General features: G+C 41.2%; 1 protein-coding gene across 5 annotated transcripts; it reads right to left on the minus strand.

The window, feature by feature from the left end:
• Nucleotides 1–2,739: 2,739 nt before the first annotated feature.
• Nucleotides 2,740–116,739, minus strand: rap1aa (RAP1A, member of RAS oncogene family a). 5 transcript variants are annotated; one of them, XM_078546434.1, is made up of 8 exons: nucleotides 116,632–116,739; nucleotides 49,600–49,685; nucleotides 42,846–42,914; nucleotides 35,935–35,991; nucleotides 29,195–29,335; nucleotides 7,333–7,476; nucleotides 6,437–6,552; nucleotides 2,740–3,363 (listed from the first exon to the last, which is right to left on the minus strand). In XM_078546434.1, exons 2-7 carry the CDS (start codon nucleotides 49,654–49,656, stop codon nucleotides 6,466–6,468), a joined length of 555 nt encoding a protein of 184 aa, XP_078402560.1. In that variant the 5' UTR covers nucleotides 49,657–49,685; nucleotides 116,632–116,739; the 3' UTR covers nucleotides 2,740–3,363; nucleotides 6,437–6,465. The 5 variants fall into 5 exon arrangements, with proteins under 5 accessions (XP_078402560.1, XP_078402561.1, XP_078402562.1 ...); XM_078546435.1 differs by having other exon boundaries at nucleotides 116,640–116,724; XM_078546436.1 differs by lacking the exon at nucleotides 116,632–116,739 and adding an exon at nucleotides 114,666–114,803.
• Nucleotides 116,740–144,179: the final 27,440 nt, after the last annotated feature.

The following is a 144,179-nucleotide window of genomic DNA, read 5'->3' on the forward strand; positions in this document are numbered from 1 at the left end:
TTAAAGCACATCCTTAGGTTGTGAAAGGCACAAGAGAAAAACAAAGTTCTTTCACTCTCTGCTGCTATTTTACACAAGAGATCAGGAACAACCTGAACATCTCCAAATCTCCCTCCACTGAAACAGTAAAGCATAAGCATTTTGCACTTTACATCCAAAATCAAAGGTATGGACAAATCCGCTTCTGGTTCTTCTGTCCCCTTAACTCCCAACATCTCAGCAATTGGTAAACACCTCACACCCATCACATTGGGGAATATTTGACTACTTCTGGCTATGAACGTTAGCTAATTAAAAAACACATACACAGGCACCCAAGCCTGGAAACAAAATGCAGAGAGCGAACACTGGCAAAGCTCAGCAGCATTCAGCAGGGTAGTTAGGACTTCAGTTTAACCCTAACGCAGCAACTAGCTAACTGGAACACTCTTCCACAAACAGCAGTCAGGGCTGGTTCAAGTGTTGGATTCAAAATCTGAGTGACAGATTTTTGTTAACTAAGAGTATTAAAGGAATATAATGGCAAATATATGGAGTTAGGTCACAGATCCGCCAGAATCTCACTGAAAATAAAAAACAGACTACAGCAGTTCAAGGGCAATTATTGGTGGGCAATAAACACTAGTATTGTACCATGAATGACTTACAAAAACCAGGCTCATGGGGCTAAATGGCCTACTACTATGGCATGTTCATTATGCATGAGAAAGTTGCCCTGATTAGGAAGCCTAATTCACACCAGCTGCTCTGCATGTTCATGCGCCATGAAAAAGTGTCTTAATTCAAATCTGGCCTCATTTCACTGAGTGTTCTCTCCATCTGCCTACAAAGAGATTAAAACACAAGTGCAAAGGACATGGATATCCAGTTCAAATCAAAACAGAATACGATTGCCACACCTCCGGGGCTACACTAGTGAATAATTAGAGGTTTGGCATTTTTCTAAAGTCCATACTTTCAGGCTGTTTATCAAAGTGATGACCCCACACTACCAAGAGAACATTGCACAGAAGGTACAGACCAGAAACAGGCCTTGCAACCCAACTGGTCTGCGCTGCTGTTTATGCTCCACAAATGTGTCTTTCCACCCTACTTCATCTAACTCTATCAGCATATCCTTCTATCCCTTTCTCCCTCACTTGCTTATCTAGCTTCCCCTTAAAGACATCTATGCTATTAGCCTCAGCTACTCCATATAGTGGGTAGTCTCTGGGTAAAGAAATTTCTCCTGAATTCCTTATTGGATTATGGACGCATCCTCCTCCACCCTAAGAGGGTGTTGGCAACCATGGACTTCCATTGGATTGGTCCATGATTATACTTGGTAAAGTACTGCAGTGCTTTGCCATTGCCTTCTGCAGTATGGCAAACAAGGAAACTCTGCCACTCTTACTGCCTGCCATCAGGCGCATTGGAAGGATTTGCAAACTGATAATCAACCAGTTTGGCCACATTACGAACACACCTCCCTTGGTAATCAAGTCCTGATATGGGACTTGAACTGGAGCTTCTGGCCAAGGTATAGGGATACTATCACTGTGACACAAGACCTGCCCTTATTAATGACTATTTTGTATTATAGCTCATATTTTTGGGCTTCCCCAACAAGCAGAAACAACATCTCCATTAAAAACAGAAAACGCTGGAAAAACTCAGCAGGTCTGGCAGCATCTGAGGAGAGAAAAAAAAGAGTTAATGTTTCGAGTCCGTATGACTTCTTCAGAGCTGGAGAGGTAGAAATGTGATGGATTTTCTATTGGAGAGCGGATGGAATGGGTGGAGCAAAACAAAGTCAGGGATAGGTAGGAGCTCAGGAGAGATTTGATAAAGATGTCATGGACACAAGACAAAGGGAGTGGTAATGATAGCATTAAAGACTAAGGCAGGTGTTAATAGTGGCATAAAGGTCAGTTAGCAGAATGTATTCATAGCAGAACAAGGGTTAGCGCTCTCAAAGCAAAATGTGAGAACAAGTTACAGAATGGTCATTGTTGGAGGAAGAGGATTGGAAAAAAATATCAAAATGGAGGAGAGAGAGTTCATAGTCTGAAGTTGTTGAACTCAATGTTAAGTCCAGAAAGCTGTAAAGTGCCTAATCTGAAGATGAGGTGCTATTCCTTCAGTTTGTGTTGGGCTTCACTGGAAAATTGTAGCAGACCAAGGACAGAAATGTGGGCATGAGAGCAAGATGGAGAACTGAAATGACAAGCGACAGGAAGGCTAAGCGAAGCTGTTCTGCAAAGCTTTGAAGCCCAACGCTATTTCAGCCTAAAATACTTTCCCCAGACAACACAAGGTAAAAGGACAAAGTTGATAACATCACAAGCCCTCATCTCATCTGTCCTCAAGTTTTAAAAGTGGAAATTTCAGACCATGAAAATCTTGGTGCCAGCCTAGTCTACGATTCTGAAATTAGAACAATTTTGGGTGTAAACATGCTGATCTATTTAGCATGAATGACATTCAAGGTAAGCTTTCAAACCAATGCCCCTAAATTCAAAGCTTGCAGTAGTTCAGGAGAGCTTATAGCTGAGAAATGCAAGTCAAGCATTGTTTGTTGCATTGGAGAGGGTTAGAATGGGGAGAGACATGTTGTGTGTAGGAGGTTACTGCCAGGATCTGCAAGGGGTCCAGACCAGAGACTTATACATACTCCCATACCTGTAATGCAATAATCTATTCACAATATAGTTTTCAAAAAACGAGATTGGAAAGGAAATAAAAGACCCAGGAAACTGGTTTAGAGTTGGTTTAGTATAATATATTTCAGCTTTGAGAGAGACATAGAAATCAGCTTTCCACAGTTTTCCTATAAAAGACCCATTTTTCCAAAGCATTATGCACAAAACATTTTAATTAGAATACAATTGTATAGTGAAAGTAAGGTGATCTTGTAACTTCCCAATATAAAACGGAGCCACAATGACCAAAAGTAGATGTTAACTGTTGGGATAAGTCCATCAAGGAACGACATGGGCTAAAAATGTCAAAAACTATCCTTGAACTATTAGTGCTCGATAGGGAGAAGAGGTGCAATGATAAAAGGCCAATATGTAATCAACTCTTAATTTCACTTGCAACATCTACAACATTGGAAATGTGTCCATGCTTTATTGTATAATCATACAACTAAACTCATCATTAAATCCACATTGGCTATGACCACTATGCAAAAAGGTGAAAATACTGTCTGTTCAAGCGATGCACATGGCAAATTTCAGGAACAGTATGTGCAAACTGTCTTCTGGAGATCTTTTTTTTTTAAATCGAAGATATAAAAACGGGTGAAGCCTCTTCAGATATGTTAATTTTTTTTGAAATTGGAATGCTGGCACTTTCCAATTAGGCAACAGTTCTTCATACCTGTAGATATCAAAAACAGCCCAGTTAGTGTCTCAGAACCAGGCAGATTCTCATTAAAAAGTTTAATAGATAGAGTTTGCTTGTGACTGTAATGCTGGTTGATTATTCATCATAAGTCTTAGGAGCCTCAACATCTAAAGTCTCCAGATGAGAAGTGGGGGAAGAGGCTACTTTAAAACAGATTTTAAAAAGCATGTTCAACATTTCTAAGGATCCCAGTCAAAAACTGAACTTTGTCCAAACAGAACACATCGACTGCAGACCCAAACTGCTAATGGGAATTCTTCATCAAATCTCAGTCTGTGATGGCGAATGGTTGAAAGCCCAAACAGAACTGGTTACTGTACCTGGAATTTCAAGATGAACTGGCCAGGTAATTGGCAGAGAAAATATCTGAGGAATGTGTGAGCAAGAGTATAGAATTTGGGGATTGGACAAGATTGCAATATTCCCTTCCAATCCTGTACACTCCTATACAACAACTAATTCAGTGAAGTTATAGTTTCCAGTGTTCAATACTGGTCACCATATTATATGAAAAGGCACTGGAGAGGCTGCAAAACAGATTTACCACGATGATGCCACAATTGTACAAATATACTGACCAGGAGGATGAAGGGCTGGGTCTCTTTTCTCTTCAACAGAGCAGTCTGAGGGGTAACTCAGAGGTTTTTTTTTAAAAAAAATGATGAATGGTTTTGATAGAGTAGACAGAGGGTGCTTCCACATGTGGGTATGAGAATAACTAGAGGCCATCACTATAAAACAGTCGCCAAAGAAAAAAAATCAAATGGGGAATTCAGAAGAAACTTTACTCAAAGTGGCGAGACTGTCGAACTCACTACCAGAGGGAGTAGTCGAAACATACAACAAATATATTTAAGGGAAATCTGAATAAACATAAGGATGACAAAAATAAGAGGAGGAAAGAACATAGGAGGGCTCGTTTGGAGCATAAATACTGGTATGGACTGGCTGGGTTGAATGGCCTGTGTGTGCTGAACATCCTATGATGATTTCTTTCTAAGGGGAGGGATGGCAAGTATAAAGCTGTGGTAGATTAAGTTACTTGTAGTGGGAGGAGTAACATAAACATTCGCTTTGTCCTTCAGTGAGACATTCAGGAAGCTGTTCGTGTGATGAGGGCGTATACACAGAGTTCAATGCCAAAACACAGGTCTGCCTAATCTCAGTCACTAAATCACCAGGTCAAAACAGCACAACCAGAATCAATAAACAGGAATTTTAAAAATGTGAAAAGAAACCTAAAGCATGAGAAAGTTAGTTAATTCTGAACCAGCACCAAAATTCCAGGCATCAGGAATTTTATAACACAGAGTTTCACCAGGGTATGATAGTGTTGAGATATACTACTTAAGGTGTTAAACTATTCATGCAGTTACTTTCAAATATGCCTATTGGAAGTGTCCAAAGAGCAGAGGGCACTGCACATCACAATATGAACTGTTGACAAAGCTGACTTATTCCTTAGGAATTGTGTTGTGCTGTGCTGCATTTTAATCAAAGCACTAGAACAGTGCCAGCTAAGACTCTCATAAGTTATAAAAAATGGAAATTACTTTCAGCATGTAACACTGAAAAAAAAAGACAGAATATGGCCCAGATACCTTAAATAGTACAGCACTACCATTCTACATTAGCCCCCACATCAGGATCTCCACACTCTGAAGTTTGTACGGCCAAGCCCATTCTAAGACTTGAGCGGGTGACGAGGCAGCACAGCACAGAGGGCGTGCTGTGCAGTCATTGGAAAACATGTTAAATTGAGGCCCCATCCATCCATTCTGGTGGATCATGTGGTCACTGAAAATCCCACAGCACTATTTGAAAGACAGCTGAGAGTTTGTCCACTTCCCTATCCAACAGTCTTCCCTCAGCCAACACAATGAATTAATCCCTGGCTGCTTGTGGGGCATTGTTTTTATTTATTTGTTCACAGGATATGGACGCTAGCTAGGCCAACATTCATTGCCCATCTCTAATTGCCCTCGAGAAGGTGGTGGTGAGCTGTCTTCTTGAACCGCTGCAGTCCATGTGGTGTAGGTACACCCACAGTGCTGTTAGGGAGGGACTTCCAAGGATTTTGACCCAGCAACAGTGAAGGAACAGTGATATATTTCCAAGTCAGGATGCTGTGGGGCTTGGAGGAGAACTTCCAGGTGGTGGTGTTCCCATGCATCTGCTGCCCTTGTCCTTCTAGGTGGCAGATGTCACAGGTTTAGAAGGCTCTGTCGAAGGAGCCTTGGTGAGTTGCTGCAGTGTATCTTTCACATGGTATGCACTGCAGCCGCTGAGAGCCGGTGGTGGAGGGAGTGAATGTTTAAGGTGGTGGATGGGGTGCAAATCAAGTGGGCTGCTGTGTCTTATGTAGGCAAATATATCAGCCATTTGATTTGCAATGCAATGACTACATTGCAAACAATTCCCAGGACTTCTGGGAGGTGAGATAAATCTGCCTTTTGCTATTTGAATAGAATTTCAATTATGAGACTCTATTTTGCCTCAACTTGCCAATGTGAAAATTGAAGCTGTACTTGTATGCCTCCTGTAGACTTCCTCAAATGCAGCAGCAAGCAGTTTGTGCCAGGAACAAGCATTGAGCACTGTAATTGTGTGCGTGAAACACCATCAAACCCTTTTATAGCCTCCTATACTCCTTCAGTTTGACAATTAAGAATAGAACATCTAGGCAACATGCAGCAAGCCAATCAGTATTTAAAAACCAGGTTACAGTTTGAGTGAAGGGAGCTCCCCTCAGCAGAACTGGTTGTGGGAATTTTCAGAAGGCTTTTCTCTTATTCGCACCAAGTGCGTGAGTGAACTCTGTTCAGTGACAATTCCAACACTGGGAGCTCAAGTCGAGACTATGGCAAGGCCAGGAGACCCAACCAGATCAAAGGAAAAAATGTTAAAATAAACTTAAATTTTTAAGTTGAAGAGTAGTTACAGCCAAAGCTGGAACCCAAAAATTGTACAGCCATATTTCATCAGCAGTTGACATTCCAACAGTAATCTCTTCTGTAATGGACAACACCCTCACAAAATGTCTTACCTGGCTCAGACCTGCTGCATAGCAGAAGTTTAAAGCAGCATACATTGGGATTTTTTCTTTTTACTCTTTTCCACTGGTGCTTTCCTATTGATCTGCCTGACCAGGTCATAAAAGATCTACAGAGAGAGGAAAAATAATAAGCATTGTTTTGAGCACAAAATATGTGTGTATGTATGTGCGTCTGTGGGGGTGGCGCGGCTGTGGCTATTTTTGGTAATACCCACAATTTCACCTCTCTTAAAAATGCATCAGGTTACTATGCAAATATTTAATGCAAGGGAATAAAAGCAATTATTTTCTAAAGCATTGCCCGAATGTACTGGTTCACAGAAGACTTCAAATTTGTCATAAATAAAATGAGTAAACAGAAACATAGCCTCCAATCGAAAAGTCAACGTGTGAAAATAGTCTGAATGTACTACTTCCTGAGGCACAAGTAAAAGGCCACGTTGCTCAATGGCTGCAAAGCTCACTCTGTATTGGAAAATCCTTGTATCTGATGGGGACTTATAACTCTTACAATACTGTATAATACACCATGGCTTTAAATGTTGTGCCAGGGTAAACTTCTCATGTTGGCGTGGTTATAATGAAGTTTGTGTTCAGGGTAAGCAAGACCACCATCAGGGAATGGAACGGAACACTTTCCATTATGCATACCAAGTGTCAGCTGTAAGCACTTCCAGGCTGGGTATCGCATGGTTAGACAAAGCGAAAATCCTCTTTTTCTGCCTTAACCCAACCTATTGCATCAGTGTGACAATTCTCCAATTCTCACCAGCTTTTCTCTGACTGAGATGACTAATTATCCCAAATGAGGGGTAGTTCCAGGCTGTGACCTGCCAAACTCACTTCATGTTCAACCTCAAGCCCCAGTTATGAACATTTAACCATACCTCATTAACATTGATCTTCGACTTTGCAGAAGACTCTAAAAAGGCACAGTTGTTCCATTGTCTTGCTAGGTTCTGGCCCTGCTCTTTGCCCACTACTCGCTCATCTTCCAAGTCGCATTTATTGCCAACCAGAATCATCGGAACCTGGAGAAAAATATATGCAGCAGTGTCAAGCTATTGTTAATGACAAGGCACAGACTCAGACATTCCGAATGTTAACATCCCAAATCAATTGATTTCCATTTTACCCATCTGTAGGATTTGGTCAATCAATAAAATGAAAAGCTGAATGCTCCATGTTTGTATTGACTGGAATAATTCCATTCCCATTAGCTTTTAGCTTCTAGAAACTATTACTCGGGAGAGAATTAGTAGTCACATGGAAAAATGTGGGCTGATTAGGAAGAGCCAGCGTAGATTTCTATTCATATGATGTACACGGACTTTTAAAAGGCATTTGATACATTGCCACACAACAGAGAAAAGTTATAGCTCATGGAATAAAAGGGACAGTAGCAACGTGGATACTAAATTGGCTGAGTAATAGGAAACAGAGGGTAACGGTCAATGGATATTTTTCAGGCTGGAGGAAGGTTTGTAATGGAGTTCCCCAGGGGTCGGTATTGGGGCCCTGGCTTTTCCTGATATATATTAATGATCCAGATCTTGGAGCGCAGGGGACAATTTCAAAGTTTGCAGATGATACAAAACTTGGAAGCATTGTAAACTGTGAGGACGATAGTGTAGAACTTCAAAAGGGCAGAAACAAGTTGGAGGAGTGGACAGGTAGGTGGCAGAAGTTGTTCAATGCGGGGAAGTGTGAGGTGATGCATTTTGGTAGGAAGAACATGGAGGCAATATAAAATAAGGGGTACAATTCTTAAGGAGGTGCAGGAGCCGAAGGACCTGGGTATATATAGGTCATTGAAGGTGGCAGGACAGGTGGAGAGAGCAGTTAATAAAGCATACAGTATCCTAAACTTTATTAATAGAGGCACAGAGTACAAGAGCAAGGAGGTTATGCTGAACTTATAAAAGACACTAGTTAGACCTCAGCTGGAGTAGTGTACACAGTTCTGGGCGTCACACTATGGGAAGGATGTGAACGTATTGGAAAGAGTACAGAAGAGGTTTACAAGAATGGTTCCAGGGATGAGAAACTTCAGTTATGAAGCTAGATTGAAAAGGTTGGGACTGTTCTCCTTGGAGAGAAGGCCAAGGGAAAGTTCAAAATCATGAGGGGGCTGGATACAGTATATAGGGAGAAACCGTTCCCACTCATAAAAGGATTGAGAGCAAGAGGGCACAGATTTAAAGTGATTTGCAAAAGAAGCAAACATGAGAGAAGGAAGTTTTTCACACAGCGAGCAGTTCGAGTCTGGAATGCACTGCCTGGAACTATGGTGGAGCAGTTCAATCAAGGCATTCAAGAGGGCATTAGATTATTATTTGAATAGAAACAATGTGCAAAGGTATGAGGAAAAGGCAGGCTAATGGCACTAAGTCACTGTTCAGTTGGACAGCCGGTGCAGATACAATCGGCTGAATGGTCTCCTTCTGCACCATAACAATTCTGTGAATTATAGGAATAGAGAGCAGTGTCAAGGAGAGTCAAAGCTATGGTGGCTGCCTAAATGGCCAGATTCCCATACACAGTAAGCCTCAGGGTATCAACTACAATGGCAAACAGATTTTTCTTTTAAAAGTAGGATGTGACATTAAGGAAGAGTCGTATTTTTAAAAATTCACTTTTAGGGTGCAGGTGTCGCTGGCTAGGCCAGCATTCATTGCCCTTGACTAATTGCCCTCAAGAAGGTGGCAGTGAGCTGCCTTCTTGAACCACTGCAGTCCACGTGTTGTGGGAACATCCACAGTGCTGTTAGGAAGGGAGCTCCAGAATTTTGATTCAGCAGCAGTGGAGGAACAATGACATAGTTCCAGGTGTGGATGGTGTGTGGCTTGGAGGGGAATTTGCAGGTGGTGGTATTCCCATGCATCTGTTGCCCTTGTCCTTCTATGTGGTAAGGTCACAGGTTTGGGGATTCCCAAAGGAGCCTTGCTGAGTTGCTGCAGCACATTTTGTAGATGGTACACACTGCTGTCAGGTGCAATGCTGGTGGATGGGGTACCAATTAAGTGGGCTGCTTTGTCCTGGATGGTGTTGAGCTTCTTGAGTGTTGTTGGCATTGCACTTATCCAGGCAAGTGGGGAGTATTCCATCACACTCCCGACTTGTTACTTGTAGACGGTGGACAGGCTTTGGGGAGTCAGGTGAGTAACTCTCTGTAGAATTCCCAGCCTCTGATCATATTTATATCAACTGAAAATTGAGTACTTCAAATTTCCCAGGACCACTTAGCATCCATTTACCATCCTAACAACATTGCATTTGTCAATCCTTAATTGCCTAGAAGTGGTAATAATGATGGTGCTTCCCTGTGAACTGGCGATGACAGCCCCATGATAGCCATTCAATATTTGTTACAATTCTGTTCAGTAGCAAATGATTTACAACTGAATGGAAGCTTGCTAGACCACTGATAGCATTAATAGTCAACAACATAACTTAATAGGTGATGGAGGCCATTTGGCCCTTCGTGTCTGCTCACCAGTCAATACAACCTTGGCTGATAACCTACTTCAATTTCAGCTTCCCCTACTACCACTATATTCCCTAGTATCCAAAAAGCTATTGGTCTATCTTGACCATATTCAATGATTCAGCATCCACAGTTTTTTGGGGTACAGAATTCCAAAGGTCCACAACACTCGAGTGAAGAATGTCTCCTCAGCACCAAGGAGTCAGTAAGGCATATAAGGAGGCCCATTGAGTTTATGCTGATTCTCTGTAGAGCATCCAATCAGTCCCACTCCCCCACTGCATCCCTATAAAGTTATTTTCCTCAAGGGTTCATCCAATTTCCTTCCGAAATCATTCAAAGTCTTCACCTCCACCACCCTAGTTGCCAGCGATTTCCAGGTCATTACCACACACTGCAGAAATAGCTTTTCCTTACACCCCCCTGCATCACTTGCTCAAAACCTCAGCCGTGTGTACCATCTCTCAGATGCACTGCAGGGAACTCACCAAGGCTCCTTTGACAGCACCTTCCAAATCCCCAACTGCTACCATCTAGAAGGACAAGGGCAGCAGCCACGTGGGAATGCCACCACCTGGAAGCTCCCCTCCAAGCCACTCACCATCCTGACATGGAAATATATCACTGTTCCTTCACTGTCGCTAGGTCAAAATCCTGGCAGTCCCTCCCTAACAGCACTGTGGATGTATCTACACCACATGGGCTGCAGCCATTCAAGAAAGAAGCTCACGATCACCTTCTCAAGGGCAATTACAGGTGGGCAATAAATGCTGGCCCAGCCAGTGACGCCGACATCCCGTGAATGAAAGAAAAATGCGTCCATTAGTCCTTGTAACTTAATGAGAACAGTTTTGTCCACCTTACCCAAACTGTTATAATCTTGTACACCTCTACTAAATCCCCTCTCAATTTCCTTTGTTCCAATGAGGACAGCCTGATCTTCTCCAACCTAACTACATAGCTAAAAGCCCCTCATCCCTGGGACCATTCCAATAAATCTCCCCTGTAACCTCTCAATGACCCTTATTTTCTTCCTAAAGTACTGTGACCAGATCTGGACAACATTCTAGTCGTGGCCTAACGAAAGTTTTATACAGGTTCAGTGGAACTTCCCTGTTTTTGTACTCAATATCTCTATTTACAGTTCTAAATGGCTGACCCCTTATCCTGAGATTGTGACCTTCCAGTTCTAGACTTGCAACCAGGAGAAACATCCGTCCAACATCTACTCTATCAAGCCCAAGAATTTCAGATGTTTCAATGAGATCGCCTCTCAGTCTTCTAAAATCCAGGGAATGTACGCCCAATCTACTTAATCATTCCTCTTAGGACAATCCCTTCATCCCAGGAATCAGTTTAGTGAAATTTTGTTGTTCTCAATCTTGAGCTGGAGTCATCTGTAGATCAGACAGGTTTGGGGCAACAGGTGTCCTTCCCTATTGGAAACTGGTGACCTAGTTGTGTTTTAGTCCAGCAAATTTCATGATCATTTTTCCTGGTATTTCATGGCTAAAACCAAATTTGCCAAATTCAATTTCACGACTTACCCTCACCATGATGGACAATGAACTACTGAACTCCGGGTTAGGAGTACAGTATTCACTGTGCTACCACAATGTTTTTTCCAAAAAGCATTATTAAAAAAACTGTCACCTTAAAAGGGAGGGCAGGAACAAGGAGACATTTTTCATGATCTGTAAAACTTTAGACTCCAGTAAGAACTAAGGCTAGAATACACACATTCTATGCAGAGCACCCAAACACCCTGCAGCTAGAGATCTGGCTTTTCACCAGTAGTCAAGTTGTAGTGCAAATCTAGATCAGGGCTCAAACCTGCCCTCACACTGAACAGACATCCCTGTGGAAAGGACAGCATCACTTTGCACTGATAAATTTTGATACTAAATACTGCAGGCAAATCTAGCACGTCACCAAACCAAGCCCTGGATCATCAGGGTACATTTTAAAACCTATCTTGCTTCAATGGTGATGGTCTATGGGATACGACACACAAAACAGTTTTAAAACGTGTGACTCAATATTTCAAGATTCTTCTTTAATCCAATCTTAAGGAAGATTTAAACAATAGATACCACAGTATTGCTCTTAGATACTTCATTTGAACTGTATTTGAAACGGAGGCCTGTGATTTGTACACAAGTCATTTTCAATGAAATAAATTCTTCTGCAAAGTCACTGGGATCAACCAAGTGGCAGATCTTAAAAGCCCACTTACTTCATATACTTTATAAAGACTAATTAGCAGGTTATGGAGATGAAGCTGGATGCAGGAGTAAATTGAGGTGTCAGCTGTGGCTCAGTCCATAGCACCCTCGCCTTTGAATCAGAGGGTTGTGGGTTCATGTCCCACTCCCGGAAACCAAGAACTGTGATTGTACTCAAAAGAGTTGCAGGAGTAAATTGCACAGCTTTCAAAAGGTCGGCACAGGCACGTCAGGCTAAACGAGCTCCTCCTGTGCTGGAAGAGTCTGATTCTAGGAGTCATACCTTGCACAAAGCAAGATAGTTGTGGTTGTTGGAGGTCAGTCATCTCAGCTGCAGGACATCACTGCAGGAGTTCCTCAGGATAGTGTCCTCGGGCAACCATCTTCAGCTGCTTCATCGAAGACCTTCCTTCCATCATAAGGTCAGAAGTGGGGATGTTCACTGATGATTGCACAATGTTCAGCACCATTCACGACTCCTCAGATACTGAATCAGTCTGTATCGAAATGCAGCAAGACCTGGGCAATATCCAGGCTTGGGCTGACAAGTGGCAAGCAACATTCGCGTCATGCAAGTGCCAGGCAATGACCATCTCCAACAAGAGAGAATCCAACCATCGCCCCTTGATGTTCAACGGCATTACCATCACCAAATCCCCCACTATCAACATCCTTGGAGGTTATTCATTGACCAGAAACTGAACTGGGCTAGCCATATAAATACTGTGGCTATCAGAGCAGATCAGAGGCTAGGAATAGCGTGACGAGTAACCCACCTCCTGACTCCCCAAAGCCTGTCCACCATCTACAAGGCACAAGTCAGGAGCGTAAAGGAACGCTCCCCATTTGCCTGGATGAGTGCAGCTCCCACAACACTCAAGAAGCTTGACACCACCGAGGACAAAGCAGCCCGCTTGACTGGTATCACATCCATAAACATTAACTCCCTCCACCACCGATGCACAGTACCAGCAACGTGTGAACCATCTACAAGATACACTGCAGGAATTCACCAAGGCTCCTTTGACAGCACCTTCCAAACCCACGACCGCTACCATCTAGAAGGACAAGGGCAACAGATAGATGGGAAAACCACCACCTGGAAGTTCCCCTCCAAGTCACTCATAATCCTGACTTGGAAATATATCGCTGGTTCTTTCACTGTCACTGGGTCAAAATCCTGGAACTCCCTTCCTTACAGCACTGTGGGTGTACCCACTCCACATAGGCTGCAGCGGTTCAAGGCGGCAGCTCACCACCACCTTCTCAGGGGAAACTAGGGATGGGCAATAATTGCTGGCCCAGCTAGCAAAGCCTACATCCCATGAGTGAATAAAAAAAAAATTCATATTGGAGCCTTTCCCCAACTTGAACATTTCTGCCATTTAAAGGGGCCCTTTATAAAATGGGTCTACAGTTTCATTACAGTTGCATCATTGAGGAAATCACCCCTCTCCTCACTCCAACAGATATAGATATTAAAGAAATGCTCATCCTCTCCTCCACCTCACCCCCTCAACAGATACCACCAATTATGGCTGATGCAGGAACTGAACTCAACTCCACTTTCCTTCCTACCCCCTATCCCAACAGCATTCCATTTGCATTCCTAATCACTTGCTATACCTGCATATTAACTTTTTGTGATTCATGTGCCAAGATACCCAGATCTCTCTGTGCCTTAGAGTTCTGCAATCTCTCTCCATTTAAATAATATGCTGCTTTTTTATTCTTCCTGCCAAAGTGCACAAGTTCACATTTTCCCACATTACACATCTGCCAATTCTTTTTACCCACTCACTTAACCTATCTAATCTCTTTGCAGACCTCTTCACAATGTACTTTCCCTCCCACTTGTGTGTCATCAAGGTGGTGCAATTATATCAAAATGTATTTCAAATAAACTAAGTTTCTTGCAGAATTCCAAGCCAATCATCTCAACTGCAGAGCAAAACCGCTGCAATTATTTTCCATTTTAATTCTACGGCAGGTTTACACATGAAACCGTAGTTTTAAAGTAAACCTGTGACTTAAACCTTTTATGTCAGGAGAGACACTAGACTAAAATGCACTTTCCAATAATGCATACCAACACTCCAAACTCAAAACTTGTTCCAAAGAATCTGTCATTTAAAACTGCCTCTCACTCCTGTTTGAAAGATATATACTATATTGTTTAGAAATAAGAACCATTTAGTTAAGTACCTCAGTTCCACCAAGTTGCACAGGCCTGTTCAACTTTAAACTAAATACCACAAATGAGCGTCAGCGCACAGATGCACATCTGCCAAGACTGCTTCAGTGTTTCTTGAGCAATCTTACCTACCAAGAAAGCCATATTGATAGCAGTTCAGAGACTTTGGGGGAATGAGTTACTGTGTTTTAATCATCATTCCAATTACAGTCAAAATAGGACAGGATTTGCACATACTCTTGCAGAATTTCCACTACAAAAGCCACCAAATGATTCACAAGAGTCAAGATGACAACATTTATCCAGATTAAAAAAATTGTGCCTGCACATTCAATTTTCCTTATAAATTCTTATGTCCACATTGATTGCAGTGCTGTACAGGCAGGAAGTAATTATAGCAAACAAATTTACATAGTCAGGCTCCATTATAAAAGTGGATACTGGAATTTAAAATGGCAACTGAATTGCATCTGCAAGCTCTGCAGACGATGGTTGGAGCATGTTCAACCACCCTTGGCTTCATTTGAATATAGTTCATGTTGATTTCCCATGTGTGATGCTTTTTTGTTTTCTTCATTCTTTCATGGGATGAGAGTGTCACTGGCAAGGCCGGCATATGCTGCCATCCATAACCGCCCTTGAACTGAATGGCTTGCTAGGCCATTTCAATGGGCAGTTAACAGTCAACCACATTGCTGTGGGTCTGGAGTCCCATGTAGGCCCGACTGAATAAGAACAGCAGATTTCCTTCCCTACAGGGCATAGAGACCCATGTGGGTTTTTACAATTGTGGATAGTTGTCATGGTCACCATTACTGGGACTAGCTTTATATTCCAGATTTATTTATTGAATTCATGTTTCACCAGGGATTTGACCTCATGTCCCCACAGAATTAGCCTGGGCCTCAACTACTAGCCTAGTGACATTACCACAAGCAGTGCTATGGAAGGGGGGCTTGTTGGAAGGAGAAAAAATAGGTTTCACATTTTTAAGTACATATACATGCCATTGTGTCAACTGTGGCTGTTTGTAGCACTTGCACCTGCAAGTCAGAAGCTTGTGGGGTTCAAGTTCAGCTCTACAGACTGGAGCACAAAATATAGGCTGACACTTCAGTACAAAACTGGGGAAGTGTGGCACCAGAGGTGCCGGTCTTTTGGATAAGACGCTAAACTCAGGCCCTCACCTGCCCCCTCAGGTAGAACATAGAAGGGCTGTGTTACACCGGGGTGAAGTTCTAGTGGGTGCAGGTCCGTTAGTGACAGAAGCAACATGTGATGAATTAAGACCACCGGAAGTGCATGGTACTATTTCAAAGAAGAGCGGAGGAGATTGCTGCAGTATCCTGGCCTCTCCCTCTCAACCAACATTATAACAGATTATCTTGTCATTATCACATTATTGCTTGCAGGGTCTTGATGTGTGCAATTATTTATAATAGCAACTACACTTTTTAAAAAAATCATTTACTGCAAAGCGCATTGGAATGCCCAGAGATCTTGAAGATCTTTTGTAAATGCAAGTCTTGATATATAGCTCGAAGTATTTAAAACACAGTACAGCATGCTGAATGCATTTGTTTACTACAGTTCAACATCTGCCACCAACAGATCAAGAGCACTAGCACAAAGTTAAGTAGCCCATTTTCATGGTTGTACACAACCAAACTATGCTTCATAGTCCTGGTTATATTATATACTACGACCAGGTTTATAGTTGGCTTGCAGCCCACAATTGCAATTTTAAGAGCTTAACCTGAGACACAAATGGAGAAGCTTGAGATGGATCTCAATGCTAACCAGTTTCAGTGATATCCACTGCCATAAGTTGACTGCTTTGCAAGCAGAGACCTTGCTTGAAGTCATACTAGCATCATACTCACACCCCTGAAGTAGAGGAGCCATGTAATAAAATCTACAACAGAGATTTAACAAAGTCCAGACTCACCAACCTGAAATGTTAACTGTTTCTCTTTCCACAGATGCTGCCAGACCTGAGTATTTCCAGCATTTTGCATTTTTATTTGGCTCTTCATCAACCTCATTTGTTTGCGGTCTGTACCATCTCTATATTGGAACATGGAGATCACTCCAGTTACATTTAAATCTGTTCATAAGCAGTTGTTTGTGGAAAGGGAGTTGATCCAGAATATGATCCACCTGTGAGACATATCCTGATCCATTTCATTTTTTGGATAATTTCAAAAACCTGCACAAGAAGGATTCAGTCGAGCTGGATGGAGAAGTGAGCACATTGCTTTCATTTGATCCACCATTAACTCTGCCTCTGCGCCTCGATCCACCATTAACTCTGTCTCTACTCTGAAAGAAAACACTCCAGAACTCTAGTCACCTCTCTCACATTTGGCAACAAGATCAACTCTTTGTTCAATCTTTAGCTACAAAGTCTAAGATACAAAGGAAAAAATACTGTAAGATATAATTTAACTATCACAGCATTAACTTATTATTAAGCAGAGCCATGTAGAACTTGCAAAAGTACGACATGCACTTGTCATAGAATGGGAGGGCATGAGCCATGGCCCTGATCTCAGTGGTAGTGAGACAGTCACCTCAGACAACCTCTGCATTACCTAGCAACAGATCATTAGACAGCGGTTTTGGCAGAAACCCGTGAGCTAGGTCAGCTGCCCAACTCCAAGAAAAGTAGGCGATTCAATAAAAGGTTTACATAGAAAATCCAGCATTTCAACATTTTCAATACAGATCTTTGTTAGAGTACAGTTCAACTGAACAACCTGATCCAAGTTGGTCAACATCAGCTTCACTAGCAAATTGGTCCTGTAAGCACAATAGCTAATCATAAAATGCTCATCCAAAAGGAAACAATTCTTACCACAATATTTAAGAACCAAGACACTGATTCACTTTGCATGCAGCTTTGATATCAAACAGTAATGCTTGTCCACTGGAAATAATTACGACTACAGCAACACAATAGCTGCAGTAATGTATAGTTTTCGTCTCTTTACTCGAGAGATATACTTGCATTAGAAACAGTTCAGAGAAGGTTTGCTCAACCGATTCTTGGGATGAAGGGGATTATCTTATGAGGAAATATTGAGCCTATACCCATTGGAATTTAGGAGAATGAAAGGTGATCTTACTGAAATATATAAAAGGTCCTGAGTGAACTTGACAGTGTAGATGCTGAGTGGATGTTTCCCTTGTAGGGGGAGTCTAGAACTAGGGGCACAGTTCTTATAAGACCGAGATAAGGAGAAAATCTGCGGGTTGTTAGAGTGGAATTCTCTTCCTCAGAGAGCAGCGGAGACTGGGTCATTGAATATATTCAAAGCAGAGTTAGATTGATTTTTGATCAACAAGGGACTAGAGATAAAAGATGTTTATTTAGATAGGAGGGAACAGGAAATTTGATCCATTGCGCTGAGGTGTTTTTGGCTTTAATGCTTATGTAAGCATGGAATATCATTGGCAAAATAACTCCCCATCATTGCAGAAATTCAAGTTTGTTTGGTGTGGGGTGGTGGCATGGTGTAGTGACAGAGTTGAGATCCATTTCTACAATGTACTACAGTGTAAACGTGTTATCAATACCTGCAATAAACCTGAGCACGACCTGATCTGTTTACTGTATGTTGAGTAATATGACTCCAGGTTCAACAGAAGAGCCTTTTAACATTAGAATTATTGCAGAGGTCTATACCAATTGAGCAATGATTGTTAGGCAAAGACATACATATTAAACTGAAATCTTCTTGCATGCCCACATATGGTGTTAGACTGAGCTGTCTTACTGTATTTGGAATACATGCTGACTCTGTTGCCACAATGTTAAGAAGCATAGCTCATAAATTGAAGATAAATAGTGCCTGCTTTGTGCTCATCAGCACCGCAATATGGCATAGTCAAATTAAAATAATATCTGGTACAGTGTACATTAACTCCTTAACATACATTATATTGCGTGTGGACTGAATATAAAAACTGGTATCTTTGACTCATTTATAAAATACACATTCAGCAGCACCATTTGAAACTGCCGCATTACACCACTAACATTTAATTGAAGTTTTCCACATTCATTTTTTGAACGTTATAAATTTTAACCTCTTCAATGCAAAACCAATTAACTTACTTTCATGAACTCACTATTTTCAACAAGCACGTAGCAGTCTTTTGTGGCTACAAGTTCCTACAAAGCAAGATTGCTTATCTTTTTAATAAAACTGAAAAAAAGTGTTTGTCAAGTGCCTTAGGGCATTAAAAGGCACTGCAAACCTAAGTTCTTGCTTTTGACTAGTCACACTAACTAGTCACCAATGTTAGTGCAAACACCTTCCAAGGTATGTTTCATATTCCTGGAGGCTCTTTTTGAATCTTACTATATGCTAAGATCATGTCAGTAAACATGTGGTTAGGTAGTTAAAATCCAGAATGTGCTGCCTGGGAATGTGGTGCAGGCAGGTTCAATCAAAGCATTCAAGAGCGAATTAGACTGTTTCCTGAAAAGGAAGAATGTGTATGGTTACAGGGAGAAGGCAGGAGAATGGCACTGGGTAAATTGCACATTCGGAGAGCCAGCATAGGCAATGCGTCAAATGACCCTCTTCTGCACTGTAACAATTCTGTGATTTTATACCTTAAGAAACCTTACCATACCTGAGAATTGTGTCTTTCAGAGGTGCTGGGAGTGCCAAGACACTTGGGAATGGAACAATTGATGCTGCACTCACTACTGGGTACTGAAAATATTGCAGTAGGATGCAAAAACACAAGTATGAAATTTTATCAAGGTAACAGTAAAATTTGATACGGAAATCAAATTTTTTTGATGGTTTTATGCTCTTACAAATGTGTCATGTATGTAACAGAATGCAATTTATACACTCCTGAAACCAAATTACCAAATATGCATGCAAAGATTAGGCCTCGAAAAAATAGCCCTATTTATTGTGATCAAATGTTTTAGAAAATGGCACCTGCCATGGAAACAAAAGCAACCAACACCACAAGTTCCTGCAACAGCAATTAGAAAACTACAAAATGCTAGCAAATTCAGCTCATTTTGCAGGGCTATTTTGCTATCAAAATTTTAAAAAGCTTTCAAAGTCTACAGACAGGACGAGAAACACCAAATATATCTCGCTCACAAAAATCAAGTTTCTGCTACACTCCACATTCTAGAAAGGCATCCAATGGGAGTAGCTCCTCTGTCAGGTATTGGATTCCAACCAAGTTAGGGTTGAACATTTTCTAGGTGCAAACTCCAGCGTACTATTCAGGGCCTGCTGTGTTGTTACAGGGCCACTCAAGGCCACCATTCCCAAGGCTTACAGCGCAACTAGATTACCACACTAAGAAATTTCACTGTTATAGCATGATAGGTTGGACATTCATTGAACGTTCTTTAAATGATACAGCACTGAATGACGACCAATGAAACAGCATTCAAACTTACAATTTAATCTGAAGCAGAACTTGTATAGAGGCTGAGCAGGTTGGGAAGAAAAACAAAGATTTCCAGAAGGTTACAACATTACAGAATATGCAATCATATAAATGCAGTGGCACTAAGAGAAGTCCTGCAAAGCTAGGACATCTGGCTTGCAATCGCAATCATACACCACAGAAAGAGGCTATTCAGCCTACTACGACTACGCCAGCTCTTTGACAGTGTTATCCAATTAGTCCCACGCCTTTGCTCTTTGCCCATAGACCTGCAATTTTTTTTTTTTGCTTTCAAGTATTTAATCGAATTCTCTTTGGAATGTTACTATTGAATCTGCTTCCACCATCCTTTCATGCAGTGCATTCCAGAATGAAATTTACCGCATAAAATGTTAATTCTCATCTTCCCCCTGATTATTTTGCTAATTATCTTAAATCTGTATCCTCTGATTTCCAACCCTCCTGCCACTGGGAACAGTTTCTCCATACGCGCTCTTATCAAAATTCTCGATACACATGCCAAATCTCCTCTTAATCTTCCCTGCTCTGAAGAGAGCAACCCCAGATTCTCCAGTCTTTCCATATAACTAAAGTCTCTCATCCCTGGGATAATTCTAGTGAATTTCTTCTGTACCCTCGCCAAGGTATTTACATTCTTTCTAGTGTTGCGTTCACAATTGGATACAATATCCCCAGCTGGTTTCACCCAGGCAAAAGCAGTTTTGCAACAGATCCAACAATGCTGCTATGCAAGAAAACAGCAGGAACTTGCATAAGTTAGTGACTTCCCCTCTAGCTCCAGTCTATGGATTGTGCGAGCTAGTAAAGAACAGCTGTAAACTATTAGGGCCTTGGACATAGCAAGAGTTAGAGGTCAACCAATTGATGGAGCCGAACACACACAATGCTAACTATCTTGGGTTAGTACCCATATGTTAATATCAGTTCAACCCCGCCTCCCCCTTACACTTCCAACTCCATGCCAGCTCTCCTAATAAAATTAGCATTCTGTAGTCTTGAAGCAGTTCGAAGAATAAGCTGAATCAGTTACAAGGAATCATGGTTAATATATCTTATTGGCGAGTAAGCCACAATATTTCATTTGGTTTACACAAACTATGTCAGCAGAGCATATTGGTTTGTGGCAAATGACAGTTTAAAGGAACAGGTGATAGAGGGAAGGGAGATTTTTTTTTAAGCTCTCAGTAATGCTGGCGTTCAAGAAGATTATGACCACAGCTGATGTTAATTGCTGCAAAAACCAAATCCCAAGAGGAAAACTTGCCTTATGGGCCCATGCCTTTTTTGGTTGTATTCTAAAAATGAGAAGGCGACATACTGATCTCAGCAGTAAGAAGTCCAGTAACATTTTTGGGATTTTAAAAACTACAAGTTTATTAATAAGAATTAAAGTAAACTTTAATTAATTTAATTAAGCACACAAGTTACACAGCTAAACTTAGTCTTACAACACATTCCACTCTAAAGGCGCTCTATTTGGTCAGGCCCCACAAGTAAACACCTTCCAGGCAACACTGTCTGTCACTACATAACTCCAGTAACATTACCCAAGGCAAACTGCTATAGCTTCAATGAAGGCATACCATATGAACTCTAACTCTCTTCCACTCTGCTGTGGAAATCTAAACTTCAGAGTAAAATTGTTTTTTTTGCAGCCCAATACTTTTCTGGCTTGACTGGATGGCTGATTGAAACTGCATCTTCTCTTAACCCGGGGCTCCAGCTGCCACATCTGACAGCTCCAGCTCTAACAACTCAGCTATAGCTCAACTGCAGCCCCAGTCAGAGCTCAACAGCAAGAGCTGCCAGCTACAGTACTTCTGAAATACCCTTTTCACTCTTTCATTTCAGGTTCCATTGTTCTCACACCTCTAAAACTCAAATCCTTCCAAATATCAAATCTTTCATGTCTCCATTTTGTCTTTGCTTTTAATATCCCCACTTCTATTTACCTATGGAACTCGTGCAAGATGCAAACATGCTTCTTGTCACCTGATTTCCCTTCAATATTCAAACTTTCCACTTATCCAAAAATGCAAACGTTAGATCTAACCTATTCACTTGTACCTCAAACCGAACACCTCAAACCTTTTCGTGTTTTAAACCCCCCTTCCCCAGATAACCACCTATTAATCTCTGCCCAGCTTAATTAAAATCATACACAGATACACACAACCTTCTTGATGAACAAATATCAAAAACATCCATTTCTCAAATATTAATAAACAGAAACAAAGTTTGTACAACCAGCCCACAAAGGCAGATGCCAACACAGTGGAGTATCAGCATCAAAGCACTGCGCAATCACAGAAGACCCGAGTCCACAACCGTTACCCCTCTAGGGCAATTTCCAACAAGTATTAAAACAAGGACCATTTCCTTTGGGACATCCATCTCATCAAATTCTCATCTTATACTGTTTAGTATAGATTTTTAACATGAAATTTTGGTCTGAGGCTTTCATTTAAATTTTAGAGAACAAAAATGCAAATCCTAATCATGCAATGAAAGTTTCAAATGCTGCGTTAAATTCAGGCAACTCTGTTTTACTTTCAAAATACAATTTAAACATAACCAAAAATCTGCACGGCAATTCCCCTTTTTCACTTGAGCAGCCTTGCTAAATGAGATTATTTTAAACATATTATTCATTTGTAGGATGAGCGCGTTGCTGGCTAGGCCACCATTTATTGCCCATCCCTAATTGCCCTTGTTTAAAGGGCTTTTTTTTTTTAAAAAGAGAGTCAACTACATTGCTGTGGGCCTGGAGTCACATGTAGGCCAGACCAGGTGAGGACAGCAGATTTCCTTCCCTCAAGTGCATTAGTGAACCAGGTGGGTTTTTAAGAAAATCGACAATGGTTCATGGTCATCAATACACTTATAATTCCAGACATTTATTGAATTCAAATTTCACCATCTGCCATGGTGGGATTCAAACCCAAGTCCCCACAGCATTACCCTGGGTCTCTGGAATACCAGTCGAGTGACAATACCACTACGCCACTGCCTCCCCCCCAGATTGCTGAATAGATTTTTAGAAAGGAATCACCGGATTCAACTGATTATATCAGACAGAACAGTCCGTTCACTCTTCTTGGCACAAAAGCATTTCTCACACAAAAAAAAAGAGCTTCTTGTAACTAGGGTCTCCGGGCGAGTGCGTGATTTATATTTCATAATGTTTAAAAGCAATATAAAATTGGGAAAGCCAAAAGGAGCATACTATATCAGTTTCTTAACGTTCCAGCTCCTAATCCAATTGTGGCATGCAACAATAAGGCACGTGCTTGATTATCAGCAATGCTACATAAATAATGGCAAGGACTTGTAAATTCTTCAGATTCCTCTAGGATTGATCACAACTCAACATGCCTCCTCCATTTCACAAAATTTGTAATGTCCCAGTATTATCTGTCACAGAAGCATTGCTGAGGAAACTCTCAGGCCCAAGTATCACAGGCAATGCATCCATTCACATTTCAGGACTGGAAGGCACACAATGATGTTCAAAGCACCAGTCACCCCTTTTCATTACAAGGTATGGGGTGGGGAGGAAGAAGAATGAACAGCCATACAGGGAACAGCAATGGCTCAGTAGGTAGCACTCTCACCTCAGAGTCACAAGGTTATAAGTTCAAGCCCCACTTCAGAGACATGAGCACAAAATCAAGGCTGATACCTGAGTGATGTTGAGAAAGTGCTGCAGAGTTGGAGTTTTTCAGTTGGGACGTTAAACTGAGGCCCTGTCTGCATCCCCAAGGTGAGCATAAGAGATCTCATGGTACAATGTTGAAGAGGAGCAGGACAGCTACCGCCCCCAGTGTCCAGACCAATAGTGACCGTTCAATCAACACCGCTTTTAAAAAATAGACACGATCTAGTCATGAGCACTTTGTTTGTGGGCGCTTGCTGCCGCGCTTCAAAAATTATAACGACTACATTTCAAGAGTACTCCATTGGCTGTAAAGCGCTTTGGGATGTCCTGTGCTTTGATGCTTTGAACATCAGTGTGTGTCTTCCAATCCTAAATGTGAATGGATGCATTGCCTGTGACACTTGAGCCTGAGAGTTCCCTCAGCAATGCTTCAGTGACAGATAATACTGGGACATTACAAGTTTTGTGAAATGGAGGAGGCATGTTGAGTTGTGATCAATCCTGGAGGAATCTGAAGAATTCACAAGTCCTTGCCATTACTTATGTAGCATTGCTGATAATCAAGGAAAGGTGCTATATAAAGGTTGTGTTCAAAGTTGCGTATGTTAAGCAAGCCACATTAACACTCTGCAGAGCAACTTAGGAACTTAATAAGGCTGAGGGGCAGCAAACCAACATTTGAACATAAAGCAGTTGTGACTGACTGATGCAGAAAAATTTGTTTGGACATCAATAGCTCACGCATTACAAAGACACACAAAGTAGTAAATGTCAATAGTGATTCAGCCAAATGATACACACCCCTGGAAACCGCAAAACGAAATACAGCAGAGGCTGTGCAAAGAACTGCACTTCAGAATAATGATTTTTTTTCTTCCCTTTCATGGGAAATGGGTATCTCTGGCAAGGCCAGTATTTGTTGCCCATCCCTAATTGCTCTTGAGAAAATGGTGTTGAGCCACTTTCTTGAACCACTGCAGTCCATCTGGTGCAGGTACATTCAGTGCTGCTGGAAAGGGAGTTCCAGGATTTCGATCCAGCAAAAGTGAAGGAACAGCAACATAGTTCCAAGTCAAGATGTTGTGTGGCTTGGAGGGGAACCTGCAGGTGGTGGTGTTCCCGTATATCTGGTGCCTATGTCCTTCTAAGTGGTAGAGCTCATGGGTTTGGAAGGTCCTGCAAAGGAGCCTTGGAGAATTGCTGCAATGCATCTTTTTTTAAATAGTACACACTGCTGCCACCATGCATCAGTGGTGGAAGGAGTGAATGTTTAAGATGGTGGATGGGGTGCCAATCAAGCAGGATGCTTTGACCTGGATGGTGTCGAGCTTCGAGTGTTGTTGGAGCTGCACTTTTCCAGGCAAATGGAGAGAGTATCCCATCACACTCCTGATGTGTGTCTTGTGCTTTGGGGAGTCAGGTGGAGAGTCACTCACCCCAAAATTCCCAGCTTCTGAGCTGCTCCTGTAGTCGTGGTATTTATATGGTTAGTCCAGTTCAGTTTCTGGGTCAACGGTCACCCCTAGTATGTTGACAGTGGAGGATTTTGAGTTATGATAATGTCATGGTGAGATGGTTAGATTCTCTCTTGTTGGAGATGGTCATCGCCTGGCATTTGTATGGCATGAATGTTACTTGCTTTCCACATATTTAAAATAAAGGAATGATGCTCATCCATTACAGTTTAATTAACCTCAAGTTTTTAGTAAAAAATACATTAGAACATCTTGCATGATGCTGTTTATCTCCCTCTACAGATCAGACACCTAAAATAGCAAGCCCCATCAACAGAAGCAGTAGATCATGCATCACTTATTTGCTGGAATTCTATTGAGGTGTAACTCACTGAAGGATGAGGGCTAGCCAGTGAGCATAATTTACTTGGATCTTCATGAGCGCATTTCAGAAAGTTCCTCACACAAGACTTCTAAAGAAAGTTGAACAAAATGGCAAATTAGCTCTCAGGACTGAGAATTGCCTTGGCAACACGTAGGTGGCAGTGGTGAGGAATCGGATTATTTGGCTGTTTACAGAGTGGCAGAGTTGGCAGTGACCAAAGCTCATGGAAATCTATTGAGTCTTTTTATCATTTACAACAATGACTTAAAAAAACTGGAGAATGCTCCTAGTATACAACTTTTGTTATTACCATGTGGCAATGATATAAACAGTATTAAAGAACAGATGGACTGATAAAACAGATCACCAGAATGGATGATAACAGCAAGTAATACACAAACATGGACAAAAACAGCAGACACATGCACAGGGTGAAAGGATGCCCTTTTACAAGGGTGGATGTGCTTGGGGTTTGAGGTATTGTGAACACTTCCTGCACACAACAGGAAATCTTTTGAGGTAAGCTCTGCTGAAAACCTGTTGCTTTTCAGCTCTCAGATTCAGAAGACTCCTTCATGTTGAGCAATATAACACAAATCCTACACCTTTTGCACAAAACAATCTCTTGGGACACTGCCGATTAACAGACTCAATAAATACATTAATTTGTATCTGAATGCGTTCAGTGCTTGTGGTTCATCTGGAATTAGCTGACCAATACACATTCAATGTTAAGTTTATAATCTTGAAACACAGATTCCACAGAGACAATTGTTAAATGTTTATAAATGCCAAAACAGACGCACATCAATTGTCTAAGTTACAAGGTACAATGCAATGTTGATGCTCAATCTCCCATAATTTCAATTGCAGAATATGATCACAGTACAAAAAAAGCTAAATAAAGAAACATATAAACCCACTGCAAGATTAGCATCAGGTCAATATTTGGACCTTTGAAAGGGGAGAAAGCTGGCCAATGTTCCTTCTTCCCTGGGAGAAACGTCTTTTAAGTGTGATGTTCAGTTTGTATAGTACTATGCCTAGACTTCATATTATAATTAACCCCAAATATCTGGAATTAAAAATGCTTGGGAAAATTAAAATCAGTTTTAAAATGCAATCATTGGTCCAACTGCATCGCAGAAACAATGCTGCTGCACTTTGCACACAGTTTAAGATTATATTGTTTCTCCGGACAACAGAAAGGTTATGCGAATAAATTGAACCATTGCACGTACAAGATCTGCCAGCATTCTGTACTTGAGTTCTCCCACATCAAACACAAAGCAATCCACCTCAGAGAGCAGCACTTCCCGTGTGTATCGCAGGTTTATGTTGTGACACTTTAGGATAGGCTCTAACAAGGTCTTGCCTTGTATGTTTTTTTCCCCAAAATGTGTGTCGCTCTTTTACTGTTCCAATCCACATTGATTGTCTATTGGAGATTCCTGCTATATAGGCTGACTAGGGACTGATTTATAAGTACAAACTTGCAAATATACAAAAGACTAAGTTTTTCATATGATGGAGAGTCAAAGCTACAGTAGAACACCTAACCTAGGTACAGTGTAACTAGAAATCAAATTACGAATTAGTTAAGAATTCAGTTTAAAGATATATGGGGATGTTGGTTAAATAGCTCAAACTATTTTCACCAATTATCATAGGCAATCATCTCTTCACTCTGGGTTCAAATGGACTGTAAATCTATCGATACATTCAAGTCTACTTTTTCCAAGAAAAAATTGTACATTTTCAAATTCCTTGACAAGTACCTGGCCTTTTACAATCTGTACACATCTCCAAATGTTTGGCTGGATGTTGCACTAATTCTACATGGTTCAATTTCCAAGCATAAGAATAAGATAAAGCATTTGGATTTTTTGCAGCTACTTTCGAAGGAGATTCATTACAAGGGGAAAAAAATGCCTTCATGCTTATCCATTATCTAAAAGGACGCTGCCCATTTTGAGTACTCTCAGCAGCAATGGTGCAATGAGATGAGCCTGGACATCTGTTTAGGTTTTATTCCAATGGGATACAACAGAATCTCTGGATTCTCACCCACCTTAACTATTCATATTAACAGGTTCCAACGCTTTCTGACTATTTACATCCATTTATAAAGTTGTTCTTGCAGATTAAAGTTAAATTAGAAATGTAACAAAGGCAGGCAAAAGGCTATCTATTTGCCTGCAACCCATCAAGAGATTACAAAGTACAAAGTTACAAGCTGTGCGTGGACAGCATGTACTGACAATTAGGGAGAAAAGGGCCTTGGAATGAGATAATATGTGGCAGTAAGTGAAGAGAATTTGTTTTGAGAAATGAAAAGTAGTGCACACCAACCAATACCTAAAAATGCTAATACAATTACAAAACACAAGTTATACATTTTAATTATCCCACCTCAACTTATTTAAGTGCCAAAACGTTGAGCAAAACTCTCAAATGGTGAATAAAGCATTTTGCATCTCAGATAAGCTATCAAGGGAGAGAAGATACTGTGTTGTGTATTAGTGAGTTCAGACACACAACTGACCATAGATCAAGAGTGGAACGATACAGTACAACTGGAGGGACAGTGTGTTTGGAATTGTGGGTTTTTGAACCCCAAATATGGATGGTAGAGTTAGTTTTGAGAATAGGCTAAAAAAACCTGAAGCAATTTGAGTCACCGCTTCCCCTTAAGGCTGAAACTCCTGTTGGGATGGAGTTCCATGAGCAGTGGTCATTCGTACATGAACCATGGAAAGTGGTGCTTGTTGATGACTGGACTGTAGGGAGGACAACAGTCAAGTCTCGTCCTGAGCCAAATCAAAGATCAGTTGTGGTTTTCCATCCCTCCCCAGCTGAGATTTGTTAACTCAAAGCAAACCAAGAATACCATATCTTTTAACTTTGTTAAAAAAAGCATAGATGAGGTACAAGAATTTTGCTGGATATCAGGGAGTAGGAACAAGAAAAGCTAAACCTTAACAGGGAAGGAGAGTCTTGATCGAGGGGAGCAGTGGTATTGTAATTCTCTGATCATCGTCTGTTACCTTGCTGAATTCGGATCAGTGAAAAAGAATTCTGACTACCGTGGAGAGCCCAGTTCATCAGAAAGTCAATTATGACACCAAAGATGTGAAGTAAATTTGATCAGTTGCACAGTCTCCAATAACTAAAAGGAGATATGAAATTAGAATTGTAAAGTTGAAATTATACTAGCTCCAGAAGTGATCTGGGTGGCATGTGCACACTGTCCCCATGCCTACTTGCTGAGAGAGAATTCGGAACCGTGTGGGTACTTAGCTTTGTCAATCACTTCAGCATTGAAGATTGGAGAAGTTGGGGTGGCTTTCCTTGGAATAGAAAAAGCTGGGTCCAGATAGAGTAGATAGGGAGAAACTGTTCCCACTTATGAAAGGACCAAGAACGAGAGGGCAGAGATTTAAATTAATTGGCAAAAGCAACGTGAGGAAAAACTTTTCCACACAGCAAGTGGTTGGGGTCTGAAATGCACTGAGTGTAGTAAGAGACAGGCTCAATCGAGGCAAAAGGGAATTAGAATCATCTGAAAAAGGAGGAACGCTAGGTGAATTGCTCATTCGGAGAGCCAGTACAGGCATGGTGGGCCGAATGGCAGCCTTCTGCGCTGTAACAATTCTGTCAGTGAGGTTTAGTTTATACTCTACATATTAAATCAGCACCCTACATTTCTGGTTAACTCCTGCTCTTCAATTTTTAATTGCATTAATAATTTAAAATAACATCTGATAAAAATAAAACTTCAAGTTTATTTCCTAAAAATATCAAAAGGTCAGAAATTCATGTAATATAATTCTATTTAGTTTGTCCCAAAATTCTACTGTACTCAAGGGGCTAAATTAAATCATTTACTTACATCTTCAGTGTCCTTGACTCGTAGGATCTGTTCTCTCAGGTCCTGTAGGTCATTAAACGTTGACTGTGCGGTTATAGAATATACTAGTGCAAACCCCTGGCCGTTCTTCATGTACAGATCTCGCATTGCTGTGAATTGCTCCTGCAATAGACAAGAGGGATGTAAATTTAATGTTTGATCACTAAGACCACACATATCAATTTTAGTGTACTCATTTGCCGGAAACACAGCAAAACCTATGTAGAAGAAGCCAAAGGATGATGAAAATTTGGAATGAGTAATTCATCAGCCCTCTGGCTACAGTTGCTGCTGCACCTTCACACTGGCTATAACCGTCTTTATACCAGTTTTTAGTTCTATACAAAAAATATTTTATGGGTTTCCACAAACCATAAAGAGAAAATGAGGGTAAAACGCAAATATCCCACTGGACACCAAACCAGAATTCACCAGTACTATGTGGGGTTCAAGCCTTGCTCCTGCTGACTCTGTCAGGATTGCTACTATGGAACCAAAGGGTGTCTCCATGACATCCAACAACACTATGGTTGGTACACTGCTGAAGGGAATTTTGGCTGGGAACATAGATAATTTTACCTTTCCAAAAACAGACTTTTCTTTTAATTTTAAAAAAGGAAAGCTCTAACTTTGACTGCTACCAAAGCTGACCAACATAAGTTACATGTTAGCTGAGCAAACCAAACTTTCACAGCACAAGTTTACAGCCCTGGTTCTTCCTCACAGTGAAGTCTCCGCCATGCGATCAAGCAAGCTCTTTTTACCACTCCTTCCACCCCCCCTCTTCCTGTCAATTAAGGGAACTGAGCAAAGGATCATCCACATTCAGCTGGCAATGATTTACGATACAGGAAGAAAATACTATAAAAACTCAGGCTTTTAAGCTTTATACTAATACAATGCTTTAACGGAATGGAAATCTAGATGAATATTAAGTGATAGTACCACCCGAACCAAGACAGCTCAGACGATTTATGCCAAGGTAGGCAACTGCAATGGTTGCTGTGCATAATATTAAACCCACATCTGATAGCTTCAAACCAAAAAGCTATGTGAGACCCTTTGTAACACTGAGAAACATGACAACTGCATGGTTAATTTTGCGAATTTAATAAGAACTGCGAAAAAGGCTCTAATGCCACTAAAGATAAAGTAAGTACACATTTTTGCAGCTTTAATTTGTTATGGGGCTGTGGATGTCACTGGCAAGGGCAGCATATATTGCTCATCCCCAATTGTCCTCAGGGAGAGTGGTGAGCCATCTTCTTGAACCATGGGAAGTCTATATGATGTAGCTACATCCAAAGTACTATTAGGGAGGGGATTCCAGGATTTTGACCCAGTGACAGTGAAGCAACAGAATCAGAGTGCAGAAGAGGCCCTTCGGTCCATCGAGTCTGCACCGACACGTGAGAAACACCTGACCTACCTACCTAATCCCATTTACCAGCGCTTGGCCCACAGCCTTGAATGTTATGACGTGTCAAGTGCTCATCCAGGTACTTTTTAAAGGATGTGAGGCAACCCACCTCCACCAGCCTCCCAGGCAGTGCATTCCAGACCGTCACCACCCTCTGGGTAAAAAAGTTTTTCCTCACATCCCCCCTAAACCTCCTGCCCCTCACCTTGAACTTATGCCCCCTTGTGACTGACCCTTCAACTAAGGGGAACAGATGCTCCCTATTCACCCTGTCCATGCTCCTAATCTTGTACACCTCGATCAGGTCGCCCCTCAGTCTTCTCTGCTCCAACGAAAACAACCCAAGTCTATCCAACCTCTCTTCATAACTTAAATGTTTCATCCCAGGCAACATCCTGGTGTACCTCCCCTGCACCCCCTCCACTGCAATCACATCCTTCCTATAATGTGGCGACCAGAACTGCACACAGTACTCCAGCTGTGGCCTCACCAAGGTTCTATACAACTCCAACATGACCTCCCTACTTTTGTAATCTATGCTTCGATTGATAAAGGCAAGTGTCCCATATGCCTTTTTCACCACCCCACTAACATGCCTCTCCGCCTTCAGAGATCTATGGACACACACGCCAAGGTCCCTTTGTTCCTCAGAACTTCCTAGTGCCATGCCGTTCATTGAATACTTCCTTGTCAAATTACTGCTTCCAAATTGTATCACCTCTCACTTTTCAGGGTTAAATTCCATCTGCCACTTATCTGCCCATTTGACCATCCCATCTATATCTTCCTGTAGCCCAAGACACTCAACCTCACTGTTAACCACCCGGCCAATCTTTGTGTCATCCGCAAACTTACTAACCCTACTCCCCACATAGTCATCTATGTCGTTTATATAAATGACAAATAATAGGGGACCAAGCACAGGTCCCTGTGGTACGCCACTGGACACTGGCTTCCAGTCACTAAAGCATCCTTCTGTCATCACCCTCTGTCTCCTACAACTAAGCCAATTTTGAATCCACCTTATCAAATTACCCTGTATCCCTTGTGCATTTGCCTTCTTTATAAGTCTCCTATGTGGGACCTTGTCAAAGGCTTTGCTGAAATCCATATAAACTACATCAACTGCACTACCCTCATCTACACACCTGGTCACCTCCTCAAAAAATTCAGTCAAATTTGATAGGCATGACCTTCCTCTGACAAAGCCATGCTGACTATGCCTGATCAAACCTTGCCTCTCCAAGTGGAGATAGATATTCTCCTTCAGAAATTTCTCCAATAGTTTCCCTATCACTGATGTGAGACTCACTGGCCTGTAGTTCCCTGGCTTATCTCTACAACCCTTCTTAAATAGCGGAACCACATTAGCTGTTCTCCAGTCCTCTGGCATCTCCCCCGTGGCCAGAGAGGAATTAAAAATTTGGGTCAGAGCCTGTGATCTCATCCCTTGCCTCCCTCAGCAGCCTGGGACACATGTCATCCAGACCTGGAGATTTGTCCACCTTTAAGCCTGCCAACACCTCATCACTCCCTATATCAATTTGCTTAAGAACCTCGCAGACTCACTCCCCGAGTTCGATACCTTCATCCTCATTCTCTTGGGTGAAGACGGACGTGAAGTATTCATTCAACACTCTAGCGATGTCCTCTGGCTCCACCCATAGATTACCCCCTTGGTCCCTTATGGGCCCTACTCTTTCCCTGGTTATCCTCTTCCCATTGATATACTTTGTAGAATATCTTGGGATTTTCACTACTTTTACCAGCCAGAGCTTTCTCATATCCCCTCTTTGCTCTCCTAATTGCTTTCTTAAGCTTCACCCTGCACTGTCTGTACTCCACTAATGCCTCTGTTGATTTGCTTCCCTTGTTCCTGCTAAAAGCCTCTCTTTTCCTTCTCATTGTAACTTGAATATCTCTGGTCATCCATGGTTCTCTGGGCTTGTTACTCCTTCTTATCACCCTAGAGGGAACATGTTGAGCCTGTACCCTCCCCATTTCCTTTTGGAACACCCCCCCACTGTTTCTCTGTAGATTTCCCCACAAGTAACTGTTCCCAGTCTACCTTGGCCAGATCCTGCTTTATTTTACTAAAATCCACTCTCCCCCAATCCAAAACATTTTTTTGCAACTTGTCGATTTCTTTGTCCATAACAAACTTAAACTGTACCATGTTGTGGTCACTATCACTAAAATGCTTGCCCACCACCACCTCAACCACCTGTCCAGCTTCATTTCCCAGAATTAGGTCCAGCAATGCACTGTCCCTTGTTGGACCCTCTACATATTGACCTGAAAGGTTCTCCTGCACACATTTCAAGAAATCCACTCCACCCAAGCCCTTAACACTATGTCTATCCCAATTAATGTTGGGAAAGTTGAAATCACCTAATATAATTACCCTATTGTTATTGTTTTTACACACCTCCACAAATTGTGGACATATTTGCTCCTCAATTTCCCGCTGACTATCTGGGGGGTCTATAATAAACACCTAATAATGTGGTTGCCCCTTTTTTATTCCTAAGCTGTATTGTACATCCAAGTGTTCATGCAATATTGGGGATTTCATTCGATGCCCCCTCCAAGATATCATCTCTCCTTACTGCAATAATAATGCAATGCCCCCTCCTCTGTCTCGCCTGAAGATTCTATATCTCGGAATGTTGAGCTGCCAATCCCGCCCTTCCCTCAACCATGTCTCAGTGATGGCTACTATATCACAATTCCACATGCCAAACCTTACCCTTAACTCATCCGTTTTACCTGTAATACTCCTGGCATTAAAGTAGAGGCCATCCAGCCTTGCCTTACTCCCTTGAAGCTTATTGCAGCTGTATTCCCTCTGACTTGATTGTTTTACTGTATTATGATGTGTCCCTATTCTGCTAACATTCTGTGTCCCTTCCCCCTGCCAAATTCATTTAAACTCCTCCCAACAGTACTAGCAAACCCGTCTGCAAGGATGTTCGTCCCGCTGTGGTTCAGATGTAGACCGTCCCGCTTGTACAGGTCCCACCTTCCCCAGAAACGGTCCCAGTGATCCACTGCAACATATTTCCAAGTCAGGCTGCTGAGAGACTTGGAGGGGAACTTGCAGGTGGCGATGTTCCCATGCACCTGCTGCCCTTGTTGTCCTTGGTGGTAGAAGTCACAGGTTTGAAAGGTGCTTTTGAAGGAGCCTTGGTAAATTGCTGCAGTGCAGCAAGTGGTACACTGCCGCCACTGAATTTGATTAAAAATTTTTAAGGTAGGGTACTTTCGAAATGTGAATTAAGAAAATTTGGAGAAATAAAGTTTTGAAAATAAATCTCAATCTGGAATGCTGTGCTGCCTGGTATAACACCAGAGGGAGCACAAGAGTTCAAAGTCTTCTGGAAAGAAACCCACAGTGTTGGGCACATCTTTTGTGAAGAGTCAGCAAACTGCGGTATTCTGATAATTTCAGGTCTTAGCACAACATGTTCAGCAAGGCTGTTCCCTGAATTATCCATAAACCAGACTAGAAGTCAGGCGGGTTGTGTCATTCAACTGCTATGCTGTAACTTTAAGTTCAAGCAAAATGTTTCCCACATGAGCTGCACAAAACTAAATATAAAATGCGCTATATAGGATTTTCTGGAACAAGTCAGGTAGGCCATGGCTTTTGCTAGCCTGCTTTTCTCTGCTAGATTTCCATTTCATTGGGACTTGCACCGTCACTAGCACTCAGCTGTAACCCAAATATCTATCACTTTTGATTATCCGCCATTGTCATTCCATTATGTAGATAAGGGGGTTCTGCCCTTTGTAGAAATAAATGCTTCAGCACCAGAACTTAATCCTGTGAGTAAGGTCTAGAACCAAGAATTTTAAAAGAAAATTCACAAACTAAACATAAATCCCCAAGGTTTAGGAAAATTGTCACCTAATTATAATTTCCAGATTTAAACAGAAAAGCAAAAAATAAATTCAGAATTGTAATGGAGGTATTTAAAAATACTGTACAAAGCAGAAACAAAGACTGCACCAATTATGAAAGCTCACAAAGAGCTGGAATACAAGGGTTACTCTGAACTCTAGCAGGGGTTTCAGTGATCATTTCAAAAGGTATTTTGACTATGGAGGAGGCTTATGTGACTAGATTTATCACAAGTTATTTACAAGACAAGAGACACAGACAGACACATGCTTGGGTGTTTGTTAGCCTCTTCATTAAATTGTAGCATGCCAGGATATCACAACACATGATAATTCAACTCAGATAAACATGGAAATCAACTGTACAGGGTGTACTCTGCATAATTAACAGATGCCCAAGAACTGGCTAGAAGCAGTCTCTAGTATTGTTTGCAGGTTATGCAATCACTTGTGTAGCTGCATTCAGACACTGCAGGGCTCCATTCAGCAACATTTCACTGACTGCGGTGCTTCAGCTGGTCTCAGCCTTTTGCAAACCCAATCTTTCTGGAGACCCTCTCAACTTTGGTAAAAATGCCAATAATATTCAGTTTAATCCACACGGCCTCATTGTAATGATGCACACATATTGTGCAAGTACGCCAAGGACTAGATATGTTACTGGGCCAGGCAGCACTTTTACAGCAAGGAGTTTGAAATGACAGTGGGGCACACAGTGGTTCCTCGCCGTGCAAGCACTATGCTTAGTGTTTTGCACTATTACAAAGCTATGGTATGATACCATAGCAGTTTTGGTACAGGCTAAGTAACTCATGCTATTAGTTTAAATCCCACCATAGCAAGTCATGAAATGGAATTCAATAACTCTGGTGATTTGAGGGCTGGCATCATAAACTGTTGAATTGTTTCATGAACTCAATTGGCTCATGAATGTCCTTCAAGGACTTTTCACTGCTCCCCGTCATTGTCATTTTTACCCACATCTTAAGAATAAAAGTTAATCAAAGCTGAAAGCACAATTATATGATCAAGGTTTTAAACAGGTATTCACTAACAGGTTAAGCCTTTGCAGGGATATCTTGGGAGAGGGTAAACCTCATTATGAGAAGAGAGCTGAAGGAGGTTCCACATCAGAAAGGCTGGATTATATTTCCGGATACTGATGGACCTGTATTTTGTAACACTTTCTGCCTTCATACCTATTCCTGCTGTTGGTAATAAGCTGCTTGATTTGGGGGGAGGTGGGGAGGGATGTCATGCTTAAGTTTTATCTATTACCAAGGTTGCCATATTGGCCAACTAATGTAAACTGTCTTCAGGCTGTCTATGCATTAATTTAAATACAGTGGCATTTCATAGTGGGCAGCTGCTCAAAATTTGTACAAGAAATATTTCTTACTGTTCCTGCTGTGTCGAGGATTTCAAGCATACACTGTTGGCAGTCTACTTCAACTTGCTGCAAAGAAAAAAAAACAGAATACATCTTAACCAAGCCTGTCCACATTAAATACTTCAATGTTAATAGTACCCCTTATATATTCATAATCAAATCCCCAATAACAGGTTCTCACTGGCACCTATTGTAGGAAGCCAAGGACAGGAGCAAAACATTCTTGAGGCTGCCCTGCCAATCAGTTCGTGGCTGATGAGGGCCTCAACCCCATTTACTCGCTTTGATTCTTAATTCCTTAGATACCATTGCCTAAGGAACATCTGTTGATCTCAACCTTAAAAATTTTAAACTTACCTCCAGCACCCAGCCTTTTTGGAGGAACTGTGTTCCAAATCTCCACTATCCTGCTGTGTGAAAAAGTGCCTCTTCATTTCAATTTTGAACAGCCCCACTAATGTGAAGATTATGGCCCCTTGTTCTGGGGTGCCCTCACCAGAGCAAAAAATAGATTTTCTGTATCAATTCATCACACCTTTTTGTCATTTTAAGCCCCTTGATCAGATTTTTTTTTGGGACTGGGAATATCTTTTTCAGTGAGCTGCCTGGAATTTTTTTTTAAAAAGTATGAGCCTTTTTAAAAAAAACACTTCCCTTTCCACCCACATTTAGTTCTCTGCCTTATGATGGAGCCATTGCGTACAAGTGGAAATGCTCAACTAAGTGAATCACAAATTTATGCCACTGACTGGGTGGAGGGCATGCAAGAGTGAACAGCGCACCCAAATTCTCAAACTTAAGACCCATAAACTATACATAGTGATTCTTCGTTCACAATGCGGCCAGGTTAAAACACTTGTTTTGCAGACATTTTAGAATATTTGTACATTCAGCCAAAGCTCGATATTGCAATTTAAGACCTTTTTAGACTTGCCTTTGTCATAAGTCATATTGTATTTGGCTAACAAATAAAGATGAACCTTGGTCTTGTCTCATCTAGCAATTCCTATACAGAAGGTCAGGCAGCAAATTTGTTTTTGGTAGCATTAGTACCATGTTACAGTTTTGGCGCTCCATGAAAACAACTGATGTTTATTTTTGAAAGATCTTAGGAGATTATTCTGTAAAGATGAAGTGTTTTGACACTGGGGAATGGAGCAATTTCCATGTTGGGCATCCAGTATCAGTTTCAAATATTTCAGTCAGGGTAAATATATATGGTCAGATAAATGTGTAACCTTTGGAAGAGCACCCACTACTGCAATGGCTTTTTTCCTAGGTTCCACACCAGCCATCCTGTGGTCTAAATGAGATTGCTTACTGAAACTAAATTAAGTAGGGAGAAGCTTTATGCTGCGCAGAAATGCCTAGATTAACTCCATTAAATTTACTATGTACATTATACAATCAAAATTGCATAGAGATTTCAGAGACTGTTTTAATGCTGTCTCATGTCAGATGGCAACAATATTGCACTGGAATGATTATCCATAGTCTCTAGTTACAACAATTTCCAGATATCACACTATGAAAACATTTTACTTCTAAATTCAGTGTCGGCTGATTAAATCTATTATCAGTTTAACGAAAAATTATTCAAACCATTTTCACTTCTGCACAGCGAATCAGAAATGAAAGTAATGTGCCTATCCTAAAGTCTATGGCAGCACAAAATGGGAAGTTTTAAAAGTCCAATATGTTGAATTTACTTCTACACAGCTTCAACTGAAAATGTTTCATTTGAAAAGGGGAAGTACTTTCAAAAAATATATATAGTGCCAAACTTTTAAATCCAAGTAACTGGTATACCAGAGCTTACAGTCTGTAGGGTAAACACCATTCCTGTTGCATCTCATTTTTAAATTCAGCAGGATAAAAAAAAAAACTTATGCTCTTCTGGTATACGCTACTCCTGGAAGCGCCAACTTGAGCTGGAATACAATCCCAAAAGGCACTAGAAAACCTTCTGGTAGTTTGCATGAATGGCGCTTCACACTATTGTCAACATCGAATTTCGGGAGGCTTTGGGCCAAAATGGCGATCCTACGCTCACTAAATTTCTAGCAAGTGCTGGATAATGAGGAAGAGGAACTAAAATCAGATCAACAATCAAAAGAATGAAAATGGGACAGTTAGACGATTGCTAGTACGACTTCAAAAGGGAAGTTGTTGGTTCCCTGCAATTATAAATCACCACCATGCAATCAAATTAAAAGGTGGGCACAGGATATCCACTCCAGTTCACAAGGTAAAATGACCCCAAGACAAACAAGAGGAAGATGGCTTCCCTTGTCCGTTTAAAAACGATACAAGACAGCCAAGCAACATTTCCCCCGCCCCCAATGTAATTGGAGCAGTGAATGCCCACTTGACTATATAGTATTGCACCCTGTAATGTATTTAAGGGGAAGCTAGTTAAATACGTGAATGGGAAAGAATTGGAATGAAATGCTGTTAAGGGTTAGATAACGGGTGGGAGGAAGCTCGGGCAGAGCATAAATATACATAGACCCACTGAGCCAAATGGCCTGTTGTTGCACTGTAAATTGAGTATGGTTTTATTAATTGAGAACAGCGAGATTGAAAAACTGTAGGTCAAGTCTTTCAATCAAACAGTTTCTCAACTGCAACTATCTGCACTCCCACTAGTAATGACACTGTGGATATATTTACTTTTATTTTTAAAGTTTATTTTCAAATCCTGTACTGTTCCAGCCTTGCTGTCCCAGCCTGTGCGCTGATCTAGTAGAACGTAATATGATAGCAATTATGCTGAATTCAAATCAAGCTGCCTTTCAATTAGACAAACATATCATATTCTGGGACTGATGTGAATGGGGCTGCAGCCTATATCACCCAAGCCTGTAACAGTTAGGGGCAACCCCAGCTCACATGCTGGGCTGCTGCTCATCTTACGGGTCAGAACTCAATTTTAGAATCAGGAGACTTTTGGCCAAGTCCGCCTGACTGGAATTCTTAAAAATGCTGTTGAGTCTGGAGGTCGATTGAAAATTTCAAAACTGCAATTGATAGATATTCCTAGAAACCTACAGCAGAAAGGGAGGCCATCTAGTATGTTGTGATGTGTTAGCTCTTTGAAAGAGTGGTCATACTTGGAGAGAACTATAAACAAAGACCGGGGTGGGCGGGGGGCGGTGGGTGCTTAGCGGTAATGTTGCTAGACCAGTATTCCAGAGACCCAGGCTAATGCTCTGGGGACATGGGTTCAAATCCCACCACGGCAGCTGGTGGAATTTGAACTCCGTTAATAAATCTGGAATTATAAAGCTAGTTTCAGTAATGGTGACCATGAAACTATCACTGATTTCTGTAAAAATCTGCCATCCTTGCCTGGTCTGGCCTACATGTGACTCCAGACCCACAGCAATGTGGTTGACTCTTAAATGCCCTCTGAAATGACCTAGCAAGGTCAGTTCAAGGGCAATTAGGGTTGGGCAACAAATGCTGCCCTTGCCAGTGACACCCACATCCCACGAAAGAATAAAGAAAAAAAAAACACGGGTGTTACCAAGTTCCTCAAACCCAAGTAATTGGCCAACTCCCTTTTAAAATTATTTATGGCATCAGCTTCCACCATCTTTTCAGGTAGAACATTCCAGATCCTGACAACAGAGTGAAATAATTTCTCCTCATCTCCCCTCTAGATCTTGTGCCAATGCTTTGGAATCTACAGCCACTTACCAGAGGGAATCATTTTTCTCTATCTGCTCTATCAAAACCTCAGTTTTGAAAACCTCTTTCCTCACCTCTTAATTTTCTGTTCCAAGAAAAGCAATCCTAAACCTTACCAATCTCATAACTGAAGTTCCTCATCCCTCCTAACATCTTGGTAAACTTCCTCAGCGTCCTTCCCAAGTTTTTATATCTTTCATGAAGTATGCTGTCTAGAATTATCTACAGTATTCCATCTGAGGCCTAGCCACTGATTTGAAAAGTTCTAGTATAATCTCTTTGCTTTTACATCCTATTCCTCTATTTATATGCTAATTTTTTTTTAACCAACTTGCTTTGCCACCTTTAAGAATCTGTGCCTATGAACACCAAGGTCCCAAAATAAACATCTGCTCATCTGCACTTTAAAATTGTGCCATTTTTGTATGTAGTCTTTCCATTAGTGTTTCCAAAGTTTATCAATGTATACTTCTCCACACTGAATGCCATTTGCCACACTTCTGCCTATTTCACCATTCTGGAGCCTAAACTATCAATAGCTACTACTTTGCCAAGTTTTATATAATTTGAAAACTTTATAATGTTGTGTCCTATACCCAAGTCTAGGATTAAGGATTGTGGAACAAAGGCAGATAAATGGAGGAAAGGTCAGCCCTGATATAATTGAATGGAGGACAGGTTTGAATGGCTGAAGAGCCTTCCTCTTTCCATCACAATCAGCTTTTTAGTGGATATAATCTAATATGTAGATATGGTAACTGGTTACATAAAACTGTTTTGCAAATTCAAACTGCAGTTAATACGCTGGTATTTGAGAGCTGTAGTTTCGAATGCAACATACTTTCACATATACTTTGCTGAAGCTGACTAAGCTGAAGTATGGGCACTGGAAACAATCCTAACCTCAACAGCTAACTTTGGATGACTTAGCATTTTTGTAGCATTGAGACACCAGACTAGCAAACAGAATATTACAGATTACAGAGGTTATCAAAACTTGTAACTGATCCCTCAACAATGGGAGTTTAACACAAAAGCAAAATATTGTGGATACGAAATAAAAACAGAAATGAAGGAAATACTCAGGTTATATTATACTTGCTTAAAACCCGTTGCATCTTTAACTTCATGGAGCATGAAGCAAAAAAAAAAATCAGGATTCAATATTAAGAATACACTTTATTGAAGCTGTAGGATTCAATCTATTCATGATTTAGGAATGTTAATTATCTATTTTAAAGAAGTTTTGTTTCTGCATTGCTTAGTTAGCTGTCACATGTCTAGAAGCCATGTCTAATGTTTAGGATTCAATGGTTCCAGAGCTTCGGCTGGCCCAATAAGGAGTCAAAAATACACACAACCACCATCATTTACATACCTCATCTACCCAAGTCCAGAGAATTTGGACAGGGATTTGCAATAGTTAAGGTTCAGGAACACAACCTAAGCACCCACCCTCCAACATGCAAAATGCTCATAGAGAATGCTGTTCTGCGTGGAATCCAGATAGTTTACCAGCACAAAACACTAGTAGGCTTCACATTATTTACCTGGTTGGGATCAGGTGATCAACTTGTCAGGTTATCTGAAGCCAGGTACACAGAATCCCAGCCGCAATGTCAGATTTATTTCTCAAAGTGGCACTGAGCTAAGAATTATAATCGGCAGAACACGGGACTATTTAAAAATACATTGTCTGCTTTCAGGTAACACTCAAGGCCACATCTACTGCACATTGTTAGTTGCTTTAAAGACGAACCTTCCACTTGGGCTACTGCAGATCTTGTGGTAATGGTTCACCAATGATTGTGTTATGTTAGCTAGCTAACACAATCATGCAGGCCCTGCCTGGTTCAGGCTAGAGTGTACAGCATAGAAATAAGCCATTCAGCCTCACAGGTCCATGCCTACACTTCTGCTTCACACAATCGTCTTCCCACACTCTTGATCTAGCCTGATCAGCATATCCTTCTATTTCTTTCTGCCTCATGTGCTTAACTAGCTTCCCTTAAATTTATCTATGTTATTTTGCCTTAACTAAATCTTGTAGAGCACATTTTACCTTCTTTGGGTAAAAGTTTCTCCTGAATATTTTATTGGATTTATTAACAATTATCTTATTTTTATGGCCTCCAGTTCTGGACACCCCCAGAAGTGGAAACATTTTCTCCACATTTTCCCTATCAAACCCTTTAATTATCTTAAAGGCTTCTATATCACATCTCTCTCTAAGCCTTTTCTCTTCTAGAGAAAAGAGCCCCAGCCCATTCAGTCTTCACAGATAATTACAACCACAGCTCCAAGATCACTCTTGTGAATCTTTTAGGTAGGTTATAAACAGACTGACATTTTATCATCAAATGGCTACAGAATAAGACTACATTCTTTACAATTCAAATTTAAACAGGCAGATAAATGGCAAGTGTATTCACTCTGCAATTCTATCAGAACAGAAATTAAAACATTCTAAATAATGATTCATGCCACTTTTCCTCAATTCCAAGCTGTAAAGCGTTTGCACAAACTGTAGTTAGTTCTTTTTAGAAAGCGTAGAAGATGAGCACTATCCATAAGTTCAAAAGAAAATCATAAATGGTCCACACCTTGCAGAGGCTCAGTGGTTTAGGTCAGGGTTGTCCAATCTTAACCACATGTGGCCAATTGGGAATTCAGGTGTAGTCAGTAATAAAAAAACAGATACACAAGTTATTGGGCAGGTGATTTTAATACTCATCTGCATGATGTACTAGTGTAATGGTATTAGATATAAAGGCCCCCCTCCCAACCATTATGCTCACATAAGCTTATGTAAATTTCTCACCATTCAAAAAATATTCTGCTTTTCTATATTTTGCACCAAAGTGAATAACCTGATGAGATGCGGAGAAATTTTTCACTCAAAGGGTTGTGAATCTTCAGAATTCTCCATTCCAGTGCACTGTGAATGCTCAGTCATTAAGTATTGTCAATAAGCTTTTGGATTCTTGAGGGAATCAAGAGATATAGCAATTGGGCAGTAAAGTGGATGTAAATCAAAAGATGAGCCATATCGTACTGAGTGGCAGAAAAGCATACCTCTTTTTGTTTTTAATGCTATGGTTCACATTAAAAAGGAGATGCAGCCATCCCAGTGACTCAAAGCTTTTACAATGTCTTTGTCTATGTGGAACAGTTCTGAACACACATATATCACCCCTCAGCCCCTCCAACCACTCATCATGGCTCACCTTTCTGTAGGAGTCTTCTATTGTTGGGTCATACTTTTCGACAAATATTCCCTGGACAAACTGTACAGTCTGAAAGAGGGAAAAAAACAAAATGTATCAGTAAACATGCACTTAAATAAACTATACAACATTAGTTTGGGTATATCTGGAGTTGTGGGCACTACACTTTAGGAAGAGCAGGAAGCTTTGGACAGAGTACAGAAAAGATTCACTAGAATGATCCCAAGGGGGAAAGATTACAATTATGCAGGTAGGCTACAAAAGCTGCAGTTTTCTTCTTAGAGGAGAAGAGATTCAATACAGATGTTTAAAATTATGAAGAGTTTGGATACAGTAAATAAAGAGAAGCTGTTTTCACTAGCTGAAGGGTTGATAATTATAAATCTGTGCCCTGCTGGTTGACAAAAGATCCAAAGGGATCATGAGTGGTTAGGATTTGGAATATTCCGCCTAATAAGATGGTGAAAACAGATTCAATAGTAATTTTCAAAAGGAAATTATGAATGCTTGAAGGAGAAAAGATTAGATGGATATGGGGAAAAAGCAGGGGCGTGGGACTAACTGGATTGCTTTTCAAAAGAGCAGGCGCAGACTCGATAAGTTGAGCAGCCCTCCTTCTATACTGTACTATTCTATGATTCTAAACACAGAATCCTCTAGGGATGAGGACAAAAGCGTGAAGAAAAAGTGCAAGATTGAAAATGTTTAAGCTGCCAGGCCAGGAGTACAAAATAACATGCACCTACATATTCTAGCTTCAGAGGCACATGAAGCATCTTATCTATTTAGCACCACAGGTGAAAAACAGGACATATTAACAATCACCGCTACTCAGTTATAAAAATTAAATGAAGACACAGAAACAGCCGATAGAACCAAAATCCATGCTAAAGACAACAATCAGAACTTTACACAGCTTGCAGGTGCCTTTTTGTATCGATTAAGTACATTATATAATAGAGGTCTGTAAACTCAAACTTATATATTCCATTATAAAGCACACCACTGGTTCAGCATCAAATGCCTGATTAGTGAATATTATTAATGACTGAATATTGATTTTACTCAAAACAAAATTACATTTGCCAGGTATGGGTGAAATCCTTAAAATGAATAGATTTGTGCTGGGATGGGAATGGCTGTAGAGAAATTTCAGTAGGTCACAAAGGATATCTGAAAGATTAAACACACTGGCCTGGGTTTCTTAACTATAATGTGATAGGTTAGCCCAATGTGCTACTGTCAGAAAATCTAAACCACTAATTACAACTGTAATGGGTTGCAAATACTAGAGTCACAAACTGAAAATTCTCAACAAGGACAATGAGCTTTTAAAAACAAAAAATAGGTGATTCTCAACTAAGTAAAAGGTTTTTTTTTAAAAATCCAGTAGGTCAGCATCTGTGGAGGGGAAAGTAGTTAACCTTTACAGGTCAATCTCCTCAAATTGAAGGAGATCAATTTCAATGAGCAAAAGAACTGGAGCAATTGCTTTATGTTTTATACAGAAGTTTGAATTGATTGACAATTCAATACAAATGAATTCTTCTTTAAAGTGAGCCATTTTGAAATCGATTTAATCTTGGTGGTTAAATGGCAGACTATCTGGCAGCTGTAATGTATTGTGTATTATCTGAAACACATGGAATAAAAGGGAAAGTGGCAGTATGGATAAGAAGTTGGTCAAGTAACAGGAAAAAGCATAGTGGTGAACATTTGTTTTTGAACTGGAGGAAGATGTAGTGGGGTTCCCCAGTGGTCAGTACTAGGACCACTGCTTTTCTTGACACATTGATGACCTAGACTTGGATGTACAAGGCACAATTTCCAAGTTTACACGATACAAAATTTGTAAGTATTGTGAACTGTGAGGAAGGTAGTTATAGACTTCAAGAGGACACAGACAATCTGGTGGAATCAATAAACATGTATAACAGGTGAAATTTAAATGAGGCCTTAGTTACATTTTGGTAGGAAGAATGAGAAGCAGCAATATAAAAAAAGGGCTCAACTCTTAAGGTGTGCAGGAGCAGAGACCTGGGTATATGTGTACAAATCATTGAAGGTGGCACGGCAGATTGAGAAAATGATTTAAAAGGCATATAGGCTTTATAAACTGAGGTGGAGTACAAAAGCAAGGAAGATATAATAAAGCTTTATAAAACATTGGTTCAGGCTCAGTCCTCATCAATGCCTTTTCAGGATATTAGATAGTTAGGTACTTGTTTGACCGACGCAGAATTGATGGGCTGAAGGGCCTTCTTCTGTGCTGTAGACCTCTATGACTATGAGTTGGAGTCATTGTCCAATTCTGGGCACTGCAATATAGGAAGGGTGAGAAGGCAATAGTGGGAGTGCAGAAAAGGTGCACAAGCATGGTTCAAGGGATGAGGGACTTCAAGTTAGTGGATAGACACTGGACTTGTTCCCTTTAAAGAGAAGGTTGATGGAAGATTTGATAAAGGTGCTCAAAATCATGAGGGGTCTAAACATAGTAGATAGGGGCATTCTGTTCCTATTGATGGAAGGGTCAAGAGCCAGAGGTCACCAATTTAAGGTGAATGGCAAATATATCAACTTGACATAAGGAAAAACCTTTCCTTTTTACACACAAGTAGTAGTCAGGATTTGGAATGCACTGTCTTAAGACTATAGTGGAGGCAGATTCAGCCATGGCTTGACAGAACTGGATAAACAACTGAAGACAATGTTTTCAGGCCAAGGGGAGATGGCAGGGCAATGGAACTAGCTGAACTGTTCTCACAGAGAGCTGGCAGGCACTGTGGGCTGAAAAGCCTCCTCCTATGCTGTAATCTAGGTCACTGTCAAGTTGCCCTATTTTTTTTTTTCCACACCAATAAAATTTCTTATGACCTGCACAAGTCACAAAACCAGCACACACAAAAAACCTAAGCTTGACTGAAACAAGCAGAAGACAGATCTGCAAGGATATGCTGCTTCAGGTGTCAAACTGCTTCAATACAAGGCCTCAGCACAATGCAAATATGAAATGACTGCAAAAAGATAGGAACAGTACTATTCATTCACAGGATCTGGAAAGATGCTTCAGAAACTAACAAGGCTAAGTACACTTAAAAAGGCCAGGAAAATTAATAAAGCCAACCTTCTAATACCAGAAGAGGCAGGGTTGACAGGTGACCTAAGAAAAATGCATTATATTTTGATTAAACTGTTCAGCACTGAGTACAGGAATATTTTATTTAGCTCACTTCTACTTCATCATCAGCAGCACTACAGATAAACTAACTAGTCACAATATTTAGAGTATAGCTGCCAACTAATGTAAAATTGAATGGAATTCGAGCAATTGGGTGCTTGAGATAGTTACATGCTAGAATACAAGGAATAGTAAAACAAGGCACATCAGGGACTGAGCAACTGTTAGGCAAATCTTGTTGATCTGTAAGTAGGTGTGAATCACACCTACTTTCAAGTTACAACTGTTGATGTTTACACCGGATACCCGGCCAGCTGTCGATTCTGCATGTACAGAATTAAACACGACTGACATCCACTGCATGGATGCTCTCAGCAATCTAGGCTGAAGCAGCAACATTCTTTGAAATATTTTTGGTTGAAGCAACCAGGATATATGGCTGGTTGGGGCGGGGCAGGGCAAGGGGTGAATCATCATTAGGCTGTCCCAGAGAAGTTTCAATTTGTTCCGTGAAGTTCTGGCAAGAGGTACTTAACAAGATTACAGTTTATTAGATATTCTTAAAAAATCTAAATAACAAACCAAACTCTACTCTGAAAAAATGGTCATGATTAAATGCTACTGGATTGCACCGAAGTAGTTTAGAGGCTGGCTCTGCATCTTTGTCCTCCAACACCAAGGATGTTTGGGGAGTTTATAGCAAGAAACTGAAAAACAGCAGCCATACATCAGCCTTAAAGTGGAGAAGGGGAAGAGTACAACAGAGATTCATAACTTTAGGAAGCATTTGGAGGGCCTGAAGAGAAAACTAAGGGTGGTTGGACTAGGTTATATAGTTAGAAAAAAAAGAATAAAACAAAGATAGCAGAGTACTTTAAAGATGGAAACCAATGTGGATAATAAGACAAGCAATGTGCTGGCTAACAGCCAAGAAAACAGGTAAAGTCTGTTTACTAAGGATGTCAGAGAGTCTTCATTCCTACTGCAAAGGTAGAATTTTTAGGTTGAGACAAGGAATCATTAAGAAATTACAAAGTGGTGACTTACAAGCTGCAATTGGGCTTCACACGCCAAGGACATCAAGTGGAATGAAAAACAACAGGCTTATCTTGGCAGGCATCTTTAGGGAATCAGTGGAAACAGGCCGTGAAGATTGAAGGAAGGTAAAGGGGTGTCGTGCTTGGTACTGCCAGCCAGTGACCCTAACAACAGAGGGCATCCGAAAGGAATGAATATTGAAGCTGCTTCTACTCAACATGGCTACCACTTCATTAATCCAGGAACCATAACCAAAAATGACAACAGAAAAAAGTAGAGAATTTCCCAACATAATTAATTCGCAATTTAGGAAAAACAAACTAATAGTTGATGTAATAGCTAGCCTTTACTATACAGACATTTTCCTAATTATAGTCAACGCACAAACAGCGCAATCCTTGGCACAGTTGGGGCAGACAATTTGTGGACTAAAAACATATATTAATAAATCCAATAATTTTTTATATAAAATTGATCATGGGCTTTACGCTGGCAGGAAAGCAAGTGAAGGAAGAACTAATAACTGGGAGAAAAAAATTAGAAGTTAAATATTATGTAGAGGCATAGCTCTTCGGCTTATTTCAGTTACTGATGAAACAGTATTCAATTTGGAAGATTCAGTGATGTGCTTCATCAAATCACATGATCTGTTGATTCAACTAAATGAAACACATTTCAATGTAAATGTTATGAGGTGCAAGGCTAAATGATTAATATAACTGCAAGCCATAGTATCATGCTCCAAGTGCAGTTTAATATACTGGCTCATTCTTTTAAGGTTTTCAGCTTATTAGTCCAACAAGTAATAACGCTTCAAGAATTCATCAATTCACATTTATGGGCATTTTATATCCTCAGAATATCCAAAAGCACTTCCCATCCAATGGATAAATATTTGAAGTACAGTCACTTAAGGAAACAATGGCAGTCAATTTACACTGAGTGAGGTCCACAAACAATGAGACAATTGGCCAATCTGTTTTGGTGGCTTTGCTTGAAGAATAATGAGCAGGACAATGGACAACACGCTTCTCTTCCAATAACATCCACCCAAGCTGGCAAGTGGTTTATAAAACTTCACAAGGTTCTGATGCGCACTTAAGAGTAGGTACATGTGCAGATTCACTGTTAGTAGAATTTCAAGTTAGCTACAGTAGCACTTCCAAGTCACTGATTATGTAAGGATATTGCCTTGCAAATGCATCATTTCCAGATTAGGCACACATTAAGACAGTTACAGCAGCCACTGAGAGACTGATTCAGATGTTTCCATTTGTGGGAAGGACTAGAACCAGAGGACACAGTTTAAGAACAAGAGGTCTGCCAATTAAGACTGAGATAAGGAGAAATGTTTTCTCTCAGAAGGTCGTTAGTATGTGGAATTCTCTTCCCCAGAAAGCAGTGGAGGCTGGGTCATTGAATTTATTCAAGATAGAGTTAGACAGATTTTTAATAGACAAGGGAGTCAAGGGTTATGGGGGGCAGACATCAAAGTAGAGTTGAGACCACAACCAGATCAGCCATGATCTTACTGAATGGCCTAATTCCTCCTCCTAAGTCGCTATCAGTACACAAAAGGTCAAGATACTACAGGGCAGAAATGTGCCTTGGGCAGTGGCATAAAACTGGTGGTATCAGATCACCTGCTCTTATATTCACTTCTCTTGACTGCATTGGAAATGAATATCAGGTGCCTTATGTAATGGGTAGCTAATCGATACCACTGTCCAAGGCGAATTTCCGCAGCTTGCATTTATATAGTGCCTTTAATGCAATAAAATATTCCAAGGCTCCTCACAGGGAACATTAACAAAAAATTAAGTCACAAGGAGATTAGGAAAAGCAACAAACTCTTGGTCAAAGAGGTAGATTTTAAGGAAGAGGGAGAGGGGGACAGATGATGTTAGAGAAAAGAATTCTACAACTAACCAACCAAAACCACATCTGACAATGATGCAATGAAAATTGGGACTGAACAAGGAGGCCAGAATTGGAGGCGTGCAAGGATCTCAGATGGTTGTAGAGATGCAAAGGGTACAGATAGGAAGGTGCAAGACTAGGCCACTTACTGAAACAAAAAGAATTGTAAAAATATATTGCCAGAACAGAAGCCAATGTAGTTCAGCAAGCACAAGGGTGAACAGGACTCTATTCAAGTTAAGAATACAGAAAGCAGAATTTTGGATGAGCTCAAGTTGAGAAAGTGGAAAGTGGGTGAAAACAAAGACATGGATAAGGATTTCAGCACACAGATGGGCTGAGGCAGGGGAAGGGACAGGCATTATTATGGAGGCTGAAGTAGGCAGTCTGGGTGATGGAGAGAACATGGGTTGGGAACTTCAGCTCAGGGCCACAAATGAAAAACCCCAGCCACTGATTCAAAGTTAGCGAACAAAATTATAATTTAGTTCAAAACAACATCATCTGAACACCTGAGGCGAGACAGCTTTCCCAATACTCCCATTTATATGGACTGAAGTAAATTATAACTATAATTAGGACAACTGAGCTACTGCTAATGCTTTTATTGGTACTTACCAGTGCAGACTTCCCCACACCTCCTGAACCAAGGACGACCAGTTTGTATTCGCGCATCCTGTGACGTTCTTGAACAGCGTCACTATCTGCAAGACAAAAAGGTACAGCCCATTTAGGAACAAAAAGACAATCCACAAAACATGTATTTTGTGTACCGCTCAGCATTCATCTGCATTCGCCAACATCACTGGTGAATTAAACTGATGTATACGAAAACTAATAAGGAGAGATGACGACTTTTAATTTTAGTCTCCAAAAAAGCACTCTACAAAAACGAGCCAGGTTTTTAAAAATAATCTGCTCACCATATTATAATCTACAAAAATCCAGAAAAAAGAGCTCTCTTTTTCATATCTTTAACAAATCCTGCTTTGTAAAGGAAGAAAAACAAACCTATAGTGACAACCCCACTACCACCTATGGAGGTTTTTCTTTGTGCCTCCATTTCAAAGAGCTACAGTTTCTCATTATTAAAAATGTTGCAATGTCAAACAGAACAGCATGCTAGATAAAATGGAGGCCACCTCTCTACAAGCACCAGAGGCCTGAATAAATGAAACTATCAACGAAGGCAGGCTGCTCCAGAATTCAAAATCAGATCAACTATGCCAGACTTACTAGGCTGCTGAATCAACCATGCTCATATAATGCATTTAACATTTGCACTGGTGCAAAATGACTAGCCATCTTAAATAGTCAGCAAACTCTGCTCGAGATAAGCAATTCTGAACTCCATTTCAATGGAATGAAAATCAGGTTGGGCGTGAGGTGGGGGGAGGGAGGAAGGCTGAAGATTAAAAAGGATAAACCCAAAAAATTCACCCAAATATCTAATCCTTACAGGGACATTTCAGGCTATAGCTATAGGGCTCTTATGCACTTCACACCCTACAGGCAGATCACTTAGAATTGCATGCAACACTGTCAAATCACATAACAGCTCAACTACATCCTACATAGAATTTATGCATAAATACTCATACATCTAAGGAACAAACATTTCCCAAGTTCAAGCTATGGTCAGTGAAAGAACGGAAAGAACATTCACAGTTCACCACAACACTTTCTCAGAGCAGCATTTGTTTAATATATAGCAATGTTATACTGGTGCACATACATCTCACAGTAAAATCTCTTTCCTGTCACCTGACCACACCCCAATCTGGTGTCCTGTTAAAAACGCTCTTCCTGTCCCATTTTATGTAGCCCACATCAATAGTTGGCAGGCATAATCACCCGTGGCAACAGAATATAAAACACTGAAAAAACCTGCTTTGCACACAGCCTGCTCTGAAAAGAATGTAATCCACTGCTTAAAAGGCTTTAAATTAATCAAACAGTCTTGACGCCACATAAATATGCTTCCAGGCCTAATGGTGTCATTAGATTTACTGAGCATATTGGTGACAATCCACTACAGGAAAGAAATGCTTAGGCAAATACACTGGAGGGGATTTTTTTTTTTTACATAGAGCGGGTTCTAATCTGGAATACACTGCCTGAAAGAGAGAGGGAGGTGGAATCTGATGCAATAGTAACTTTCAAAAGAGAATGGGATAAATATGGAAAAGGAAATATTTGAAGGGCTATGGGGAAAGGACAAAAGAGTGGGTCTAATTGCATAGCTCTTTCAAAGAACCCAATAGCCACATTGTGCTTTACAATTCTGCTTGAACATGTAACACTCAATCCATGAACTCAAACTTCTCCCACTACCAGAGACTGATTTATAATCCTTAGTGCCACACAACTCAAAATACTCTTTAGATAACTCGAGCTGGAAGAATAAAAAAATCTATAGCTGTTTTTGTTGAATGTTTTCACCTCCAAACAGAAATGGCAAAGGCATCTGATATGCCCATTATACTCTAGTGAAATCCCAACACCTAGGGGGACTTTTAAATCAGTATGGTAAAGTTAGTGATAGTGTTGCTATGTTACAGATTAAAGCAATTAAAGTAGGTCACTTCTCAATCATGTCCTGTCTTATAAATAGAGGCTTCATCACACCATAATTACTGATGGTCTCAATACGCTGATCAGTTCCAGCGCACACTTTTGATGCAAATTCATTTTTTTTGCTGGTCCATCTATGCACAAATTTGAGACTTGTGTTCATCCTTGAAAAAAGCAAGCCCTCTCCATCAGTGGAGCTGAAAAGTGATGCTAGAGCAAAGTGCAAAACAAAAAGGTTGACAGCAAAACTTTATTACAATCCCTTTAGCAGCAGCAACTAGGCTATCAAAATCTTAAAATCTGAAAATGCACGTGAACAAACGGCTCTCAAATTGGTTTACTTGCATTCCAGCAGGTTTGTAAATGTCTGGTTCTTGGTTTCCTGCACATTTAAACAGATACTTATTCTACAAATGACACTTTGTAGCATTTATACCTTCCATTTTGATATGCTCAAGATTATTCCCTGGGGATTGAATGAAATAATTTGTCTCAACCCACAAAGAACGGTTATTTCAACCCAGCAACATAGGGCTTTCCGGAGATATCTGGCATAGAGTATGATAATTAGAGCACCTCTGGTTACACAAATTCTCCACAATTAGAATTTCAAATGTACAAGTAAGCCTGAAGGTCCAGGGTGTCTAAACAGGTGTACATTGAAATTAGAGCATATTAAAAAATCAATGGACTTGTAGAAATTCTTTTCATTCTCGTGAACTTTGAGGAACGAATCTGATCTAATTGAAAGCACCTTCAATAATATCATTTCTTCCCCTCCACAGCTGTGTACTGCAAAGATAATCCTAAAGTTCTCTATCAGTCCCTCCAGCCTTTTCAACTCCTTCCACCCTCAACACAAAGAAGCCCATTTGAAAATTGCAACGATTTGCTTGGTTGCATTAGCCTCGTTCGGACTTCCTCAATCCACTCTCAACCATCATTAAACTCTTCGCCTCCATAAGATCCATCTTTTATGCCCTCCACTCCACTTTGACTCAACTCCTAAACACCTAGCTACGACACTAGCCCAGCACTTGCTGACACAAGCAGCAGTCTCCACTGATGACTTCCCTCTTCAAAAAGCCCACCTTTGAGGCCCTCTGCCCTCCGATTGCATTTGCATCTGTAACTTCCCTTTCCTCCAAGTTCCACAAGCACATCCACCACACTACCCAACTCTAGTCACATCATTCCCTGTTTGAATTCTTCAATCTAGACTCTGCCTTATCTACAGCATGAAGACCACCCTGGTCAATCTGAGACTGCTCAATCTCCCCTCACCTTGCTATTGCTGCTGTTGACTATTCCTTTCTCCTCACCATATCTAATACGCCTGTATTGCACTGACTTCGTGATTTGTTTTGGTTTTCACAGGATGTTACCTGGACTAGAGGAACTTAGTTATGAAGAAAGTTTGGAAAGGCTGGGGTTGTTTTCTTTGGAACTGAGGAGGCTGAGGGAAACCTAATTAAGTGTATAAAATTATAAGGGATTTGGAGTGGATAAGAAGGCCCCATTGAGGGATCCATAACCAGAGGTATATATTTAAGATAAACAGTAAGAGCTTTAAAGGGCATTAGAGGGTGAATTTTTTTCAGCCAGAGGGTGGAGTTCTTGAACATACTGCCTGAAAGGATGGTAGAACAAAAGCCCTCAATATTCAAAACGTACTTGGATATGCACTTGAAGTGCTGTAACCGCCAAGACTACGGACCAACAACTCAACTGGGATTAAGCTACATGGCTCCTCGCCAGCCAGGGCGGACACAATGGGGTAAGTAGCCTTGTTCCGTGTTGTAATTTTGTATGTTTCTCATCATTGAATTTGAAATGTTATTTATGACTGTGGTTTCTAGGGTGGTACTTTTAAGGCTATTTCCCATGTCAGATCTGCAGATGAAAATTAATCAGAGTTGTCTTTCATTAAAAGTTGCAATTTAGGATCAGTAATCATGGGAAAAAAGTAATTAAGAAATGAGTAGCTTGTTGGCTACTCCCTGAATCACCTGCACAATTGTAAGATCCTTAAACCAACATAGGATGCTGGACAAGTAGATGACTTGTGCTATCAATTTATTGCAAAAAAAGTTGGGAACATGTGACTACTTTTGCTCAACTTCAGCATTACAGGAATAAATACCAACTGCAAATTCTGGTGGCATTTTATCATTTATAATAGTTGCAAATTTTACTTTCCAATTGACCACAAAAATTCATTACACTAAGTACTTTTTGGTTATTTCTTTCAAAAGCCACAATGAGAGAATTTAGGGTAAACACTCAAACTGGCTTAGAATCCAGAGCCTGAAGAAATATTTTAAAGATTCCTAAACTGGTTAAGCGTTCCACTGCAACATTTGGATTCCATCTCTGGTCTGCCGTTGCGTTTCCCCTCTCTGCACTGCATTGCAGAACACTTATTAGTTCCGCTTCTGGCCATTTCCTCTCCATGCTGCAGACCATTTTTTTTCTCAGAGAATATGCCTTTTTATGGAAATGCATCTCCTCCTGACTCAATTTCAAGCAGCTAAGAATCCTCCGCAGGGAGTAAGTGCAAGACAATTTCTGTGTTTGAAAGCCGCTGGAAAAAACAATTCAGCTGATGATGCAGCTTGGAGTAAACACAGTGAATTGCATGTTTACATTTTACAAGCTGAATCTTGGCTCACCCGATGAACAGATCAGCTCAAAGACAGAATGACATCACTCACCAATTATCTTTTGTATAGCAGCCTCTTAGCAAATCTTCCTCTCCATGTAAGGTCATGAATTACAAAAACTGCATAAATGGAACTGAGGGGAGGGGGGGGGGGGGGGTGGGTGGGAAGGAAAGCACACTTTCACCACCTTCTTCCAGCATATAAATCACTTTGCCATCTTTGATTATATGCAAATAAGCTAAAACTACCAGCCAATCACCAGGACAATCTTGAGATGCAGAGGGTAGGAGGGGGTTCACCTTGACCAGGCATACATACTTCAGACCCTTTTTAGAAATTGTTTTTTATATTTCCTTTATCCATTAGAAATTCCAACAGTTACATTTTATACAGAAGCTACTTGAATCAGAGAGAGACAGAGAAAAGAGACAAAATGGGGAGCTCGTGCAGGGGAAACAGAGAAGAGAATAGGTAGGAAAGATGAAGGGAGATTGTAGAACAGGAAGTGAGGGAGGGGTGGTAAAGACAAGTAAACTGCCTCAGATGGGGTCAGTAGAGGAAGCAAGAGATGTGAAGTTTCCTTTCTTTTCCCCGTCGTGCCAATTCGGATTTTTGTCTCCAAAGGAAATGGTCCATGGTCAGTTCTAATATTCCTTCCTATAGGCCCAAGAACTTTGACTTTTCTGTCTTCCCAGTCAAGTGTTACATCTTGGGAATAGGAGAGGGTAGGGTGATCACTGTCACATTACATCCTGTGGGGCCAAGGGCTTTTTTTGTAAAAAAAAACGCCTTTCCTTAAAATGAGGAACTACCAACTATGATTGCATTGACCAGTGAAACGGCAGCAAGGTCAGACAGCAGCAGAAGATACCAGTAGTGAATGGGGTACAGTTGGCATGGGTTTCTCTCATGTCAGGAGAAAGTTGGAGGTGGTGATGTGTACTTTCTTTCAGGACAGCACTTGGAATTTTTAAATGGAACTGAATTGGGCTAATAAGGCCTGAGGCGATTATGGAAGCCAACAAGTAAAATGCACACAAGGATGCGGCCATATTGAAAAGCTACAGCATGTTTTTTTGCTTCTGTCACAAATGGAATTTGATCAAGGATTTCTAGAATCAGCTAGTTGAATTATTCAGATACAATAAGCAGCAGCCGCTCTCCTTTGAAAGAATATTAGCTGGCATTTTAATCTCATCACAGAGCCACTTACAAGTCTAACTATTGCTGCAGGTAAAAAAATGATTTTGCCATGGATAGTCTGGTATGAGTTCTCATTGCAATGGCATGTTTTAACCCACTCAGCTTTCGAATATATTACATCTTTAAAAACAAGCCAAAAGCTATCAAGGTCCTGATTAATTGGATATCAAGTTCCAAAATGATTCTTATTGACTACCCTTTATTGCTACCATGTAGCGTACAGAATTTCATTGGAATTTACTGCATATTTTCAAACAATGCCAGTAGTAATTGCAAGCAAGTATGCCACCATTCATCTCTCATGCGGCCCAGCTCGAAGGTTTTGCAACATTCTTGGAAACTGGAATATTTTTTAAAACACATGAACTGCAAGGAAAAATGATGACTTACATTTAAAAGATTGAGGAATTATGAGCACTATTTTCAGAGCAGAAGTTTTCTGTGTGCAATATTCAAATTTCTTAAATTATAACCTGTAACATTGTGCGCTCTTGCACTTTTCCTGCAAGCCCCATTTTTAAAAGTATAAATTCAAGGTAAAAAAATGTAATCCAAGTAGAAGAATATTGGAAGCGCTCCAAGGTGAAAATATAATTGTGTATTAGGTCTTTGCATGGGAATGGGAAAATTTAAGCTGATTTTCAATGCTGCACTTAACGTGTTCCTCACCAAGTTATATGTTGGCCTTTAGCATGACAATCTAAAGTACATATGACTAGCAACATAACCACTGAATAATGCTGGGATCCAGAGAGTGGGTTTTAAGCTTTTGACAAAGGAAGCGTGTATGTTGTTGAACGAGGTATACTACACAATGAATTTAGAATGTGACAAAAAAACATAACTGGTTACACCATCAGTGGCCTGAAACATCAGCCCTAACAAAAGCTGATTACACCCTTCTTTAGGCTTCTATAGCCATTTCCAGCAGCCTAATGTAATATTATAAGGGGAGGCAGTGGCAGTGGTATTGTCACTGGACTAGTAATCCAGAGATGCAGGGTAATGCTCTGGGGGCCCTGGTTCAAATCCCACCATGGCAGATGGTGAAGTTTGAATTCAATAAAAATCTGGAATTAAAAGTCTGATGACCATGAAACCATTGCCGATTGTCACAAGTCTGCCATCCTTACCTGGTCTGGCCTACATGAGACTCCAGACCCATAGCAATGTGGTTGACTCTTCAAATGTCCTCTGAACAAGGGCAATTAGGGATGGGCAATAAATGCTGGCCTAGCCAGCGACACCCACATCCATGAATGAATAATAAAAAAAATTCCCCACCCTTGCACATTAGGGGCGTACAAAGCTGGGTTTTATAACATGCCCACAGTGGGGTGGGCACTTATCACATTGCAAACTGCAGGAATTTCAGTCACAGTACTAGCTTAGATACTTGTCCATATTGCAATACGTAGATATGTATTCAGGACAGCCAATAATAAAAGGCTATTACAGGCGTGGGTAATGAACAGTGGCCTGTCCCAGATGGACCAGTGAAGCTTATATACAAGTGAAAAGGAAACTGATCATTTCAAAATAACCAATATTGAAGCCTAACAGATGGATCATAAGAACATATGAGGAGTAAACCATTCGATCCCTCAAACCTGCTCTGCCATTCAACGAGATTATGGCTGGTCTTCTACATCAATGCCATCTTCCCACACTATCCCCTAATCCCTTGATGTCATTGGTATCTAGAAATCTATTGACCACCGCTTTGAATATACTTAATGACTGAGCCTCCACAGCCCTCTGGGCTAGACAACAGATTCACCACCAAAGATTCACCACCCTGACTGAAGAAATTCCTCATCTTGGTCCTAAATGGCCTACCTCTTATTCTGAGTCTGTGTCCCGTGGTTCTAGATTCCCCCCCACAACCAGTGGAAACATCCTCCCTGCATCTACCCTTGTAAGAAATTTGTACACTTCAATGAGGTCACCTCTCATTCTAAACTTGAGAGAATACAAGCCCAGTCTCCTTAATCTCTCATAGGACAATCCCACTATCCCAGCGATTAAGTCTGGTGAATCTCCGGTGCATTCCCTCTATGGCCAGTATATTCTTCCTTAGGTAAGATCAGCAAAACTGCACACAACGCTCTAGGTATGGTCTCACCAAGGCTCAAACCTAGGAAAGGCAAAATCAGAATCCAGACTCCCATCTGAAAGGCAAAGCCCAAAAGCATCTTTGTATAGCCATGCCTGAACAATGTAACTATTATATAATGCCTTTCTTGCATACTATCACCAGAATAAGAACTTGCTTTCTGCGATTTTGTTTCCAATATGCCATTTCTAATAGCCAAATCATTGTGTTACAGATTTTGAGACATTAGAGGTCTAAGTATTCACCAAAACGATCACTCAAGTTCACTGGATTGGTTAGTGCAGATCTACATAAATGCCTTTCATTTCCAAGATCTGAATTTGAATCTTGCTCAAAGTGGATTAGAAGTCTGCTAGCTACACATCCTATGCTAGGTTATATTGGCCAGTCCCAATTCCATGGATGTAACTTAATACTGAAGTGAAAATTTTGATTAAGGGGAATTGACTGATGCTTTAAAAACATTACTGTCCCTCTACACAAAATGTTTTGTAAACTTGGATACCTGAAAAATAAAAAAAATCTCTCACTGCCTCCATACCCATTTCTACACTACTGGCGTTTTGGAATTATTCATTGGCCTCAAAATTTAAATCAGAGAGAAATACCTTGTCAAATTTCTAACAGTTCCTTTCTGAGAATACAAGGCCTATAAATCAGTCAATCCTAGTGGTGATCTAGCAGCTCGAAGGATTTTAAAAGGAGTTAATTAAAATACAGATGCAATGGACATGATACCGAGCTGCAACAAATAAACCCAGCAGCAGTTGAGTTGAATCACTTCATGATCAATATTGTAATTCTTGCCATCTAAATGATTTTAAGAAGTCACAAGTCTGCTGCCATTCTTGGAAGTGCAATGAACAATGTTCACTCGTTTTCCCACTTGTATGTCACATTAAACCTAGTTTTCAAAATAAAACACACTAAGAAAACACAATGTGCAAGCAGTCAAAAATATTAAAATCTTGCTAAAAATGATTGAGTGCAGCTGCATACAGGAAAGCTTACTGTGCTGTGTGGTCAGTGTGCATCTGGGAGGAGTCACTCACACTGCAAGAACATTGCACCATATTGCATGGGTGGTAGGTAGAGTCCCACATGACTTCATAAACAGTGCTCGAGGGGATTTAAAAAATTAGCATTACTCACTCATGCACATGCCCCTGATATGCTGTTTAGTTACTTTCAAAGAGCAATTTCAAACTGTTCAGATTAGCGTAATCTATTTTCAACATTTAGTTCCTTATAAGAGCCATTGACACAGTATATGCAAATCGTAAGTGACTCAGGAGTACGTTGCACTACAAGCTCCTCTCAGCTTATGCAAGTGAATTTATTTGCATTTATTATATTACACTGCAAATGATTGACACCATTTTGCCTGCTTCCTGCTCATGCCTTCACTGCACACCAATTCAGAGACATTATCTAGAAGAGCGGCTAAACACTAAACACCATTACACTCCAGAACAATCAACTTATTTTTAAAATGGTCCCCATCAGAACAAACCAACTGGTCAAGTTTTATCAAGGTTAAGAATTCAGATGGAGGAAATTGGGGGTGTGGCGATGGCAAAATACATCTGCCCACATAGGAAAGGCATTACTGGCAAGTTTCAGTATAACATGCTATAAATTACAATTTAGAATTTGGAACTCTTTCACAAAATCTTACAGCAAAAGAAAGCTTGTCAAGCCTGTATTGTGCCTCTCTCCACAAAACACTCCAATCCTCCCTCTTCTGTTCATGTCTCATATCTTTACGATTCTTTTCTCAAGTAATTATCTAATTCCCTTTTAAAGTGAGTCAAAATTCATTGACTTTGCAATTCTCAAACGTAAATTCTATATTCTAACCACCCTTTTAAAAATGACCAACTTAAATGATTTTAAATTTGTGTCCTCCCATTAGTTTCATTGACCAGTGAAACCATCGATGCAACATAACCATTTTAATCTTGGTGACCTGTCATGCTAATCGCTCCAACTCTGCTGTAATTGGGAGAGGCCTGATTTCTGTCACTTTTCATAAGTGCCACCTCTCATTCTGACAAGCCAACGCATTTTTTTTTTTTGCAACTTTTGGTGTTTCTTCTAAAAGGCCTTCGGAGGAATGGCTTAAAGACAACACCATAATTTTATGTATGTACATGACAAAATTTTCAAGAACTGTAAATGTCTCGTAGGGTTTATTTTTAAAAAAAATCTGCAACATGTCTAAAGCTCAATAAATCAGATGAAGGACAGGACAAGGCTGAGGAGACCAGGGGCAGAGACAAGTAAATGAAGTAGTGGTGGTTGAGTGATGCCAGGCTTGGAATTTACAAGCATCTGAGAAAGGTGACAAAGTTGTACCTGGTATTGCCGAAACCACACCTTGGGTTCAGTGTTTAGTTTTGTTCGCATTATTGCAGAAAGTTGATTCTTGGAGGAGTCCAAAGCAGATCCCTGAATTTAGGGCACCCACCCTGGATCTCAACTCTCGAAATTAAGATAAGGGAGACTTAATAGAAATTATATATTTTTTTTTAAACCTAGGTACAGATAAATTACACTGTAAAATTTGTATTTGTATGCTCGATAAAGGAATAGTGGACTAAGGGGACAGTTTAAAATGAGGGAATGACAAAAGGAAAATATTTTGGGCTTTTTTTTAAATATAAAAAGGATAATAAAATTACCAAAAAATGGCAGAACTGAAAACTATGGTTTATTTTAAAGGGGAGAGACTGACTACATTCCTGTTAAAAAAGCAGAGGGCTCCCAGTCTTAAAATTAGGCAAACCAGTAGGAGATTAAATGGACTAATGGTCTTTTCTTGCCCAGCATTTTACTGCATTGCAACAAAAGAAAAGACAGAGGAATAGAAGTGTGGATTTAAGGGGTTGAAAGATGATCTACTCAGGCCACTCTGCTCTGGTAGCCTCAACCTTCAATACGGCTGCTTCAGGTGAGTTTCTGGTCAATAGTCAATGGGCCATAGTGGTGACATTGAGGGGGAGATGGTTGGGTTTCGTCCTGGAGGTAGTTAGTACCTGGCACTCATCAATTGCAAAAGTTACCTGTCATTTCTCATCCCTAGCTCTTCAAATTCTGTAGGTTTGCTGCTTCATTATTCAAGAGCTATAAATGAAACTGAACACTAAAATTATTAGCAAACACCCAACTCTAGGCTGTGATGCAAAAAAGGTCACTGACAATGCAGCTTAAAATGGTTGGGCAGAGTGCGCTGCCCTACGAATTTCTGCAGTTTTGTGCTAGGGCTACAATGATTGGCCTCCAAGAACCATAACTATCTCATTGTGCGTCACTATGACGTCAAATTAAATTCTGCTAGGCTCCTTTGATGCCACACTCGCCTGAGTGTTTCTTTGATGTCAAGAGCCAACCACTCCCACCTTTGACATTTGTTTATATAGTAACAAGGTCTGAATCTGAAGAAAATACAGAAAAGCTGAAGGTAAGAGTGGATTTGAGGCTAGAGAGAAGAGGGATATCTGAGTGAGAGATACAAAAAACTCTCTCAAATAGAAATAGTATAAGCGATAAGAGTGTTCAACTTTTTTTAAATATTGAGATTTGCAAGGTTATGGTCAAGAGATGATCAGTTTTCTTGGGTGCAGCTTTAATTGATGGGCAAGATGTGAAAGTTCACCAGAAGCCAAAAACAATAGACAAAGGATGGAGGAGTGGAAGCAAAAATAGATTAAGAATTGTTTGGGGAACTGAAATAAGATCACTGGCCCATAGAGCAGGAGTGAGATCATGAAGAGATTCTAGAGTGTGCGTGTGTACTAAAGCAGTAGCTGTATAGCATATAGAGGGGGGATCAAAAGGATGAGCCATCAACTACAGAAGTTGGAGTGATTTTGGAGGACAGTAGATATGCACCAAGTGCTTTGTTGATAGCAGACAGTCATGGGGTTTGAAAATGTTCAAGGTAATGCCAGATGATCAAAAGTATTTAGATGACAGAACAAGATACACATGGTAACCCACTGCACTGGTCATAGCAAAAGCTTTAAAATCATGAATTAGGCCTGAACTTCCAAGATGAAAAAAAATGTCAGCAGCAGATTCCATAACTGTGAAAAGTACCAAAATAAGGGCACTTAGGTGGTAGTCTGAAGAGCGAAACAAGGCAAACATGCGTAAATTTCCAAAGGCAGCATGGTCATGGTGAAAAGATTAAAACTACAATGCATAAGAAAAAGCATCTTTTGATTTAAATACTTACCATGCCAAAATTGGGATAAGTATAATTTTGGTACAATTCCTCTCATTTGATGAAGGATAGAGCTTAAATGAAGCAATATGCCATACGTTAATAAAGCAGAACATAGAATGAGGCTTTTTCATTAAAACTCCCTTTTTCTCTATTTCCCTTTCAAGCACAAATGTATCAGCCTGTCATTAAATGGCCTACAGCAAGAAAACAGTTAATCTGAATGTTTACAATTGTGATTCCCTACCAAACTGTCCACTGTATTATTATTGGGCTCAGCAGCTATGTTTCTTAGCAAACCAGCTAAAACAGCCTTTCAACTGAAGTTCAGCAAATTAGGTTTGAAAAAATTGCATCAAAAACGTGATGTTTGGCCAGAACAAAGTTAATTAGATTATGGCTATGAAGTGTGATTGTTGTTCTGTGGAAGCATGGCTGAAGTGTAGGATGCAACCCACTAATTTATTAAACACTACCATGCATTATTTGATTACAGGAACAATTGTAAAACAAGCCAGTGCATGGAAGAGGAATCTGCAGTCACTTTTCAAGAGTAGTGAAGCTCTCAAAATAATTTCAATAATAATGTTACATCAAGTGTTAAAATGTAACTCTGGGAAAAAAAAGGGAAAGCTAGTGAATTTCTCTAGGCACACAGCTGATTAGAATGGAAAGGATTTACTTGCAATGGTCACACTTAACATGACTTTATCCGTTGAAATATTTCATTCAAAAGACTCGATTCTGCACGAGTCTGATTATAGTACATCATGCTCAATGATTCCCTCATGTTTTTGTCCTAGAGATATACTAATTATTTAGGAGGTATTTAGGTTCACCTTTGTACAAATTAAAACCAAAAATCATACCTTTGAGAAACCCAAGTGAAGGCCCCTAGTGCAGGAGACCATGGAAGTGTTGTTCAATAGAAATTGCTGATTAGCTAAAGGTGTCTCTATAATACAACAGCTTCAGCCAAATGTAGTAACTGAGAAAATGCCCTACACATAATACAAGTAAATATAGGTCACGTGCATAGTTACTTAAACATAGTATTCAACAAGTGGCTTGCGTTCCAACTCCCAAAGCCTTTTCACTTACAAGGCACAATTCAAGACTCCCCCTTGGGTGCGGCTACAACACTCAAGCTCAACACCATCCAGGGCAAAGCAATGATAGTGATCAAAACTCTCATCCAATAGATTAAACATTCACTCCCTCAAGCATGGGCACACCATGGCTAGTGTGCACTGCAGAACCTCACCAAAACTTCTGCAACACTTCCCAAACTTTTGGCCAAACACCATCAAGTTCCCTTCAGGTCACATGCCATCCTGAGCTGATGTTCCTTCAATGTCACTGGGTGAAAACTGTGGCATACCTAACACTGTCTTAGTACTTTCACCAGATGGACTGGAGTGCTCAAAGCAGCTGGAGATGGGCAATAAATACCAGTGACACCCACATTTAGAGCGTACAGCTTAATGAAGCAATCTGCCATATTTAACTATAGTAGAACATAAAGAGAGGCTTTTTTCATTAAAAAGTGCAATAACTCAGTAACCACAGAAGTAAGTACTCATTGAGCAAAAACACACTTGTCACCTCTCATTTTACAATAAAGATACAAAAAGAGGTTGAAGCAAACAAGTATGCACCAAATGTGTATATTGCAATTACCTGCCCGATGACATCAACAAATAAAACATGATTAATAGACAAACAGAATGCAATTAACCATATTTTGATTCCTAACTAGCCATGTGACGAGAGGTTAATGTATTAGATAACATAGCATACATGATCAGGTTGAAGTAGCGGTAAATGGGTATGCCAATATATTGTAGGTAATGCTACATTATCGTAACTGAAAACATCAAATATTGGTTACATCAGATTATAGTATCTAGGTAGCAGTAATATTTTCGTCTGCACTCATTTGCTGTTAGTATTTCAGACAAAACTAAATGCAATATTTTCCTAAGTAGCCAATGATTATCAAAAGTAATGTCAAAATCTCCAAATAAACTGGTAACACAATTGCATCAATATCAAATAATGCTGCTAAAATTCCAACAACACCTTTTAGTTTCTTAAGCCTACCACGTGGAAAAACAAATGGACACGTCTATAATCTTCCTATCGTGTCCACGGACAGTCTATTCATGGCCCAGCCAGAACTGGACACATTTTTGCGCCTTGTTGTTGAATTCGGCAAGATCTGCAACAGTGCAGGGTTCCTCTAGCGACAGGCATTGCAGGAGATGTTGTATAGTCTGTGGCTCAGTTCCACATTCACAAGTTGTTGGGCTGGTTGTATATCCCCATTTGCTTAGTGACACCTTTGAACGACCTTTTCCAGTCCTAAGTCTGTTAAAGCACTTCCAGGTTGCCCAGTTGTAATTAGCTCCTGGGGGAAGGCTTTCATCCGGTAGAATTTCCATCGCTGGGGGTTGTTCGAGACTGGCGAGCCGGTCTTTCCACAAGGAGATGCAGGCTTCAGATGGGGTTGATTGTAATGGAACAACACTGTTCATGAAGCTCCTCCTTGATTTTAGGTGGCTGGGTGTAGGGGTATGACCATGTAGAGGGTGCCTTTCATCTGATGTTTGACGGAGTCGCTCATTCTTGCTGGCTACCGTTCTTCTACAATGACTTTCAAAATCTCAATGGCCCTGGGATGGAATTTTCAAATGTAATCACTATTGTTACATAGGCAAGTACAGCAGTCAAACTGCGTAAAGGTGTCCCACAAACAGCAATAAAAGTTGTTTTAATGATGTAGGTTAAGGGATGAAGATTGGCCAGGACATGGGGGAACATCCTCTCTATCAATGTAATTTTAACATCCACCTGAACAGACAGACACTGCCTCAGTTTAACATCTCAAATGAAAGACTGCATTTCTGATAAAGTAGCACTACCCTCAGTTCTGCGCTGAAGTCTCAGCTTAGGAAGGTGCTCAAACTCTGCAGCTGGAATTGAACTTTTAAAACTCCAAAACAGTGTTACCACTGAAACAAGCTGACCCTTGCCAGCAGCTGGTAATCCTCAAATTCACAATATTACAGCTGATTAACATTTACCAGTTAAACCCTTCTGATGGCCAAGATCAGCTTCCTGAGTTGGTGGTACTCAAAGCAGGAATGTCAACAGCCAATTCAGCAGACCATGAACCTGTATTACTGCACAACAGAGCTCACTGTAACACTGCTTAAAAAGGAAATAACTGTGCTTGATTTTAAGTTGCAGTTTTTAGTATTGCTTAGAGATGAACCCAATAGTTTCTGATATTAGTATTTGAGAGGTTAGTATAAGAGATTTTTGGAGGAGATACCTGTCCCTCACCGTGGCCTCTGGCAGAATTATGGCTACACTTATCTCTGGGTCTCCATTCATTCCTGATAGGGGATGCTGACCGAACAAGAATTTGGTGCAGAATCATTTTCTAGCTTCCCTTCAGTTGGCAAGGAGAATATAATGGTGAAGAGGCAGGGTTAACCCAGTTCCCACACAGACTACTCATCATTTTTATTTTAACTTACAGTGGACAATGCCCATAGCAGCATCCTTGGAATCAGTGGCTTGTTGTGTGGGGATTGTCAGATACTGGTCCACAGTGGCGCAAAGTGTTAAAACCATTTCCAACAATGGCTTCTGACAAGAAGTCAGTCTCAAGTGTTTTTAAAATCACACAGCCAATAATGAAGGGAAAAAGAAAACCCATTTATAGCTGCTACAGATTTCAAGTCCTGTCTTTTGATCTGATAAAATTTCAAGGAATATTTTGAGACAGTCACAATAGGTTAAATTGAGAGATACAGAAATACAAAAACCATATCTAATGTAATACACTCAAATGTTCAAAATGTTGTTACCCATAGCCCTTCTCTCAATCTGGTGTGCAAATAACATTTTTAAGTGAATCTCAACTTTTGTAACATTGTGATTGCACTTAAATCTGAAAAGTGTAACATGCAAATAATTTGGCAGCAATAAAAATCAGGAATTTCCCTGGAACTGCATTCTTGGGCATTATCACTACCACGAGATCATTTTTACCCCCCAGTTGGAGCTAAATGATGACGGTGTACTGAACCCACTCCTTGGCTACCTCACAATTGCCGTGGTTTTCTCACGGTCAAAGTTGAATTTACATTCATTTTTATCCCAAGCATATTTTCCTTAAATGTTATTGCTCAGCTCAAAATCATCCACAGTTAGATAACTGTATCTATGAGCAGCTGTACAATAACTGTAGATATCCAAGAGAAACAAAACATGCCTATTTTTTTAAAAGTTTATAAGGTAAAACAAAAGGGATCAAGGCAGCCTTCCTTGGGAATGTGCAAACTTTCCTTTTACAAATTTCAAAACTTCATTCAGAAAGTTCAGCCAAACATATCTGCAAAGAATAGAATCATTCAGTGCAGGTGACCAATCAGGCCATTGAGTTTGTGCTGGCTCCTTGAAAAAGCCATGCAATTAACCCCACTCCTCTTTCGAAGCCCAGATTTAACAGTTAAATGCTGCAAAGTAATTTAATTGGACTACAATAAACCTCTTTCCACTAGGATATCCAATTAGATAGTTAATTTGGCACATTAAAAACAATTAAGGTCAAAATATATTTAGGTCAACAGAAAAAATATGGTCTTCAAAGAAATACGATTGAGTCAAGAAACAAAGCATTAATATTCCTATACATAATTGTATTCAATGCAGCAAATGCCAAAGTATTGTATTTGCCAGCCAACTCTACTAAAGGAGTAGTTGGGCAAAGGGAGGATGGTTAGGTTGGTTAAAAGTTCCCTGCATTCTGAATGGAAGATCAGCAGGTTGCTACCCAAAATGAGAAATGCTTGAATATTTAATGTCCTACAGATCTCTGCGACTTTGGGCTCCCGCTATAGGGCAAACAGGCAATCTCAGCACGTGATCTTAAACTTCAGATCTGTGTCTAAGAATGGATGTATTGTTTAGTTTCAGGGACAGCAGCCAGCAAATGGAAGACAGTCACCAGTTTCAACTGAGCAGCAGTATGCCTAGCTAGAACAATGCACAGATACTGCGTGAAGTGGGCGGGGCAGCTGAAGCACAGCAGTTCAAGGATAGGATCATTTAAAAAGAGCCGACTTCTTCACAGATTATATTTTATCAAATTCTTCTACTGAACAAACAAGCTGGAATAGGGTTGGAGGTATCAGAAGAGGATTGCAGGACAAATACTGTACAGATACATTAGTTTGTCAGTGTGGTGAAATGGGATAAAAATGCTCAAATTTTCTGAATTATGTCCAACCTGCTCTCTAGAGCACAGGATGGGACAAGTAGGTTTTTTAACAAGTGTCTTAAAGGAAAAAAGAGAGATAGAGAATCAGAAGTTTAGGGAAGAAATTCCAGCACTTAGGGCCCAAGTAGCTGAAGGCATGGTTTCCAATCATGGAGCAATTAAAATCAGGGATGCTCAAGAGGCCAGAATTAGACAAACACAAAGATTGGAGGGTTATAGGGCTGGAGGAGATTAGCGATAGAGAGGGCAAAGCCATGGAAGGATTTGAAAGCAAGGATCAGAATTTTAAAATCAAGGTGTTGCCAACGTAGGTCAGTGAGTAGAGGGCGATAGGTGAATGGGACTTGGGAGCAAATAAAGGACACCGGCAGCAGTTTTAGATGACCTCAGGTTTACAGAGAGGTGGTGATGGGAGATCAGCTGGGAATGCATGGAGTTGGAGGACATCTTACTTTAAAGCTTTGCTAGAGTTTGATTTGTAAAGTTTACATCCATTTATTATAGATTTTACTGATGGAGAAAAGGGCCAAAGTTCAGCCAATTGCATTTTAAAGTTTCTGTAAGCAACCTGGCTTTGAGATTTTAAAAAAGAAATTCATCCAGGTGATGACAAATAATTCAAACATATAACTTACTCCTCTGCAATATGAAAATTTGAAAATTCAAATACCTTGAGTTGCAAATTAGTGTCACATTATACCACTAACTGTAGCAAGCCCACAAATTGGCTCTGTACTTCAAAACTGCACAGCAAATAGGTCGCTTGTTAATAAGTTGCACTCGAGTTCAAATTCCTGACCCGAGTTCATTATCACAACTATATTGATCCAAGCTCACAAAAATTGAAGGAAAGATAAATACGTAATGCAAGTTGAATGACCATTCAGCCTAGGTCTGTGAAGTATCCAGCAGAGACTAAACTCAAAAATGTTTTTTTTTTTTAAATTTGTTCATGGAATGTGAGAATCACTGGCAAGGCCAGCATTTATCTCCCATCCCCAATTGCCTTCAAGGCAGCGGTGATGAGCCACATTCTTGAGCGGCTGTGTGGTGCAGATACACCCATGGTGCCATTAGGGAGGGAGTTTTATCCTGCGACAGTGAAGGAACAATATATTTTCCAACAGAATGAAGCGCGACTTAGAGGAAAACTTCCCCATGCAACTTCTGTCTTGTTCTAAGTTGTAAAGGTCATGAGTTTGTACGGTGCTGTTGAAGCAGTTGCTGCAGTACACCTTGTAGATGGTACACACTGGTACGTGCTGGTAGTGCAAGCAGTGAATGTTTAAGGTGGAGAATGAGATGTCAATTAAACAGGCCACTTTGACCAAGATGATGTTAAGCTCAAGTGTTGTTGGAGCTGCACACATTCAGGCAAATGGGGAATATTCCATCATACACCTGACTTGTGCTTGTAGATGGTGTACAAGTTTTGAGGAGTAAGGGGAGTTGCTTGCCAGAATTGCTAGCTTCTAACTTGCTCTTGCAGCCATAGTATTTGTGGCTTGTCCAGTTAAGTTTCTTATCAATGGTTTCCCTCAGGCTGCTGATGGTGGGGGATATATTGCCATTGAATGTCATGGAGAGGAACACCATGAATAGATTCTTTCTTGTTGGAGATGGTCATTACCTGGCATTTGTGTAGTATGAATGTTACTTGCTACTTAGCTCAAGCCTGAATGCTGTCCAGGTATTGCTGCATGCAGCCACAGACTGCTTCATATCTGTCACTATAATTAAATGTGAGCACTGGATTCAGTTATGTAATGCCCATTTCTTCAGCTTAATTATCAGTTAACATGGAGAGAACTAAGACTACAATGCTGAAGAAGCTCATCAGAATTCAATACAATTACAAAAGTTAATCCTTCCAGCTACCCATCACTCAGCACTTATACTACAAGTAGTCCAAAATTGCTGTTCCTAGGACACTACAATGTAGTCTGATGTTGACCATAACTCTAGCATACAATCGCTAACTATTAATGGCAATAAAAAAAGGTATATACACTGGCAGAAGATGAGGGTATCAAAATTACAAAACAGAAGCAGCTCAATATTTAGGTTCCATCATTAAACAAAACGAGTGTTTTATGCTTCATTTTAAGTAATTTTTGACCCACAATCCTAAATTCAGCAGATCATTCAGTTCACCTCAACACTAAGCCTGTATTCATCAACTGCTGAAGAATGAATGAATGTTCAATTTTTGAATTCAGCAAAAGTCTCAATTCAATGCAGTTAGTGGCTTGATTCTCAAGTTAGCATTAATTATAAAGCGCATAAGCCCAATTTTCACCATGTTACTTTCAGCTTTTAGATACATTGCTGCTCTTGGCTCCTTACTAAGTTCAATTTCTGAAGTTTGGGGTTTAATTTGCCCCCCTTCCTGACACTAGGAAAAAAGGGGTATGCGAAGGGAGAAAGGCAGGTGATAATTATGTGGAGCTGCACAACAGCCTATTTGACAAGTCTACTCTTCATAACTTGGATTCGACAGGAAAGATGTATAGTCCTTTAAAGTTATTAAAAACTGACTCAAAGTTACTCCATTTCCCATTTAGATGACCACACAAAATTACACTCAAATGGGCAACACTTGCCTTGTCAGATAAAGATAATTTAAAATTAAGCCTACTTTAAAGCTGCACCACTAGTTTTCCCAAACACTCATCTAATAAAAGGCAGAAGCAGCTGGTTTCAGTCATCAGGAAAATGCTGGAATCCATTATTAAGGAAGTGGAAAAAGGGCACTTGGGAAAAAAAGATTAGACAGAGTCAGTATGGTTTCATGAGAGGGAAAAAGTGTTCAACAATCTATCTTTTGAGAGTGTAACTAGCAGGGTAGATAAAGAGGAAATCAGTCGAAGTAGTATATTTGGATAAAGGTGCCACATGGAAGATTGTTTTACAAGGGTTCAAAGGTTTGGGGTAATATTAGCATGGATAGAGAATTGCTTGAAGAACAAAACAAACAATAAATGGATCATTTTCAGGTTGGCAAACTATTATTCGTGGGGTGCTGCAGGGATCAGGATTGGGGCCTCAGCTATTTGCAACTGAATTACTCAAAATAAAGGGAGTGTAATGCTTTCAAGTTTGTTGGATGATAAAATGATTAGGTGGGAAATTAAGCTGTGAGGACACAAGTCTACAAAAGATTTATACAGGTAAGTGAGAGGGCAAGAATGTGGCAGATGGAGCATAGTGTAGGGAAAGACAAGGTTATTCACATTGTTAAGAACAGAGCAATTTTTTTTAAAATGGTGAGAATCTATTAAATGTTGGTGTTCAGGGGGATCTGGGAGTGCTTGTATCAGAAGCACAAAATTAACATGCAAATAAAACAAGCAATCAGGAAGGCAAATGTTATGTTGGCTTTTATTGCAAGCAGCGTTAACTAATAAAGTAAGGAAGTCTTCCTGCAATTGTACAGTGCTCGAGAGAGAGACCACACCTGGAGTGGCAGTGCTCGAGAGAGAGAGAGAGAGAGAGAGAGAGAGAGAGAGAGGGACCACACCTGGAGTGGCAGTGCTCAAGAGAGAGAGAGAGAGACCACACCTGGAGTGGCAGTGCTCGAGAGAGAGAGAGAGAGAGAGAGAGAGAGAGAGAGAGAGAGAGAGAGAGAGAGAGAGAGAGAGAGAGAGAGAGAGAGAGGGAGGGAGCACACCTGGAGTGGCAGTGCTCGAGGGAGGGACCACACCTGGAGTGGCAGTGCTCGAGAGAGAGAGAGAGAGAGAGAGAGAGAGAGAGAGAGAGAGAGAGAGAGAGAGAGAGAGAGAGAGAGAGAGGGAGGGGGAGGGAGCACACCTGGAGTGGCAGTGCTCGAGAGAGAGGGAGCACACCTGGAGTGGTAGCGCTCGAGAGAGGGAGCACACCTGGAGTGGTAGCGCTCGAGAGAGGGAGCACACCTGGAGTGGTAGTGCTCGAGAGAGGGAGCACACCTGGAGTGGTAGTGCTCGAGAGAGGGAGCACACCTGGAGTGGTAGTGCTCGAGAGAGGGAGCACACCTGGAGTGGTAGTGCTCGAGAGAGGGAGCACACCTGGAGTGGTAGTGCTCGAGAGAGGGAGCACACCTGGAGTGGTAGTGCTCGAGAGAGGGAGCACACCTGGAGTGGTAGTGCTCGAGAGAGGGAGCACACCTGGAGTGGTAGTGCTCGAGAGAGGGAGCACACCTGGAGTGGTAGTGCTCGAGAGAGGGAGCACACCTGGAGTGGTAGTGCTCGAGAGAGGGAGCACACCTGGAGTGGTAGTGCTCGAGAGAGGGAGCACACCTGGAGTGGTAGTGCTCGAGAGAGGGAGCACACCTGGAGTGGTAGTGCTCGAGAGAGGGACCACACCCGGAGTGGTAGTGCTCGAGAGAGGGACCACACCCGGAGTGGTAGTGCTCGAGAGAGGGGCCACACCCGGAGTGGTAGTGCTCGAGAGAGGGGCCACACCCGGAGTGGTAGTGCTCGAGAGAGGGGCCACACCCGGAGTGGTAGTGCTCGAGAGAGGGGCCACACCCGGAGTGGTAGTGCTCGAGAGAGGGGCCACACCCGGAGTGGTAGTGCTCGAGAGAGGGGCCACACCCGGAGTGGTAGTGCTCGAGAGAGACGCCACACCCGGAGTGGTAGTGCTCGAGAGAGACGCCACACCCGGAGTGGTAGTGCTCGAGAGAGACGCCACACCCGGAGTGGTAGTGCTCGAGAGAGACGCCACACCCGGAGTGGTAGTGCTCGAGAGAGACGCCACACCCGGAGTGGTAGTGCTCGAGAGAGACGCCACACCCGGAGTGGTAGTGCTCGAGAGAGACACCACACCTGGAGTGGTAGTGCTCGAGAGAGACACCACACCTGGAGTGGTAGTTAAGAGTGCAATGAAGGTTCACCAGATCAATTCCTGGAAAGAGGGCTATCCCATTAGGAGATATTTGAGTAGAATTGGCCTGAGTTTAGATGAGAGCTGGTAATCTCATTGAAGCATACAAGATTATGGGGACTTGACAGTTTAGATAAGGAGATGCCATTTCCCTTGGCTGGAGAATTCTGAACTAGCGGTCCTAGTCCCAGGATAAGGGAACTACCATTTCAGACAGATAAGGAGGAATTCCTTCACTCAAAGAGTGTAAAGCTTTGGAATTCCATATCCAACAGAGTTACGGATGCTCAGTCATTGAGTATATTCAAAGCCATGATTAGTAGATTTTTGGACTCCAACTGAATTGAGGGATATGAGGGCCGAGCAAAAAAAGTGGAGTTGTCATTGTGATCTATTACCGGTGGAGCAAACTCAAGGGGCCATATGGCCTATGCCTGCTCCTATTTGTTGTGTTCGTATGATAATTAGCAACAAAAATGCTCAACTTCAATAGAGTAATGGCAGGCAAAAGGAAACATGGTTCTGGGTCATTACAATTCCAATTGATATTGCATGCATATCCTAAGATCATGGTTTTTGAAAAACGTTTGGCTTTCTGAACTAGTTCTACCTTCTAAACAACATTAATGGTGGTCTTCCTAACTGCAGCCAGGTTACACTAAGGATGGACTTGTAATAGTGACTATGGCTTAAGTCACTGCAGCTGAGTAGCTCAGTGCATGGCAAACATACAAGGTCAGTTTTGAAGTTACTCAATGGTCACGCATTAAACTGATCATTTATTTTTAGCAAATCAAGAACTTTGCCCGAATAGAATCAAAACGAGTCAGCCAGATTGACAGTACGAAATTGCAGGCTAAGGAAATAGATTTGGGCTTACAGAACATATTCTGCAACTCTGGCCCAAACATTTGAAACATCAACAGTACACACTGCAGATAGATATTCTGGATTTCCATAGTCCACAAATCCTGGATTTCCATAGTCCACAGTGAAGTCACAGCTCATTCAACAAGATTGCTATCAAATCTGTTTCTACTGTTGACAGATTCAGGAAGAAAAGAAAATTGCACCAGTCGCCTACTTACAATACAAATAAGATTAGCTAATTGCATCATATAACAATTGTTTCTCTTCAAAAGTTTTTATTTTTTTGCATATTGCCCAGTGCTGATTATTGCTGACTTTATGGTAGCTCTTTATTGTTAAAGAAAGTACGTGGATTTAGCCCACCAAATCTCACCACCACACCCCCCACCCCAAATATTCTAACTCTCCCATCATTGCATCTATTTTTGAGTATTCCCAATAATCTTTCTGCAACTACCCTGGCTGTTGGACCCATTCAAACGAAGGTACTTTTATCTCCTTTCCTAGTCCCTTATTTCTGGTCTAAATTTACTTCAGTTGTTTCCTTTTAGGTTCCCAGTCCTACTTTTCTGTCTTAAGAAATAATTTAGTTAACCTTATCATTACTGCTGAATATATTTAAATGTAATAACTTATACAATTACATGCTAGAAACAGATAAATACACTTCCAAAATGCATAATTTCCTGGGAATTACATCCATTTGAATTGTTAAAATCAGGCCTGAGGCAACTCAATCATAACAGTGCAGAGGATGGCCAATTAGTCCACACGCTAGTCCTGTTCCAAAAGAGCTATTCATCTGGGGAATGGGGCTAAGGGGATAGTGCTTGTGTATATACGAATAAAAAATTATGTACACTTCTTGTTCAATTCCCATAACAAATTTTAGTCAAACTTTTATGAACATTTTGATTAATATCAGCAGTGTAAAAATGCTGCATGTACAATCGCCATTACAAGCTTGGATGGTTGGTGATGCTGTGGAGGGAGTATAAGTCTTTCTTCAGGTTGTGATCATCTTGTATAATAAACTTCAGTCACCACACGATCATGGAAAATGTCAAAATTACTTACCTTTTAGGTCAAATGTTAATCCACTGCCCTTTTAAAAATGATGAAATTTACTTATGCACCAGTGGAATAAGTGAGGCATTCCATGAACAATCTTTTGCAAAAAAACAAATCCAAACTTGTTTTTGTAAATCTTAATAGAGAAAAAGTTGTTGGGTCGCTCTGCACTTATGCAGAGCAACCTCTTATTTGGTGCTTTAAAAGGATGAGTATCTAAAGAAGAAAAGTGGTTTAGCACTAAAGTTTGTTTAATAAATTAAGGGACTGATTAAATATTTTCAGGTTACACCTTCTTAGTTAAGGGAAAGCTACATAAATGAGAAGGATATAGAGGGTTAGGCTGATGGAGAAGGATGGGAGGAGGCCCAGGCAGAGTTTAAATACCAGGGTGAACTGGAGGGCCGAATGGCCTGTTTGTGTTGTAGAATTAGTATATAGAATATATGTAAATCTATACTCCCTAGTTGCAAACTTAACTACTCTCAAACTATTTTCTCCTATCCACCTCAAAATGCTTCATAATTTTAAACATTCAACCACATCCCCTTTTAAACTTCTGTTGAAAAGCACTAGTTTATTAATATTGACATCATCTCCACTGCCTTGTGACATCCTTCCAAATGCAGGGCACCCAAAAATGGGAATGCAAAAGCATACCTCATTCAGCACTGCTCGCTGTTAAAGAGCAAAGCAGCGTCCAAGTGGAAGAATGAATATTTGCTGCTACGGTCTCAAGAGTTTAACCAGTTATATAACCAAATAGACACAAGTACTGAGCAGGCACATGCCCTTTGAAAGGGAAGAGCAGTTTGCTCAGCAACTGACTAACCCAAGAACATGGCGGAATTAATTTGCCAATTTGCAATAAAACAATACTTCAAGTGTTTTAACAGCATCACCTTCACACCAGCTTCAAAAAAGTACTATTTAACCTCTTCCAATCTATTGTTCATGGATTGTGACTAGTTAATTTCGCTCCCTAAACAGAAATGCACAATGAAGCAATAGTGAAATTAAAGTAGTCTCAAGTTCATCAAGCCTGGAAATTGAATATCAAGCAAGGTCACTGATTTGCAATTTTCATTGGGGGAAATAAATTACCAAATGTACTTAAAATAGAATCCAACTTACTCAGGTCACTCTGGACACAAGCACAGGACTAATATCCCTTAAAAAAGCAAGTTACATCACATCTGGAACAGTGTGTTTATATATTGCTGTTGAACCAACCAGCTCAGTGGTTATCCAAAAGAAATGAGGAAAGCAGCCAAGATGGTCATTACAATCTTGACTAGAGCAGCATTGACTGAGCCGATATTTCTTTTGGATAGCAATAGCAAATGTAATGACATCACTTCACATTCCTCTACATGGGAAGCTGAAGCTGCTGCTGCCAGGACACTTCTTCATAGAGAGATTACTTGTACTTGAAGTCATACAGACATTGTGCAAGTGTTTTAAAGTTTGCCTGATAATGTGGATTTTAAAAGCACAGCCTTGGGAAGGGGGTGTTTGGATATGGGTTAAGATCTTGGAATTAATTATCATTTGTAACACCAAATAAGAGTTAAGTCAGTCAATAGCAACCAGGGTAACAGTCTGAAGCACAATTGGCCTCAGGCTGGTGCTGTTTTTATATTCACCATTCCTGTTAAAATGAAAGTCTCCTCCCAATGGAAAGATGCTAAAGGACATGGATGAACACAGAAGACAACTTTGTGCAGAGTAAATCTATAATCCCTGTAACGGAGTACAGTAGAAAAAACCATAAAGAAGCCAACAAAATCTGGGAATCTTTAAGGGCGTAAAGTGTAACAGTGAAGAGGTAATGAAAAGTGTATAGAAAATTTGAGGTCACAAGAGTAGTGTGCGCAGTTACAGGTACCCCATTACATAAAGATAAAGTCATGGTGAACAGCATAGATTAACCAATACAACACCAAAGATAGGGAACTATAATAATGAAGAGATTCTAGATGCTAGGGCTAGCTCCAATAGAACACAAAGACCACCAGATGTAATAAATGATTTCAAAATTATAAAGAAGAGTGACTTCAGAATGGCTATTTCCTCTGAGGGGTCACTAATTTAAAAAATGCTAGTGAGGAAAGAAGTTAGGAGAAATTTTTTCACACAGTGGATTTTTGAAGCATGCTGTGCTCAGCTACAAGGAATGGCTGTTGGGAGACGTTATTGCATTAAGGGAAGACTGGGTGAATTAGCAACAACTTTAATATGGCATTACAAAAGCTGAATTTTACAAATGTTGACACGTTAAAAGATAACTTAAGGTAAAATTGGAAATTCTGGAAACACCTCAGCTGGGAGACATATCACGTGGTCTGGTTACCAGGAGGGCGATACTCAGAGAAAGCTATTGAAATCAATTGACAGTTTCCACACCTTTCCACTCCAAGTAAAAAGGACAGCTGCTTTTGAGGCACACAGGCAGAGACAAGACAGATACTGCTACAGAGAAGCAGGATGCTTGTAAGAATTTGTTTACTGTTCGAAAGGAAAAGAACAGGGTCGGACAGGACTAAGATTTTGGGAACAAGGAGTCACTGAGATGGGGCTCATTGGTGAAGTCAGATCTAGGAGCATCAGGCTGAGTGGAACGACTTTCGAAGGACATGGGAAGTTGCAACCTAGCGCGGCAAGAAGCAGCGCGTCTGCGGGAAAGCCAGGAATAACACTGGACTTTTTCTTGTAATGCTTCACATCTGCCAGAAATGCAGCGCGCAGTAAAATGGGTTAAGATGTATCTTGAGCGAGTTAAAGTGAAAGCACCTCTTCTTTAGTTGCCTGTTAAATAATGCTTGATTTATGTTGATTTTAGTTTATTTGCTACAGTACAAGTCTTTAAACATGAATTCCTATCCTTTAGTTATTTCTGTTGGTCATTTTGGAAAGTCATTGGTCTCTCTCCTGGGATTGTAACAATCGACTATGGAGAATAAGGCAGCAGGATTTGTTTTTTTTTTAAGCAAAAAGCCAGCGCAGCCAGGAATGGACAAATGGCCTCACCCCTCTGCAGTAAAATAAATGGTTCTATGAATGGTGAAAATAGTAGAAAGGTTAGCTGGCACAACAGTCAAATTGTCTGCCACTCACTCACATTGGTTCACATATAAAATGGTCAGTTGATCGAGTGTCAAAATATTGACGCCCATACAGCCATACATCAATAAATACCACCAGAAGAGGTGAATTAAGAAATAAAGGATATCATGGTTGCCATTTCTATGCCACATTCAGGTTTGTTGCAAGTACAAACCACCGACTAGATTTTTTTTGAAAAAGGTTGTGGGGTGGAGCGTGGCACTGACTTCCTTATTTGTGTGAACACTTAAGCATATTTACAGTAAGGGCACTGTTTCCTTTAGCTAAAATAAGCAGCAGGTTTTAACCTTAAGTGCAGCACTGGACATTACAATCTACTTATTTAAGTGATGAAACAAATCACACGGAATAAATTACAGAGAAATTATAACACGAAAACAGGCCATTTGGCTCAACTGGTTCTGTTTATCATCCACACAAGTCTGCAGTTCTAATTTCATGTACTGCCCTGTTTTCAGGTTCCTTTATTTTTTAAAGAACTACCTATTGTTAAAACTTTGACATGGCTCCACATCATTCACTAAATCCAGAGAGGAAATGGAAACACTGTCTGGGACAATTGAAATGAGCTCCAGATACCAGAAGGCAGAGGTGAACAAGCCCAATGGCCCACTGAGGAAAGACTAGCAGGGTAGTGAAGCAGAGATAGGAGGGCCAAGAAAAACTTGGGAGGATACATGCAGCTCGAACACTGGTCAAGACTGAAGCATAAATCAGAAACCAATACTTCAACTTACTAGCCTTTTCTTTAACTTTCCTCACTCCCTGATACATTAAAACTGACTATGTAACTAAAATTTGACACTGGAAAAACACTTAAATGTTGCAAATGATACTTCTCTGCCTGCATGAGCCTTGAACCCTGCCATGCAGGGAAAAATTGTTACTGTTTGAAAGGTTCAATGTAAGTCAGTTCTAGCAATAAGCAACTGCTGACACTTCTAGTAGGTTCTACATTTACATGAAACCGTGATTTAACGTATACCTACATTTTACATGAATGAGCATACTCTCCAAAGAAAGATCCTATCAGAGAGTCATAAAATGTCAACAATTTTCCCCAAAAGTGTTCAGACCATTAAAATTCTATGCAGCTGCACTGTCTAAAAAGAACAGTGAGACCATTTGTTGGTGTCTACTAAATAGAGAGAATATGAAAAACCTCAGGATTAAAAGGAAGGGTAATAGATGAAAGTAGTAAATTCTAAATTTACAGCAGTGTCCAGATTTGTTACAAAGGCTGTTACCAGCAATATTCCTGCAAGCTGTGCAGCAATTCAAAAGTCTCCTCATAGGCAATGCACAAATTGGACCCTTTTAAGCTACGGCACATGCGTAACTGTGCAAAGAAATTTAACAGCTTCATATACTCCAAAATGTAGAGGGAATGTTGGTTACCAATATGATACATTGTACTTTGCTGTATCTGCAGTTTAACAGCCAATGTCTTATACCAACACAATCACCACCAATTCTGAAGATTCTGATTTTACTATGGCAACGGATCCAAAACTCTGTTGTTCAGGTTCAGGAATACAACACACTTCATCTGGGCATAATCCTATTTATGCCACCAAATTGCAGTTTGCTCCAAGGAATTAAATTGATGAATACCAAATTGTTGAAGGGAGAATACCAAAATAAGATTTCTGTGAGGCATGTTTGAGAAATATTACACTAATGTTGACATTATTAGTACTGTACATCTTTCTGTACTTGATGTAGTACAAGGAACAGCAGCCAGACTGCAAATTTTATAATACTGTCCTACTTCTGCTGGTTTCAATGGCTAACCAACGCAGGTGCTTAGTGTGCCTTTATCAGTGACCAGTCACGGAGGCAAAGAACCATGACAGCCTACAAGCCAGAATATTAGTTACCCATCAACAATGGGCATGGGCAAAGGACAGTCAGTAAAACCTTTGCTTATCTACCTTATTGGTATCAAAAGGATTGGGAGATCAGATGACAGCAAATTCTTTAACAGAATCATTTCACTTAATTTCAAGAGCAGAGCTCTATAATCAAAGGAGGAAAGGTGAGAAAATTAAATTTAACAGCAATATTTCGAACGTTCAATGAAATATTCAAACACCCAGTCTCAGTCTGGGATTTACCATCAGCTGCACTATATCATGTAATGATAATCATTTGCAGATCCAGGGCCTCGTTAAGAATCTGTATGGCCTTGAGCATCCAAGAACATTCAGGCCCTCCATTCCCTGCATCCCCATATAATAATAGTCTATGCCTACAGGTGAAGCATCCAAATTTACAAACTTCAAAGGCTTCTAGGAACTCCTCCACTGCATCTTCCTGCCCAAATGTGAGGCTCCAACAGTGTCTTCTACTCTGCTCATTCTTTGAGCACACCTTCCCACTGCTGGGTCCACATGTCAGCTGCACTGCATGGACACAAACACACTAACTACACCCTCCATAATCCCTCTAATGCTCAAATTCCAGCCACTGCCTTCCCCTGCACTACACTTAATTCAACCACTAGGCAGGGCAGGTGGTGGTTGAAATGAGTGCTGGAAGGGTGTAAAGAGGATAATTATGCCAAATGCATTTGCATACATGCCATGTAGTGTTCAGAGTAATTCTGACAAGGATCCCAAATTTGTTTTTGTTTTTTTTTTGGGGGGGGTGGGGGGGGGGGAACACACCACTGGGCACAGATGCCCTATAAGCCCATGCGTTAAAGCGCCCCAGCCAAGTCATCCTGGCGAAGAACTTCAGTGTCAGGTTGCAAATATGGGGTAAATTGCAGGCACAAATATGCAGTTCCATAACAAATAGAAACCATTCAAAGCAACAATTCGCAGTTGGCTCTTTTATTTCTCCCAGGGAAAACACTCAGTGAAATAGCCACAGCAGAAAAACATGACAATAAAACACCCACTAATCAGAACAAGAATATATTTACATGGAAGCACAAACTCTTTAATGGATATTTGTATAAATATTTGATTAAGAGTGTTAAGAATAGAGCCCAACGACCCTACTAAAATTCAATAATGCGTCATCAACTCTACAACTGAATTATCAAAATTGGAATAAATTCCTGCCACTGAAAATCTTTTTTGGGCGGGGGGAGGGGGGAGATGAGCAGGCGACATCACAACCCAACTGCAGCACAGCAGTAGTTTCTGAAAACTTGCAGTATCAGTCTCAGGGAACCATAGTGACAGCACATTCTAAAAAAAAGGTAACCAAGGGCTCCAGGAATGCTTTTGTTTTACAATAAAACACTATTAAAAGCCAGGGACAGCCTTCATGACTCACCCTCACATCCAAATGGGCGGGCAAGTTGAAGGTTAGTACTTGCCAATCTCATTGCTTACTGAATGAACCGTTAAATCAAAAAAGTACAGAAAGGAACTCACCAAATAAACCCTGCACCTTTAGACAATGCAGGTGGCAATTTTTATATTTATTCTCTAGCTTCAGATTAACTGGAGTGCCCCTCTCTACACTATTACACAAACCTCCTGGCATGCTGTCAGTGCCAGTATTTAGTCAGAATCTGAAGGTGTTCACCAGCCTGGTGAAAGTGAGGCCACCTATTACAAATGCATATGGTAAGCAGAAGTTACAAAAAAGGTTCAAAATCACCAGTGACAATTGCAGCAGACAAAGATCAGCTGAGAGCTATGGTTTTTATAACCTTCAAATAACTTTCAAAAGACAATTGGATCATTATCGGAAGAGGAAAAATTTGCAGGGCTATGGGGAAAAGGCAGGGGAGTGGCAGTAGGTAAATTGCTCTTGTAGTGTCAGAACAGACACGATGAGTCTCCTTTCTGCTGCAACCATTCTACGATTCTATGTTTCAACAAGATATTACATTTCAATGCAGCTCTCTGGTGTGAGGGGAGGAAGAATGAAGTGACTTATTTTCAGGAACTGCTAACGCACAGCAGTGCATCAAGTTACTATAGAACATCACTGAGTTAGGACAATACAACAGTAAGGGAGGATCAGGCTTAACTCAAGCAAATTATCCCAATTATCTAAGCCAATTATTTATTTGAGCAATATTGCTTCTCCAACCAGGTTTTACTATAAACCTAATAAAAATTCATTTCAGATGGCAACTTCCATTGTAGTAAATATCCCAATGAACTCAAATAACAGAAAATGGAGTTTAAAAAAGCGACATGATAGAAACAGAGTCAAGCAATAAGTAAGGTTGCCAACAGATTTTAAAAGCAGCAGCAAAGGGAAGGGATTTTAAAAAAGGGAGTTTCAGAGCATGCCTAAAACTGATGAGGTGCTGTCACCAATGGAAGAATAAAGCTGGGGGAAGGGCAAGGGATTTGTACAGGAGACCCAGAGGGCACAACAAGGTGCAGAGATTTCATGAGGCCAGATGATGGAGAATAAACAGCCAATGAAAGTTACTGATGACGGACGGACGGAGGGGTGGTGTGATGGATGAAGGGGGCAAGATATAGGTATTGCTAAGGCGATAGTAAGCGGTCTTGTTGATGGATACAGTATATGGTTTGCAGCTCAACTCAGAAAACCTGAGAGTTTAAGCACCCTAAACAAGGGTTAAACTCACCCTAAACAAGGGTTGGGATAGAGTCAAGGAGAAGGGTACAGAATTTTAGATGAGAATTGAATAGAATGGTTTTCCCAATTGTCAACTGAACAAAATTCTGGCTCACCCATGCCATGATGTCAGGTAAGCAATTTGGCAATGCACCAAAATGAACTCCCACTAGAACCACAGAATGTCTGAGAGTTCTGTATCAATGGATTAATTTTGAAGTGCAGCATCTTGTTAGGAGGAAAATTCAGCAGCCAAATCATTCATAAATTTTGCTGTGCAATATTGTCATTGTAAAACACGCAAATGAGGAAAAAGGGCCAAGAATAAAATCTTGGGGTGCTTGATCGTACTTGGGCAACTGCAATGGAGGAAGGTCATGCACCACCTAACTTTGAAAGGAGCAAGCGTAGGAAGATTTTGATAGGAACAAGACTGCAGTCTTACAATATTTAGACATGCACCCACACTTCATGCATTGAATACACAAGTAGGGAGGTTATGTTTCAGTTGTACATGGCACTAGAGACCACATTTGGAGTACTGTGTACAGTATTAGTCACCTTATTTAAAGGAGGGATGTAAATGTGTTGGAAGCAGTTCAGAGAAGATTTGCCAGGCTAATACCTGGAATGAGTGGGTTGCCTCGAGGAAACGTTGGACAGACTAGGCTTGTATACACTGGAGTTTCTAAGAGTAAGAGGCGACTTGAATGAAAACAAGATCCTGAGGGGTCTTGACAGGGTGGATGTGGAGAGGATGTTTCCTCTTGTGGAAAAATCTAGAACAGGGGTCATTGTTTAAAAATAAGGGGTCGATCATTTAAAAGAGAGGAGGCGAAATTTTTTCACTCAGAGGGTCATGAGTCTTTGGAACTCTGCTTCCACTACCTTTTCAGAACAGCGTCTTTGAATATTTTTAAGGCAGGGGTGGTTAGATTCTTGGTAAGCAAGGGGGTGATAGGTTATCGGGGGTAAGTGGCTTGCTGATTTCAGGTTACTGTAAGATCAGCCATGATCTTATTAAATGGCGGAGCGGGCTGAATGGCCCACACTTGCTCTTTGTTTGTACTGTTACCAATGTTCTTTGGGGGAGAAACATGGGCAGGGGGGCCTGCTGAGTACTACACAATAAACCATTGTATTTTAAGTACATATGCTTTGAATAATATCGTTTGAAATGGCTACCATCATCATTAGTTACATCTATAGCCACCAATATTTGACGCGTTACTGTTCACATGCCCTCTAGACATGACCTAAATTTGGAAAGGACAGGATCCATAATTGTACAGGTAGTTATTTTTCCAGTGTTCAATAGATCTACCATGCTCTCGCATACACATTCTGCTTTATCGAAAAGTTAGGCAATTCCTTTCCTATTGTTCAATAAAGAAATTAAGATTGTATATTAAACTATAAAGAGATTTGTTTGTGGCATTATAAATAGAAGATCCACAGGAGACTCCAAACACTATCACAAATCTGTTCCACGCCTTTCAAAAAGCATAAGAAATAGAGCAGAAATAGGCCAGAAATAGGCCATATGACTCCTCAACCCTGCTCTATAGTTCAATAAGATCATGACGAACTTTGACATCAAATCCACTTTCCCAACATATCCTTAATTCCCTTAGTGGCCAAAAACCTGAGCATCCACAACTCTCTGGGGCAGAGAATTCCAAAGATTCACAACCTTGAGTGAGGAAATTGGACCTCATCCAAGTCCTAAAATGGCTGACCCCTTAACTGATTGCCCAGTTCTAGACACTCCGAGGGGAAGGAAATAGCCTCACAGCATCTACGCTTCAAGCCCTTATATGTTTCACAGATTACCTCCCATTCACCTGAGCTCCAAAGAATATAGACCCATTCTACTCAACCTCTTAGGACAACCCTCCCATCCCAAGAAATCAAAATAACTACGGTATTTCTAAAGTGATAAATTCAATGAAAATTAGAAGTCAGTTTTTGTGCAATGAACCAACAGCTGCTCCATCCTTGCTTTATCAAAGTAATGTGTAAAGCTTAAAATTCTCTTGACCTGTATATTTTGAACTCAACCTAGTACAATCACCACCAACAACCAGTTGCAAGACAAAAATAAATCAGATATACAATATTTTTAACTACACCTCAACTTGTGTTGGCTTTGAGAGTCAATTAAGGCAGTTATGGGAAATGACAAGAGTACTTTATATCTATTAGCACATTATGTGCATTAAAGCAAGAACTTGTGCATCAACCAACAGAAACATGCAGCTGAAGCAGCCATATAAATGGCTTAGGTCACACACTTCAGGATGACTGGTCTATTTAAAATCACTTCAGTGAGCCGCAGGTAAATTGTAGCATTCCAGAGTTCAAAGATAAAAGAAACAGGAGATTTATGCATTAAATAGTGCAGCCACCGACTGAGTAAAATCCACTGATTTTTTGATAAAAAGCTGTGTTTCAGAAACGGAGTATGAAATGGTACGTGTGTGGGTGTGCGCGTGTGCACACATGCTTGCGCAGTGCTCCATTTTCCTGAATATTCCCAGTGAAGGGCAAGAGAATAAATATACATTCCAATGATCCACCAGTGATCCAACATTTTTTTCATCCCTTCCCCTGCCACACCCCACTTTTACATGCGTCCATATTCCTGGGTATATTGCACACTATAATATGATGGAAGCTACATGCTAACAGTATCTAAACCTCAAGGCCACTTTGCGCTTCAGGAAATACTGGATTTTTATCCTACTGGATGCCTAATTTGCACACTTGGAAAATGTAATAATTGATGCTTGGTTGAGACCTCTTTCAGTGTATTACTCAACTCTTAATAGGTATTGCTTTTCTGAAGTTCTCGATTAACAGAGTCTTCCATTTCACAATGTCAAACAATCTGCTATAGCAATCGGTTTCATTAGTTATTTTTGTGTTAAAATTCATTAACTGTATAAAATGCTGGTTGGGCCACAGCTAGAGTATTGAGAGACATTCTGGAATCCGCATTATAGGAAAGATGTGTTTGCACTAGAGTGTGTGCAGAGGACATTTACCAGGATGTTGCCTGGGCTGGAGAGTTTTAGTTATGAAGAGAGATTGGACAGACTGGGGCCATTTTCCCTGGAGCAGAGGATATTGAGGGGGAACATGATTGAGGTGTATAAAATTATGAGGGGCATAGATAGAGTAGACAGGAAGGAACTTTTCCTCTTGGTGGAGGGATCAATAACCAGAGGGCATAGATTCAAGGTAAGGGACAGGAGGTTTAGAGAGGATGTGAGGAAGAGGGTGGTGGGAATCTGGAACTCACTGCCTGAAAGGGTGGTAGAGGCAGAATCCCTCAAAAAAAAAGTATTTGGATGTGCATTTGCAATGCCATGGCATACAAGGCTATGGGACTAGTGCTAGAAAATGGGATTAGAATAGGTAGGTACTTGTTTGACCGGCACAGACCCGATGGGCCAAAGGGCCTTTTTCTGTGCTGTAGACCTCTATATGACTCCACAACTTAAGTAACATTACTTCCCGAAAAGCAATATCTATTAACTCCTGTCCTTATTAACTAGACAAATTATGCAAACTAGAAGAGTAGGAGAAATGCAGCACTTATTTTAAAAGCCATGGCAAAGTGCACTTTGCTTCCAGTGATGGCATTTATTTCAGAAAGACATATCAACATCATAAAATCCTTCTTTCTTTCACCCTCTCCCCACCCCCCTCCCCAACCAGTACAAGTCAAAGTCATTTTGCTAAGAAATCCCCGACTTGTGATCACTGGCTCAGGCAAACTTAGTTCCAACAAACCAGCCAAACTGACTCAAAACATGGTGAAGAGCACGGGCCAATTTATAAGAAAGATGACATTTCTTGTGTAACTTCTGGCATGATTCACTGTATCATAATAACACCCACCCAGTATTACTCACATATCCAACTGACATTTGAGGACTTCTCCCTGGAGTCATCTGCATTTTAAATAGAAATTTAAACTTCCCTTAATTATTCAACTGCACAGCACACAAATTTCAGCTCAATGCTTCCTTACTTCAGACATTTATTTTGTTTCACAATTTTCTTCAATTCTTGGAACAGCAGCCTAGCATCTCACAAGCTGTACAAGGGCAGAGGGCAAGTTTAAGGGGACACAACTTCTGCATTGATCTAGCACATCTTCTGTTAGAGACAGTAAACAACTAAAAATCAATCACACACAACTTCAGGAGGGTGACAGGATTGGGACTAAATGAGAGCAACATATCCCCAAGCGTTTCTCTCCACAGATGCTGCCTGGCCTACCGAGTATTTCTAGCAATTTTTGTTTTTATATCCCCAGCTGTGTTCATCCAGTACTCCTAGTGCCCACTGCACAGTCACATCAATCCCAAAATATTCCAACTGACCAGGGTCAAGTTTAACATGAATCTTTGGGCATAATTAAATGAGACAGTCGAGCTGCTTTGCCAATGTTAGTTAAAATGTGTCCCAAAACCATTAAGTGTTTTTTTAAAAATGACATGTCATCCTAGATAACTTTAAAAGCATGCCTAGACAGTTCTCATTATAAAAAAGGATAACAAAAAAGGATCACTTAATAATTAGATAAAACATATAACTATGAAATATACATTTACCACAGTGAAATCTAATTCATCAAGAATTTTCAAGATGACAGGCAGGATAAGAATTAAGCTTCCTGCATTTAACAAGAGAAAAATAACGAGCAAAAAGGATTTTGGATTGTGATATTGCAGACAGAGACATTTAAAAGTTCCAGCAGCTAACACTTTTACCTGTTGTGGAAATTCACGGCTTTTGAGATTATGTAATTCACAAAATTACTAGTTTTACAATTTCATAATTGATGAACTGTCAAATATCTAACCATAGACATAAAAGCAAAAAACTGCGGATGCTGGAAATCCAAAACAAAAATAAAAATACCTGGAAAAACTCAGCAGGTCTGGCAGCATCTTCTGTTGAAGAGTCATACGGACTCGAAACGTTAACTGTGTTCCTCTCCGCAGATGCTGCCAGACCTGCTGAGTTTTTCCAGGTATTTTTATCTAACCATAGACAACTTGACACATTTTAACAGTCAACCTTCCACAGAACTGGCATGCAAGCAAGCCACCTTATAAGGTAAAGGTAACAGCCAAAAAAGACTTGCTCAGGAATGGGAGGCGACAGGGTTTATGAGGAAGCAGTAGCTGCTATTTTCTATGCAAATTGTCACAACATAGGCTACAGAATCAAGCCATTCAGCCCAATGACTTCATGCCAGGGTTTTGCTTCACTCGAACCATCTCCCATATTTCATCTGAGCAGAACCCTTTTTTCCCCCTTCTCCCCTCATTTGCTTAGTTTCCTCTTAGGTGTATAATATTCATCTCAACTACTCAAGTGTAACGAATTCGACACTGTCACTACTGTCTGGGTAAAGAGGGTTCTTTGAATTCCTTATTAGGTTTCTTGGTTACTATCTGGTATTGATGGCTTCTAGATTTGCTTTTCCCCACAAGTTGGAAGCCTTGTGCCTACTCTATTAAAATCTTTCATAATTTTGAACACCTCTCAGGCCACCCTTCAGCCTTCTCTAAGAGAAAAGGGGCTCCCTCCTAAATTTCCAGAGTTTTTTAAATTTCTCTTTTGGTAGGGATTCCATTAATTTTTCCTACCACCACTAAACTGACTCGTCTATAGTTCCCTGGACATGCTTGATCTTCCTTCCTAAATATAGGTGTAAAGTTAGCTATGTACCAATCCGCTTGCACCCACCTTTTTCTAACAGATGATTTAATACGTGCAATAGTGCCTCTGCTACCTTATCCCGAGATTCTTCTAAAATGTATGGATGCAATCCATCCTGGCCATGGATCTTATCCTCCAAGCTGATTGGTTCATTTAATATTTCTCTATTTTAAGTGAGGCTATATAATTTCTAATGTCTTCTTCCAGTATCAAGTCCACATAATTGTCTCCCAGGTAAATACTTTGAAATAATTTAATATTTCTACCATTTCACTATCACTGCACATGACTTTATCCCGACTGTCCCTTAGTGGCTTTATTCCCATCCTGACTTTCCTTTTCAAATTTGTGCCTGGAGGCTATTTTACTATTTTGTTTTATGTTCCTTGATAATTTAATTTCAAAGTTCCTCCTTTCTTTCCAAGTTTTGACTTCTCTTCTAATCTCTTCAATCCCATCGTGCTCTTCCTTTCTGGCAATGTACTTAAAATACATCCCTTTCTTTACTTGTAATGTTTTCCCTTGTGTTTTTATTCACCCATGGTATCTCAGTGTTTAGTTTGTTCATTTTTTTTAAAACTGAATACTTTTCTTGGTATCTGTTGAGGCCATGGTTGCCCTGAATCATTTACGAAAATTGTCCATTTTATTTTCCCAAGTTGTATTCTCAGCCCTGCAAAAATAGCTGTTCTCTAATCCATTATTTTGGTCTTTGCCATACTTATGCCCTTTTCAATTATTATACTGTGGTCAATATTGCTTAGATGCTCTTATCCACACTGGTTAATTACCAGACCCAGCTGCAAATCCTCTGGTCAAAGTTCTGATAAAGGATCATCATGACCTGAAACATTAACTGTTTCTCTCACCACAGATGCTGTCTGACCTGACTATTTCGAGCATTTTCTGTTATTTCAGATTTCCATCTGCAGTTATTTGCTTGTGTAATTGCAAATCCTCCCTTGTGTTCCTCTACAAATTTTAGGAACTGCATTCCCTTATCCCTTTTCCTACCTCTTCTGGCCCATTTATTTAGGGTAGTTGAAATTCATGATTGTGTTACTCATTTCCCTATTTGCAAATTTCTTCCTCCACCTCCCTTTTGCCATTAGGTGTTCTGTAGACCAGCCCTATTAGGGCGATTGACCCTTTATTATTTTGTCTCTGTTCATTTGAATTCTACTTCTGTCTTGCTGATAGCTGTGCTTTTCTTCTGCCATTACCGTTTCCTCCCATCTTCTCTAACTTTGTTATACCCTGCAACATTAGCACTCCTGATTTTTCTTTTGCAGTCATCTCTTAGCAATCCTGTCTTTCTGGCACCTCAGCATATTACTGCCTCCAATTTCCCCTCTTGTTATGGACACTGCATTCATTGTTGTACAGACTAACTTATTTTTAACAACACTTCCTTGCACTTTATTTTTAACCATCTTTTACACTCTGGTCCATAACTAGTCTATCCCATGCTCTCCTTTCTTGTTTCATTCATATTTAGGCTTGTTTTGTTGTTACAGCCCTCACCACCTCCCTATTTATGCTTTCCACTAGGGCATGGATCCCATTCTGGTTCAGGTAGAGCTCCTTCCATTGGTATAGCTCTTTCCTGTCCCAGTACTGGCACAAGTATCCCAAGAAAATTGGGGTGGGAAGCAGAAAGAGGGTGGGGAATCAGTGCTATAATCATCAGGTCACTCGAGAGCAAAACTTGTTCTCAGAACCTGAAACTGCACGATGCAATGTAATGGTTAGCAGCTATAGTGATCAGTATAGTTGTAGGAATCATTTTAATGTCAATTCTCCATATTGAAAGATATTCCCTCAAGTGTGACAGTTAATCCATATGGTATGGCACACAAGTGCTAAAGGGCTGCTAATTTCCAACATATGAGTAATGAGCTAATTGTCCATAACTTGTTAACCAGGAATCCAAGTGATGACACAGTGGTTGCGCTGGCCACACTTTAAACAGCTAAGCGGCGCTCTAGCCTGAACACTCAGCCAGTTTTAAGCACAGGGAAATAAAATAAACTTTAAAAACCAGTCATATTTTAAGCTGCAGAGAGAAACTATTCACGTTTGCTGTATACAAGAGGGGTACCAAGCAAGGCTGCTCAATAGACATCATGGAAGCAGCAGCACTCATTGATTAACTGGTCATAGGGGAAGGTACTATAGTGAAGTGCTTGTTTGATGGCTGTTACTAGACTATTACCAATGCTGCGTAACTAATCATTGAAAGCGTATTGTCTAGACTCTAGGTTGACAGCACCATTTAGTGGCCCTTTGTGGGTGCTGAGAAAACGCTGGAAAATCTGGATAATTCAGTGAAAACTCACATCATTTACAAAGAAAAGTGAACTGAGGCTCAAATGTGGCACTAAAATTAATGACTGCACAAGCTTCTGAGTCAGTTTCAGAAATTTAATTCTCAACAACATGGGAGGGGAAAAGGAAAGAGAACATCACCTGTAAAAGGCTTCAAAATTGGTAAGCCATGTGCCTCAGATCAATTCAGTACATAACGATACCCATTTCAACATTTCCTTCATATCAAAGGCATGTCAGCTACAATGCTATCACAAGGTTTGTATATTAATGTTACATTAGAGTTAATAAGCTTTAATGCTTACAACATATTTCTTGCAATTGATAACTTAGACTTATTCCCATTACTAGGAACAGACCTACAATCACCAGTCTGTGTAATACACAACTATTTTCTCCAACCACAAACCAACTTTCACAAACACAAATCTATATACAGACATATATGTGTAAGTGAACATTACTCAATCTTCAAATATCCATATTGAGCTCTATTGAATCAACTGGAATCTCAATTCAACATCTGGGACCAGTCTATGTGGGAAGCATTTGAACCAGGAGTGTGCACAAATACCCTCTATGCCACCTGCCTAGGCTGCAGGCTCCAATTTCCTCCCTCCAGCTCTCTACCCCTTTAATACGCTCCTAAAACCTACTTAATTGTTGATTAAGTTTTTGTTTACCTGTCCTATTATCTTTGTATGGCTCACATTATGTTTGATAATACTCATGAAGCACCTTGGAATGTTTTACTAAGTTAACTTGCATTTGTATAGTGCCTTTATGTCTTCTCTCCTTCTACACAATTCTCTATAGAATTTCTTCCAAATGCTGGAACCTTCTATCTACAGAACAGCTCTAAAATACAAAAAAAAATCCATTTAAACTCCAAAACTACTTGTCCTATCTGCATCTAATGAAAGGAACAGCAATTCCTCTAACAAATAAAGTCTCAACTTCTAGACTCAAGCCAAAAACTTAATAGAAAAACAAAGCATCTAAACATCATATTTGAGATATATTAATGCAGTATGTAGTCTGCAGTCTCTTTGCATTTGAAAGGCCTATGAACAAAGATCTGGCCTCTGCTATAAACAACAGTATAATGTATTATACAAGATCAGAAATAACCTAAAAATTCCCCTTTGCCAGATGGAAATCAGGCACTTCACATTAGTTCGGAAGCCTTGTGCATTTGACAATTCTACTGTCTGCTCCTCCATACTTACCTTGTTGGGGGAAAAAGTTTCCTTTTTCTAATAATGGCCCATATAATCTGAAGAGCCACAATTTTCATGGTAAATTGTGCACATTTGGCACATGCTCAACATAAGTGCCCTTGCATTTGTTACAAAGCTTGTAATCTGCCCTTGACTCCTTTTCTTACCACAGTACAATGACTCAGTCATTGAAGAGAGCCACTTTTATTCCAATTGACTACAAGCGAACAGTGAAAATAAAAAGATGGTTTTATGGAATTACAAGCACAAGACTCTTCCAGCTACCACATGCAGTATGCTTCTCCTCTAACAAGGAATATTTTACAAATAGCATTTTAATGAGTACTTTGCAAGCGGCACCTAATTGTACATTACTAATGGAATTCTATTAAAAAACCTGTCTCTGCACTAAGCCTGTTAAGAACAATAAATCCAAATTAATGGAATGTAAGCTATTGCAATGTACATACCATGCATTTATCCCAAAGATAAACTAGCTCAAGGTGTTTCACAGAAGCAAATAAAATTAAACACTGAAACATAAGGAGATACTAGACAGGATAAAAAGATTGGTCATTCCACTCATATGTAAAGAACAACAGGCCCAACAAGTTCATAAAATACAGGCTAATTGCATCGTTGGGCTTTTTCCACACCCTTCAAACTGTATAATTTGACAGGCCTACCATTAGCATTTCAATAATATTGAATAGCAGCACCAATGAGCATCTTAGTTACAAATTAGTAAGTTACTGGCACTTTATTTAAATACACAAAAAAATCCAAGGTCTATCTCACTTATCAGCCTGTTTGCAAACAGAAAGAAGGTTAAAGGAAGCATTGCGTAACTCTTATACACAAGTCACACTGTTGGTTATTGCTCAAGGCTTTGCTCGTGAGAAACCATCTTGCAGTTGTGTTCGGCACTGCAGCCAGCAGAAGAGGAAACTATACTGCAACCACATGCAGGTATAAATTTGCATGAGTCTCAAGCAGGAAGTGTTGAATGCGAAATCCTGAGAAATAATGCTTAGGTAGCCCGATAAGGAAGTAACCAACTATAAAATATTAAAAATGTAAAATACAAAAGTGAAAATAGTATTGAGCAACCTACACAATTGTAATATGGGTACAATATGATTGTGATTAGAGATATGGCTGCAGGGTAACCAAGGCTGGGAACTGCATATGCAATAAGGATACCGATATTTAGGAAGGACAGGCAAAATGGAAAAAGGTGGTGGATTGGTATTGTTAGTTAAGGATGAAATCAGTGCAATAGTGAGAAAGGATACTGGCTCAAAATCTAGATGTAAAATCAGTCTGGGTGGAGCTAAGAAGTAATAAGCGGCAGAAAATATTAGTGGGATTTGTCTATAGGCCTCCAAACAGTAGTGGTAATGTAGGGGACAGCATTAAACAGGAAATTAGATATGCATGTAACAAAGGTGCTACAGTAATCATGAGTGACTTTAATCTGCATATAGACTGGACAAACCAAATTAACAATTAAATTGTGGCAGATGAATTCCTGGAGTGCACACGAGATTTTTTTTAGACCAGTACGTCGAGAAACCAACTAGGGAACAGGCTATCCTAGATTTGGTATTGTGCAACGAGAAGGGGTTAATTAGTTGTTGGGCAGAATCCTTTAGGGAACAGTGATCATAATATGATAGAATTCTTCATTAGGATAAAGTGAAATACTCCAATCTGAAACGAAGGTCCTAAATCTAAATAAAGGAAACTACGAAGGTATGAGGGGTGAGCTGGCTACAGTAGATTGGTGAACTTCATTTAAATGCATGATGGTAGTTAGGCAATGGCTACTATTTAAGGAACAAACGCATGCATTGCAGCTGTTATACATTCCTTTCTGGCGCAAAAACACAACAGGTAAAGCAGCCCAACCATGATTAACAAAAGAAATTAGGGATAGTATTAGATCCAAACAGGAGTCATATAAATTTGCTGGAAAGAGTAGCAAGCCTGAGGATTGGGAACAGTTTAGAATTCAGCAAAGGAGGACCAAGAGATTGATTAAGGGGGAAAAATGGAGTATGAGAGCAAGCTTGCAAGGAACATAAAAGCAAACTGTAAAAGTTTCTATAGGTATGTAAAAAGGAAAAGATTAGTGAAGGCAAATGTAGGTCCCTTACAGTCCAAAACGGGAGAATTTATAGAACTACTTTAGTTCTGTGTTTAGAGAAAGACACAAATAACTTCCCAGAAATGGTAGGGAACCAAGTCCAGTGAGGAGGAAACGAAGGAAATTAGCATTAGTTTAAAAAAAAATGCTGGAGAAATTAATGGGACTGAAAGCCGATAAATCCCCAGGGCCTGATAATCTACATCTCAGGGTAATAAAGGAGTTGGCCATGGAAGGTGGAGGCATTGGTTGTCATCTTCCAAAATTCTGTAGATTGTGCAACAGCCCTAGCAGATTGGAGGGTGGCAAATGTAACCCCACTATTTAATAAAGGAGGGAGGGAGTAAACAGGGGATTACAGCTCAATTAGCCTAACATTAGTAGGGAAAGTGCTAGAGTCTATTATAAAGGATGTGATAACAGGACACTGAAAATAATCAACGGGATTAGACAAAGTCAGCGTGGATTTATGAAGAAGAAATTATGTTTAACAAACGGAGTTTTTTTTGAGAATGTAACTAGTAGAATAGGTAAGGAAGAATCAGTGGATGTGGTGTAGTTGGAAGTTGGATTTACAAAAAGCTTTTGATAAAGTCCCACAAGAGGTTAGTGTGCAAAATTAAAGCATATGGGATTGGCAGTAATATATTGGCATGGATTGTGAATTGGTTGACAGGCAGGTGACAGAGTAGAAATAAATGGGTCTGTTTCAGAATGGCAGGCAGTTACTAAAGGGGATACTGCAGAGATCAGTGCTTGGATCTCAGCTATTCACAATATATATCGATAATTTAGATGAGGAAACCGAATGTAATATTTCCAAGTTTGCTGATGACACAAAACAAGATGGTAATGTGAGTGGTGAGAAGGATGTAAAGAGCCTTCAAGACAATTTAGACAAGTTGAGTGAGTGGGTATATACATGGCAGATGCAGTATAACATGAATAAGTGTGAAGTTATCCACCTCGGTAGGAAAAACAGAATGGCAGAGCATTAGTTAAATGGGGATAGATTGGGAAATGTTGATGTACAAAGAGACCTGGGTGTCCTTGTTCACCAGTCACTGAAAGCTTGCATGCAGGTGCAGCAAACAGTTAGGAAGACAAATGGTATGTTGGCCTTCATTGCAAGAGGACTTGAGTACAGGAGTAAGGATGTCTTACTGCAGCTGTACAGGGCCTTGATGAGACCACACCTGGAGCAGAGCGCGCAGTTTTGGTCTCCTTACCTCAAAAGGATATACTTGCCATAGAGGGATTAGAGTGAAGGTTCACCAGACTGATTCCTGTGATGGAAGGATTGTTGTAAGAAGAGAGATTGTGTCAACTAGGCCTGTAATCACCGGAGCTTAGAAGAATGAGAGAGGACCTCATTGAAATGTATAAAATTCTGACAGGACTGGACAGACTGGATGCAGGGAGAATGTTCCCCATGGGGGGGTTTTAGAACAAGGGGGTCAAAGTCTGAGGATACAGGGTAGGTCTTTCAGGACTGAGACGAAGAGAAACTTCTTCGCTTAAAAGGGTGTTGAACCTGTGGAATTCTCTACCACAGAAGGCTGTGGAGGCAAAGTCACTGAATATAGAACCATAGAAAAGTTACAGCACAGAAGGAGGCCATTCGGCTCATCTTGTCCATGCCAGCCCGAGGACACCCTTTCTAATCCCACCTTCCTGCACCAGGCCCATAGCCCTGCAGCTTACAGCACTTTAGGTGCAGATCCAGGTGCTTTTTAAAAAGAGTTTAAAGTTTCTGCCTCTACCACCAACTTGGGCAGCAAATTCCAGACACCCACGACCCTCTGCGTAAAAAAGTTCTTCCTCATGTCCCCCCTACACCTTCTGCCACTTATCTTGAATCTATGTCCTCTGGTTCTAGAATTCTCCATCAAGGGAAACAATTTTATCCTGTCCACTATCTATTCCCCTCAATTTTGTACACCTCGATCAAGTCACCTCTCAGCCTTCTCTGTTCTAAAGAAAATAACCCCAACCTATCCAATCTCTCCTCATAGCTACACTTTTCTAACCGTGGCAACATTCTTGTAAACCTCCTCTGCACTCTCTCCAGAGCTATTACGGCCTTCCTGTAATGTGGTGACCAGAACTGCACACAATACTCCAGTTGTAGCCTCACCAGTGTTTTATACAATTCCAACATTATATCCTTACTTTTATATTCTATACCTCTGCCAATGAAGGAGAGCATTCCATATGCCTTCTTTACAACCTTGTCTACTTGAACTGCTGCCTTGATGGACCTGTGTACTTGTACGCCAAGATCTCTCACTTCATCTACCCCTCTTAGTATATTCCCATTTATTATGTAATCCCTGTAACTGTTTGACCTCCTTAAATGTATGACCTCACACTTCTCTATGTTAAAATCCATCTGCCACTTGACCGCCCCTCCACCAACCCACCTATATCATTCTGGAGATTATGGCTATCCTCTATACTATCCACTACTCAGCCAATCTTTGTCATCTGCAAATTTCCCAATCACGCCCCCCATGTTCACATCCAAATCGTTAATATATAACACAAACAGCAAGGGTCCCAACACCGAGCCCTGTGGAACACCACTTGAGACAACTTTCCATTCGCAAGGGTATCCGTCGGCCATTACCCTTTGTTTCCTGTTACAAAGCCAACCTTTTATCCAGTTTGCCACATTACCCTGAATCCCATGGGCTTTTACTTTCCTGACAAATCTGCCATGTGGGATCTTGTCAAATGCCTTGCTAAAATACATGTACACAACATCCACTGCATTACCTTCATCAACCCTTCTTGTCACTTCCTCAAAGAATTCAATCAAATTTGTGAGGCAAGACCTTCCTTTAACAAATCCATGCTGACCATCCCTGACTAGTCCATGTCTTTCCACATGATAGTTAATCCTATCTCTCAGGATTGATTCTACTAATTTGCTTACCACCGATGTAAGACTAACTGGCCTATAATTGTTTGGCATTTCCTTTGATCCTTTTTAAACAATGGAACTAAGTTTGCATTTCTCCAGTGCTCCGGTACCACCCATGTCTAGTAAATATTGGAAAATCATCCTCAGAGCATCTGCTATCTCCTCCCTGACTTCCTTTAGCAGCCTCGGAAACAACCCATCTGGCCCTGGTGACTTATCAACTTTCAAGGATTTCAACCCTTCGAGTACTTCCTCTCTCTTTACGACTATCCCGTCCAATACCTCGCAGTGTTCCTCCTAGACTACTATATCTACATCCTCCCTTTCCTTTGTAAACACGGAGACAAAATAATCATTCAAAACCCTTCCCACAGCCTCTGCATTTACACACAAGTTTCCATCTTCATCTCTGATACGTCCCATTTTTTCCTTAACTAACCTTTTATATATATTTGAAAAGGAAAGGTTTCTAGGTACTAAGGGCATCAAAGGGTATGGGGAGAGAGTGGGAGTATGGCATAGAGATGGAGGATCAGCCATGATCATACTGAATGGCAGGGTAGGCTCAAAGAGCTGATTGGCCTACCCCTACTCCTACTTCCTATGTTTCTAAAAGTTTCTCATAAATGTAGGGCCCCCAAACCAGTGTAAGGGGAACACTGTCCTGATCATCTGATACAGCTACACTCCGCGAGGACAACTTTTGATAAGTAAGCAGTTCTCAAATGATCCGAGGACCCAAGTACTGCGTCTAGCACTAAAAGGGCTGCAATTAACAGGCAATTTAATCCATATCTTTTTAAATTAGGGAAGTAATCTGGAATTGCTCCTTTTAATATGACTATTTGAACATTGTATAACATATGATAATCCAGTGCTCCAATGAGTCCTTTCTACTTCCGTGCACAAAAAACTCCAAGCTACAAATGCATTTATCCTCTCCAAACATTATGAATTCTATATGTACTTGCACACATAGTGTAATCAGGAGGTCTGGAACTGAGCAGTTTACCACCTCCCTCTTCCTCCCCACAAAAGGGTTTCCTTGGGAGAATCCTGTCATCTATGCCAAAAGGAAGCAAACAAAAAATATATAATTATGCTCAAAAGTGGGGTATCCAAAATGCAGCCTGCAGGCCATATCCAGCCAGAAGCTGTAATTAACTTAGTTTCATTTGAGCATGTATTTTATGCACCAATTTATAGCTTGAAAGCTTGAAGTTGTGCAAGAGGCTGTCCTCCGCACTGTTGCCTCATTGATGGAAGTCTTAAATGATAGCTAGATCAGTATGTATCCGCTGCTAAATTAATATGCACATGTATTTAAACTCTAGGGCTGTTTCCACAGAGAGACCCACCCTCGTATTATTGTTCCCCAAGAACAAGTTTTGCACAGCTAGCTACAAGTGTTAAATTGCCAGGACTCTGAAAAAAACAGCCACCAAAGGACTGATTTATCTCCCCTAGGATTAAAATTGAAGAGCCAAATTTCTCCATAAAACTATTCAATAAGTTGACAGCTGAACTGCTTCAGAGAAGAGATCCGTAAACGCCTTTGCCAAACTATTGTAGAACCAGGAAAGTTGCGCCAAAATTCAGTGTGCTGGCTTTACTGAAATAAAAAGTTCACTTCAAACTAAGAGATGCAATCCAGCCCATCATTCAGGATCTGACATTTCTTAATAGTGATACTGCCAAGTTAGCATCCCTGCAGATCAGCAATCAGATCACGATCTGCTGGAAGAGGAAATGCACTGATACTTTGAATGTTAAGCTCAATGTATAGGACACAAAATAAACTTTTTCTAAATACTGTTCCGGTTCTTTTCCTATGCAAAAGTCAGCAATTTATACTGCCACAGGGTCCCTTTGGTACTGTTCCAAATGGCCATTCTGCATGCAGTCTGAATGTGATCAGCTAAATTCAGTAGAGATCGAGAACTGAAGCAGAGAGCCCAATCTGTATGGCTCTTTTCCACAATGTCTTTATCATCAAGGGAGTCAAGATCACACTTCATGACTATGGAAAATGAAAAATTGTAAACACAAATTGTTTTCCCCTTTTATTGGTATTCTTGCAAATGTCCTGAGTGCAAAATGAAAAGCTTAGACATGTCTCTTTTTTCAGCAATACTCAAGTTCTACACTACCAAATGACTATTTAAAGTGAAAAATATTTGCTTCCACTACCCAGCCAGAGCTATTTTCAGAGGGATACGTTGCTGAATTCTTAACACTCATCTTCTCGTTCTGACCATGAAATTAAATAACTTGTTAAATATTGAGCTGATAAATTTGCTGTATCAAATAAACTTGGAGCACATTTACAAGATACTGGTTTTTTTCAACTGAATAAAGAATGAGAACACATTGTTACAAGTAGATCCTACAGAGCTGTTAAAACAAGCAAACTCGGTGTTAACATTGTGTAAAAGACTGCATGCATAAATTAAATGCTACAAAACTAGAAGCTATATCCAGCTATTTACAAGTAGACATTCTGTACGTATGGCAGGTGCCCAAGATGTTTTATATAAATTTATCTTTTAAGTTACTCCTTAATGAAGGATCAATTACAATTCTTGCTTCACTGTGCTGCATTTATCATTGATCTTTAAACCAAGCGAGCCTACAGTTAAACTGACAACTCATTCCCTTATTACCAAAATTGAGATAGTCACTTAAAGTTCTAATTATTCACTCAACAAATTCTTGGTTTGGTGTTATTTGCTTGGCATTACTGAATCACTTCATCCATTGCACATTTCAAACTTAGTATCCATTATTTGAGCATTTGTGCTTCACTTTGCTCCCTCAGGTTTAAAAGTTTCAAGTCAGTGTAAAGTAATGTTGTTCAACATGGCACCTTTAAACACTCAGCTTAAAGCCAAGAGATTCAAGTTTAAATTTGTTCTAAAATAATGAATAGCTCCTGCTGAAATGGTTGGGGGGAGTTGCCCAAGATTGCCAGTGTTTTCCCACTGGTAGACACAACGGGAACTAAATTTCTAGCTGAAAAATGGCGTCTAGCATATTTAATTGGTTCTCCAACCATTGGCTACCAACAAGTGGATTCCAAACAGCAAGTCAAATATGACAGGTTGTTTTAAGATTGACAAAAGGCCAAAAGAGCCTTTTTCTTCAAGTTAGATCATTCCAACTGCATCCTGCCTTTCTGGGACCAAAACGTGCTGCAGTACCACCTCTTGCATGATGTTATGCCATCAGTTTGAACTGTGTACATGCAAAATACTAACGCAGACAATCTATGCATACACAAGAAACTGGGATTTGCTTTGTAGTCTGTTTACAGACACCAACCATAGTAGTTGAAAAGAATGTGGTGCACATTCAGTCCCTTTCCAGAGACCTGGGCAACTAATCAAAAGCTTCCTTCGGCTCAATCACCACAGGTCAGCTTCTCACATGGTGCCATTCTATAAGACACGGGGTACAACCAGAGGCAATATATGCAACAGCTTTCCGAAAAAACCCATAATAAATGTGGCTCATATACAGCTGAAACAGGTTGGTGCTTTTATAGTTTCACATGTAGCCAACAGCAAGAGAAAGCATGCGAGTACTGTTGACTGCACTTTAATAACCTGAGGTCCCTTGCATATATTGCTTGGCAAGACTCCTTTATTTGCAAAAGCTCCTGAGTACTTGATGTCTAAGCAAAATCACCTTTCCATAATGCTGTTAAACTAAACTTACAACAACTTGACGAGGTTGGTAAAATTTTCTAGGATGCAATGATAGTAATTCACAATATCATAACACACTGTGAATTTGGATCAATGGTATTAGGAACTCAAGATACTTCTATTTAGTATTTTATAGTTGCTGTCTGCAAGTGTACAAAACTCATTTGCTAATACAAGGACTACAAAATTATGTACAATCACACTTTGCTAGATCTGGAGTCTTAACTTACGCAAATAATTTCAGTTATAACTTTCAACAGGAACAAATTTTGCAAAAGCAATCTTGCAATAAAGTTTGTGCCATTGCTAATTTTAAGTTGCTACAGAAGGTGTATTTTCAGAAGCAATTCTTCAGCTGTATAGCTCTCCTGAAGATGTGAAAGACATTAAATAAATGCATGTTCTCTCTTTTCTAGCTGTATTCAGTCTACAACAGCTCAAACAAATTCATGCTTCTACTAAATTCTCTTGACCCACGCCCTGCAAAAGGATTGCCTATTGCTTCTGTTTTGTAAGCAATGGATTTGGAGTATTTATTTTAACTGAAAATACAAACCATTATGTTACATCTTCAGTATAAGGTCATGTGTATACAACTGCAGATTGAATGCATGGTCTGGGGCTGAAGAGGAAGTGAAGCAGGGTGAGCTCCAATAGACAAGCCTTTCAAAACAAAAAAACAAAAAAATTGCTGTCTTGTCATATTCGCAGACTGCTGGCATCGCCTAGAAATCAGTGTTCATAAACAGCACAAAGGGTTGAGCATTATATAAAAGCTCAAGTGCACTCCAGGGACTGGTTCCAGTCAGTGGTATTGCTGCTACCTATTAGTGCTGTTAACGTGTACTGAATCCTTTTGACTGCACAACTAACAAGTGGACCATCTTTAAGCAAAAGTTTCCAGAAATATATTGAGTGTCTGTCAATAAAAAGTGTGGAATCATGTACAAGTTTATGATGGATAATAAGGAAATTATGCACTTGTGTGTGTTTTCAGAGTGGGGGAAGGGGACAAAATATTAGTGGTACATAGGAAGCTAAAAGTAAATCACAGGAAGAGACCTAGTGGATTTATTATAATTAATAAACCCGTAATGGAGGAAATAATGGAACTTAAGATGGGCCATTCTCCAGGACTAGCTGGTTTTCAATTCAGGATGTTAAAAGTAACTCAAAAGTATCATAGCTTTCCAGAGCTCTCTGATTTAGGAACTGTGCCTTTAGATTGGAAACATTTTAAGAATAGAGTGACATTTAAAAACGGAGGGAGGGAGAAGCCAGGTACTACAGACCTATCGGGTGTTTCATTGCCAGAGTGACTGAGTACTTGGACAAGTATCAGCAGGCCATAGTGAATCAGCATGGATCTGTGAAGGAAATATCTTGACTACTGTAGTTGAATTTTTTGAGGTGGTCACAAGCAAGGCAGATAGGGGGAAGTGTCTGAATGCTGTCTATACGAACTTCCAGAGGCATTATAAGGCTCCAGACAAGAATTGAAACATGAATACACAGAATTGGAGATAACTTATGACTTGGTAATTAGCTGGAAGTAAAAAAAAAAGGAATAAAGAATGAATTTTCCGAATGGTGGGATGCAAGTGATCTCCCAAGGGATCTTTACCAGGGCCTCAGCTTTTCACTATATACATTAATTACCTGGGTGAAGGAAGGAAAAAAATTATATCCAAATTTGAAGAGAATAGCAAAAAAGTAAATTAAAAAGGCTAACAGAACACTGGCCTAGATATCAAGTGGGTTGGAATTCAGTAAGTTTTTATAGTCGAGAGCAAGGTTAAGAACCGGACCCAAAGAGAGAAAAACAGAGTAAAAAATTCCAAGCCGCATCTCAATATTTGTAAGGAAAAAAATCATGAAACCTTTCAGCCACGCCTTCCAAGCCAGAGATCAAATGAATCAAGGTGACAAGAGGACAGCAAGATAGGAAAGAGAGAAAGTTAAATCTGATATACTGAACAATGCCATAACATGTCAATCAAAATCATACATAGTCCAACATTTAATGGTGCAAATCATTACCTATCCTCACCGAGTGAAACCAGCACAATTACTGAAAAGTTTTTATTATAATTCATTTACAGGATGTGGGCATACTGGCTAGGCCAGAATTTTATTGCCCATCCTTAACTGCCCTTAAGGTGGTGGTGAGCTGACTTCTTGAACCACTGCAGTCCACATGGTGTATGTACACCCACAGTGTTGTTAGGGAGGGATTTCCAGGATTTTGACCTAGCGATGGTGAAGGAACGGCGATATATTTCCAACACAGGATGGTGCGTGGTTTGGAGGGGAACTTCCAAGTGGTCGCATTCCCATATATCTGCTGCCCTTGTCCTTCTACATGGTAGTGGTCATGGGTTTGGAAGGTGCTGCCTAAAGAACCTTGGTGAGTTTCTACATTGCAGCTTGTAGATGGTACACAATGCTGCTACTGTGCGGTAGTGGAGGAAGGAATGAATGTTCGTATATGGGGTGCTTTGTCCTGGATGGTGTCAAGTCTTAAGTGTTGTGGGAGCTGCACTCATCCAGGCAAGTGGGGAGTATTCCATCACACTCCTGACTTGTGCCAAAGAGATGGTGGACAGGCTTTGGGAAGTCAGGAGGCGAGTTACTCACCTCAGGATTCCTAGCCTCTGACTTGCTCTTATAGCGACAGTATTTATATGGCTAGCCCAGTTCAGTTTCTGGTCAATGGTAACCCCCAGGATGTTGATAGTGGGGGATTCAGCGATGGGAATGCCACTGAATGTCATGGGGCAATGGTTAGATACCCTCTTGTTGGAGATGGTCATTGCTTGGCGCTTGTGTGCTGCAAATGTTATTTGCCACTTGTCAGCCCAAGCCTGGATATTACCCAGGTCTTGCTGCATTTGGACATGGAATGCTTCAGTATCTGCGTCATCACGAATGGCGAACATTGCACAATCAGCAGCAAACATCCTCACTTCTGACCTTGCGATGGGAGGAAGATCATTGATGAAGCAGCCGAAGATGGTTGGGCCTACGACACTACTCTGAGGAATGCCTGACGTGATGTCCTGGAACTGAGATGAATGATCTTCTAGTTACTTAGGTTAGGCCAACACGAGTACTGCGTGCAGTTCTGGTCACCACATTATAGGAAGGATGCGATTGCAGAGGGTGCAGACGAGATTTACCAGGATGCTGCCTGGGCTGGAGGGTCTGAGCTATGAGGAAAGATTGGATAGGCTAGGGTTGTTTTCCTTGGAGAAAAGGTTGAGAGAGGACCTGATAGAGGTGTATAAGATTATGAGAGGTATTGATCAGGTGGATAAGGCGGCACTTTTTCCAAGAGTAGAGCGGTCAATAACCAGGGGGCATAAATTTAAGGTAAGAGGTAGAAAGCTAAGAGGGGAGTGGAGGAGAAATTTTTTCACCCAGCGGGTGGTGAGAGTCTGGAACTCACTGCCTGAAAGGGTGGCTGAGTCAGAAACTCTTGTAACATTTAGGTAGTACTTAGATAGTCACTTGCATTGCCATAGCCTCCAGGGCTGTGTGCCAAGTGCTGGGAAACGGGATTAGTGTAGTCAGATCTTTGTTAACCGGCGCAGACACAATGGGCCAAAATGGCCTCCTTCTGTGCTGTAGACGCCTATGAGTTTATAATCACAACCATCTTTCTTTGTGCTAGGTATGACTCCAACAAGTGGAGAGTTTCCCCCCCATCGATTCCCACTGACTCCCATTTTGCTGGGCTCCTTGATGCCACACTCAGTAAAATGCTGCCTTGATGTCAAGGGCAGTCACTCTCACCTCACAAGTTCAGCTCTTTTGTCCATGTTTGAACCAAGGCTGTAATGAGGTCAGAAGCCGAATGAACCTGGCGAGACTCAAACTGGGCATCTGTGAGCAGATTGTTGCTAAGTAAGTGCTGCTTGATAGCACTGTTGATGGCCCCTTCCATTACTTTACTGATGATCGAGTGCAGACTGATGGGGCGGTAATTGACCGGGTTGGATTTGCTTTTTGTGTACAGAACATACCTAATCAATTTTCCATATTTCTGGGTAGATGCCAGTATCGTAGCTGTTCTGGAACAGCTTGGCTAGGGGCATGGCAAGGTCTGGAGCACAAGTCTTCAGTACTATTGCCGAATTATTGTCAGGGTCCATACCCTTTGCAGTATCCGGTGCCTACAGCTGTTTCTTGACATCACGTGGAATGAATCGAGTTAGCTCAAGACTGGCATCCGTGATGCTGAAGACCTCCGGAGGCCGAGATAGATCATCCACCCAGCACTGCTGGCTGAAGATTTGGGTACTTTCAGAGACCAGTATAGACAAGCTTTGCTTCTATTGAAATAAAGTTGGTGAGAGACAAACACAACCAAAAACTGGTGTAGGAATGGGAGAAAGATGAGCGGGCACAATAACCATGTCAGAAATTTTATCTATAACCCTTTTTATATAGTTTTAATTTCTTGCATTGGAAAATATCATGTAATTCCATATATTTCAATGGCTACAGATGAAGAATGTCAAGCTACCTCTACTGCCTACCCCACATTTCAAAAATGGATTATAAAACATAGATGTCTGGCAATTTAAGGTTTAGTAAAATTCCAAAAGAGGTCTCTACATCAATGAACAGGTTTTCAACACCTGAACAATGATTAAATTACTGCGTGTAACTCAGTGCCACCCATCTAGGTACTACTTCACTGCATTCCTCAATATCCCACTATGTCTGCTAAAGGTTAAAACATTAAAGTTAGAGTTACTGTATCTAAACCATAGCAGTCCTACAAAGTCAGAAATGGCAATTTGTAAATACTTGCTGATCTCAGGTCCTGGTTCCCACTTCAGATAATGGGAATTTTAGAACAATTTCTTACAGAAGTAACAGATAAGTTTGTTACATTTGTATCAATTTTGCAGTATTATACATTTTCCTGCAATATCTTACCAGAGGGCAGATAATTCAGTTATCAGCAATATCCCACTCATTGCATTTCCTGTTTTACCAAGATGCTGTTTAGGGCCAATTACAGTATATACTTTCACTGCATTTTGTGGGGATAAATACTTTGAAACTTTGATAAACTTTGCTACCACAGAAGTCTTGCAGATAACTCCAATACAACTGATGCTTTGGTCATTTTCAGTGTAGTTCCTGTCAATTTGATAGAGTTCGCAGAACACAGCCCAATTTTCCTGCAGTTCGGGGCTTTAAAATAACTTCAGGAAAGACAGTTACGCAAGCTACTTCCAACTGTAATGAGATAAAAGGGTGTAACTCTTTACTATGGTGCCCCCCACCTCAGAAACAGTTATTAAAAGTTATTAAAATACATTCCTGTATTTGTAATACATTCTTATAATAAATTGGAGACTCCAGGCCATATCACTCTTCCTTCCTTCATCGACTTTTATATTCCAATTCTCAAATATCCAATCCTTAACATAATATACTGGAAAATATATAATGTGTAACAGTTACTAGGAATTACATCTAATAAAGGTGAACATACAAGTACAATCCATTCCCATTTAAAAATCAGTGGTACTTGTAACATACAAGGAATAGGAGCAGGAGTAGGTCATTCAACCCCACAAGCCTGTCCCACCATTCAATAAGATCATGGCTGATCTGCCCCAGGCCTCAACTCCTCTCTTGTGCCAGCTCTTCATAGCCCTCAACTCCCCAATATTTCAAAAATCTATCTACCTCCTCTTTAAATACTTCGGTGATCTAGCCTCCATGACTCTCTGGGGTAGAGGATTCCAGACGTTCACTACCTACAGAGAAGAAATTCTTTCACATCAGTTTTAAATGAGTTTCCCCTTATTCTGTAACTATGTCTCCTAGTTCGAGATTCCTCCACTAGAGGAAACATGGTCCACATAAAAGGAGGTGGGCCGTGTTACAAGTACCATTTATTTTAAACGGAGAACCCCAAACGTATTGCTCCATGAGGAGAAAAAATGTGGCTCAAGAATTTGACATGAATGCTGGTTTAAAAAAAAGGGAAAAATCTAATTGTAATGAGGTAGCCATAACTCCAGGAGGTGATAAAACTGAATTGGTTTTATATTTTCTTGAAAGGCTACTTTTCCTTTTATAGAAGTGTTCTGTAATATTTAGTGTAATGCCTGCAGTAACCATTAGCATCCTTCCATCTACACAATGGGCATACAGAAAAACCAAATCTGTTGGGAATGGGATAGCTTCATATGGTGCACGTTTGCTGTTGGCTGAAGAGGCCAGTGAGGCAGGTTTGGTCACAAGTGCCACGTATGAAGTGTTGATCAGGAGCTGTTGGTTCCCGTGTTGGCACCTGTTGCCAAGCTGCTGTAACCACCTGATGGTCATGGTGGTACATGCTGATCCACAGGCGATGCTGCCATTTTCCACTGTCATCAGCTATCTCAGATGTGAAAAATTGACATTTAGGGCCTTCATGTCACATGTACAAGCATCTTTGAAACACCGCTTTGGGCTCCCTACTGGCTTTCTGGCTCTGGCTCCCTCATCATGCAGAAAATCCTTGGGTATGCATCCTGTCTTCCAGCCTGCAAACGTGTCCAAGCCACTGAAGTTGCCTCTACTTAAGTGCTAACATACTTGGTAGTTCCCTTGGCAAAACCGCCATGTTCATGATTTTGCTCTTCCACGAGATGCCCAGAATGTGCTGCAAACAGCGAAGGTGAAAGTTTTTGAGCTTCCTTTCTCAATAGTTAAGTAACCCATGTTTCACAGCCATACAACAAGGTGCTGAAAACACAGACCTAATCTTGGCACCAAGAGTCAGCTTGATGTTATAGCAAGGCCGGAGTTACAGTCTTGCATGAATAAAACCAGCTCTCTCAAGCAGGTCACAAAAAAAACAAAGTAAATCCAGCCAACATTTTCAGTTTAGTAAGTGAAACTCTATTTTACTGCATAATTGCCTTAATAATTCCCTCATCTGCTCTAAATGGATAAAGCTCATTTTAGATGTTAGTTTAAAAAAAAGCTTAAATTAATTGCAATCTCTTCCACCAGATTAAATTCTGTATCTGTTATACATTTAATTATGTCAGCACTGACTAAAAGCTCCACTAGCAAAAACAAATTGATGAATATTGAGGCATACATTATATAGCTTGCAAAGCTTTTATGCTATTCCCTTTAATGTAGAAATAAATCTACTGAGATGGAGCAAATGCTTTTGAGGTGCCATTTATTAAACACCCTTACTCCATGGGGCTTTTCAGTTTTGTAAATAAAATACTAAGAAATAGAAAATAGTCCTTACATTAGGCAGGCAATTTTATCAGGTGGATATGACAAATGTCATTGAAAGCACAAATAATCGTGGCAAACAAGAGTCTCCGGTCCTCCCTATTTGGATTTGTGTTTTTGTCAACCTTAGCTCACCTATTGTATACTCAGAGTCAGAGGGTTATGAATGCAAGTCTCACTCCAAGACCTGCCCACATAATCTAAAACATAATTCCAGTGCAGTACTGAGGAAGTACTGAATGAAGCATAATGAGACATTAAACCCAAGCCCTCTCTGGTGGAGTGGTTGGTGACAGATTCAATTGCGGCTTTCAAAAAAAGAGAATTGCGTAAATATCCGGTGATAAACTTGCAGGGTTTTGGGAAAAGATGAGTGTGAGATTAGCTGAGATGCTCTTGAAGAGCCAGCATGGACATAATGGGCCAAATGGTTACAGCACAGAAGGTAGCCATTCTATGATTGAGAAAAACAGATAATCCCAGCCTGACAGTCGGAGGGCTTGCCCTCACTAATTGAGCAGAGAATGAGTTAATTTGCCATTTCACCAATGACTAAGTCGTACACCAATCTTGTCTATTTACATAGCCACCTCTTTTTTAAAAAGTACAATAGGGCAAAATGAAATGCCCCATATCACTATTCAAAGATAGGAGAAATTTTCTCAAGGTCCTGAACAATATTTATTTCTCAACCAGCATCACTTTAAAAAAAATCCTGTCATTTCCTACATTGCTGTTTGTGGAATCTTGCTGTGTGAAAAATTGGCTTCTCTGCCTTCCTACAGTGCAATAGTGACTACACTTCAAAAATATATCTCTAGCCGTGAAACCCCAAATGGAGGTCACAGAAACAGCAAATAGGGTCCCTATCCCCCCACAATGGCACTGAGGCCCAGACTGTGCTGGCCCTGCCCTTGTCTTGCCTGTCTCAGTCTCCCCGCTCCAGGCCATGAGCTCCTGCTTGCGGTTACTTCACTGAGTCTTCTCCACTGGGGAGTAAAGAGAGCTTTGCTGAAACCTTTTTGCCTGATTTACACTTTTTTTAAAAAAACGTAGCTATGCAAAGAGTCAAGGTTGGTGTGCGAATTTTCAAAGAGGGCAAGTTAACTCATCTTCTAATGTTCAATTAGTCAGCGAGGCCAAGCCCTCCAATTATCAGGGGCTGGGATTATTTGTTTCTCTCAATGGTGCAACACAGAAGGAAGCCATTCAGCCCATTATATCCATGCCAGCTCTTCAAGAACTCCGCTAATCTCATTTTCACCCCCCGCCAAAGCCCTGCAAATTTCTCATTAGCTAATTATACAATTCTCTTCCGAAAGCCACGATTGAACCTGTTACCAGTCACCACATTCCAGATCTTAACCACAATCCATAAAAAAAACTTTTCCTCCGAATGTCACATATGGCTCTTTTGCCCATCACCTTAAATCAGTGTCTTCTGTTTCTTGACCCTTCCATCCTTGGAAACAGTTTCTGCCCATTTACTCTGTCCAGATCCATCATGCTTTTGAACACCTCTATTAAACCTCCTCTCAATCTTCTCTAAACATTTCAGCTTTGCTAATTTATCCAGGTAACTGAAGTCTCAAGTCCTGGAACCATTCAAATTTTTTTCTGCATCCTTCTCCAACACCTTCACATCAGTCTAATAGGTGCAGCCCAGGGTCTATTTTAAAAATGTAAAATGTCATTTAAATATTTTCATGAATCCATAGCTAATGTAAACTTGGTTTAAATATATACTCCATGATGCCTCTGTATAGCATATAAACTCTTCTGAAGCACCATAGGAATTTATTGCACAGAAGGCCATTAAGCCCATTGAATCTGTGCTAATGGTGCAGGAGTAATCCAAAACTAATCTTGCTGCATTGCTCACTCTTCTTAAATTCTATATTTTCCTCCATTTTGAATATTTATTCAACTTTCCCATTGTAAAGTATTCACACTCTAACAATTCCATGCACAGAAATCTCCATTCATTCTTCATGTAAATTCTGCATTTATAAATTCTCACAGACTCCCCAACTTGAAAAGTTATTTCCTGTCAAAAACTTTATAAATTTAACAAAGTAAAACACTTCAATCTCCTCCTGGTTCCAGTGGAAATAGCTCCAGTATCACAACCTCAAATAATTTCCCATTCCAGCATCGTCTTAGTGAAGCTACATGGTAAATAGAGTCCTTTCCAATTTGAGAATCCCCTCCACCAGGCTGCACGGTATAAAGTGTGGCCTAATCTATGTTCCATTCAGATGTATCACTATACTTTTGCACCTTACATCCCTGCTCATAAAACCCAACTTATTTTTTGTCTACAGCATTATCTTCTCAAAGTAGACAACAATTCTTTATAAAAAAGTAATCTCCACTCTCCCCCTCAACCAGCAATAGCACCAGGTCTCTCCCAGGCTTGGTGAGGGGAGAAAAATACCTGTTGCTGCATTACCCAACATAAACCACCCTTTGCGATAATTGGAAAGGAATCTTCTATTCAAATAATGCCTGAATAAAGGCAGTTTTGTGGTGTCAACAGGCAACTAAAGACCAACCTGTCGGAACATGTATTCTTCATTTAAACTGGTTTTCAACTACAAAACAAGTTCAATACAGACTCAATTTGCGCTATGTACTTTCTCCCCTGTGGGGTAACAGAAGAAAGATAAAGTTTCTCATGTACATTGATCATTACAAATCTGGTCTCCATTTTTAACAATAGGAACGCTTGTGTGTATCTATTCCAGCTTGCAGATTTAACTTACACACTAAGAGTAAACTCCTCAGGATGCAGAATGGAAAGGAGATGGATATAATGACAGAGCTTTGAATTTGAATCCACTTGCCCACAGTCGTTGTGTTCCTGGAAACTGCAACAACAATATAAAAGAACTAACAACTGCTGGAATTTTTAATAAATCAGATGCCATAAAGTAGAACTTGTTCTGACTCACGGCCCTGCACCACGATTGCGTCAAACAGGAAGGAGGTCACAGTACTTCAGTTTCCAACAGGGAGGCCTTTGGGTCAGTCAGATCTGCCAACTTTTTAATTCCAACTACGAGTGAGACAGCACAAAAAAATTCTGTCTCTAGAAACCAAAGATAGTTTAAAGCTATTAACTCCAAGGTGCACAGATGAAATCAAAATTTTCTTTCAATATTCTATATTTCTCCTTCATAGTTGGTTTACAAATATTTTTAATACAAGATACTTTGAGATATTCATTCTCCCACACAAAGTTTATTTGCAGGGGATGGAAACTGGCCCTTCCCATATAGCCCAGCTGATCAAATGTCTCAAAATTCAGTGAATCACAGTCATGGCATAGCAGTTAAGTCTCAATTCTCCTGCATTGCTCAAAATAAGGCTGCAGTGCTACAAGGTGGCAAACGGCCAGTTGGTAAAAGCCAGCAATCTGTATGCACCATGGAAAGCAATATTTTGATTCCTTAAGTGGATGGGGGAAGGAGTTTGAATCCATGCTCTTTTGGGGAGGCAAAAGCAGGTGAACGTTTCCAATGTTACCACACAGCCAACATCTCAGGTCTAAGAATAGCTCAGATGCACAGTAAAGTTGCTTTTCCCCTCAGTACTCCAAAAATAATTGCCATCATCCTAATTCGAGTTTTTCACAGAACCATTAAGATTGCAACCTAATCAGTCCCATTCCGCTGATACCGCCATATTGCGGAGAAAACTGGTATCCAAAAAAGAGACAAGGAGCTGTTATTTAAAATTTTCTTCAGCTTGTTTCAAGTCCTCCCTCTGCAATCTAATGGGGTTGTCTCAAGTGAGAAAAAAAAATCTTATTCCAATTATAAAGCTATGCAAGCACACAGGGCAGGTATTCCCATACTCCGGGTCCATGCCAACATTGTAGATCAGAAACCAAATACTTCCCCACTGAAGAGGGTAGGAGAACATTACAGCTCACCCAACAGTCCTATTAGCAACAGGTTGCACGACCTAGAAATGTATCTTAGACCAACTCGCAACTATACAGCACCTCACCATGTCATTCAGAAGTACCCCAAATGCTTTATACAAAGTCAATTACACTGTAACAACAGCCATTTTGCACCAGCAAGTTCCACAAACAAGTTCCAAAAACAGTAATGAGATGAATGACCAGTTCTGGTGGTGTTGGTTGAAAAAAGGTGTAGAAGATAAAGTCACTTCAAACCACAAAATCTTGGAAGTCACCTGAACTATAGAAATGTACAGATCTTCAGCATTGAGCTGCACTCCTTCAGTGAGGCACACAAATGTAATATCAGATTATGTGCCCATATCCTGCCTTGAATCCATAACCTTGCCAGTTAAAGGCTTGGTTAGTAACACTTGCCAAGCTGACTTGTTTATATTGGTCAAAGAAGGAATCAGAGGTGGGAAAGTTCCTACCACATAACTGTGAATTATTGTTTTTGCCAAATTTTTAGGTGCTGAGGATCAAAGCATTTTTTTTTAAAATGTGAATTTCACTTTTTGAAAAGATACCAAAATATTTTTTTTTTCATAATTTGAAGGTCACCATTATGAACAGGCAAGGGCCTTGCATATGGTGTGTAAATATTTTGTACAGGAAATGTACTATTTTGAAAGGGGTGTGGAGCAATTTTATATGCGTTGCTCAACTGAAGAGACAGTGTTGATCTAATATTTCAGCTGAACTTAACATTCCACATGGATTTTAAGTAAAACAATGAAAAAAAGACAACTCCTCATTTAAAGCTGCATATTCCAAATATAAGCACACATCACCACTGGTAATATTGCAGTTATCGGTTACAAAAATAAGTTCCCAAACTGCTCCAGTTATTTGAGTGCAACCTAAAAAAAAGTTGACCTTTAAAACAGAGCGCTAGATTCTGAATTAAAATGGTATGGCTACAAATTAAATCATGGCACTAGTGAACAGAAGTGTTGTCTTCACACACCCGCTATGCTGTCTATCATGTGCACAAATGATGCGGTCTTGTCTTGAATGTTCTTTTGGGCCATATTCCTCAAAACAGTGATCAAAATTCCTGCTTTTTTGTCAAACATACACAGCTACTCTGCAAGGCACCTCAAAATATGCAACTTCCTTGAAGGGATATGTTGAAATAAAGATTCAAATTTATTTTTTTTAAGCAAAGGGACATGTTTGTTATTCTCTCCAATGGAAGATGGGTTGGATGATAAAGGGGTGGGCTAGGAAATACAAAAAATGTGCACTGCAATTGAATAATCCTCATGAAAAGTAATTTCAATTGTCCAATGGCTGATATCAAATTAAGACAAAGGCTTCAACTCTTCCATCTTGACTCAAAATTTTTCTAAAGATGGTGACCAAATTCCATAAGTACAGGGCAGCGTTCTGAAATCTCACCCAATCCCAGTGCCAAGTAGCCATTCATAGGCAATTTTTCATTTCCATGAGCAGAACCTCCAGGCTATGGAACTTTGGCAGGAGAACAGGAGAAAAGAAATCACACCAGATTCTCTCTCCAACTTTAAGTGCAACATTTTCAGCAAAAAAAAAGGTGCGGCGGGAAGAATTTCTTTTCCTTTAAATGTAGAAATTCTGGCCCATTTCCACCCCCTTTTTGTCCAAAATCTCTAACATCCAACTGCCACTCCAACTGAAGATAGCTAACTCAACACAGACCATGAATTAAACCAGGGGCTTCTGATTATTTTTAACATGTCTAAAGGATGTGAAATGTCCTTACAGACATCTGAACAGTGACAGGAAATGGAATTCTGCCAAATGTAGCATTAAACAAATATATTTCACATGTAGGAACAAATTATACAAAAAAATGCAACACTGCTACAATTGCAGTCTCTTCTGCAAGCCCAGCAGTTCCCCCCCTCCCACTGGGATTTTGGGAAGATGAAATTGATCAAGGCCCAATGGTTCCAGGTTTGCAGACACTATATTCCACGTACTCTTTCACTGAACCATGAGGGTCTTTAGTGTTCTCTAATAGTCAAAATGTTTTGAAATGAAACTTAATCAAACAATTTAAAAATTACCACAACAGGGCTTTTATAGTGCTTATATTGTGAAAAAATCTCCCAAACATTACTGAGAAGTAGGGGTTATACAAGAGATATGCATTGAAGAAACGTTTTAAAGATGGCGAAGGAACAATGCAGACAGTTTAAATGTGAGTTGAATACAGTAGAACTGGCAGCTGATGGCTCTATGACAAGTGGGGTGGTAGGAAGGGGAATACATAGGAGACTGGGGTTGGTGGACAAAGGTCACACAGGGTTGCAACACAGGATTAAAGGGAGTTGCACAGGGAGGTTTGGGAAAGGCTGTAGAGGGATCTGTAAATAAGGGCAAGGGCTGGGGAGGGACAGCAAGAACAGGGAAAAGTGGAACCTCTACTAATGGAAGCAGGCAACTTCGGACAGGGTGAAGTGTGGGTAACATTGAGCTCAGAAGGAAAGCACAGTAGAAAGTGCCTGATGTTAATGGAGGAGCAATGATGAGAAGAGATGGAGAGGGGCAAGGTGGAAGATGGTGAAAGCTGACAATGCCGAAAGAAACAATCAGGAGAAAAAAATGCTGAGGCTTGTATGCACTTTGTACCCTCAATTTGTTTGAGTTAAAATTAAAGCACAACTCAATTTTTAAATCCTCTAGTGCCACATTAATATTCTAAAAAACAGGAAGTGCACAACACAAAAATGACACACTCTAGCATGTTTCTTTCCATTTTAAAGGCTTAAAAGTCATACATGCAGTTAACACTCTTTGCAGTTTCAACACAAAACATTAAGCGTTAAGCATCTTACTCAGGTTAGCATCATGTCCGACAGCCTGCCAGTTTTGTAATACCAGTAACCGCCAACCAGCATACTCCGTGCTCAATTTGATCATACATTTACTATAAAAAGAGGTATGAACTGTACGATATAATTCTATCAAAAGGTTCTAGAGTTCATCTTGGGCAACTCCTCTTCTGGTAGCGAAAGAAGTTGACTAAAACCAATGTCAGCCACTCGTAAAAAGCTGCTGTTATGAAATCCTGTCCAACCTTACACAATCCCACAGGGCAGTCAAAGGCTTTCCTAGTTTGTGAAACTTCTTTCAGATCATGCAGGCTCTTCCAATACAGCAACAGCACATTCCATTTGTCCAAAAGCATCATATTTACCAGTATTTCTTAATAATTTAACCATCACTCCTTACGGTTCACCATGACTTGTTGTAGAAGGCAGTGAAGCACTGACAAGATCAACCCAGTTTTGCAGAACATTAAACGTTTAAAACAAATCAACTCCAAACCTTGGTTGATATATTCACATTGGGTAAAATTGCACTAAGCACCGACTGTCACAAGAAATTATAACCACAAGGTGACTTTTAATCTTAAAAGTAGATGCTGATTAAACTGCACTGTTAAGACATTTTGAACTCTCAAACTCACATTCAAATCCAACATTCTGCTCAGACAACTTTTAAACAGGCATGTCCAGCTCACATTACAAGCTAACAAGAGGTGAAATTCATTTAATTTTATTTGAACTCCTAACACTAAAGGAAATATCACTGTCACCTTGCTATTGCAAGGTGAAATGTACTGTTATGATAGAAACAATTTAAAAACTATGCCAAACATTCATGTTGTATGGTATTAAATTTTCCAACCACCAGTGCTTCAACCTAATGGGATATAACTCAAAATGCTCCCTGAACACAAATCAAGGACAAAATCTATAGTTGCACTTCCAGGTATTGTCTAAGTTCAGGTACGCAGGATATACAAATTTCACACTCACCATAACGCTCACTAAAATCCTACAACACTGCACATTATAACTGAAAATGAAAATGTTAAGGGAAAAAACCAGCCATGTTTCAAAGTTCAAAATTCCACTGTTCCACTTCAGGGAGGGAGCAATGTCTTACAAAGCACTAAACAGAAGCTCACATCACAAGGAGATCCTTAAATAAACATTACAGAATAAGGAAGAAGAGTCAGAAGCCAATCAGCACACAGAAGTATTACAGGTAGGAGCAAACTGCTTACAATGTGCCACACCTTTTAAAGGAGAATCTTCGTCTGCAGTGTGAGCTCTTTACATTAATATGGTGGAAATAATCAGCTACAAAATCACAAAGCAAATCAATAGTTCTCAGAAATCAGATAAAAGGCTGGGAAAATACAGGTCAAGCAGGTGTTTGCAGGCTCTGAATTCATTCCTGAGATTCTAGTATTTTGTTTTTATTATACTTTTCAGTCTATTTCAGGTTTCCAGACTTTTTGTGTGTTTCTTTCCCATCAATTACTAAAGTTTGATTATATAGACCTAAAATTTAGCAGGGGGCCAACTCTCCTTTCATATAAACAACCACAAAGTGTAGGTCCATACAATGTACCTGGATTCATTTCTGCAGTAATGGTAGTCCTTCGCATTTGAAAGGTCCATCAAATATAGCAAGTTAGATTAAGCAATTAAGACAAGTGCTTCAGACAATTTGAAAGACAGGATCTCTAAAGGTACCACAGACTTCAGCAATAAAACATTTGTTACTTTAAAATCAGAGGCTGATACACTCCACAAACATCATTTGAAAAGCAGAGAACAGAATTGGATCTCAGGAACGGATTTTGCCACATAGCAATCAGTTCTGATGAATTGGGCCCCCCCCCCAAAACATCAGCTCATCTTCCCCTCTCAGTTGCCTGGTGTACCTCCAACATTTGTTGTCCATCATCAAGTTTACTAAGCATATCAGCCCCACTCAAAATACAAATAAAATAGGTTTGAATGTTGTGGCAACTGATGCAAGGTTGTTTCTATACCCATGCAGGTTGGATCCCTAGAGACTAACAAGCAAGAATTGCTAAATGTCACTCAGCACCAAAACTGTGGATCCATGACAGAAAAGAAAACTTTTGTCCACCAGTCTGCTATCCAGTTATGGGAACTGGATTCAGTGTAAAATACTAGATGTAAATGTCTTTTTCACTGAAACCCAGCCGAACACATACCGGTATAGAACCAACCTGAATTAAACGCCTACCACTGCGCCCAATGTTACTCCACCCAGATACTGTACAGCTTTCTGAGAAGTGTTTTCACTGCAAGTGGGCACAGTGAGAAAGTTTCACAGCTTTTATCATTTCTCGCCGCTAATTATTCAGCCTGTGCCTTTACCCGTTCCTTCAAACTGAAGCTTTGCTGGAGTTTGCACATTGGTATTTTTATTGGAACTGCTGCTGCTGCTGCCTGGGCACAGCCCACACTCGGGCTGCTGTCAGCCACACTGGCGTTATCCAAGAGGCCCTGAGCCCCAGTATGGCCGGGCTGGGGATACTCTGTTCCCCGGGGCAGCACTTCACTCCAGCCCGGGGTGTGTGTGGGGTGGGGTGGAGAAGCTCAACTCCCCCCCCTTGCCCCGGGGAGGCCCAGGGTAACCGGAGGCCCCGGACTCCTCCCCGCTCGGAGCCTGCGGCCGGGCCCGGGAGCGGCGGCTTTGGGCGGAGAGGAGGAGGAGGAGGAGGAAGAAGGCGGCGGCCTCTCTCCACCCCCGGTGCCGCACCGTCGCGCTCTTCCTGCCCCGGCCCCGGCCTCTCTCTCTCTCTCTCTCCTTAGTCCCGGTTACCGCCCCCCCCCCCCCACCCCACCAGGCCGCCCGGTACCTCCCTCTCCACCCCCCAGTCTCGGTGTCTCCCTTGCCCTCCCCCGGGCCTGCCCCCCCGAGTCCCGCTCTCTTCCCCCCCCCACTCCGGTACCTCACCCCCTCACTCGCTCTCTCGCTCTCGCCGCCGCCGCCGTTTCTCTCCGGCTCAACCCGCTCGAGCTCTTCGCACAACGTCACTGGCAGCCTCGCTCTGGCGCCTTAAAAAGGGAAACTCCTCTTAAAGCGGCCGTGGCCCCGCCAGCGGTCCCCACCAGACACACCGAAGTACTCAAAAACAACCCTCCAAAATACTGAAACGCCCTCAAAATATTAAAACATCCCAAATCTGAAATACTCCAAATACAGAAACACTCCAAGGGCTGAAATAGCCTAAATACTGGAACACCCTAAATGCTGAAATACCCCCAAACACTTAAATAACCTAAATACCGAAACATCCCAGGTACTGAACTGAAGTATTGAAATACCCGAAATACTGATGCCTTGGCATTTTGGTATCGTCAGTGGATTGATAAGCCAGAGACCCAGAATAATGCTCTGGTGGCAAGGATTCGAATCCCACCATAGCAGATTAAACTCAATTAAAAATCTGGAATTAATGAAATTGTCATTTAACAAGAAACCCATCTGGTTCACTAAAGGAAATCTGCTGTCCTTACTTGGTCTGGCCCATATGCAACTTCAGATCTGCAAAAACGTGATTAACTCTTAAACTCTGAACAAGGGAAGGACAATAAATGCTGGCCTAGCCAGTGACACCCATATCCTGTGAGCGATTGAAAAAAGATACCTCAAATACAGAAACACCAGTAAATAGTGAAACACACATTCATCCAAGCATGCCTAAACAAGCACTAAAACTTCCAAATACTCAAATTCACCCTCACCCAAACACCAAAACACTCACCCTCAAACACCCAAGTACACATGCACATCCCCAACTGCTCATAGTCAACCACAAACACCAAAACACTCAATCCTAAGCATACAAACACTCATAAACAACTCACACATAGAAAATAGCAGCACGGGTAGATCATTTGGCCCTTTGAGCCAGCTCTGCCATTCAATTTGATCATGGCTGATCCTCTATCTCACACACACAACAAGTTCCCACATACACACAAAACCAAACAGACAGATAACCAAACTCACATACTATATATATAACTAAACCTTGATACACAAGCAACCCAGGCTCTCTCATACCTGCACACGAACACAAACTCACTCACACACACCCAGTGGTGCTGCTGACCTCCAATGCATGGGCCCACTCTGCTGGCAACACAGGGAAGGTGGTGAAGTAGTGGTATTGTCACTGGACTAGTATTTCAGAGACCCAGGGTAATGCTACAGGGACCTGGGTTCAAATCTAACTACGGCAGATCGTGGAATTTGAATTCAATAAAAATCTGGACTTAATAGTCTAATGATGACAATGAAACCATTGTCATAAAAATCCATCTGGTTCACTAATGACCTTTATGTGACGGATGTGACTCCAGATCCACAGCAAATATGGTTGACTCTGAATTGCTCTCTGAAATGGTCGAGCAAGCTACTCAGTTGTATCAAACCATTACGAAATGTATAAGGAATGAAACCGGATGGACCACTCAGCATCGACTTAAGAACAGGAAATGACAATGGCAAACTCAGCCCTGTCAACCCTGCAAAGTCCTCCTTACTAACATCTGGTGTCAAAATTGGGAGAGCTGTCTCAGAGATGAGTTAAGCAACAGCCTGGCATAGTCATAACCATGGGATCGTACCTCACAATGTCCCAGCCATCACTGTCACCGGGTATATTCTGTCCCACCAGCAGGACAGACCAAGCAAAGGTGGCAGCACAGTGGTATACAGTCAGGAGGGAGTTGACCTGGGAGTCCTCAACGTCGACTCCAGATCCCATGAAGTGTTATGGCATCAGATCAAACATGGGCAAGGAAACCTTCTGCTGATTACCACGTACCCTCCCCCTCTGCTGATGAATCAGTGCTCCTCCATGTTGAACACCACTTGGAAGAAGCACAGAGGGTGGCAAGGGCATTGAATGTACCCTGGGTGGGGGATTTAAGCGTCCACCACCAAGAGAGTCTCGGTAGGACCACTACTGACTGAGTTGGCCTAGTCCAAAGGACATAGCTGCTAGACTGGGTCTGTGGTGACGAAAGTAACAAGAGGGAAAGACAATCTGCCTGCCCTTGACATCAAGGCAGCATTTGACCGAGTGTGGCATCAGGAGCCCTAACAAAACTGCAGTCAATGGGAATCAGGGGGAAATCTCTCTGCTAGTTGGAGTGATACCTAGCACAAAGGAAGATGACTGTGGTCGTTAGGGGTCAATCATCTCAGCTCCAGGACATCACCGCAGGAGTTCCTCAGGGTAGCGTCCTAGACCCAACCATCTTCAGCTGCTCCATCAATGACCTTCCTTCCATCATTATTTTTTATTTATTCATGGGATGTGGACTTTGGTGGCTGGGCCAGCATTTATTGTCCATCCCTAGTTGCCCTTGAGAAGGTGGTGGTGAGCTGCCTTCTTGAACAACTGCAGTCCATGTGGTGTAGGTACACCCAAAGTGCTGTTAGAGAGGGAGTTCCAGGATTTTGACCCAGCGACAGTGAAGGAACAGCGATATATTTCCAAGTCAGGATGGTGCATGGCTTGGAGGGGAATTTCCAAGTGGTGGTGTTCCCATCTATCTTCTGCTATTGTCCTTCTAGATAGTAGTGGTCGTGGATTTGGAAGATGCTGTCTAAGGAGCCTTGGTGAGTTTCTGCAGTGCATCTTGTAGATGGTACACACTGCTGCCACTGTGCGCCGGTGGTGGAGGGAGTGAATGTTTGTGGATGGGGTGTCAATCAAGCGGGCTGCTTTGTCCTGGATGGTATCAAGTTCTTGAGCGTTGTTGGAACTGCACTCGTCTAGGCTAGTGGAGAGTATTCCATCACACTCCTGACTTGAGCCATGTAGATGGTGGACAGGTTTTGGGAGTCAGGAGGTGAGTTACTTGCTGCAAGATTTCTAGCCTCTGACCTGCTCTTATAACTCTTTATATGACTAGTCCAGTTCAGTTTCTGGTCAATGGTAACCTACAGGATGTTGATAGCAGGGGATTCAGCAGTGGCAATGCCATTGAACGTCAAGGGCCAATGGTTAGATTCTCTCTTATTGGAGATAATCATTGCCTGGCACTTGTGTGGTGCGAATGTTACTTGCCACTTGTCAACCCCAGTCTGGATATTGTCCAGATCTTGCTGCATTGGACATGGGCTGCTTTTGTATCTGAGGAGTCGCAAATGGTACTGAACATTGTGCAATCATCAGCGAACATCCCCACTTCTGCCCTTATGATGGAAAGAAGGTCATTGATGACGCAGCCGAAGATGGTTGGACCTATGACACTACCTGACAAACTCCTGCAGTGTTGTCCTGGAGCTGAGGTGACATACCTCCGACAGCCACAACCATCTTCCTTTCTGCTAGGTACGACTCCAACCAATGAAGAGTTTTCCCCGACTCCCATTGACTCCAGTTTTGTTCAGGCTCCTTGACGCCACAGAAATGCTGCCTTGATGTCAGGGACAGCCTCACCTCACCTTGGGAGTTCAGCTCTTTTATCCATGTTTGAACCAAGGCTGTAGTGAGATCAGGAGCTGAATGATCTTGGCGGATCCCTTTCCTACCCCTCCACTGCTCCAGCTGAAATCACCACAGATCAAGGGTCAAAGAAGGAACATTTTTCTCTTGGATGGCTTAATGCATTAAATTTACCCATGACCAATAACATGAATAAGAGAGGTCAGTTTTCCCCTCTGTCCTATTCCCTTAGTTTACATCTCCCTCCGATCTGTAATCCACCCCTCAACTCCCCCCTTCACCCCCAAACCCACCAATATGTTATCTGAAAGGAGATAGAAATATAAAAAAGGAGCTTTCTGAGGCCGTTTGACCCTTTAAATCTGTTTTGCCATTCAATAAAATCATGGTTGCTCTTCTATTTCAACGTCACTTTTCCACACAACGCACTACCCTCATATTCCTTAATTCCTTCAGTACCCAAACATCTAATGACTTCTGACTTGAATATATTGAACAACAGAGCATCCACAACCCTCTGAGGTAGAGAATTCTATAGATTGAGTGAAAAAAATTCTCTTCATCTCAGTCCTAAATGGTCTAACCCATATTCTGCAACTGTGACCCCATGTTCTAGATTCTCCAGCCAGGGAAAGCAAGTCCCTTTAAAATTGTATATGTTTCAATGTTTATATGTTTCAACGAGATTATCTCATGTTCTTCTAAACTCCAAGGGGATATAGACTGGTCTACTCAATCTCTTCTCATAAGACAATCCACTTATCCCAGGAACCAGTCTAATGAACCTTTGTTGTACACCTTCTGGAGCAAGTATGTTCTTCCTTAGACAAAGAGACCAAAACTGCACACAGTGCTCCTGTCATGGCCTATCCAACGCTCTTCATAATTGTAGTAAGACTTCTTTATCCTTATACTCCAATCCCTTTGTAACCAAAGCTGACGTACCATTTGCCATTCCTCTCTCCATAGCTGCAGCCTGACCAGCTGAGTATTTCCAGCATTTTCTGTTTTTTCACAACTTGCCTTCTTAATTGTACCTGCATGTTAACTTTCTGTGATTCATGTAGAAGGACACTCAGATCCCTCTGAATACTAACAGTTTCCAGTGTCAGACATTGGTACCAGATCCAGTTCAGATAAAGACCATCCCACCACTAGAACAGCCCCTGCCCAGAACATGTCCCAGTGTCCTAGAAATCTTTCTAGTCATACCTCAGTATTTCTAATTTGCTCCTCTCTAATTTGTAGATCCTGTGGCATCAGGGGTTATTCTGATGTTATTACCCTGAAGGTCTTGCTTTTTAGCCTACAACATAACTCCTCAAACTTCATCTTGTTCTTTCCTGTCTTTGATTGCTGTCTGCTCCATTATGTCCCTTTAAGTTGGCATCTGGGAGGCAATAAATCATTTGTGACTGCCAGCCTCAGCTACAAAAATAGGCTGTTTATTCCTCCAATTATAGAATCTGTCACAACTATGATGCTCCTAATCTCATGGTTAGTCTTTCGCTTTTCTTCCTGCGTAACCCATTGCTCCAAGATGCTACTGTTTTACTCTTGCACCCTTCATAAACTCAAAACTCTGCTGCCTGTACCCTAACTTGCACCAACTCTTGTCTATCCATTACCCCTGTGTCTGCTGACTTACATGAGCTCCCAGTCTGGCAACATCTTGATCTTAAAGTTGAGGTGCAATTCAGCCATGATCTAATTGACAGAATGCCAAACGATGATTCACTTAGAAATTTGTGGTTTCACATACTTGGAGAGGAGAGGACTAATACATACAGTCTACAGGGAACAGATTGAAGCTAGTGGTAGAAGAGATCTGGGTTTTACAGTGCATCACTGTCTAAAGATTGGACACTAATGTTGTGAGGCTATAGTTAAAGCAAACAGGTTTTAGGTTGTATCTCCTGGAATAATTTTGATCACCTAAAGGGGCCAGAGATTATTTTTTTCCCTAATTGACTTTTTAAAGAATCTTTTTTGTCCTTCTTAGGAGATATCATGGCTCTCTGTATGGGTGGGATCTAGCACAAAGGAAGGTGGTTGTGGTTGTTGAAGGTCAATCATTTCAGTCCCAAGACATCACTGCAGGAGTTCCTCAGGGTAGTGTCCTAGGCCCAACCATCTTCAGATGCTTCATCAGTGGCCTTCCCTCCATCATTCGCTGATAATTGCACAATGTTCAGCACCATTCGCGACTCCTCAGTTACTGAAATAGTCCGTGTCCCCATGCAACATTCAGGCTCGGGCTGATAATTTGCAAAGAACATTCAAACCACACAAGTGCCAGGCAATAACCATTTCCAATAAGAGACGATCTAACCATCTTTTCTTGACATTTAATTACATTACCGTTGCTGAATCTCCCACTATCAACATCCTGGGAGTTATCATTGACTAGAAACTGAACTAGCCATATAAATACTGTGGCTACAAGAGCAGGTCAGAGGCTGGGAATTCTGTGGAGAATAACTCCCCAAAGCCTGTCCACCATCTACAAAGCGTAAGTCAGGAGTGTGATGGAATACTCTCCATTTGCCTAGATGAATGCAGCTCTAACAACACTCAAGAAGCTTGACACCATCCAGGACAAAGCAGCCCACTTGATTGGCACCACATCCTCAAACATTCATTCCTCCCTCCACCACTGACGCACAGTAGCAGCAGTGTGTACTATCTACAAGATGCACTGCAGCAACTCACCAAGGCTCCTTAGACAGCACCTTCCAAACTTGCGACACCTACCACCCAGAAGGACAAGGGCAGCAGATACATGGGAACACCACCACTTGCAAGTTCCCCTTCAAGTCACTCGCCATCCTGACTTGGAACTGTAACATTGTTCCTTCACTGTCGCTGGGTCAAAATCCTGGAACTCCCTTCTTAACAGCACTGTGGGTGTACCTGCACGACAGGGACTGCAGAGGTTCAAGAAGGCAGCTCAGCATCACCTTCTCAAAGAGAATGAGGGATGGGCAATAAATACTGGCCTAGCCAGCGACGCCCACATTCCATGAAAGAATTTTTAACAATGCGTAGGTAATCACAACCATATGGACCAGTAGGTCTTTTCCTGTTTGTCATTTTAATAGCTTTGCATGTAGGTATCGGGCTTGAGGGGCTGATTGGCCTACTTCTGGTCCTATATTCCTATCCAGTCCGTAGCACTCTTGCTTCTGAGTCAGAAAGCTGTGGATTCAAATCCCACCCCAGGAGCTAAGTGCAGAAATCAAGACTAGCATTCCAGTGAATACTGGGGGAGGGCTGTAATGCTGGAGGTGCTGCCTTTTGGTTCAGACGTTAAACTGAGGCCCCTGTATGTCCCCTCTGATGGATGTGAAAGATCCCTCGGCACCATTTTGAAGAAGAGCAGGGAAGTCACCACAGGTTTTGTGGCCAATATTTATTTCTCAATCGAAATCACAAAAACGCAATTTCATATTGCAGCTTGTAAGAGCTCGCGGTGTCTAAATTGGTTGTTGTATTTCCTACATTACATTGAATTCAAATTCAAACATACTGCGTAGGCTATAAAGTGCCTTGGGATGTCCTAAGAAAGGTGCTATACAAATTCAAGTCTTTCTTTCTCTTAATGTGCAGATGTCATGCTGATAAGGACAAGGGATCAGCCTAATTTGTATTGTTCTCTATGGTGAATAACCCACCAAGGTTCACTGTCCAGGCTCACGATATGAACGGGATTGGGGATTGGTGGTTATTTGTGAAGCTCAAGTCACCGCCTTTAAAAAATAAGTGGAGAAAATTGGAAGTTAAATGGCGCATGACTTTTGTCAGACTGAAATGGCTGCGGGATAGTGATCCCTGAATAGTGACATGTAGCTGAAACATCAAATGATAAACATCCCCTTTCAAATATGCTAACATTATCTTTCTTTTTATATTTATATCAAATCAAACAGATGTCCTGGAAAGAATGGAACGGGAGGAAGTTGGCAGAAGTCATCAGCAGGCAGTAACCAATCTAAGAGAAGGACACAATAACCACAGAGCACGTCCTGATAGAGCAGATATTGCACTTTCAGGCATACAGAGGAACCATGTCAAAACTAAATTCAAAATCTACATGGTGGTAGGGGCAACCAGGCTGGGCGCTGCAATGTGTCAGACACTGATTGTTCATCTCTAGGACGTGGCTTTGAAACAGACTATATTAACTGAGTAAGACTCATTTTATATGCTAGCCATAATGTTCTGTATTCGAGCAAGTTTTGGGACTTTTTGCAATGACCATAGTACCACCCACCACCCGCATCCCCTTCCCCGAGCACATAACGATCTTTGATTCATGAAAGCCTCACTAAGAAAAACCACAGGGTACTCGGGTGGTGGGTGAGTGGAAAAATGGCACTGATACAGTCGTGGGTGTTCCCCTGAGCTTCTAGCTAAATGCAATGCAGAGGAAACTTTACTTTGCATCAAACTGTGCGAAAACTGGCCCTGACTCTGTGCTGACTCTGAAACCAAAATGAACTCTAGTGCAAATTTCACAACAAAAACAGATAGAAATCCAGATTAGAGCAGTAGTATTCTTGAGTGCAGCACAGGTTGGCTCCCTCATTTCCTTTGAATCTCCTTTGATTCCTGATCAGCTTCCAACTTTATGATGAAACTTGCAAAAATCTACTCCGTGCTTTCCCCGTCTCCCCCATCAAAATGCAAATATCCAGGCAAGTGCTTTAGATTTGGCTTCCAAATGAAACTGGTCCTCTGCCCATATCTGGCACATACACATGAGCACACTTGCCATGCAATAGGAAGAGGGAGTAGGCCATTTATCCCAGTTGAGTGGATGAGCTCTCAGCGTATTTCCTTTAACAAGAGGTGCCTGTCGGTGTACAGCACTTCTCCAATATAATCAGAAAATCTAATAAATTGAATGAGGGCTGTCAAAACAAAGGTAGAAAAGCCACACATTCAATATCAAAGCAGTCCAAATTCCATAATACTTGCAAACCAAACAAGAGCCAATCCTAGCGTGACCCAGTTTTGACTGGCAAAGTGCTCCCTGAATATAATCAACACAGATGACACATTTAGGACACCGGTAATGCATCCAAGACAAACTCAAGACTGACTTCTGGTCAATATCACAAGTGGAATACAAATAATATACCACAAATCTTCAGAATAGCAATGTGGTGATGGTTACAAGATCACAAAATAAATATGAATGGGAAAGACCATTTGGTTCATGATAACACATCCACTTCAGAAACATCTGGAACCTCCTCATCACAGCATCCATAAGGTTAGGAATAGGAGGAGTCCATTTACCCTTTCAAGCCTGTACTGCCATTCAAAGAGATTGTGAATAATCTGTGATGAGTTTTAAAATGTATCATTTTATTTCTTTGAAGGTTGTAAGCTGGCTAGCTACTTTTGGGTGCAGTGCGGGTGTGACCTGTTTATTGTTTTGGAATATGAATGTAGAATGATTGTACTTCAAACATTTCTTCAAAATAAAATAACAGGGTTTTCATTTATATAGCAACTTCCACATCATCATGACGTCCACTTCACAACCAATCTTACAAAAGCAAAATACTGCAGATGCTGGAAATCTGAAATAAAAACAAAAAAATGCTGGAAATACTCAACAGGTCAGGCAGCATCTTTGGAGAGAAACAGAGCTAACATTTTAGGTTGAGATGACCTTTCATCAAAACCTAATGTGGTACTGGTACCCCGATGCTTCAGGAGAGTGATATCCAAAGCTCTGCTAACTGGATCTTAACTTGCACCAAGACCCATTCATCTGTCACCCTGTGCTCTCTAACCTACATTAGCTCTTGAAGTTAAAATTCTCATTGTTGTGTTCAGATTCCTCCATGGTGTCATCTCTCCTTATCCCTGTAAACTCTTCCAGCCGTATAAATCTTCCAAGATCTCTGCGCTGCCCCAGCTCTGGCTTCTTGTGCACCCCAACTTATTTCACTTCACCATTGCTGGTTGTGCCTTAGTTGCCTGGGCCCTAATCTCTGGAATTCCCTCCCTAAATCTCACCACCTCTTTCTTCTCCTTGAAACGTACCTTTTTGACCAATTAATTGGTCACCTGTCCTATTATCTTCCAGTAGCTCAGTGTCAAATTTATGTCTGATAACACTCCTGTGAAATGCCTTGGGAGGTTGTATGACATTAAAGGCGCTATAAAAATGCAAGATGTTGAGAGAAGAGGAGATCAACTGAGGCAGTGTAAAAATAAAATAAAATCCTGTAATACTACTCATTAACACAAGGCTCTGTTGAATGGAGAGGCTGGAGGTACATATTAGAAGCTAACACACTAGAATTATTCCTACAGACTTACCATCAAAGACCCTGTATTACGTGGTTCTATATTCACTGAATCAATTAGAGTTACATGCAGGTTGTTTCTGTAGGCGTTTTCCACAGAGGCAGACATTCCCACTGCCTGGGGTTCTGAGCTGATGAAGACTGAGGCAATTTGTTTGGATGTTATTCTATAAACTAACGTGTACAGTGTCTTGGAAGGACTAGTGATTAGACGGACATGACCTCACACCTCCTGTTGCTTAGTGACCACACAGCCTCTCTGTTGCCAAATAGGAAAACATCTTGTTGAAATGGTCAGGTTATTAACTTTCCTGTTTGAATCAGCTGAGATGTATGATTTGTTAACTCTTTAAAGAGCAATTTAGTTGATTAAATATTACTCTACTTCTTTCCTCTTTTCTATTTTTCCTTCCCTTCTTCACATGAGGGCACTGATACGGGTCCATGGAAAGCAGGTGTTATCAGGTATTTGTCCAATATGCCCCTTCTTCACATTGCGAGCTGAGACACTAAGTACTTTTTGACAATGGGAAGGTAATACAGCCTAACTGATAGTAATGGTATTGGACTAGCAATCCAAAGGTAGTGAGTTCAAATCCTAACATGACAAATTATGAAGTTCAGTTCAATAATTTTGGTGATTTGTACACATTGGTATCAGAAAAAAATAACCATGAAAACTACCTAATTGTTGTCCAATTCCAACTGTTTCAATCCTGTTCAGTCTGACCTACATGTCACTCCAGTCCCACACTTTATGGTTGACTCTTAATCTCCTCTGAAATGGCCTAATTGGTTTGCACAATTGTTATATTCGGGCAAAAAGGGATGGACAATGCAATGTGTGCTGCCAACATTGCCCATATTCCTGAGGACGGTAAAATTGCCCAATTTTGCTCTCATCACACTCCCACAAACCTGTGATTTCCAGGCAGTTTACCGGATAACAATCAGGAGTGGGGGCCCCAGGTTGATTTTTCTCCTTCTTATCCCAAAACATGAAACCAATTGTACTGTTCCAACTGTTGTTTTAGCTGTGTTATGACAGACTGAGATTCCAACTTAGGGTCATAGAAATTGCACAACGATAAAAGACCAAGATCCACCTACTTCACCTTCTACCCCATCCTGGTAGTCGCATGATACAGCAATGATGGAGTTGTTGGCTAATCACAGTGACCAATCTCTATCAATGAGTCTGTGACAGACCCAGGAATGAGGTGAGGTAAACCCCCAGTGGGGAGAACTTTGGGCATCATAGGTCCAAACTCAATTATTTCTCCCGAGCACATTACATTCGCCACTGGTCATGTCTTAAATTACTCACCAAATTTCCAAAATAAATCTATTTAATTCACACTTGAATGAATCAGTACTAACTGGTTTCACCATCTCCCCAAGGAGACTAATTGACCACTTGCTCACTGAAAAATTGTTATGCAGATTAGATGTGAATTTATCCTCTTCCAGTACAGGCTGTGTCTTTTTGTTCTACTGTCATAACCAAGGAGAATCATAGGATCATAGACATTTACAAGGAGGACATAGACAAGGAGGCCATTTGGCCCATCATGTCTGTGCCAGGTAGCAAAGGGTCATCCAGCCAAATCCCATTTTCAAGCTCTTGTAGCCTTGAAGGTTACGCCATCTCGAGTGCATATCCCATGTTTCATAAATGCAATGAGGGTACCTGCCTCTACTGCCCTCTCAGGCAGTGAGGTTCAGACCCCCTCCACCCTGAGTAAAAACAATTCTCCTCAGCTTTCCCTAATCCTTCTACCGATTACTTTAAACTTATGCCCCCTGGTTATTGACCTCTCTGCTCAGGGAAATAGGTCCTTCCTATCTACCCTATTTAGGCCCCTCATAATTTTATACATCTCAAACAAATCTTCCCTCAGCCTCTATTGTCCTAAAGACAACAATCCCAGCCCATCCAATCTTTTCCCAAAACTAAAATTTTCAAGTCCTGACAACAATTTCGTAAAACTCCTCTGCACCTTCTCTAGTGCGATCACATCATTCCTGTAATACATTGACCAGAATTGTAAGCAATAGTCTCGCTGTGACCTAATCAATGTTTTACATAACCACCCTGCTCTTATATTCTATGCCTCAGCTAATAAAGGAAAGTATCCTAAATGCCTTCCCAACCACCTTATTGACTGTCCTGCTACCTTTATGGGTCTGTGGACACAAACTTCAAGGTACCCCTGTTCCTCTGCACTTCTCAGAATCCTACCATTGATTTTGTATTCCCTTGCCTTGTTTGTCCTCTCCAAAAAAAACTTCTCTGGATTGCATTCCATTTGCCATTTGTCTGCCCACCTGACCAGCCATTGATATCATTCTGTAGTCTACAGCTTTCTTCCTCACTATCGCCACACTGCCAATTTTTGTATCATCTGAATACTTCTTAATCATGTCCCCTACATTTAAGTCTAATGTTAGAACTTTTCATGGTCCACATTATCTTGTCATATCTACTCTTCTGCTATGATTGTGTCACTCACCAAGTGGTCCCTTTTTCCAGTTGGCAAATGTACGTTTGATTGTAGAGTATGTACTGAAAACGGCAATAAGTGATGGTTTAAGTCACTTCCTAGTTACATCCAGGGTGAAGCTGAGATATCTCGATGAAGGAGCCAAGGCTGAGGCTGCATGGACACCAGAGAAGTTGAAAAGGAAGGTTGAAGACTGGGCTATTGAGGAAGTGGTGGCTAGATTGTAGATCACGGTCACAAGGCCCAATGAGTTGACAGTTTTCAGGCATTGGAAAATAATGAGCTATAAGCAATGTAATGAATCAACATGGTGAGATACAGGGAGGAGGAATAATGTGTAGAGTGATATATTTTTAGCTACAGAGGAAACAAAAATAGAATTCAGAGGAATGAAATATTGATGGAGGTTGTGAAGGAGAGAGGGAGATCGACTAATACTTGAAGATCAAGGGTTACAACTCACCTTCCTGTTTTAGATCTTGATTGACCTACATTTACGGCATTTCCTAGTTTCATTTACCAATTGCATCTACTCCTCCTAACTGACAATTGTGGCCATCTGGATTTGTTAGGTGTACAGTTCTCCATGTGAATTACTATGTAATCTTTGTAATCTGCACTGTATACAACACTTAAGATGCACTCATTTTTTTCTGCTAGGCTTTTTGGGGGGGTGGGGGGTGTTGAGGGCATTAGGGTGAGATGGGACGGGTGAGGTGGGGACTCCCAATGTCACATTGCTCTGCTTTCACACCAAATCAGGATAGCATTTTTGGATAAAAACAAAAAGCTACTGCGGATGCTGGAAATCCAAAACAAAAACAGAATTACCTGGAAAAATTCAGCAGGTCTGGCAGCATCGGTAGAGAAGAAAAGAGTTGACGATTCGAGTCCAACATGACCCTTCACCAGAACTGAAGTATAGTTAGGAGAGGGGTGAAATATAAGCTGGTTTAAGGTGGGGGGCGGGGGGAGAGAGAATTTGAGGGTGGGGTGGTTGTGGGGACAAGCAAGCAGTGATAGGAGCAGATAATCAAAAGATGTCACAGACAAAAGGATCAAAGAAGTGTTGAAGGTGGTGATATTATCTAAGAAAAGTGCTAATTAAGAATGGATGGCAGGATACTCAAGGTACAGCTCTAGTGGGGGTGGGGTGGAAAGACTAACAAGGTATTAGGTGTAGATTTAAAAATAATGGAAATAGGTGGGAAAAGAAGAATCTATATAAATTATTGAAAAAAAAAGTAAGCATTTTTGGAGCTATGCGTAGTTCAAAAACAACACAGAGAATGGTGGGGGGCAGTGGGGGTGGGGGGCATTGGGGGTGGGGGCTGGTAGCTAACTCTATTTCAGTAACCTCCTTCAGCCCTACAGACCTCTGAGAACTCTGTGTTCCTCCATTTCTGGCCTCTTGCATGTCCCCCACTTCCTTTACTTTACAGTTGGCATCTGTGCCTTCAGCTTTCTAGGCCCTAAGATCTGGAATTTCCTCCCTAAAGCTCTCTCTCTCTCCAACACTCTCTCTTTCTTTAAGATACATCTTAAAAACCTACGTCTTTCACCAAGCGTTGGGTCACCTGTCCTCATGTCTCCTTTAGCTCAGCACCAATTTTTGTTCCTGTGAAGCACCTTGGGACATTTTACTACATTAAAGGCGCTACGTAAATGCAAGTTGTTGGTGTTTTTGATATTGTTTTTACTCTACCTGATGGTTCAGTCGGTTTTAAATTGTCTTATCAACAGCCACAGAAGGCAGCACAGGGGGCTGGGGGAATTGCCCTCTCCCCTCCAGCTGGTCAGGCCTTTCACATCTACAGTGGGCAATTGCCCGATATGCACCTCTTTTGTGCCACAGCCAAGAAAACCAGGGGAACTCCTTTGCCCTGACCATGCCAGCTTTCATAGGTCACCAGCCAAGGAGCTATGTGGGTGCACCTCAGGAATCAAGCCAGGAAGGACTGGCAATGGGATTATTAAGACCTTATGCGTGTAATACATTTCATCAAATTAAACATGATAATGGTACAATAAAGTAGCATTTGGACAACCTCCCAATGTGGCTAAAATGCTCCAAGGTATTCCTACAAACATTTCGCCATCATTCCTGTGAAAAACATTCCTGCACAGAGGGGCCACAAGAAGAATGTTGTAGAAAATGGCATACAAGCCATTGAGGTGCAGGAGTAGGGACACAGTCTGAATTTGAGGATCATTGCTTGGACAAAGTATATGGAGTTTTACCCTTTATCTTCGTGTTGTACCAGTCCTGGGAGTATTTGATGGGAACAATGTAGAGGGAGCTTTACTCTGTATCTAACCCCGTGCTGTACCTGTCCTGGGAGTATTTGATGGGAACAGTGTAGAGGGAGCTTTACTCTGTATCTAACCCCGTGCTGTACCTGTCCTGGGAGCGTTTGATGGGACAGCGTTTTTCTTATATTCGTTCACAGGATGTGGGCATCGCTGGCTAGACCAGCATTTATTGCCCATCCCTAGTTGTCCTTGAGAAGGTGGTGGTGAGCTGCCTTCCAGAGCTACTGTAGTCCATGTGGTGTAGGTACACCTACAGTGCTGGGGAGGGAGTCCCAGGAATTTGACCCAGCGACAGTGAAGCAATGGAAAAATAGTTCCAAGACAGAATGGTGTGTGACTTGGAGGGGAATTTGCAGGCAGTGGTGTTGCCATACATCTGCTACCCTTGCCTTTCTAGGCGGTTTGGTTTTAGTTATTTTTATATTTATATTTAGTTTTGGTTAGGTCATGGGTTTGGATTTGGGTTTACAACAGCAAGAAGAAAATACAACGCCTTTAACATAGCAAAACATCCCAAAACACAGGAGCATTATCAGGTAAAACTCAGTGCCCTGAGCTCTGGGGGAGAAAGGTCAGCTTAGGTTCTCCTCCACCCTGATCATGATACAGCGACTATACTGGGACTGAGCGTGTACAGATGCCAACGCCAGGATAAGGCTCTGCTACGATTCACCCCACAGTCAAATAGTCATCACTCATTGTCAAAGCTTCCACATGTAGAATTGCTATTTAAGCAGCAGGCCATGAAGGAAGCGAAGCCTTTGCATAGGCAGGAGAGGAGAACATTTTGCAGAAGGTATTTCAGTACTCATTATTTCACACCCACTTCACAGTCTGCACCAACCTGATACTGAAACTGTTTCACATTGACACAAGCTGTGAATAATTGCATCAAGTTTCGAGAAAACTGTTGAAATTAATTAAATACAAGGATCAACAGATTGTAATCCAAAACTGTACATTCCCTAAAACCGTCTGAACACAGCAATGAAAACTACCCACCCTTTGGGAAACTCAAAGTGGAGATTCAGGAAATACCCAAAGGACTCTAAAAGTGGATATTTCAGTTGCAGACCTCATTACTATCTCCTAGTGCTGGGTTCATGTGGCCTGCCATCCAGGTCATAATAATGACCCTAAGGTTAACTCTCCAATAATTCATTATGTGTACGTTACTACTTTGTTTTAATTGGCCTAGAGTCAGAAAGTGACCCGTTCAAAGGGAGTTTTCCATGCAGGAAGGGCTTCAGATAATGGCCGGCCCAGAGGAAGAGAGTGGCTGTGCCGACAGGGATTAATAATGTTATACTATTTCTGGCTAGATACTGAGGTGTTGGCCAACACTAAGAATAACACAGCCATCCGTCCTGTGGTGGGAGTGCAGCTGTAGCAACAGTAGCCACGGGACAGCAGGGACTGGAGGTGACTGCACTCAGAACTGTGTGAGGGAGAGAGTGCACAGTGGACAGGGAGACCCCGAGCTCAACCTGTGAACGGCATGCCCTGCCGCATTAGTCTGACTGTTTCTTCCCACACCAACCATTACGTTACTCTGCGGGTTGAGTTCAGATCTTTAATTTGAATGCCATAGTAGGGCGCACTCAAAAGCCTGAACTTGGTCTCGTAGCTGATTTTCCACCTTACCAGCTTTCAATTTCCATTGACATGGAAAATATTACCGAGATCTTTAATTTCAAACCAACTAAAAGCAACAGTGAGGTTAGAAAATGAGAATCCAAACAAGTTTGAACTACTGCTCTGTGAACGTCAATGTCAGAGCGAAGGAACCTACCGACCACATCAATAACAAAGATAAGGGATGAATCTGCAAGCAGGCTAGAGAGGGGAAACCCAGAACAATGTCAAGCCAAGTACACCAATTGTCCAGGAAGATCCTGCCCAAAGTCTTAAAATGTATCTGTTTTAAATAGTTCGACCATAGAGCTCTCATTACATGCACACACACACACACACACACACGTAGACACACACACACACACGCAGACACACACACACACACAGGCAAACACACTCACACAGACACACAGACACACACTCACACACACACTCATACACAGACACACACACAGGCACGCACACACACCGACACACACACAGTCACACACACACACACACAGACACACACTCACACACACACGAACACACACATACTCACACACACACACACATGCTCACATACAAACACACACACACTCATACACACACATGCTCACACACACAGACAAACATACATATACGTACACACACATACATACAGATACACACACACAGACAAACACACATACACACACATGATCACATACACATATACATACAAACACACACATACACAAGTATACACACACACATACACACACATAATCACACACAAATATACACATCTACACGCACATACACACACACACACAGACACAGACACACACACAAACACAGACAAACACACAGATGCACACACTCACACATTCGCACACTCACACAGACACACATAGACACACACAGAGACACACACACACACACACACACATACTTACACATATTCTCTCACACACACTCACATACCCATGCTCACACACAAACACACACTCATACACATACACATGGAAACACACACTCACACAGGCGCAACACACACATACACACACAAAAAAACACATATATCTACACACATATACATACATACTCACACATACATATACACACACACATATAGACACACACATACACACACACACACACACACACACACATACATATACATACAAACAAACACAAACACACACATATATATACATACAAACAAACACACACATACACACACACACATACATGTACATACAAACAAGCACACACATATTCACACACATATATGCACAGATACACACGCACGTATACACACACACACACATTCATAGGGCAGAATCCTTCCCTCGCCGGTTGGGCGCATGCCCGACCCGAACGGGAGTAAAATAGTTTGTACTGGCGTTGGGTGAGCGTCCCGACATCATCGTGTACTCTCATGATATTTCACTTGGTGTGTACGTGCAAGAGGTGGCGATGAGGTTTCGACCAGAGATTACAAAAAAAAACTTTTAAAACTCATTTTTAACATGTCCCTGCTCATGTGACAGATTCACATGAGGGGGCATAAATTGCTTAGTTTTCAACTCCTCATTTATAATGTGAAAAATCTTCATCTCCCTGAGACAGCTCTGTGCCTTCACAGGGAGCCTTCACCGAGCACACCTGCACGCATGTGCGAACTTCCACACTCGCCTTCTTCCCCGCCACCCCCTCTACCCAGGCAGCGCTGAGTGTTTCAGCGCACAATTCACGCTGTCTGGCTGGTAATTGGCCAGCCAGCATGAAACTGCGGTCAGGGCTCAATCACGGGCAGCGGTCCGTTGCGCGGCCGCTGCCAGGCCCACCCGACGGGGTAAAAAGTCTGCTCGTAGGAACATACGAATTAGGACCAGGTCTGGGCCACTCAGCCTCTCGAGCCTGCTCCGCCATTCAATCGGATCCTGGCTGATCTGAATGTAACCTCAACCCCTGTCCCCCCGCCCCCCCACCCCCTCCGATAACCTTTCACCCCCTTGTTAATCAAGAATCTATCCAGCTCTGCCTTAAAAATATTCAAAGACTCTGCTTCCAGCGCCTTTTGAGGAAGTGAGTTCCAAAGACTCAAAACCCTCTGAGAGAAAAAAATGTCTCCTTACCTCTGTCTTAAATGAGCGACTCCTTATTTTTAAACAGTGACCCCTGGTTCTAGATTCTCCCACGAGAGGAAACATCCTCTCCACGTCCACCCTGTCAAGTCCCCTCAGAATCTTAAAGGTATCAATCAAGTCGCCTCTTACTCTTCTAAACTCCAGTGGCCACAAGCCTAGTCTGTCCAACCTTTCCTCATAAGACAACCCGCCCACTCCTGGTATTAGTCTGGTAAACCTTCTATGAACTGTTTCTAACGCATTTACATTTTTCCTTAAATAAGGAGACCAGTACTGTACCCAATACTTCAGATGGGACCTCACCAGTGTCCTGTACAACTGAAGCATAACCTCCCTACTTTTGTAATCAATTCCCCTCACAATAAACAATAATATTCTATGAGCTTTCCTAATTACCTGCTGTACCTGTATACTAACCTTTTGGGATTCATGCACTAGAACACCCAGATCCCCCTGCATCTCAGAGTTCTGCAATCTCTCACCATTTAGATAACGAGCTTCTTTTTCATTCTTCCTGCAAGAATGGACAGTTTCACATTTGCCCACATTATACTCCATTTGCCAGATCTTTGCCCACTCACTTAACCTATCTATGTCTCTTTGTAGCCTCCTTATGTCCTTTTTGCAATTTACTTTCCTACCTATCTTTGTGTTGTCAGCAAATTTAACAACCATTCATTCAGTCCCTTCATCCAAGTCATATATAGATATATAGTAAAAATTTGAGGCCCCAGCACTGATCCCTGTGGCACACCGCTTGTTGCATTCAACCAACCAGAAAAAGACCCATTTATACCTACACTCTGTTTCCTGGGAGCGAGCCAATGTTCTATTCGTGCCACTATGTTACCCCGTACACCCTGAGCTTTTCTTTTCCGCAATAACCTTTGATGTGGTACTTTATTGAATGCCTTCTGGTAATCTAAGTATAGTACATCCACTGGTTCCCTTTTATCTACAGCACATGTGACTCCTTCCAAGAACTCCAATAAATTGGTTAAACACGATTTCCCTTTCACAAAACCATGTTGACTCTGCCTGATTACCTTGAATTTTTCCAAGTGCCCTGCTATGACATCTTTAATAATAGCTTCTAACATTTTTCCTATGACAGATGTTAGGCTAACTGGCCTGCAGTTTCCTGCTTTCTGTCTCCCTCCCTTTTTGAATAACATTCGCTACTTCCCAATCTAATGGGACCTCCCCTGAATCTAGGGAATTTTGGGAAATTAAAACTGGTGCATCAACTATCTCACTAGTCACTTCTTTCAAGACCTTAGGATGAAGTCCATCCAGACCTGAGAATTTGTCAGCCCGCAGCCCCAACAATTTGCTCAATACCCCTTCCTTGGTGAATGTAATTTTCCTGAGTTCCTCCCTCCCTCCATTTCCTGATATGGAGCTATTCCTGGGATGTTCCTTGTGTCCTCTATAGTGAAGACTGAAGCAAAATGCTGTATAATTGATCCACCATCTCCCTACTTTCCACTATCAATTCCCCAGACTCACTTTTTATAGGACAAATGCTCACTTTGTTAACATTTTTCTTATTTAAATATTTATAGAAACTCTTACTATCCGTCTTTATATTACTAGCTAGCTTTCTGTCATACTGTAATTTTTCCCTCCTTATTAATCTTTTTGTCATTCTTTGCTGTTCTTTATATTCTTTCCAATCTTCTGACCTGCCACCCATCTTTGCGCTATTATATGCTTTTCCTTTAAGTTTGATACTGTTCTTAACTTCTGTAGTTCACTACAGATGGTGAGCACTCGCCTTGGAATTTTTCTTTCTCATTGGAATGTATCCATTCTGTGTATTCTGAAGTACCCCTTTAAATATCTGCCTCTATTGACCTATCCCTTGACATCATTTGCCAGTTCACTTTAGATAGCTCTGCTTTCATGCCCTAATAATTGTCCTAGTTTAAGTTTAAAATACGAGTTGTGGACGTACTCATCTCTCCCTCAAAATGAATATAAAATTCAATCATATTATGATCACTGCCACCTAGATGTGCCTTCACTATGAGGCTATCAATTAATCCTATCCCATTGCCCAATACCAGGTCAGTATAGCCTGCTCTCAGGTTGGCTCCAGAACATGTTGTCCCAAGAAACTATCCCGAAAACATTCTATGAACTTCTTATCCAAGCTACATTTGCCCATCTGATTTTTCCAGTCTACATATAAATTAAAATCCGCCATGATTATTGCCTTACCTTTCCGACAAGCTCCCATAATCTCTCCTTTTATATTCTGTCCTACCATGTAGTTACTATTAAGGGGCCTGTACACCACTCCCGCACATGACTTCTTGACTTTGTCATTTCTCACATCAACCCAAACTGCTTCTACATCCTGATTTCCTGAACTCTAATGTGCAAATACCATCGTGAATTAACAAAGCCACTTCTCCACCTTTTCCTAACTTCCTGTCCTTCCTAAACGTCACATACCCTTCAACATTCAGTCCCAATCTATGTCATCCTGTAGCCATTTCTCCGTAATGACTATCTGATCGCACTTATTTATTTCTATTTGCGCTATTAGTTCATCTGTTTTGTTTTGAGCGCTACATGTATTTAGATACAGATCCTTTAGTTTTGTACTTTTATTATTTTTGTAGGACTAGCTTTATCTGCTGATTTACTCTTAGATTTGAACTCTCTGTCCCTTCCTGTCACGGTCTGTTTATCATTTCCATATAACACCTTTCTCTCTTGCCTTGTCTCTAATCTTTGGTTTACCACATCTTCCCAAATTTGATCCCTTGTCCCCACTATTCAGTTTAAAACATTTTCTACTCCCTAGTTATGCGGCTCATGAGGACACCAGTCCCAGCAAGGTTCAGGTGTAGACCGTCCCAAAGGTACAGGTGCCACTTGCCCCAATACTGGTGCCAGTGTCCCACAAACTGGAACCCACTTTCCCTACACCAGTCTTTGAGCCACACATTCAGTTCTCTATTCTTATTTGTCCCATGCCAATTTGCATGTGGCTCAGGTAATAATCCAAAAGTTATTACCTTTGAGGTTCTGCCTCTTAATGTGGTGCCTAGCCCATTATACTGACTATGCAGAACCTCCTTCCTCATCTTGCCTATGTCGCTGGTACCTCTGATCCTCGCCCTCCCACTGCAAGTTCTTCTCCAGCCCTGAGCAAATGACCCGAACCCTACCACTGGGCAGGCAACATAGCCGTCTGGACTGTTGCTCCTTTCTACAAAGAGCAGTGTCAATCTCCCTCACTATACTCTCCTCTACTACCACTACATTCCTTTGCGCTCCCCCCACTTGAATGGCTTCCTGTACCGCAATGATCATGGTCAGTCAGCTCATCCACCCTGCAGCCCACACTCTCATCCAAACAAGCTGAAAAAACCTCAAACCTGTTGGACAATTGCAGAGGCTCACACTCTTGCACTCTTTTGTCTGGGTCCACTTACCTGCCTCAGCTACAGTCACACCCACATTCCAAATCAGAAGATCCTACCCTAATGGGTGTGACTGTCTCCTGGTACAAAGCGTCTGCAGATCAGCCTCCAGCTCAATGACTCTCAGCCAAATCTCTTCAAGCCATTGACACTTACTGCAGATGTGCTTGCCCTGGATAACACTGGTATCCAGGAGCTCCCACATGCTGCAGCCAGGACACATCGCCTGCCCTGCCACACTTATGTACTTTAACTAGTTACTTCATTATTTTCTTCAATTACTTATTTTCTTTTATATATTTATAAATCTTATCACAAATTCCAGTGCTATTTTAAACATTAGGGATAGAATAGATCTTGACCACTTACCAGTTAGCTTCTTCCCTGTAGTAGAGCAAGAACCAGTTCCGACTGGGTGAAAAAGTTAGAAAAAGCAAAGGAGCACATCCCTCACCAAACTTCCTCAGCTCACCAAACTCTCACACTCCACTGAGGTCACAGATTCAATGTCTGAATTTATAGGAAGAATTTTCTCCCTGTTGAGCGGGCTGGTCAGGGGCCATTTTATGTGGGCCGGTCAGGGGCCAATTAAGGCCCACCCAGTGTGCCGCGCACCCGGTAGCGCTTTCCCTGTGCGGGCAGGGGGAGGAGGGAGAGTCGGGGCATGCGCACGAAAGAGCACAGAAATTTCCCTGAGGCACGGAGCTGCCTCAGGGAGACTGAGTTCAAAATGAAAGTTTCAAATAAAGAAAGAATAAAATTATTTAGACACGTTCCCTCATGTGACAGTGTCACATGAACTGGGACACGTTTATGAATTGTGTGAAAAATATTTATTCATTTAACAAAACCTTCGTGAAACCTCATCCCACCCGTGGATGAGGTTTCATGCAAAATGTGAAGGCCGCTTGGGCTCTCCGCCTGCCCGCCGACCTTAAGGTTGGACGGGCAGCATTGAGAATTAGGTTAATTGGTTTACTTAATGGCCTTAACAGGCCTTTGACAGTTCGGCGGGCACACAGCCACCTCCAGCAAGTACCCGCCCAACAGGAGATCGGAATGACGCATGGTGACGTCGGGACCAATGTCATTTTACCCGTCAGCATGCGGGGCTCGTCCCCGCACGCCGACATGAAAATTCTCCCCTATGTGTTCGAAACAAAGGGACTAGCTGAGCCCAGGTACAGCAAGGCCAGTTCAAGTTAGCTTCCTTAATGAACTATTTCAGCTGCTGTCAGTGAATAGCTTCTATCTCCCTGCTCAGGCCCCTGGATGAGACTTAGAATTTAAACAGTCCTTACAGTTAAACAGTACTTGCAGTTAAATGTTAAATACAGGCAATATTAGATTTTTAGAAAGATATTTAAGTTTCCCTCGGCTCACCAACTTTCACAATCCATTGAGGTCGCAAATTCCACACACATACACACACATTTACACAGAGAGTATTTCAGTGGCTTCCAATTTTACTTGTCCTGTTTGCCATGTGTCACTGCTGCATGCCTTTGTGTGGCTCAGTGGATGGCCCTCTCACTTTTGAGTTGGGGAGAGGGGATTGTGAGTACATTGTCCAGACTGACTCTCTTGATGCTGCACTGTTCAGAGGTGCTATCTTTCAGATGAAGTATGGAGGCCTCATCACGGGGTTCAAAGATCCTGTGGCCACTCTTTGCAAAAGAGCAGAGAAAAATCTTTGGGATAAGAGCAAAATACTGCGGATGCTGGAAATCTAGACAAAAACAAAAATACCTGGAAAAACTCAGCAGGTCTGACAGCATCTGCGGAGAGGAATACAGTTGACGTTTCGAGTCCGTATGACTCTTCATCAGAACCTGACTGACCTTTGCCCCTCCACCAAAGTCTAAAGAAAACACAGATAATCTAGTTATTATCTCATTGTTGCTTGTAGGAGCTTGCTGTGAGAAAATTGGCTGCTGTGTTTCCAACATTGCACTTCAAAAGAACATTGTTGGCTGGAAAGCGCTTTGGGACACCCTGAGGTTCTGTAAGGTGCTAGAGAAATGCAAATATTTCCCCTTTTTCTTTATCTGGTAGTTGCCCTAATGTCTCCAAATGATGTCACCAAAGGATAGCATGTAAGAGAAAGAATTGCATTTCTTTAGACCTTTCACATACTCAAAACACTTTACAGCCAATGAAATACTTTTGAAGTTTTTTCACCCTTGTAATGTAGGAAATACCACTGCCAATTTGCGCACAACAGTCTCTTAAAACCAGCAATGTGTGATAAAGACCAGATCATCGTTCTCAGTGATGTTCATTCAGGGATAAATATTGGCCAGGACACCAAGGAAAATCCCCTAAGATAAAAGCAAAGTACTGTGGTTACTGGAAATCTGAAACAAAAACAAAAATAGCTGGAAAAACTGACACCATCTGTGGAGGGGAAGACAGAGTTAACATTTCGAGTCCGTATGACTCTTCATCAGCAGGGAAAATTCCCTACTCTTCATTGAAATAGTGCCATGGGAGTTTTAACATCCACAGGAAGGGCAGATGGGGCAGCTATTTAACATCTCATCCAAAAGGTAGCTCCTCCGACAATGCAGTATTCCCTCAGTACTACACTCAATGCCAGCCTGGAATTTGTGCTCAAGTGTAAACCAAGAAGCTTTTGACTCAGAGGTGGAAGTGCTACCCACTGAGCCTAGGCTGACACTTCCTCTGGCCTTTACTGCCTGCACTGACTCAGAGTGTGGCTCTCTGCTCCAGGGATGTTCACTCTCCTTGGATTCGACGTCACTGGCCTGAATTTCTTTTCCCGCTATCCGAAGAGTCGGCGGGGAACACATCCTCACTGACTCCGAGTGCCCCACAGTCATTTCACACTTGAACGAGTGCCAACTGGCTTAGCTGATGATCAATCTAGTAGGCCAGCTGCTCTCCAGTCCCTGTGGCTACAAAAGCTGCAGTGGACTGAAGAGGAACTTCAGCAAGATGCTTGAGCCTAAGTCGTGGGACCAAAGGGCAAGATAAGTTTAAGGGGTCCCAGGGTGGGGAGGGTAGGGAAGGCCTGGGGGTGGCGCAAAGGGGGCGATCGGGATGTTGGGTCAAGGCTGGGGGTGGGGCGAGGGATGTCCAGCAGCCACTGGACCTTAATTGGGAGGAAATCTGGAGTCAGAAGGGATCTGACACCACCACCACCGCTCCCCCACCACCCCACTGTTGGGCTTTCCCCACACCCGGGAAATCCTCCCGCCAGCCTAAAAATTGAGGCTGGGCAGGAAACTGCCCTCAAATGGCCAATAATTGGCCACTTAAGAGCCTCAACTGGGGTAAGGGCAGACGGCCCATCTGAGGCCTTGCCTGCCCCAGCGTAAAATCGCTGCATGGTCAGGGTGGCCAGGAACCCGGAGAGAATCCCATTCCTTCAATTCCACACTTCCCCCACCTGCCTAAAAACCCACTGGTGGGGGAGCGTACAGGGCAAATTAAATGGACGGTAAACCATAGACAGCTATCCAATGCACACTGAGTATCCGTGATACCCTGCACTAAGCTCATTTAACACCACCCCAGCCCTCGTAACTACAGCATCAGGGTAAAGTAAAACTACCTCACAGAGATGAGTGCAGCTCCCACAACACTCAAGAATTTTGACACTGTCCAGGACAAAGGAGCCCGCTTGATTGGCACCCCATCCACAAACATCCACTCCCTTCACCATTGACGCACAATACCAGCAGTGTGCACCATCAACAAGATCCTGCAGGAATTCACCAAGGCTCCTTAGACAGCACCATCCAAGTCCACGACTACTACCATCTAGAAGGACAAGGGCAGCAGATAGATGGGAACACCACCAGTTGGAAGTTCCCCTCCAAGCCACTCACCATCCTGACTTGGAAATATATCGCCGTTCCTTCACTGTCACTGGGTCAAAATTCTGGAACTCCCTCCCTAACAGCACTGTGGGTGTACCTACACCACATGGACTGCAGCGGTTCAAGAAGGCAGCTCACCACCATCTTCTCAAGGGCAATTAGGGATGGGCAATAAATGCTGGCCCAGCCAGCGAAGCCCACATCCCGTGAATGAATAAAAAAAGATGCTGCTCTTACAAATCTAACCAGAATGTAATGAAATTGTGGGAAAAGGAGAGAGCAGAAATCACTGGTCTAAAACTGAATGCCCACCTGAGCGCTGATGCAAGGCTTGCAGTAGAAGCTTCTCTGTCCCAAAGGAGCAGTTTTGGTTTATAAAAGCAAGTAAGAAAACACGTTACATCACGCAAGGCAGAACGCCATTTAACATCACAGTTGAACTTGATCTCCTTATGGGATTTTTTCTTTGGATTAAATGTCGCTGATAATAATGGTTACAGCACAGAAGGAGGCCATTCAGTCCTTTGTGTCCATACAGGCACTCAGCAAGAGTAAATCAGCTTGTCCCACTGCCCATGTGCCTGGAATTCAAAACAGAAAGGTGGCAACTCTTCATAATCGCTGAATATTTAGCCCAGGTTATAAAATGATGTGCCCTAAAGATCTCTGTGGCAGGGTGATACAGGGAACTAGGTGATCCAGTATTGCCAAACACTCATCCCTAGTTTGCTGTGGTGCTGACTATCCTGGTGGGTAAGAACAAAGAGTGCCTTTCACAACCTCAGGACATCCCAAAGCGCTTTACAGCCACAGAAATACTTTGGAAGTGTAGCCACTGTCATAATGTAGGAAAGTCGGCAGCCAATTTGGGCAAAGCAAGCTCCCACAAACAGCAATGCGATAATGACCGGATATTCTGTTTTAGTGAAGTTGGTCAAAGGATAAATATTGGATGGGTCAATAAGAGGACTCTCATGCTGTTCTTTGATTAATCGTCGTGGTGTCCTTTACATCCACCTGAAAGGGCAGATGGACCTTTAGTTTAAAGTTTAATCTGCAAAACAGCACCTCTGACAGCACAGCACCCCTTCAGTACGGCACTGGTGTATCAGTTTAGATCGTAAGGTCAAGTGTTTGAAGCAGCTTTTGAACCCATGACTCAGAGGCAGCAAGCACTGACACCTACATAGGAATATGTCCATGGAGGTCACAGTTTGTGCTGAAGTGTGATAAGAACCTCCAGAGCGGACACAGGCAGGATGATAAAATGGAGATATTTATCACATAACAGGGCTGACTAATATGTCTGGTGAACGTTACAGTAAGTGCGAATTCTGGAATTTCCCTCACATATTAAGATCAGAAACCTAACAGCTGTTTGCCACAAACAAATTCAATTTGAGTTGCTTAAAAACTTGTCTTTAATTGAACAATGTTTAACTTAAATTGTCTGAGTGAACAAATGTGTTCAAGCAGGTGAATAAGGTATTGGGGAAGTAAGACCCCTTTTCATTTTAGGCATATGAGCCCCAGCTTTAGTTCAGGATGAAATCCAGATGGGAGTGCATTGGGTCGTGTATAGCTGCAGTTTAAAACACAGATGCTGCCTCGTTACTAGTGGGTGGGAGGGTTAAAATCGAGCGTCATGCTGTCAGGAACAAGTACTCCTAGATAAGTTACAGCATGAGCTTGAGGAAGAGTAATTGCCTGATTTTCATTTTAGCTTCAATCAGGTTGAATTTTCAACAAGCTGGGCCTCATAGAACCATACATCACCGAAGAAGGTCATTCGGCCCATCGACTATTGCTTGGCCCCCTTAACTGCACTGCTTTTGGAGGCACGTCCCCAGCAAAAATAGATCT

Source organism: Cetorhinus maximus, chromosome 8 (genome assembly GCF_964194155.1).
Source record: "Cetorhinus maximus chromosome 8, sCetMax3.hap1.1, whole genome shotgun sequence".
NCBI lineage: Eukaryota > Metazoa > Chordata > Chondrichthyes > Lamniformes > Cetorhinidae > Cetorhinus > Cetorhinus maximus.

What these genes read in the sequence shown, in the direction of transcription:
- rap1aa (XM_078546434.1), bottom strand. Translation starts at nt 49,656, where the DNA reads ATGCGCGAATACAAACTGGTCGTCCTTGGTTCAGGAGGTGTGGGGAAG. An exon ending in GAGTCAAGGACACTGAAGAT is followed by an intron (nt 7,477 to 29,194) that starts GTAAGTAAATGA and finishes ATTTTTCTCCAG; the next exon opens with GTTCCGATGATTCTGGTTGG. An exon ending in CGAAGATCAATGTTAATGAG is followed by an intron (nt 6,553 to 7,332) that starts GTATGGTTAAAT and finishes CTCTCTCTGTAG; the next exon opens with ATCTTTTATGACCTGGTCAG.